Below are 116,848 nucleotides of genomic sequence, written 5' to 3' on the forward strand. Positions count from 1 at the left end.
TGGATGGATTTACCTTACAAGATAAAGCACCTTGAGACTTTTGTTGTAATTTGGTGCTATAGAAATAAAATGTAATTGCACTGAGGGGTTTATTATGAACAGCATGAAGCTTTTCATGATGTTGTATTTTTTTAATGACTTCAATCAATTCCACAATGTACAAAGATTGATCAGTGGAAATTCCTTAACCATTGTCACAGTATTACATAATCCTTCTATATTACAGGTACAATAAAATAAAATAAAATCATACAAAAACTGAAGGGAGGATAAAACAAATATATATATAGTACCAAAAATAAGAAGTATAACAAAAACCTTCTCAAATTCCCACTTTAAGTATAATAATCTACATTTATTGGGTCTATGTACCATCTTTCACTGACGTTACACACCAAGTCACACATTCAAACTAAGGCTTGTATGGCAGCATCACTCCATCCTCCTTAAATGTCACAGGGAGCATCAGGATCTCCACTAGAATATAAAACAAAGTTCTGCCAGGCTTCTAAATTATTGAATGCACAGTAAATTCAGCAGGTAAGTGGGATTTAAGAGGCTGTGATTGTTTAAATAGTCATACCAATTTTTCAGTAGAGTCACAGAAAAAAACAACCCTTTCCCACTTTATATTGATCAAAAAAAAAAAGTCTAAATAAGCCCCAAATACTCAAAGCATAATTTTACATTCAAGGAAAAACAACTTTATGTTCATTTAAGGTGCTTTCAATATTGTTGCTCTTTTAAAAAAATAATTTCTGGGCCTTTGTGGGCTCCTGGGAAAAAATATAAAGTAAATAGTTTACAAAAATATTACAGAGACCATGTCTCAGGTAATAAATACTCATAGTGCAATTGCACTATTAGCTGCTTTCAAATACAAATCTGTCATGATACGTTGTGTGGCAGGCAGGAGAAGGACCCAATAGCAAAACTCACAGACACGGGGATGAACTCAAAATCACAGCTTTAATGCTGGAATGGCAGAACATAGGAAATACAAAACTAAACTGGGAAAAGTAAACTAACATACGCAGAGAGACACAGGGAGATCCACACAACATGAGGGAGAACACGACGCCGAACAGAGGGAGACTCAGACAGAAATACACAGAGGGTAAACGAGGAAAGTGGGCACACACGGGGAACACAGGTGACACTGATAATCATAATGAGACAGGGCAGGGTGAACTGAACATGACATGTACAGGCACAGAGGTTCAGACAGGAGGAGAGAGAGCACGGGGAAACACAGACGTAACAGGCTGGGGAAACATGAAACAACCACAAAGGGAGACGAGGGCTCATAAATACATAGAGGGCACACAGGGGGGAGAGAGCCATGAAGGGAAAACACTTAGGGAACAACACAACAGGGCAACTCAGAAAACATGGCCTAAATAAGGAACAAAATACAAAAATACATGAAAACTAAGAATACTGGGCCCACATGGCCCAGGACCATGACACCACCCCCCCCTAAAGGGCTGGCTCCCGACAGCCCAAACCCGAGAAACAAAAACAGAAAACAACCCACCCAGGGCGGGAGGCGGGGGACCAGGACGGAGGGACCAGAACGGGAAACAAAATAAACAACAGAAAACACGGGAGCACATGACCATAGTCAAAATAAAGTTCAGGGGGCCGACCCAGAGCCCACAGGCACCAGAGTTCACGGGTCACACGGTCGGGGGGCCGACCAGGCAGGTGGCACAGGTGGCAGAGCTGGTCCGGAGGCCGGCCGCGCGGAAGGCAGCGGCGGCGGCGAAGGAGACGACGGAGCAGTTCAGGGGGCCGGCCGCGCGGAAGGCAGCGGCGGCGGCGAAGGAGACGACGGAGCAGTTCAGGAGGCCGGCCGCGCGGAAGGCAGCGGCGGCGGCGAAGGAGACGACGGAGCAGTTCAGGGGGCCGGCCGCGCGGAAGGCAGCGGCGGCGGCGAAGGAGACGACGGAGCAGTTCAGGGGGCCGGCCGCGCGGAAGGCAGCGGCGGCGGCGAAGGAGACGACGGAGTAGTTCAGGGGGCCGGCCGCGCGGAAAGCAGCGGCGGCGGCTCTCCAGTGTCAGGCGTACTGGCCGAGGCCCGGTGGGCACAGGACCAGTCGAGGCGGGACCAGGCGGGGCACAGGACCAGTCGAGGCGGGACCAGGCGAAGCACAGGCTGAGGCTGCGGCGGACGAAGGCTCAGAGGCCGCGGCGGACGAAGGCTCAGAGGCCGCGGCGGACGAAGGCTCAGAGGCCGCGGCGGACGAAGGCTCAGAGGCCGCGGCGGACGAAGGCTCAGAGGCCGCGGCGGACGAAGGCTCAGAGGCCGCGGCGGACGAAGGCTCTGAGGCCGCGGCGGACGAAGACTCTGAGGCTGGGCCAGACGAGGACGAAGACTCTGAGGCTGGGCCAGACGAGGACGAAGACTCTGAGGCTGGGCCAGACGAGGACGAAGACTCTGAGGCTGGGCCAGACGAGGACGAAGACTCTGAGGCTGGGCCAGACGAGGACGAAGACTCTGAGGCTGGGCCAGACGAGGACGAAGACTCTGAGGCTGGGCCAGACGAGGACGAAGACTCTGAGGCTGGGCCAGACGAGGACGAAGACTCTGAGGCTGGGCCAGACGAGGACGAAGACTCTGAGGCTGGGCCAGACGAGGACGAAGACTCTGAGGCTGGGCCAGACGAGGACGAAGACTCTGAGGCTGGGCCAGACGAGGACGAAGACTCTGAGGCTGGGCCAGACGAGGACGAAGACTCTGAGGCTGGGCCAGACGAGGACGAAGACTCTGAGGCTGGGCCAGACGAGGACGAAGACTCTGAGGCTGGGCCAGACGAGGACGAAGACTGAGGCTGGCCCAGGCGTAGCAGAAGCACAGGCAGAGGCTGGCCCAGGCGTAGCAGAAGCACAGGCAGATGCAGCCGGACCAGGCGACGACGAGGCGGTCGCAGGTGGTGGCTGGACAGGCTCCTCGGGCCCTCCAGCTGATGCGGCGTGAGGCTGAACGGGCCCCTCGGACCCTCCAGCGGAGACAGGAGGCTGAACGGGCCCCTCGGACCCTCCAGCTGACGAGGCATGAGGCTGGACGGGCCCCTCGGACCCTCCAGCTGACGAGGCATGAGGCTGAACGGGCCCCTCGGACCCTCCAGCGGAGACAGGAGGCTGAACGGGCCCCTCGGACCCTCCAGCGGAGACAGGAGGCTGAACGGGCCCCTCGGACCCTCCAGCTGACGAGGCATGAGGCTGAACGGGCCCCTCGGACCCTCCAGCTGACGAGGCATGAGGCTGGACGGGCCCCTCGGACCCTCCAGCGGAGACAGGAGGCTGAACGGGCCCCTCGGACCCTCCAGCTGACGAGGCATGAGGCTGAACGGGCCCCTCGGACCCTCCAGCTGACGCGGCATGAGGCTGGTGCGGTTCTCCTGAACCCCCAGCTGACGAGGTAGATGGCGGCGTGGGAGCCGCGGAGTCCTGGATGAGCTCATCCGAGCTCCCAGCAGGAGCTGATGCAGAGCCAGAGAGATTTGAGACCCCTGGCTGGATGTTAAGCTGACCAGCGGACCGTACTGCTATCGGGGACTGGGCTACTGGAGCTACTGGGGCCTGCGCTACAGGCGGCACTGGAGCTACTGGGGCCTGCGCTACAGGCGGCACTGGAGCTACTGGGGCCTGCGCTACAGGCGGCACTGGAGCTACTGGGGCCTGCGCTACAGGCGGCACTGGAGCTACTGGGGCCTGCGCTACAGGCGGCACTGGAGCTACTGGGGCCTGCGCTACAGGCGGCACTGGAGCTACTGGGGCCTGCGCTACAGGCGGCACTGGAGCTACTGGGGCCTGCGCTACAGGCGGCACTGGAGCTACTGGGGCCTGCGCTACAGGCGGCACTGGAGCTACTGGAGACTGAACTGGGGGTGACACTGGAGACCCAGGTGACACTGGTGTACTGGGGTGAAGGCAGCGAGGATGCAGTCTCTCTCTTAAGGGAGGATCGAATGATTTAGCGATAAATCTTGACGGGAAAAGATGCCGATGCTGAAAATACCAGGCAGCGGGGGCTTCCAGGAGGGTAGCCGACTGAGCTGTGAAGGGCTGCGAGGGGGCTAACTGAACTGAGGGCGGCTGCGAGGGAGCTAACTGAACTGAGGGCGGCTGCGAGGGAGCTAACTGAACTGAGGGCGGCTGCGAGGGAGCTAACTGAACTGAGGGCGGCTGCGAGGGAGCTAACTGAACTGAGGGCGGCTGCGAGGGAGCTAACTGAACTGAGGGCGGCTGCGAGGGAGCTAACTGAACTGAGGGCGGCTGCGAGGGAGCTAACTGAACTGAGGGTGGCTGCGAGGGAGCTAACTGAACTGAGGGTGGCTGCGAGGGAGCTAACTGAACTGACCTGGGAGGAGAAACACGAGCAGGAAAAGGAGCAGGCTCAGAAAAAACTGTCCGAGAAATGGCAGGCTCAGGGTGCCGGTGGCGAGAGTGCCGCTTCTTTTTATCCGTGGAAGCGGGCGGGGTGAGCGGTGGAAGTCCCTGGCAACTCCGGGGACCCCCAAGAGCCAGTCGAGTCCCCCGGAAAGAGCGCTCGTCATGATCAGGAGCGAGCCACGGCTCCCTCCCGAACTCTTCCACTAGCTGTGCGCCTGCGGCGTGCTGCTGCCCCTCGTGATCGACGTCCAGGACCCCCACAGCGTCCGCGGGACGCTTCGTGGAGGGCGAGACAGGACGTAGCAGTGCGCGACGGCGGCGCTGACGCCGGTTCTTTCTGGAAGTGTGTACGATGGATGCTGGAGTCACCGAAGCAGAGGGTGATGTGGCGGCGATCTCCTCGTCGTCCGCCCACATCCTTGCCAGAAAAGAGGCAGGCGAAGTAAAGTCTGAGCAGTGTGGGGAGGGCGAGCGGCTGGTCCGAGGCGGTGCAACAGGTGTGAGTTCCTCCTCTGAAACGAGCCAGGGCTTCCAACGAAGCTCGTCCTCCCGTAAGGCTAGCAATACCTGCTGTCGCTCATCGTCGTCGAAATCTGTGACCTCCACCATCTCGGTGCGCTGGGCTATGTAGTTTGACAGTGGCGGAGACGAACTGTGAGTTGATGGCGGTGCAGCGGTGAGCCTCAGAGTCCCTACTCTGACTGCCTCCGGCTCGCGAGGCAGCGGCAACGACAACCGTTTGCGGGTCGGAGTCGTAGGTGCGGAGGCGGCGTTTAACACCCTCTGGGCCAGCGTGCGGGCGCGAAGCTCCTCCTTCAGGGGGGCCAGAGAGTCGAACGCCTCAAAAAGCTGGGGAAACCGCCGGAGCTGTGGCGCTTGCTGGAGGATTGCGTCAATGGCCGCCAACCCGGTGGACACCACTCTGGGGTCCGTGCACCCACAGATGCGCGTCATGAGCCGGCAGAGCCGTTGCAGCTCCTCCCCAATCTCGTCCGGACTGTCCGCTGGGTCTGACATGGTCAGATCGTACTGGAGGTCCGCGGAGGGGTTGTGAACTGCTGGGTCCATGTTGTGGTCGTGTTCTTCTGTCATGATACGTTGTGTGGCAGGCAGGAGAAGGACCCAATAGCAAAACTCACAGACACGGGGATGAACTCAAAATCACAGCTTTAATGCTGGAATGGCAGAACATAGGAAATACAAAACTAAACTGGGAAAAGTAAACTAACATACGCAGAGAGACACAGGGAGATCCACACAACATGAGGGAGAACACGACGCCGAACAGAGGGAGACTCAGACAGAAATACACAGAGGGTAAACGAGGAAAGTGGGCACACACGGGGAACACAGGTGACACTGATAATCATAATGAGACAGGGCAGGGTGAACTGAACATGACATGTACAGGCACAGAGGTTCAGACAGGAGGAGAGAGAGCACGGGGAAACACAGACGTAACAGGCTGGGGAAACATGAAACAACCACAAAGGGAGACGAGGGCTCATAAATACATAGAGGGCACACAGGGGGGAGAGAGCCATGAAGGGAAAACACTTAGGGAACAACACAACAGGGCAACTCAGAAAACATGGCCTAAATAAGGAACAAAATACAAAAATACATGAAAACTAAGAATACTGGGCCCACATGGCCCAGGACCATGACACAAATCGTGTGGACCTTTCATGTCTGCAGAAGATGAAAATGCCTACTGCCCCTACACACCATTATTTTCTACCTGCAAACAACAGCCCCCCCGACAACAACCATACTGAAAGCTGTGAAGGGAATAATTCCATGTAAGGGAGTTTGCTACTGTATAATTGCAGTGTTATCGTATATGAATAAAATTTGTACTGTTGGTGAATAACATAGTTTGGGATGTGATCTGTGGGTTTTAATGCAATTTAGCATATTGCAAGCTTCAAACTTGCATAGTGCAAAAATAGGTTGGTATTAAAAATAATAAACAAAAAATGTATCATGTATAGAAATTTCACAGCTATGTCATAAATAGATCAGTTACCATATGCATAGCTTTCACCCCCCCAAAAAGTTTTTTGTACGGAGCAAAATTTTTTCCCAAATGTTTACAAATGATATATAAATTAAACGTAAATTAAGATTTACAAATGTGCACAATGATTAAATTTTTCACTACTTGGGTGCTCGATCCACACATAAATAAACAGAACAGCTCATTACACTGGACTAGGAAACATACATAGATGCCATATAGTAACCTAGATTGTTATCCATATCAACTTAATCATATATAATCAAAATATACAAGAAATTGTCAGCACCTGTGGATTCACTTCAGAGGACGAGCCATAGAGATGTCTCTCCACCCTACATAATCCATAGTAACTAAAACAAGCACACATATGAATCCACTGGAACCCCAGATGTACCAGTTGTTTTCTCTAGCACTTGAACACAGCTTACATTTGTGGAACTATGTGAACATCACAATGTGAAGTCTCAAACCCTCACTGTGCATATCAGAGGATTCATGCATGCATATTTAAAGATCTGTATGTGAGAATATAAAGAATGTTACAGGAAACTTTCTAAAAGTACAAATTATCAAATTTATAAAGTCGAACTGTAAAATTTGTGTCCTGACTGTTTATTCAGGTTTGATATATCCATTTGTAAATTAGTTTTCCATGTGTTCCAATTCCTCTGTATTTGTGTGTGGATTAGAGCATGTGAGTCTTCAAAACTTACAAATCATTGTACACATTTATAAATTTTAGTATACACCTGTTGATCACATATTACACATTTGTAAACCTCCTGAGACTAATTTTATTCTATACTTTTGTTTTTCAGTTTCTAGAAAGCTGGAAGAGTTGAACAAACCAGTGGAATACCTAAAAAAAATAACTTAAACACTAAAATGACACAAAGAAACTTTCTAGTCTCCAGTCACGATGATGTAAGTGAAATTTATCCCATGACCTGATAGAAGAAAAGTACAGTGATGATCAGGAAGCCCAGTATCCACCAATAGGAATCTGCGGAGACACACAAAGGTTTTGTGGATAAGGTTAACATCAGACATAAATACAATCACCCTCATAATAGAAAAAAAATGTTTACACTGTTTCTGAAATAAATTGTCATGTTGAATTCATCCACAAAGTCAACCAAAGTGTTGTGCATCAAGGGTGCTAAAAGTGATCTGTAAATTGTTACATTTGTAACACGTCAAGGCCCCAAATGCCAACTGAAAATGTGGAAAACACCTGGTTTAACTACAACTGCCAGTTTCTATATGATTGAACCAAAACTTCCACTGTAGGATTTTGTTAGCTCAGGACCGAACCAGAGTTTTTTTCTATAGAAAAATATAAAAATAGCAATGTCAGACTTGTCATCTATTTATATTCCACTCTCAGCAAGATAATGAAAACCCTTTGATAATGGTAAAAAAAATTTTTTTAAAAAGTGTTAAATAGATATACATACTAGGCTCAGGAGGTTCCACCACCACACTAACAAAGAGCGGTTCTTCTAGAGCTGTGTGGGAGACCTTGCAGATGATTTTGGTTCCTGGGACGGTGGTGGGAGGCACAGCTATGTGAGAGGACAGGGTGAACGTTCCATCACCGTGCTGCCGATGACTGGACAGGGAGCCCTGATCTATAAAGAGCTGTGGCTCTGTGTCCGTAGGAGAGAGGGAAAACCACTCAATCTAAAAAACAGAAAAGAGCAGAGAATTATGACCTGTCATTCAATTAAATGTAGCCTTAGGAGCTAGTGCAATTCAAAAGGACACAAATGAATAAATATGGAAGATAACTTATTATCAAAACAGCAAATAAAGACACTTTTCATTAACAAGATGAAGAGCATTGGTACGTTTAAAAATATCTACACTTTCAGGCGTCCTTAGAGAGACTTTGAGAGAGAGGCTGGTTTAAGGCCTGCAATAACTTCTCTATTAAATTCCTCTATTTCATTGTGATTGAGAAAAAAATCTCCTTTCATAAACATGATAATATATTAAAGTTACTAATAAGATTGGTGTTTAAAAGGATGGTGTTACAAAACAGTAATGGGTAACAGTTACATCTCAAAACACAGTTACTGACGTGAGAATCCAGTGGGTAGTATTTACTGCTGTGACAACTTAATTTCTGGGACGAACTTGACTTTAAAACCAACTTCTCGACTGAGAGGGAAACATCTGGAGGTTCTATGGGGGAAAAGTAAGAGAGAAGAATTAACAGAATATCAAAGAAAACAACGGCTGAGGATTAAGATCAGAGTGAAACTTACGAATAATGCGAAGTTGAACGACCTGCTGGGAGTGGAAAGGACCAAGACTGACTGTACAGATGTAGGTCCCCTCATCTCCAACCTTCAGCGTGGTCAGAGTCAAAGACACGTTACCCTCACCAACAACCTGGGCAGCATTTATGCTTGAGCCGGCCCTCTCACCGTCCACTAAACAGACAGAATAATAATTGTTTGATGTTTCTTCAGTTCGTGCTCTTCACATCATCTCCACATGTGTGCTTTAATGGCATCTGCCTGTCTGTCAGTAATTCAGCAAGACTAAACTACAGAGCAGAATTTCATGAATACACAGAGGTGAATTGTGGGTAAAGGATGAAGATATTTAATTCCTAAATGACCTCCTTTAAAACTATAAGATAAATGTATTTTTAAAGGAGGCATGTAAAAGGCATGTAAAAACTTTATGTAATTAAAATCCAAATCTAGTTATATGTACACTGACACTGGAGCTGGTGCAGGACTGAGATCACCCACTGTCCCTGTGATTTCATATGTTTTAACAGTTCTTCTGAGGTCCTGAATTATTTATAAAATAACAAACTTGTACACCTATTTAAAATCTATTTATTCAAATACAACTACAAGCAGCAATGTGGGGTACAAAAAGGGTGAAGGTGAAATTATCTTCATTTTACAGGTGGCAATAGTAGTAAGACAGATGCATTTTGTTTTTTCAGTGGTTTTTTGTTTTGTTTTGTTTTTTGTTTGTTTGCTTGTAATCTTTAAATACATCCATAAAGTTTGGTTCCAATACCATAAAAATCTTTTCATATGACCTCACTTCCTGTTTGCTAGCTTCTCCACGGATGAATATTTTTTAAAATCTCAAATAACTTTTGAGTTAACTTTCTGATAACTTTTTGTGGCAACTTTACAGAAACATAGTAAAAATGCTAAGATGCTAAAGGTCATCTTTGGTGACAACAGGCCTGAAATAAAAGTCAAAAATTGACATTATAGTCTCCTTTCCACTTGTCTCAATACCATTATCTAAACAATTAATAAAAATCAGACATTTGGTTCAAAACTTACATACATAAAGAAACCCATGGCTAGAAACTCACTGAAAACATTCAGAAGACTGTCACTAAAATGATCCTCCTAAGATCACTAGAAACAATCATTCAAAGCCCCTTTTTTTAAACATATATTTGTAAAGTGGGATGCCACTATTGAACTATCACCATCCTGAGTAGCATCAGTCTTAAAGCCATTAAAATAAACAGTGTAGGTTCTCATTGCCAAACCCTGCATTACACATGCAGATACACCTGCTAACACCTACAATGCTCACCTATCGTGCTGCCTTCTGTATCATCCAGCGCCCTCTTCATTTCAAGCACCTTCCTGCCTTTACCTCTGTGCTGCAGACGCCACTCAATGCCCACTTCCTGTGCTAATGGCGTGTCCTGCTGCTTGAAGCCACAGTTGAGGAGAACATCACTTCTCAGAGGGGCAGACACAGACTTTATGTGGGTGAACACCACAAATATCACTGAGGGGTAGAAAACATTTGAGGATGATGTGTAATCTAAGAAAACCATATAAAGCTCCTTCGTATAAAATGTGATATTAAACTATGGATCTCACAGTCGGTAAGCAGAGTTCCTGACTGGCTGAGAGGAAGAGCCAGCTTGCTTTGCATCAGGGTTGACTCGTCTTTCTCCACCTTCAAGGTCTCCAGAATCAGCGCAGTGCTGAAGTCAACCTCATCCACACTGAGGGACACCATGAAAAAGACCCGATCTGAGTTTTCCTCGAATCCCCGAGGAGAGTAACTACTTAATTCGCACATCACTTCCTGCTCATTGCAGTCTGCATGGAGCAGCACGTTTGCATTGGGGATCTCAGGAGATGATACTGTTACAAAGAATAAGAGAAGTTCATCACAGAGTCCTGCTTACATTAGAGGAAACTTTGCACAAAGAGGTGGCAAGGGAAAAACCTTTGGCCTCAAACAGGAGGAGGTCTGGATCAGGGATGGAGGGAGGAACAAACGGAGTGAGTTCTTCGAGTGATTCGTCCGGGCCCACAGCAACATCTCGTAAAATAAGAGTGGCTGGAGTCCGAGTGAAGTGACCGCCTCCCATTCCACCAAGTCCAGCTCCCTCCTCCACCAGAGTGCAGGTGAGTACCACATCTGCAACTCCATCAGCTGAAGAAACAAGAAGAAGAACAGTTCTTAAAAATCTTAGTGCACCAGCATTTAAGATAGAACCACTGTCTGGACTAATAGAGAGAAAAGATCAGAGAGCTCAGGTGTTTCGGTATATTGAGCCCTTCTATTATTCTGCTGCCATTTTAACCTAAATACTGTTAAGTAGAGGTTCAGAAAATACCCACTTTTCTCAGAGCTCTTCGGTTATCAGCAAATACTTCTGTTAAAAGCTTTAATGTCGAGCTCACAGTCACGTCTCTACAGTCAGTGCTTAATCAATGAGATTTATGCTCTTACCATAAACGCACGTCATGAGGTATCCAGTTAAAATGACTTTAATAACCATCATCATCCCCACCATAGTGCAAGTGTTCCCAGTTTTTTTGTAAATTAAAATTAGAAGGATATCAAATAACTGCTGAGTGCACCACAGCACTTTCACTTTTGATTTCAACAACTACCACCGCATTATTCAGGAGTTTACTGCCTAGAGTTGTTTATATCCGTTCTTCACTCCATCGATGGCGATCATCATACGTGCTGGACTTTAAATTTAACGCAATCTAAAAGTAAACAATAAAGGTAGTTCAAGAGTCTGTGCAGCTGTTTCTTTGTCAGGAGCATGCGCACTGTAGCAGTGGGTGGAATGAAAGTGAAAGCGAACAGGCAGGATCGCCCAATGACAGAACAGAGGTCCGTCATCAGTCAATGCGGAAACAAGCACACACGCTCATTTTAACGTAAATCGACAACATAAATAAAATATATGGATGAATGAATTAATAATTAAATAAATAAATCTTCTTTTGTCTGTTTGGTTTTAGGGTTACCAAAGTGGATCATGGATAGGGACAGGGACTGGACATCCATGCTTTGTCCAGTCCACACAAGCATGTCTCCAAACCGTTCAACCAGAGGTGTCTCCACTGTGTCCCTCTGATGTGTCTGATTTCTTATAGACCCTAATGAAGACTTAGATTCTAAATGTATTGGTCTGTTTTGTTTGCTGAATTTCTCCAAGAATAAATTGTTACAGGATTTTATCCTGGGCTCTGTGTTGGCCCTGCGACAACATGGTGACCTGTCCAGGGTGCACCCTGCTTCTAACCTTATGGTACTGTAGCTCGGATAGGCTCCAGTGTTGCTCAAGTTCAGATAGTTATAGACACAATGTGCCCCCTATGTTTTTCTCCTAAGCAAAATGATTAAATTCCTGCTTCACCACTGAGAAATGCACATACTCCAGTTTGCTTGTTTGAATCTGCCTGTTATCCATGTTTACAATGCAAAAGCAAAACACCAAAGCCTGAAACAAAAGTACAGTGGGATGCAAAAGTTTGGGCAACCTTGTTAATAGTCATTATTTTCTTGTATAAATTGTTGGTTGTTACAATAAAAAAAAATGTCAGTTAAATATATCATATAGGAGACACACACTGTGATATTTGAGAAATGAAAAGAAGTTTATTGGATTTACAGAAAGTGTGCAATAATTGTTTAAGCAAAATCATGCAGGTGCATAAATTTGGGCACTGTTGTCATTTTAGTGATTCCAAAACCTTTAGAACTAATTATTGGAACTCAGATTGGCTTGGTAAGCTCAGTGACCCCTGACCTACATACACAGGTGAATCCAATAATGAGAAAGAGTATTTAAGAGGGTCAATTGTAAGTTTCCCTCCTCTTTTAATTTTCTCTGAAGAGTAGCAACATGGGGGTCTCAAAACAACTCTCAAATGACCTGAAGACAAAGACTGTTCACCATCATGGTTTGGGGGAAGGATACAGAAAGCTGTCTCAGAGATTTAAGCTGTCTGTTTCCACAGTTAGGAACATATTGAGAAAATGAAAGACTACAGGCTCAGTTCAAGTTAAGGCTCGAAGTGGCAGACCAAGAAAAATCTCGGATAGACCGAAGCGACGAATGGTGAGAACAGTCAGAGTCAACCCACAGACCAGCACCAAAGACCTACAACATCATCTTGCAGCAGATGGAGTCACTGTGCATCGTTCAACCATTTGGCGCACTTTACACAAGGAGATGTTGTATGCAAAATTGAAGCCTTTTCTCTGCCCACAGCACAAACAGAGCCGCTTGAGGTTTGCTAAAGCACATTTGGACAAGCCAGCTTCATTCTGGAATAAGGTGCTGTGGACTGATGAAACTAAAATTGAGTTATTTGGACATAAGAAGGGGTGTTATGCATGGAGGAAAAAGAACACAGCATTCCAAGAAAAACACCTGCTGCCTACAGTAAAATATGTGGTCATCAAGACAACGACCCAAAACACTGCTCAAAATCCACTAAGGCATTCATGCGGAGAAAAAAGTACAACGTTCTGGAACGGCCATCTCAGCCCAGACCTGAATATTATTGAAAATCTGTGGTGTGTGTTAAAGAGCGCTGTCCATGCTCGGAAGCCATCAAACCTGAATGAACTAGAGATGTTTTGTAAAGAGGAATGGTCCAAAATACCTTCAACCACAATCCAGACTCTCATTGGAACCTACAGGAAGCGTTTAGAGGCTGTAATTTCTTCAAAAGGCAGATCTACTTCATATTGATTTCATTTCTTTTTTTGTGGTGCTCAAATTTATGCACCTGCCTGATTTTGTTTAAACAATTATTGCACACTTTCTGTAAATCCAATAAACTTCATTTCACTTCTCAAATATCACGGTGTGTGTCTCCTATATGATATATTTAACTGACATTTTTTATTGTAACAACCAACGATTTATACAGGAAAATAACGACTATTAACAAGGTTGCCCAAACTTTTGCATCCCACTGTATAACTGAGACTTATGGAAAATTCAAAACATCTACAAGTATTTCATGTTGAAGCCGAGTGAGATCTATAGGTTGGCACTCGAGTGGAGAAAAGCATAAATTGGCGAATGTGTTCACAAGAATCAGCATCTTCTGCTGGCAAGCATATGGACATAATCATAATGAATGAGGTGAATATGATCAAGTGTAGAGGTTTGATCAAGGTGATGGCATTGTTGTAGTGTGACCAGAAACATAGGGGAGACCTGGTGGGTTCTGATATTATTAGATCACATGAAAATCTGCAAATCAACACCATAAGAGGAAGGGGGGGAAGTATTCAATAAGCAAATATCAAATAACACATGCAATTGAACCTGTTAAATTTGATACAGGTTGCCCGTTACAACATAACTATTTGAAGTCATAATTAACTGGTCTTGCAACTATGCTTGCTCTCCTGGCTCCATTTATACTCATGATATACTCTTACACTTAAGGGATTTTGCTGTCTGACAACAGACTGAAGACTTAAATGTGTGATTAAATGCCTTTATGCTAACAACAGATTGTTACCTGGTATGCACTCAACCCACCAGCTGACAATCCCAGCAGCCCAGTGTCTCTGTCACCCTGGCACGAGTCCTTCCCACCTTCAGGGAGTTCAGCACAAAACATGTTATTTGTTAATTCTGGTATTTCATGTGTCTCCTTGTGGAAATACACATGCTCATTATTGAAAGACCAAAGCCCGAAACCAGCGTGAAAACAAAAATACAGCAGTGACTTCCTGTAAATCTTTTCCACAAAATTAGTGAAATTTATACATGTTGTTACTTAGGGGAGAAGAACAAATTCAAAAATTTATGAGGAAAATGTTTACTCCTTTTAGATAAATATGATACTTTTAAAAAATCTAATGTATTTATTTGCCTCTTATTTCAGTTATGTGTGTAGCACCCTCCTCTGGCAAACATATGGGCATTACACATGAGATTATGAGATCTACTTTTGCACTCTGATCAAGTCAGTACCATTGCTGTAGTCTGTACTGCTGGAGTAGTTGTACTCAGGGTGAAAATAGACTGAGCTGCTTACTGAAGAGAGCGCTGAAATGTTCTGATATCATTAAGTTACATAAAAATCTGAAACCAGTAGATACAGAGGTCCCATTGCTTTTGCAGGATGAGAGGATAAGGTTGAGAATATTGGGGAGACTGGATTTGTCCGTGCATGACAGGCTCAGTGTTGGAGAGCTGCCGGCACTCGCTCACTGAAAACCACAGACACCTGGAAAAGTGAAAAAATCAGAGCGCTGGAGCTGAGTCAGTCATCCAAGGTTGATGCAAACAGAACAAGAGCAAATAAAGTGATGCAATCGCTGATTTTTATTTTAATTTTAACATCAACTTTCTTCTAACACCAAACTGGTTTCTTCTATATTACTAACAATTTGCTCGCCTTGTTCAATTTTAACAGCTTCATGTCTAGAACATTGGTTGTAGACGGAGCATAATGATTAAAAAAAACACCATATAACAAAAAGCTCTAAAATCTTGATAGGCTTTGTGAGCTAAATTGGAAATTCACAAAAGAAAAAGAAAAACAGCCCATGTCTGTAAAGCTCTGGCATTGATTGAACTTCCAGAAGAGATGTCTCAGACTGGAATGAACCATGACTGTCACACAGAAGATGATTAGCTATATTTAGCACTGGAATTTGAACTGGACTTTTTGTGGTAAATGGCCTGTATTTATATAGCGCTTTACTAGTCCCTAAGGACCCCAAAGCGCTTTACATATCCAGTCATCCACCCATTCACACACACATTCACGGCAAGCTACATTGTAGCCACAGCCACCCTGGGGCGCACTGACAGAGGCGAGGCTGCCGGACACTGGCGCCACCGGGCCCTCTGACCACCACCAGTAGGCAACGGGTGAAGTGTCTTGCCCAAGGACACAACGACCAAGACTGTCCAAGCCGGGGCTCGAACCGGCAACCTTCCGATTACAAGGCGAACGCCCAACTCTTGAGCCACGATCGCCCGTCTTCAAGCTTCTTCTTTTTTTCTTTGTTTGCTTTGGCAAAAACAAGTAGAAACATGATTTGTATGGGAGAAAAAATGCCAATAATGCCTCGAACATGGTTGCACATAAAAGCCGAAAGAATTTAAGTTCGTATCAAGTACAAACCTGTAGAGAATGAGCCGAAGGAAAAGCACATGGAAAGAGAGCGGGCCTTCTTTGTTAGAGCGGGATGAAATGACTGATGATGTGTTTATCATTTTCAAAGTGGGAGGATTTGATTAATCTTTGACACAAGAAAAAAACACATGCAGATCTGCATTAACTATCTTTATTCAAACGTAGTAAAAGACAGGCGTTACAGGGATTTAAAGACTATGCACCGACTTTCAGACAGTATTTTGTGGTTGTTTCCAGAAAGCGGAAAATCAAAAACTGAGCTTTTAGTGAAATATAGATTAAAAATTCTCAAATCAAACTCCACAGCAGAGCGAAAATAGTATAATATTTATTGTCCAAATGTTTTGCCTCATCGTGTATTTACACCGTGTTGTACTGAATTACTGTAACTTTAGTTCTCCTGCATGGTCTTCTTGATCCAGTTCAGGTAATTAGCGACTCTGGTATAGACTCCATATGTGCCCTTTCCTCCACACTCAACCCCCCAGCTGACAATCCCAGCAGCCCAGTGTCGCCCATCTTTAGTCAGAGTGAAGGGGCCCCCAGCGTCACCCTGGCAAGAGTCCTTCCCACCTTCAGGGAGTCCAGCACAAAACATGTTATTTGTTAAGTCTGGTATGTTGTTACGTCTTCTCCTTGCCGAAGTGACTGAATCCCTGCATGTCTGCTGGTCCACCACTGGGAGATAAACATACTTCAGTTGATTTGTTAGAATGCGACGATTATTCTCGTTTGTAACACCAAAGCCAGACACCAGCCTGAAAGAATACAAAACACATTCATTGTGGGCTCAGTAAAATTTTTACTAATCCAGAACCTTAAAGATAATAGCTTGTCAAAATAAAGTGGTTAACAAACAATGAGAGCACTTAAAAGTAACATCAAATTTTATACAGTGTAGATGACATTAAAGAGACTTCAAAATCATTATGACACAATAATAGTTTGTTTACCCCATCACACCAGTATCATATGTGGCTCCAGGTTCTGGCAAACACACTGGCATTACAGATGAGTCGAATGTGAGTGTGTCTTCCAGTTTGATCAGGGCAATGTCATTGTTGTAGTCTACATAGTTGGGGTTGTTGTACTCAGGGTGAACATGGATTGAGGCAGCAAACAGAGGAGATTTCTCGAGGGCTTTTACCTCATTAAGTCCCATGAAAATCTGCAAGTCAATATCATAAAAGGAAAGATTTACCAAGGGAATCCCAATCAGACAGAGATCATACAAAGTAATCCTCACAGTCAACTACTTACCCGTAGAGTTTCATTTGATACCACCACTCCCCTATTTACTACATAATGAGCTGCTGTCATAATCCACCGGTCTCCAATCACCATGCCTCCTGCCCTGTTTCCACTTACACTCAGTAGCACTTGCCAGGGGATTGTATTATCTGGAGCATCCTGGCCTCCAAAGATCCTCTGATACACATTGATGTGATTTGTTGGCTGACCACAAACTGGATAAGATGAACAGAACTCAGGTGTAAGCAAAGGCTTCATGCTTTCATTTTGAAGTCCTAAATTTGTTATTAGAGTATTTTATTTTGACAGCACATCAGTACCTGCTATGCAGGTTGGGAGAGGGAGTTGCCACTGCCCGTCGCTTTGACACATGGCTGAGAATGTCTTAATCTCTTGTTGTCCCTGAAAATATATGACTGTTACACACATTTTCTAATTGACAAATTCACCAAAGAAAAAACCTAAAGAAAAATGAAGAAAGATCTGCTTCTGTTGCTCAAACACAGACACATGGAGATAGCAAAAAAAACTCTATAAATATCCTGTGAGGGAAAAGAGGCTGTTAATAAAGTTCACTGATGCACACTGTAGTAAACAATGAAATGTCATATTACCATCATCAACTTGTATTCTTGGTCACAAGTGACATGGATCGAGTCTCCACTAAAGTATTCATTTAAATCAGGAGTGATCCTGCCTTTTGTCACACTCCCTGGGTGTGGACATTTCACCTCTGTAAAGAACGCAGCAACCAAACATGAATGAACAGCATGAGAAAAATAGTTTTAAACTGCTAACGTGGAAATGCCACCTCTCCTCCTCACCATGTGTGCTATATTGCAGGCTCCAGCCGTTGCTCAGACCTTCCTCCTCAGTGTGGTAGTCCAGCCTGACTGTACTTGAGTTTGTAACTATCAGACCAGGACTCTTTGTTCCACAAAATTTCATAGCTAATCTGCCTGGAATGGTCACCTATGAGGGGAGAGATAGTGGAAGGCTACATACAGACCAGAGGAGCATGGTTTGTAACTTTTAATCCCTGTGGGTACCGCGAGTCGTTACCTGTAAAAAGTGACCTTGGCAGCTTGAACCATGCTGATTATCTTTATTATCAATGTGAAAATTGTCTCTGAAGTTGAGCGTCACGATGAATCTGGGCTCCACAGAGATGATGTACTTGCAGGAGAGAAAAGGGGGTGAGGGTTTAGGATACCCTGGACTGGACAGATGTCCTTCATGCTTGTCAAAAACACACCCACCACAGGACACTGGGCAAGAACCAAAGGTCAGTATAATAATAACAGTAAGAGAATCAGTAATCAGCATACCACCTCAACCATATTCTAGCGACTGAGCTTCATATGACAAGTATTAATGTACAAAAAGGCCTAATTTCTTGTATTCGACACTTACACAGACATGTGCGCTGGTCTAAATGAAGCTTGTAACCACTGTGGCAGGAGCAGTGGTAGGACCCAGCAGTGTTGATACAGATTTGAGAGCAAAGCGGACCTGAATCCAGTCCTGGGTCTGTTTTGGAACACTCGTCTATGTCTATTTAAAGAATATTTACTGTGTTAAACTTTTCCTGAAGCTGTTGATGAAATAGTACATTAATGGGAGTTGGAAAATTTCAGGAAAACTGTACCTATTGCCTTATACGTGGCAGAAAAACCAGTATGTTGTTGATGCTCTGGTGTAGAGTCACTTGTTTGGAATACGAGAGTCAGTTTGTTGCCTGGAGAAAGGATCGTCTCGTCACCATGGTGATCAGTAGAGTTTCCCTGGCCACAAAACTTTCCCAAAACCTTTTCATCATAGAAAAACTGGAAAATTAAGTCAAAACTCATGTTAACAAACTGCTTTTGTAAAAAAAAACAAAATTCTAAACCAACGTCTTAATTCAAATTAACTTCCAATCAAACTGAATGAATGAATACACTAAAATTGAAAACTGCAATATAAAAAGTTTTGTATCTTGTTTGAAATATTTTTTAAATTCAGATCTAATCAAAGCTCTGACTGTGAGAGAGTCTTGACTGCAGTCTGCAGAAACTTTAATATCCAGATGTGTTAAAGACAGCTGGATCTGGTAACCCCTGGGAACCCAGAGGTCCCATTGCTTTTGCAGGTGGGGAGGATAAGGTCGCGGATATTGGGGAGACTGGATTTGTCCGTGCATTTCAGGCTCAGTGGTGGACAGCTGCTGGCACTCGCTCACTGAAAACCACAGAAACCTGGAAAAGCAAATAAACAGAGAGCTGGAGCTGAGTCAGTCGTCCAAAGTTGATGCAAACAGAACAAGAGCAAATAAAGTGACACAACCGCTGATTTTCACTTTAATTTTAACATCAACTTTCTTCAATCACCAAGCTGATTTCTTCTACATTACTAACAATTTGTTCAACGTCTTCAACTTTAACAGCTATATGTCTAGAACATTGGTTGTAGATGAAGCATAATGATTAAAAAAAACATCATATAACAAAAAGCTCTGCAATACTGATAGGCTCCATGAGCTTAATGAGAAATTCACCGAAATAAAAGATTCTTTAATACAACGAACAAATTAAAAAAATCTTCATCACACTCACCAAATGATGCAGTGGGTCCAGCCCATGTTTGTAAAGCTCTGGTGTCGATTGTACTTCCAGAAGAGATGTCTCAGACTGGAATGAACCATGACTGTCACACAGAAGATGATTAGCTGTATTTAGCACTGGAATTTGAACTGGACTTTTTGTCTTCAAGCTTTTTTATCTTTGTTTGTTTTGGCAAAAACAAGTAGAAACATGATTTGTACGGGAGAAAAAATGCCAATAATGCCTCGAACATGGTTGTACATAAAAACCAAAAGAATTTAAGTTCGTATCAAGTACAAACCTGTAGAGAATGAGCCGAAGGAAAAGCACGTGGAAAGAGAGCGGGCCTTCTTTGCATATAAAAGTATTGCTTAGTAATGTTAGAGTGGGATGAAATGACTGATGATGTGGTTATTGTTTTTAAAGTGGGAGGATTTGATTAATCTTAGACACAAGAATAAAACACATGCAGATCTGCATTAACTATCTTTATTCAAACGTAGTAAAAGACAGGCTTTGCAGGGATTTAAAGATAATGCATTGACTCACAGACAGTAAATCAATAACTGAATTTATAGAGTTTTTTAATGAAATATAGATTAAAAATTCTCAAATCAAACTCCACAACAGAGAAAATTTAGTTTATTATGCAATTTTTTTTCTCATCGTGTATTTACACCGTGTTGTACTGAATTACTGTAACTTTAGTTCTCCTGCATGGTCTTCTTGATCCAGTTCAGGTAATTAGCGACTCTGGTATAGACTCCATATGTGCCCTTTCCTCCACACTCAACCCCCCAGCTGACAATCCCAGCAGCCCATTGTCGCCCATCTTTAGTCAGAGTGAAGGGGCCCCCAGAGTCACCCTGGCAAGAGTCCTTCCCACCTTCAGGGAGTCCAGCACAAAACATGTTATTTGTTAAGTCTGGTATGTTGTTACGTCTTCTCCTTGCCGAAGTGACTGAATCCCTGCATGTCTGCTGGTCCACCACTGGGAGATAAACATACTTCAGTTGATTTGTTAGAATGCGACGATTATTCTCGTTTGTAACACCAAAGCCAGACACCAGCCTGAAAGAATACAAAACACATTCATTGTGGGCTCAGTAAAATTCTTACTAATCCAGAACCTTAAAGATAATAGCTTGTCAAAATAAAGTGGTTAACAAACAATGAGAGCACTTAAAAGTAACATCAAATTTTATACAGTGTAGATGACATTAAAGAGACTTCAAAATCATTATGACACAATAATAGTTTGTTTACCCCATCACACCAGTATCATATGTGGCTCCTGGTTCTGGCAAACACACTGGCATTACAGATGAGTCGAATGTGAGTGTGACATTCAGTTTGATCAGGGCAATGTCATTGTTGTAGTCTACATAGTTGGGGTTGTTGTACTCAGGGTGAACATGGATTGAGGCAACAAACAGAGGAGATTTCTCGAGGGCTTTTACCTCATTAAGTCCCATGAAAATCTGCAAGTCAATATCATAAAAGGAAAGATTTACCAAGGGAATCCCAATCAGACAGAGATCATACAAAGTAATGCTCACAGTCAACTACTTACCCGTAGAGTTTCATTTGCTACCATCACTCCCTTATTTACTACATTATGAGCTGCTGTCATAATCCACCGGTCTCCAATCACCATGCCTCCTCCCCTGTTTCCACTTACACTCAGTAGCACTTGCCAGGGGATTGTATTATCTGGAGCATCCTGGCCTCCAAAGATCCTCTGATACACATTGATGTGATTTGTTGGCTGACCACAAACTGAATTGGATACAAACTTACATATAAATCTCACACATCAATTTCCCATTAAATTAACCATTTGATCTTCATCAAGTTTTGCAGGATGGAAATGTATACCTGGTAAACAAAGTGGACTGTCAATAACTTCATGGGTTGATCTCCATTTCCTGTCTGCATCACATGTGAAGTTAACTGAGGAGCAGAAGAAGAAACAATGTGACTTTTACATTTTTTTTTGCTGATCCTCAAGAGTTTCAGTTCTCCCCCTTGTGGAAGAAATGTAAAGGGTATATATTTCCAGTTAAATCATGTTAGCATTTAAATCTTATTTAAGTTTTGAATCATGGTAGTATATATCATGTATCATCATATCAGTATGCCATGATGGTTTGACTGAATGAGAATCGCACATTATAGTTAATGGAGCCTGCTAATAGTAAAGTTTCAGAACTGTGCAAAAGGAAAGTAATGAACAGTAGGAATCCAAAACAAATTGCACTATTAACATCTCACCGTTTGCATCCCCAAGGAGAGAGTAAAATGGTTCATTGCAGCGATACTGAATAACAGAAAGATACTGATTCTGAAACCCAGAAAGGAAGGCCACGCCTCCGTTCAGCAAGGGGTCAGGTTCTCCGCAATCAATTACTGCAGAGGAACAAAACAAGAAAATACAACAAAATGCACTTTGTCTGTGAACACTAGTATGGATGGAGAAGACTTTGTGTATATATGCTTAGAGACGACCTACTGTGGCATTCTGGCAGAGGAAGGTGCCACTGCCCATTGCTTTGGCAAATGGAAGAGAAACTCTCCATCTCCCGACCATTCTTTAAAGAAGGGTATAAAAACCATGTTTTACATTATACACAGTAACCAGGAAACAATTATTTTGTTTTTCACTGTTAAAAAACACAATTTCAGCTAACCATCATCAGCTTGTATCCTTGATCGCAGCGTACATAGATGTAATCTCTGAAGAGATATTCACTCAAATTAGGAGTGACCCTGCCTTTAGCTACACTTCCAGGTGATGGACACTTCACCCCTGGAAACAGCAAAAACAATCAAACATATATTTTACAATGAGATTTAAACCCAGAAGGACAAACAGGAGAATTGCAGTTGCTTGATGACATGTTACTGTGTGTGCTGTAGTCGAGGCTCCAGCCATTGCTCTGTCCTTCATCATCAATGTGGTATTCCAGCTTGACCATGTTTGAGTTTGTGACTATCGGTCCTGGGCTCGTTTTGCCACATAGCTTTGTGGGCTGTTCGTCTCTGACAGTCAACTTTTTAGGAGAGAGTAGTGCACAGTTTATTAATTGTATGACATATAGAGACATTTTTATTTCCTGTGATTTTGATGAATCTAGGTGTGCTGAAATCGCTCGCCATTACCTCCAACCAGTGATGGAGACATTGCGGGCCCTCTGGGCTGTCCATGCTCTCAATGTGGAAGTTGTCAGTAAAGTTTAGAGTAATAGTGAAGCCCTCTTGTACAGAAATGACATACTGACAGGACACAGCATGAGGTGGGTGATTAGGATATCCCGGACTGAACAGATGCCCCTCTGGTTCATCAAATATACCACCGCCACAGGATACTGGGCATGAGAGAGAGGAAAGAAACTGAGAAAGTTTACCCTCTTAATGAATTGACTGAAGTGTTTGAGGATAATTTGGGGAGTCCTTACACAATGTTTTAAGTCCAGAATCAAAAAAGTGATAATAATTAGTGCTGTTTGATGACCCAACTGCCTCCAACATTAAACCCAGACTCCCCATCCTCTCCTCTTTTTTATAGTGCTTTTGGTAATCTTGAGATCCTATATGTTTGAATGTGTTTGTGAAGTGGAGCTAAGTTCTCCCAGCAGACTCCAGTTTGATGGTCTGAGCGCACATTCATTGGAAGCATCTTCATGGTACTCACACACACAGGTGCGCTGATCAGAGCGAAGTTCATAGCCATGATGACAGGAGCAGAGATATGAGCCAAGAGTGTTGAGGCAGATCTGAGAGCAGAGTGGCCCTGAGCCATCTCCAGGCTCTGGTGCAGAACATTCATCTATGTCTAATAATGAGAAGTCATTACGTTAGTGTGAGTTGGCGCAGCAGTAAAAGAAGGAAGTGCAAGAAACAGAGGTGGAGGAGCTACCTATTGCATGGTACTGGGCAGAGAAGCCCAGATTCTGGTGGGCCTCCGGGTTATTGCTGTCTGATTGAAAGATGAGGGTGAGACTGTTTCCTGGAGACAAGATGGGCTCGTTGCCTGGGTGATGCCCATCAGCAGAATTCTCACTGCCACAAAATTTCCAGAGGGCCTTCTCTTTGTAGAAAACCTAAAGGATCAAAGAATAAAATCCTACATGAAAATAAGGCAAAATCCAGAAGATGAAAATTTATGTTCAGTTCATGGGTTCTTCATTTAAATGTCTAAGATGGTTAAAAGTGCCAGAAAGGCCAAACATAATCCAATGACCCGCCAGAACTAATGCTAAGTTTAGTTAAGTCAACATCAAACTGGATATAGTAATGCAGAGAAAAAAATCTGTTCAGTTATGTGTCCCTCTACCATTTTAAATTCTGTGCAACGTCACAGTAAAGACTGACTCTAAAACTTTTTGTCATAGCAGCAGCGATACAATCTGCTGATAAGCTACAGCTATCTGTTGCTGTTGTCTCCAGTGGTTATACACTGTTGTAAATTTTTAACTTGCAATTATCACAATCAACAAGATGATCACGGTGATTACCAGGGTTATCATAGTTTCAGTTTAGTCTTTTTTAAGTATTATTGTATGGATGTATATTTCAGAGGCAAGATTTAGGAAAATCAAGTACTACAATAAAAACACGCATTTTTGAAAGCAGTTGACTGACAGTCCTCTAGATATCCAAAGTCTCATTAAACATGTTTGGCAACATCTCATCAGACAAGTGTCGATAAAATTTTGTGACTGCAATTATATTTTATTTTAATTTCCCAACTTTAAAAAATAATTTCAGTTAGTTTTAATTTTATTCAAAAGTTTTTCAAAACTTTTACATCTAGTTTTAACTATAATAACCTTGTTAATTACCTTGACAGAAACATGAAAACATATGTAAGTGGTAAACTCAAATCAGGTTGTCAAGCGTTACTCTTGAATCATATTTGGGTTTTCACCTTAAGCTATTTATTAATATTATGATTTTTAGGGTAATTCTGTATATGTATTGAAATATGGGTCTGACTGTAAGTGAGTCGTAGTAGCAGTTCGCAGAAGCTTCAATATCCAAATGTGTGAAGGTGAGTCGAATCTGGTAGCCCTCAGGGACAACGAGGTCCCACTGCTCCTGCAGGTTGGGAGGGTAAGGCTGAGGGTACAGAGGAGATTGGACCTTCCCGTACATTTGAGGCTCTGGTTCTGGCAGAGGTGAGCACTCACACACTGAGACATACAGAAACCTAGAAAGGTACAAAAAAGGAAAGAGTTTGATCTGTTTATCAGTCTGCAGTCATCTGATCTGCCAGTCCAAAGTTGATACAAACAGAGAAGAACAAACACAGTGGCACAATCGACACCACTGTGCAACTAATATAATATTGTCAAGACTGCATATATATGGCATACTGACTGATGAATAAAAATATAAAACACTGTTCATCTAAAGTGAATTCTTGCAGATTATCAGTATAAAAACACAAGTAATTCTCCACTATTTTCAGCTACATGATTTGAAAATTTCTGCACAAAAGTGGAAATTTATGACCAAAAAAGGGATTTTAGGAGATATTTGACAACTTGAAAATGTCTAATCCACTTACCAGATGATACAAGAGACCCAGCGCATTTTCCAATTAACCGTATCCATGAGTGAACTGGTCGGCTGCTGCGAGAGCAAATGTCTCACATTCAAGTAAAACATTAATGTCACAAAGTCTGTCGTTTCCAGTGTTTAGCAACTCTCTACGTTAATGCCAGGAATTGTTTATCTTGGCAAAATCAAGCAACTCCAAATTGCAGATAAACAGGAAAAATTTTGTTCTAAACTAGAGAACGAGACAGACTTTGCAAATTCTACATCTAAAAAATATAACATAAACTCATGCAATTTTTGAGCACAATTATCACATTAGAATAATGAAGCGATCTTGATTAATTTCACTGTCTAATCCACTCTTAATCCTCATCCTACCACCAGAGGGCGGCATTAACAGTTTTTTAGGCATCCTTGATCACCGCAAGTGTTTTCAGAGTTTAACTTGAGGCCAAGCAGACATGCTGAAACGTCTGGATGTTAAAATAGCAGGTGAAGCAACTGATTTCCAGAATGAGGAATCAGATTCATCAAGTATGTGGATGTGTTTGTTGCCTGTCATTATTTATATCAGCATGTGGTTTATTTCTGCCCTCAAAATAGCATCAGTGTTTCAGTTTCTGAAGGCGAACTGAAACAACCTGTTCCTCTCTGCTTTACCTTAGAATGTTTTGCATTAGTTCCCATAAGTCTGACGCTCTTTAGTCTTGTGTTCTTGTGTTTGTTTAACCTTGTTAGTTGCCAAAACGGACTGATCTGAGTGTAGGGGCCGCCACGCTGTTATTTTACAGACCACTAGAGGGGGCCACCAACAAAAATCTACTATTGAAAGGTTTACATTTTTTATCTGGTCGCAACAACCATGTATATTTCTCAATTTTATTTAATTTAGCTCCTCCCAGCAAAAGCATCCTAAAACTTTAACTGATCGAGGCATAGAAAATCTGTTATTTTAAGTTGACAGAGACAGGAGTCAGCTATAATTTGATACAAAATTAGAAAGTCTGTTACAATGATGCTACCTGGCTAACACATTTTAATACAGATACATTTAATACACATTTTAATGAAAACAATGAATATTTCTTAATGTTTTTTATTAAAAAGTAGTACAAAGGATAATTCATTGTTATTATTATTAGTAGTAGTAGTACAAACTACAAAGGGATAAACCCATGGGAAAGAGTTTTTGAAGCTAGGCTGACAGGTGATGGTCACTGAGCAAGAAAGCGAACTACAGATGCTATTTTTGTTTTGATGGAGAAGTCTAGAAAAGGTCAGGAGGAATTGCACTGTGTCGTTGTTTATCTTGAGAAAGCATAAGATAGAGTTCAAAGAAAGGAAGTGTGGTTCTGCATGAGGAAGTGTGGCAGAGTGAGGGTGAAAGTGAGGGTGGTGCAGGACATGTATGAGGACAACAAGGCAGTGGTGAGGGGTGTGATATGGGTGACAGACTGGGGTGGGATGATATCAGGGGTCAGCTCTGATCCACTGGACAGGTTGACAGATGAGGTCAAGCAGAGTCTCCGGGCCTGTGATTGTATGATGCTTGCAGATGACATAGTGAGGAAAATGGAAGATTTCCAAGATAATAATGAGACTTACGTGCTTGAAAAGAGAGCAACTGGGCGTTCCTTTCTTGTCTTTTTTAATTGAAAAAAATGTCTCCTGTCATCCAAGAGGCTTGTCCAGTTCTAAGACCAAAGCGTGTAGAGCTCCCAAATATTTAAACCCTTGACCTATACTTTCAATCATGTGCATCATCTCATGAACCAAGGCAAACTCCTAATCAGAATATTTTATTAAACCCAGAGAAAATTCTGTGGTCCCAGTTGGTCCAAGACAGTAAAAATAGTAAGAAATTAGTTAAAGTACTATATTAAATAATACATGACATTACAAAATATTGCTCAGTAGCTCCAATAATACAAATATCTCTAATATATAAAGGTATATGGCGTGCAACGTCTGCAGTGTGTACCTGTGCTTTTAAATGGAATCCTGTTTGCAAATGACCTTAAAATAAGGGGAATGGGTCAGAGGTGTAGATGACACCATCGTGACACCTTGAACTACCTTATCACATGATCTATTGAGGTCACCTGGTGTAAGATGTGAGTCGGGGTTGAAGTGTCTGGGAAGGCATCTAAAGACTGAGAGCGTGTGAGCCACCCCCTCTGTTCAGTGATGGTCATTTACAGTTTTAAATCATCTGTTTTCTCGGTCCAAAATGGGAACTCATTCCTTGAAAGAGGGACCTTTATACTTTAGGTGTAACTGTATAGCGGAGTCTTGTACTGTCGAGGTGGCTTTTAGTAGTGAGAGCTGTTATGATGTACAGTTTGGAGATGGTAGCAAAAAGACAGGAGGCAGAGCTGAAGGTTTGAAGACTTTCACTGGGAGTGACCGAGAAGAACAATTTGAGGACCAGCTCAGGCTGAGTTGGTTTTGACATCTGCGGAGAAGGGATGGTGGACGTATTGGACAGAGGATGTCAGACAGGAGGAAAAGAGGAAGACCAGAGAGAAACTTCATGGATGAGCTGAAGGAGAACATGCAGAGAGCTGGTGTGGTAGAGGAGGTTAGGTTTAGATGAAAGCAGATGTTGCACTGTGGGGGGGGGGGTTTCAGCCGTTCAGCACTTTGGTCAGCAGCTGGCTTTTTTTTAATGTGGTATACAAATAAATTTGACTTGACTTGAATTAAATGCTCACACTATTTACATTTATCGCGTCATTCTTTGTAACTATATTGTTTTCAGTGCATGCCAACCAACCCCATACAATAATTTCATTTGTGTCATTTCTAAATATTAACTGGTTCCTGTGATTTACATAAGCTTTCATAGACTTCACTATGAGAAAAATGAGCAGGACATTGAAATAAGGCCAAATCTATCATGTATTTATTTATTTTTAGGTCTGTGTTTTTTAAAGTATATGTATTGCCTCCATGAGCTCTGACTCTCACAGTCTGTGGTCTCACATGCAGCTGGCTAGTTTGACTTGTGGGCGTTTAGCTGGATGTTTGATTCTCCTTTATATCATCTTAAGTTTTCTGTCACAGTGTAGTTCGGTTTAGGAAGTAAAACCACTCGGCTGAATCTAGGACGTCTCAGAAACCTGTGTGAGAGATAACCAAAAATTCAAACTTACCCCATGTGCACCGTCTACAGCTGCCAACTCCGGCTGTTGCTGTTGAAGGCCAAAGCAAAGCAACTGAATTCTGTTTGTTTTTTAAACACAAGCATCTCTCTCTCTCACCATTTAACTCAGTTTCTTTGGGTCTTGCAATCATCCGATTGGCGAGACGGCCTCGCAGTTTGATCATGTGTTAAAGTATGCACATTCATGCATTGATCATTTTTGTATTCAGAAAAGAAATACAGGTGAATGTATGGGGAAAAAACATATAACGGGCAGTTAATAAGTTCAGTTTTGTTTTGGATGGATGGATTTACAGTAAGTAATATGTGTCACCACTAAGCGGCAGTAGAGCATCACTACCCCTAATGAGGAAGTGAGACTGGAGCCATGATTTGTTTTCGTAATGAGCTGAGGGTTGTTTTTAATTATAGTTTAGTTTTTTTTAAAGAGCATATTGGCTGCAGTATTAATCAGAACAACTTTTATGAAGATTGCACTGCTGTGACTCTAGAACATGCTTCTCATACTGATGTTAAACACTGCAGTGTCAGGGATTAGGCCGATGGTTTGTGGCTGTCTAAAAATAAGTGCACTTCTCCTGTGTGGCTCTGTCAGGCTGTTGGTTTGAGGGCCTTGTTTTCAGTTGTCATGCACTATTATGCAGACACTGTCATGCAATATCGGAACAATACACCACTTCTTATAGAGTGTGTCTGTATGTTATAACAGTAGATATCATAGCCAGACCTCTGCCACAAAAATAACAAATAACTGAAGAATTATTTTGAAAAAATAAATTGTTTAAAAAAAAAATAGGCGAATTGGTTAATTAATTCAATACTGAGAGCAACATCTGGAGCTACTGGTGTTAGTTTTTTAATGTGAGAAAGCTTGTTTGTCTGTAAAGCACTGTGATGATCCTCTAATTTATGGTTCTAACTACATTAGAAATGAGTACATCGGAAGGACAGCTCAGGTTAAGCGATTTGAAAATAAAGAGGGACAATGGTTTGGACATGTGCAGAGGAGGCGTAGTGGATATGTATTGGACAAAGGATACTGAAGATGGAGCTGCCGGGCAGGAAGAAAAAGAGGAAGGTGGATGTAGTGAAAGAAGGACATGCAGAGGGTTTGTGTGACAGAAGAAGATGCTATAGACTATAGAGACAGGGTGATATGGAGGCAGATGATCTGCTGTGGCAACCCCTAAAAGAAGCACCGGAAAGGAAAAGAAGATCATAGCCTGCTGTCACTTATAGGGAAAATATACTGATTATACAAGAGTTTTTAAAAATGCAGCTTTGTGTGTCTCTTAACTAATAGGGATTAAATAATTGAAAACATGCACACACACACAGATTGTCTGCAGATGATTTGCAAACATTTCTCTTTAATAGGAAACAATGTAGAAATAACAAGCTGTTCTGATTGTGTTATTTATTTTGGTACATTTGATTATAAGGTTGCGGTCTTTATTTTATAAGCAAAGTAATTTTTTAAAATGTGAATCAGCCCTGAAAATGATTTTATTATCGTATATAACAGAGTGTTTTCTTCATCATTTATTTTACTTTCTCTCTGATTCTTCTGCCTCTACTCTCTCTATTGTCTGCTTAATCCACTTCACATAATTCCCTACCTTGGTATAATAACCCTTGTTCACTATTGCAGTTGAGTCTCGTTGGGGAATCAGACAGCGAGCTCCCCATGACACAACCCCAGTCAGATAGTAAGGCCCACTGCTAGAAGACAACATGGGCAAAACAAAAGGACCTCCACTGTCTCCTTTACAACTGTCCTTCCCGCTGTCTCCAGCACAGAACATGTTATTACTGAAAATCATGGAGTTCCCACGTGAAGTGACAGGTGTTTTCTCACACTCTCTGCGTGAGTAGGCTGAAACATGAGCATATTTTAAAACATCTGATAACTGTTTGTTCTCTGTCACCCCCCAGCCTGACACTGTACCTTGTTCATTTTCCAGCACATCACTGTTTTCTTCTGGCAGACAAATGGGAAGCAGGTTTGGGCCTAATGTGATTCTGGAGGTGAATCTTATAAGAGCAATATCATTGTTAAAATCAGTGCGTGCACTTCCAGTGATCCCCTTTCTGTAGCCAGGATGAATTATGATCCTGTTAGTGATCAAGGTAGGTGCGCTTGGGGCATTTGTTGTCCTTCTATCTATCAGTCCACCAAAGACTCTCAAAGGGCTGTTCTCATGCCCATCCACAACATGAGCCGCTGTCACAGCCCACTGATCATTTATCAGGGATGCTCCTCCTCTGCTGGGCTCTTTTATGAATAGCTGCCATGGTATTTCTCCCAGTTTTGCATCCTGACCTCCCAAAATTCTTCCTGTACCTGCTATCAGTGTTTCAGGCTGCCCACACACTGAAACAAATAGAAGTCATCATTAAACCCAGAGCTCCAAACGAATAGTGACATTGAAAAACAGAAGGAATACATCCGTACCTGGAAGACATTTTGGAAACTCTGCATTTCCGTTAGTTGATATCCATTCGCCACTGGCACCGCAAATGAATGTGTCTGAAAAGAGTCAAGGAGAAATTTGCAAAAGGAATAACAGATCAGTGATACTAGAAAAGGTATGAGCAAAAACGTCCTGTAATCACCATCTCCTTCCAGCGTGTAGTACTTTGAGCTGCAGCTAAACTGGATCTGGTCTTTATATTGAGTTTGTGGGTCATCTGAACCCACCAACTGAAGAATACCATCTTCCGGTATATCAGGAAGTCCACAATTGACCACTATATATGAGAAAAAATGATACTGAGTATGAAAAAAACAAGTAGACACAAACAGAAAAATCTGAAATTAATTGTAGTCAGACTCACATCCACAGGTGTAGCTGGGAGTCCATACGCCTGTGCTATGGCACATTGCATTGAACTCTGATTTCACATCATGGATGCCTTTATCCTTAATAAAATGAGAATGTAATTTAATTTAGAATTCAATTTATTTAATAAATTAAATATTTACATCAAATGTCAAGGATACACTTCAGATTTCTTTCTGCACTCACATCATTTACAACATAGCCCTCTTCACAAGTGACCTTCACTTCTTCACCACGATTATATTCTGCTTTCTTGGGAGTCACGGTGGAGTGTGAGGTCACCACTGCTGGACAGACCTTATCTGCAATTAAGATGTGAGAAGAAGAGTCACAGTCGTTTCCAACAAACATCCAAACAGATGCTCTTTACCAGCTGTGTCTGAGATGAGGAGGCTGCAGTACCTCTGGTCCTGAAGTTGAGGTGGAATCCTTTGTTGGTGCCAAAGTCGTCAGTGGTGAAACGGATCGTGAGCTTGTTTGCGTGAGTGAGAAATGGCGATTCGGGAGGCGTGTTGCCACAGAACGGTCCCAGAGTCCCAGAGGGAGTCTCAATCTGCAAACAAAACAACACAGGCACTGTCACCAAGTTCAAGTTTACAGACTTTCTTTAAGATGCAGACGTGCAGCACCTGTCAAGAATTTGAACACAACTGCTCGATGGATGTGCGAGACTATCCGTTTATAGCATTCTGACATGGACGTTTAAAAAAGGAAAACCCTTGTAAAAAAAAAGAAAAAGAAATCATTAGGCCCACAACAGTGTGTTGTCCTCCCAGCTACAGAGGAAGACCAGCCTTAGAAATCACATATTATAACCCACATCAATGCTTTCCAGACATAAGGTTGCACTTAAAAACTGGATTTATGGTTTGCATCTGCTTATGTGGTTACTGATACAAGTCTAAGGTGTGATAGTCTGTTAACCAGCATGACTACCACAGTATCCTGCAGTGGTTTGTGCTCAGTGGGATGATTATTCATTTCTGAAAAAGACCTAATGACCTAAAACACACCTCCAGGCTCTATGAGGGATCTTTGACCACAAACCTCCACAGCCTCCTGTCCTTATTGTAACTGAGACTACACAGCAGCAGCCAACAAGATCGTCAATTTTAGAAGGCGACAGACTTAAAAAAAAGTCACAACATTTAAGTAACATGTTGCCAGAAAATGCATACAGGAGGCTTTCAGATAAAAATGATTGAAGTCAATTACAGAGAAATCCTGGAGGAAATTCTGACAGTGCATACAGCAGGGCGGTGACGTTGTTAGCACCATTTCCTCTGAATGTGCTTACAGCAGGTTGGTGACGTTGTTAGCACCATTTCCTCAAAGAAAGAGGGGCCTGGGCTTCAAGCCCCAGCAGGGCCCTTCTCTCTCTGGAGTTTGCACATTTTTCCCACCGCTTTGGGGGTTTTCTTCTGGAGCTCTGGTTTCTCTTGGTAGCAGCTGTACTCACCCTCCCTCCCCCTTTTGGTTAGCGCTTGTCTCAGGTATCTCACAAAAGAGATTCTGAATCTCGAATAGTTTCACTTCCTGGTTAAGGGCTAAAAAACTGCTGTTACTTGGTGAACGACATGGGCTCTGAATGTAAGAACTGAGGCCTGGTATGACCTTAAAAATATCAGCCTTAAAGTTCCTGTGTAGATGAAAATGACAAAAGACGTGATGTCTAACACTGACAAAGAACTACCCTAACTTATATTTCTAGCACTTATCCATTTATTATTTTATTATTTGGGAGAAAATTTATCTCAAATGTCATTAGAGACTCTTTTTCTGTGGCTCTGAAACAAGAAACAACAACAGTACAACAACAAAATAATAATTAGGTTATATGTCAAATTGAAACTAAACAAGATGAGATCAATGTACACAGGAATGGTACACAAAGAAAAAACCCAAATGTGTAACACAGAGAAACCATAAAACGTCAAAAATAGGATGACTGTCTGTTGTCAAATCCATGGTTACAACACTTTTTTTTCTGAACTTCCTCTTTGTTTATTGATATGCAAAGTTAAAGTTTCTGGGGGGAACACACACACAGCTTCGAGGGGTATTTGCATATTCTGAGTCATCACTTACTCTCAGTGCATCTATGCATTGACCATTGGGGCCTTGTTCCACATCAAAAACGTCCGAGAATTCGAGCTCCACCTGAGACTGGGAGTCGACGAGCAGCGTGTACTGGCAGTTTGCGTTCTCTGCATACGAGTTGGGCCAGGAAGGACTGGATATGATACCGTTGCTCTTTCCTGACAGGTCCTTATTGCAGTTCACTGTGAACATGAGAGATCATTGCCATTACCTTCATTTTAACAAAATCATAAGTTTTACACAATCAGTACCTTCCCAAAAATCTCCCCACAATACTTCTGCTTCCTCTATTTTCCCATTTTCACTTCTCTTTGTGTATTTTTGTCTCCTTCAGACATGTTAAATACTGATTCTGTTGAATGTTTGGAAGCAAATTTGATTATTTGTACCAGTGCAAGTGTGGTTGTCCACATCCAGGTGGTAGCCGTGGCGACAGGAGCAGTGGTACCCTCCGATGAAGTTGTGACAGAACTGGGTGCATTGGTTGATTTCGTTATCCTTGCATTCGTCATAGTCTAACAGAGGGAATGAGCTAACGGTTAAACGCAGAAAAGCATTAAAAAAAAAAAACAATTCCTTGGAATGACTTGATAAATATATCAATCATGCTATCTATCGTAACATTTTAACAGAAGTCATAACTCAACAAGTGATCAAACAGCAAATGTTTGTTCATCTCGACAGAGTGACAACAAAAATCCTTGACATTTTGCATCTCTTGCATTAAAAAAAATCAGAGAAAACCACAGTTTCGCATCAGTTCTCCTGGTTTGTATTCTAGGTAACATGTGTGGCAAAAGTCTTCAGTAGAGGAACAAGAGTCTACTGATACTAGACGAGGTTTAGGTGAAACATCAGTCACGTTAGTGTCGTCAGCACTTTTTTTTTGCAGTGCAAGAAGACAAAATCTTGCACACAAATGTTTTTTAATCTTATGTTTTCTTTATTAAACAAAAAGCTTTTTACACTGTGATTTATTCTCTAAAAATGACTTCCTTGAAATATGATTACAAAAGTATAAGTATATTTCCACAAGCTGAGCTCCTTCTGCAGATTTCTACTCTGATTCTCACCTTGGGTTGTATAAAAGCCTCTAAAGCCGGTGTGCCTCTTTATGTTTGAGTAGTCCGAGTGGAACGAAAGGGCGAGGCAGCCACCCGGGGGCGAGAAAAGCGCAGGATTTACAGTGGACTGAAGCTCCTCAAATTCCTTTGTGCCACACAAAACGGAAATTAAGTTTCCATTTGAAAAGATCTGAGGGGGAAAAAAGATGAGAGGCATAATGAGACAATAGTATGTGGCAGGTATTAACAAAATTTAATATTCTTGATATGGTAAGATATCCTCTTACCTTCACTGCATCATTTTCACAGTCGATACTGTCCTCCAGGTCCAGGTGGATGAACCTTATGGAGAGGCTGTGACCTTTGGGGGCGCACCTGCTCCAATTTAGACTAGCATGAGGTAAGTACCCATTGGGATAACCTGGAGACTCCACCCATCCCAGCAGCATGCAGTATGTGGAGTGGAAGAGCGGGAGAAGCAGGAGACTGAAGAAAATGGTGCAAAGCAAAAATAAATATAAGGGTAAAGAATATTTTTTTTAAAAAGTAGCGTTAAACAGAAATTAAGTAGTTGGATGTCAGAGACAGACACTCTGTAATCACTCTTTGCACATCTATTGTGATAATTAAACAAATCCAAACCCACCTTGATCTTAACATCTTGTCCTGATCAAATCTCTTCTCAAATAAAGCATTTGAACATGTCTCCTTCCTCTTTTCATATTAATTTCTATTTCACCCTCTTCCTGCTGCCCCCTTCCTCTCTTGCTTATGTTTTGCACCCGTAAGCATTTATAAATCTATTTCTAGATAGTTTCTTTATGCATCTACGGCAACAGGAGGGTGACTGTGGAGCAACAGGAAGACAAACCGAGCCAAAAGCTTTTCAGCAGCTTTGCACTTTTCAACTCAACACCGATCCTTTGTCAGCGGGACAAATATTGTATTGAAACAATGGTGACAGGATGAAAGGAAAGGGTGTAGTGGATGAAGGAAATATTCCTTTGTGCACTTCGAGTGCCAAAATCAGCATTTAGTCCTGTAGCTACAGTACGGAAACACATTTACAGTTAACATGAGAAGGCTAGTACAGGAAGGAAATGAGGAACGACAGAGCTACAGAGAGGCGAAGGGGGAGAAACAGCAGATGAGGGTCACTGGGGCTTTCCACTGTGTAGGACTAGAAAAGACATTAGAAGTAGGTAAGACCGAGTGAGGAGGGGGAACAAATCAGAGACAGTACGTCAGAAATAGAGTGGAGGCAGATGAACCTGAGCAGCAACTGCTTGATCATCAGAAAAGCCAAGGCGATCGACAGAGTTCAGTTCTGGATTTTATCTTCTGAGCTACCATACCGATTTAGCCAATTTTCAGGTATAGAAACAGCTTGAAAAGACACAGGCTTTTACAGTTTAGAGAGTTTACACGCAGGTGGAGGGCTGTTGACGAATAGGATATAAAATGTGCAAAGAAGATCAGTTCGAGTCTAGTGGGAGATGCTGTCAACGCTGTAATGCAGGTCAGTGAATACGACAATGCTTCAGTTCCTCACGTTTCTCCTCGGTTAACAAACTTTCTTTACAGGCTGCACAGCAATTTTCAAAAAACGTATTTTCATTAACCAACATCTAATATACAAGTCTGTTTGTTTCACCTTGTCAGGAGAGTACATGAAGACAGCATGCGATGGCACAAAAGAGACCGAGTGTGCCACATGTCAATATGGGTTCTACACAGACTCTCAAAATCATGTGGACAAATGCCATCGCTGCAAGCAATGCCTTCTCAGTAAGTTACACAGGCATACACGCAGCATTAGTCTTAGAAGCTCAGTCAAAGAAACACAGAACCACAATTCAGTCTATTTCTAATAGAAATACGACGATATAGAACTAGAAAGACCGTATTTGAACTCTACTATGCAAAATACAAAAAAGCTAGCAGTGCTGCTTTCACAGCAAAAGAAAGAAAGAAATATACTGTTGGACAGCAGGAAACTGCGCAATAATGATGTTGCAGATTGTGAAAGCTGATGGCTTTTGATATCTATACTTATGGAGTAATAATACCTGCTTTGCTGTTGTTTGTCCAAGTCAGCACCACATGCTCACAGATCCACTTCTTTAACATCTTCTTTATTTCTCACAAGGGGTCGTTTGACTGTTGAGGTTTCTTTGTATTTTTGTGTTTTTGCAGCGTCCAAAAGTGTTTTGTGGCAACTGTTGTTGTCATTTGGCGCTATTAAAGTTCAAGGGAAAATTGAATTAAACTAAATTTCCATTTTGAACTAATTGTAAATCCCACAGAGCTTAGCTCAGATTTATGTTAAGATAATTGTGTTAAGAGACGATTTTGAGACAATAAAGGAACTTACATTTTCAAGTTCAACACTTTCAAAATGTTTCATAGCGCAGAAACTGTGAGGTGGGTTTTTACTGTTCTTTATGTTCAAGCCACTTTGACACTTTGAACTGGCGATCAACGACCCCCATCTATACACACACACACACACACACACACACACACACACACACACACACACACACACACACACACACACACACACACACACACACACACACACACACACACACACACACTTAAACGCAAAGAAAAAAACGTCTCTCCCTTGCTCTTTCAGGTATCAAACAGCAGACACTCAATGAATGCAAAGCTGAAGCAAACACAGTGTGCAAGTGTGTGTCAGGTTTCTACTGCAACGATGCTGAATGTGAACACTGCTTGCCTGTAACCCGCTGCCAAGTGGGTGAAGGGGTCAAGACTCCAGGTAACCTTGAACTATAAAAATCATAATGGATGATAATTTTCTCCAGTGATGTTTCACATTCTTAGCTAAAGTGCCACAAAGTCAGGTGAATAAATTTCACTCCTCATTATAGGCGACGGCACGAGTAACGTAATCTGTGCTCCATGTGGAAAGGGGACCTTCAGCAACGTAACAGATTATGTGTCACCCTGTAAACCTCACACCAGGCAAGACTGCATTACAACTATTATCATTGTTATTATTATTATGTTATTATTAAATCTGAAGAACTGTGTGTTTTATGTAGACTGTGAGTGAATTAGTCATCCATTGACACAGAGCCGAAATTAGTCTCTTGGTTTCGGTTGGTGCCCTCAGTCTACAAACTCGAAACGTACAACATCCCACATCCTACCTACTGTAAATATTTCATCCAGACTGTAAAAATTGTGCTGAAACAGTTTCCCATGCTTGTAGGAGGCCTTTTTCTTTAAATCCCTTTAACACCGATTTTGTAGCAAAAGCTTGTCCAGTTTTTTTTTTTAAAAACAACAACTATAAATTGCGACTTTTATTATTTTATTATTATTCATATTTATTGTGTTCACCTGTTGTTGGTGGTATTTTTTTTTTAGATGTGAGGACTACGGAGGAGTGCTGAAAATTCCAGGAGATAATGAAAGAGATGCAGTTTGTGGAAACTTCAAATCTGGTAAGTTTCTGGCTTTATCAGTGTTTGAGATCTTGTTAAAAAAAAGAGAGAGATGGAGTTGTCAGCGGATGCTCTTATGCCGAGTGATTCACTGAGTTCCTGTTGACATTATCTTCCTGTAACAGGACCTATAATTAAGAAAGGAAGTTGAAGATGTATTGATGCAAAATTACTAATATATACATTTTTCATGTAAAATTAAAGTAGTAGCTATAGTTTAGCCCACTGGACCTCAATATTGCTCTAGTTCACGCTCACTACATCTATAGCTTGCCTTAAAAACCAAACATCATATCTAGTCAGAGGCTGTGAGCGGCAAATAACACTAAATTAATGTGCCACTCAAACAGCCTCACAGTCAGCCAGCGTAAAATTCCAACAACTAAATGCGAGACAAAGAGTATTTGTGTGGTCCATTTAACTAATCTGAAATTTATATCCTCAAGCTTAAAAAAGAAAAGTCGGAAGGTGAGTGGTACACTCACAAACTTCTCCAGTCAGTTTGTTGAAGCAAGATGTTGTTCTTGAGCAAGATATTGAAGCGTCAGTTCGGTCTTTGTACCATGAGTTGGTGTAGTTCTCTGAAGAAACATGGGTTTAGGGCAGATACTTTCAAGGCACTGACAAGAAGAGAGTAGTATTTGTTAGGTAGCAGAGTGCTGTGGTGTATGGCCACATCAGTAACCCTGTAAGGCTGTATTTAGGTATTAATTTTTGACCTGTTAACACCCTGATGTTAAGAACGTATATTGCTTAACTAGCTCACCACCTTAGATTTTAATTTTAGAAGGTTAAGAGGTGCTTAACTTTCTTTCAGAAACATCTAAACCACAAACTGAGCCTAGCATTACTTCAGGAAGGCTACTAAGCTGAGCTCAGCCCACAGTCCCAGTAGATCAGCTGATAACGGCTGATCTTAATATCAGCACATGTCAGCTGACACTCTTCTGTGCTTCAAACTGACAAATCTTATGTAGGGTGTCCTATTTAGACTGCTTTAGCCTGTTTATAGCTGCAGTGTGAGCTATTTTGCAACCCCAGCTCCCTCTTTTCACACTACGTCTGACTCAATTCATGTGATGTTTGTCGTAATCGACGTTAGTTTTGTTCTGTGAGGGGGTCCTGCTGCTGCTCTTTTCACCGTAGGCTTTCCCCATCTGAGCATGGAAATGCAGAGAAGTCCCAAAGCAGAGCCACACCACCAAATATAAGTAATGGCATATGGAAATAGTCATTTTTCTTTTGGCTAAAGTTTTTTGGATTAAAAATCAGTTTGATGGTGGTGTCAGCAGAAAACTTTAAAAACCATCAAAGTTTTTAAAATACCTCGTGTGAACATCTACATTACCGCGAAAAATGATTTTGCATACGACCCCGCCGAGCCTTATTTTTCAGTGGTATTTCTTTTTAATGAAACCAAAGGAAGACATTCTTTTGCTTCAGTACTAAAAACAAATTCACCTATCAAAGTCACTTCTGGGAAAGCATGAAGCCACATGCATTGTTTAACAGGAAGTGTTTTTGTGAGGCGCATTGAATTTTGAGCAGCTAAAAAAAAAAGAGGGGGCAGAAGAAGCACACAGACAAAGAATACAGACATACTGAAATGTCTAAATATACTCCAGACAATGAATCAAGTCCAAATATCGCATGAGATGACTTCTTTTAACTACTGTGATATTTGCTGGGGTGATACTGAGAGGGGGGTGGGGATGTTGAAGATGGTGAAGATTTCCAGTGTTTATCACATTTTAAATATAGTCATGTTATGCAAGCTTTAAAGCCTACTTTCAGGTTTCATAAAATGCATATTTTGCCCCTTAAATACTTATTTCCATTAAATTGAGTCAAATCAGTAGTGAAACTCACACATAAGTCTAATGTTGAAGTCTAAATTTAACCTAAAACGGTTTAAATTAGAGTCCGATTTACCTTTTTCATCTTCTTAGGTAGAAAAAACAGCATAAATTATTATTTAATCCAATATATTTTAAAGTATAATAGTGTATAACTCTATAATGCATTGCTGCATTACCATAAAGCTCCTACAGGCTGAGGAGGGCTTCCCAAGTGTTTCTTCTTCACTCCCCTCTTTTTACTCTCAGTGTTTATACACCACTTTGTGTTTAATGATTAGTTTTCATTCATCTCTGGCTCTCTTCCAAGTGTGTCTTTTGTCCTGTTTCTGCCTGCCGTGGCAGATGGCTGCCCTGAGCCAGGTTTCCTCCTGTTAAAAGGGAGTTTTTCCTTCCCGCTGTCACTAATTGCTTGCTCATGGATGGGGAAGTCATCTGATTGTTCTATTACCTTATTTGGCACTATGCATATAAAATTGAACTGAATTGAATGATGAAGCGGCTTAACCTGCTGTACAGTCAGTAAGTGAATGCTTGAAAATATATTGAACTGACGTCTTTTGCCTTGGCTCCCTCCCTTAAATAAAACTGATTTAAATTGAATACATATAATTTATATCTTTCAAAATATTATTTTAAACATGTATTCAACATATAATCAGCAATGTGATTAACAAATATGCGAGTCATATTTATACAGCACATTTAGACCTTATGATATTTTGTTGTAGATATCATTGCTTTATGAACACAGTACGTAAAGCTGTATGTTACAAATGATTGGACTGTTCTGGAGTGGATTGCGGCCATTTATTAAGAATTAATGCTGCTTAGACATGTTGGCACTTCACCAGAAAGAGTTTTCTTTAAGTGAGCTTCCACGGATCATGAGTCACCACCTGCAAATTCAAAAAGAAATGCATATAATCTTTCACTAACAATAATCAGTCTTTTTATTTCTTTGATAAAGTCAGAAAAAAATCAAGTTTCTCCTCGTCACAGTCATTTCACTCACTACCTTATTAATGAAGAAACATGAGTTGTAATCAGTAATCACTCCCTCCCACTTTAAGTTTCCCAGAAGTTATATTACGCTTGTGAAAATTTATTGTGCAATCAGGTGAATAACCCACTGTAGATGTACTCGGCATGGCCCTAAGAACATTTTCTTCTCGTTGTTTTCCAGATTGTTATTGGATGTTGCCAGCAGGTTTGTGGTCAGGGCTCGTGTTGACCGCAATCGTCATCGTGTTGATTTTCATCCTCTGGAGAAAGAAATGCAAAACGTACAATGCAGGTGTGTACGACACGTCACTCGGATGGGCGTGTTTGCCACTTTTTCTCACACTTGTTCTCATAATTGTCTTCCTGAAGAGGCGGCAAAATGATGTGCGTGTAAGCCCACCCACTGGCAGTAACTACTCATGCTTTAAGCCACAACAGTGAGAGGGTACTGGCTTTGAAGTCTTACAGTTGAAGGTCACTGCTTATCTCTCTCAAACATGGCCTCCCACTGTTTCCTTGCAGTGTATTAATAACAAAACCTCAGGGAAACCTAATATTACATTTGCAGACTGGATTTTTTGAATATTAAAATGTGATCTTTCATGTAAAGTAAGTTGAATTTCTCCTTTTCTTTTCGCTTGAAAAGGATATGATGTAGTTGAACTCTCTGACAGATTAAGAAAGCAGCAGCCGAGTCTGATGCTCGAGGAGCTTTAGCGAACATGACTGTCTCAATGAGGAAACCACATCCTGTACATATTCAGGCTGACACAGTTATTTGGTGTAATGTGACGCACTCTTCACGGGCAGACAGCTCATACTGAGAAACAATTCCTACGTATGTGACACAGTCACACAGCTTATTATTTTGGCTACCCTTCTATTTCACTGACATTTCTTTTATTTCCACAGAAACAATGTGCTAGTACTGGAAATCACTGATGAACTCACAGAATATAATTATTGTCTTAGAGAGCGTGTGTGCCGTTTTGCTAATATTACAGGAAGGGGTGTGTGTTACTTTTAAAAGCACCAGTTGTTACTCTTTGTACAGTCATGTGGGAAAAGTTTAAGAGTGATAAGGTTTAACAGTGATTCTGAGCCAATAAGATCCTTTGATTTCATGACATAATGCCTGTATTTTCCACATATCTGCACGTGGATATATCAAAGGCTTATTACTAGAGAAATTACCAAAATGCAAGTTTCCTTTTTCATAGCCTCATAATATCCTGCCATGCAAACAGTTTCAGTTTTATCTTCTGAGGCTTGGAGATACTTATCTTTAGGATTTTTACTGCCAGCTCAGTACAGTAGATGGTATAAATATACTGTATATGTTGGTTTGTGCAGCTCAAAGTTTTGTTTTCTAGTAATAATTTATTGCTATGTTTTTTTCAGTATGTGATATAAATTGGAAGTTTCTCTTTGCTCAGAAAGTTTTTTTCTTAATGCCACTTGTTTGAGTCTCGTTTTAGAAACACTTCAGAGTAATTATAGTTTTGAATTTATTTTAATTCTGTGGGTTTTTATTTAATCAGTCGTTTCCTGAGTCTCGTTACACACTGGTTATTTTTATTGGCGTGTATGTTGTTTAAAACTGTTTAGTTTTAGTATTAGTTTTCCTTTCTTTCGTTGTGAAATGGTCAGTATTAGTCAGGGGCTAGTTTACAGCAGTTATTGCAACATGCGCAATTATCTCACAGTCATGTAGAAACCCCGGTCTCAGTAAACAAGCGTAATTAACACGCCTTCTCGAGCTAGTTGTGTTGACAAACTGAACAAAGCTGACAAAGACTAAAAGTGGATTAAAAAAAAAATCAGTAATGGTAAATGGCCTTTGTATATTTGTATAGCGCTTTACACACCCAGTCATCCACCCATTCACACACTGGTGGAGGCAGCTACAGTTGTAGCCACAGCTGCCCTGGGGCAGACTGACAGAAGCGAGGGTTAGGGTTATCGCGCCATCGGCCCTTCTGGCCAACACCAGTAGGCGGTAGGTAAAGTGTCTTGCCCAAGGACACAACGACCGAGACTGTCCGAGCCGCCTTGTAACCTTCCGATTACAAGGCGAACTCCCAACTCTTGAGCCACGATCGCCCTAGTAACCTGCTTATGGCTAATGTTCTGTTTAGTCTCGGGAACTCTAACAGCCTTGGTTTGCTTGTCTGTATCTCAGAGCTGTTCTCAGAGCTGTTCGGAGCTGACTCAGAACAAAGTTCACACAGATGGTCAAAAGACAGTGAAGGGACTCAATGTCGCGACTCTAATGACCAGTGGCTGGTGTTTTTTTTTTACATGGAGGTGCTTTGGTCAAACTCAACCCCTTGGATTTTGGGGGTTTTGGGGAGGCTTTAGTGCCATCTAAAGTCCAACTGGTGGAATTATTTGTATGTTTTGTGCATGTTTGTGAGCATAAAACTAAAATGCCTTTTTTTCCCCTTGTGATTTGTGATGTCTGTGTGACAGCTCGATCCAGTATTTGTGTTACTCCAGTAGCAGTGGTTCCCATTCCAGATGTAATGCCTCGAGAGCAGCCTTCTTACTGCCAAGAAACCTGCATCATGCCCGACTGCAAGTTACCAATTTTTAACGAAGGTGAAGAATCACATCGACTCTTTTACATCATTTACACATAATGTTACCGACTTGTTCTCAAACAGCAGGATTTAAGTTTGAAACAAAGTCACTGCGTGCAACAAAAGTGCCCCAAGACTTTTGTGTTGGTGCAGCAGTCCACTTGTTTAGGCTCGAAAATCATTTTCTGTAAAACATTTTCACCCGTATTTAGTGCCATTATAAAACCTTGCTCACATGCTTGGCTTGTTGAAACATTATTGTTATTAATTTCACTATAATGATTGTTTTTCAACACTGTATCTACTCTAAGCACAGCCCCATAATGCCTAGAACAACTCAGTTATCTCTCCACACACACTTAGTGTTTGACATTGGAATTAGTGATTGCAGAAATACAAGAACAATGTATGTAAATAATAAATCTCCAATGATCTCAGCTTAATTCAACACCTAGGTGAGACTGTGGCAGCCTTGGTTGATAATCAAAACAGCATTTCCCCCTAAAATCGTCAAAACACGGCCTTAATTCATGTAGGACGAGCCTGCTTCATCTATGCTGGGGATGTGAAACTCTTTTTATATCGCAGGCCACGACTTTGATCTTATGTGGGCCAGATGGGTGAAACTACAATTTCTGTCAGTGTGAAAAGTTGAACTACACATTTAATCAATGAGATAACTTAAAATAGGACAAAGAACCACAATTTCAACAGTATGACTCATTTTTCCTACATGGTAAAGAAGTGCTGCTCTGGTGTCACCGTGAGTTTTTGAGCTTGGATCGTGAGAACGCGCATAAAATTACACAACTCTAGAAATCAATGATCTTGGTGTATTGTGAACAGTGTTGGTCAAGTTACTTCAAAAAAAGTAATCAGTAACGAATTACTGATTACTTCCCCAAAAAAGTAATCCCGTTACTACTTAGTTACTTAGTTAAAACACAATTTACAACCTGAAGAGGTGATAAAGCGATAGATCTTTCAGCCCAATTCTACTTTTACTGCATAATCCATCATACAAAATGTAATCAAATGGAAAAGTCTCTTTTTTTAACTTGTTTTATCAGTTTTAATCTTTTAACTTTTTGCATCAAGCAAAAATTTAATTATATGCAACATTCTCTGAGTTGAATAAATTAGTTTAACATTTAAACCTATTTTCTACACATTCCAGCACATAAAATAAAATATTTTTTGTGTTTACACTCACTCTTTCAAATAGATGCAAGTAAAACACAGCAGAACATAAATAAAGTCAAAGACTCAGCGGTCCTGTGCTCTATTTTCACCTGTAAAGCAGGACTGCAGTAGGCGGAGGTTTACCCTGGTGCAGGTGTGCCCCGGTCAATTGAAGAATCCGCGAGTTTCTCTGTGAATTTCCCATTACGTCGTAGTGCACTCGGTGCTTGCTTGGAAGTTTAGGGGGTTTTTTTCGCTGTAAAAAGAAGTTTTCTTCCCACGCACGATGGACGCTAATGTTTTTGTCACTTTTTATGGAATCAAACTCAAAGTAAGGTCAGTACTTCCACGCTTTAAACGCTACACGCTCATACTCTCTCCCACAATCGATATGTGATCCATTGTTGATCTGCACACAGCTGTTGTCACTAAGGCTGCACTCGCGTCCGTCATCTTCGTGAGACATTCTCGCAAAAAATCACGGTTTTAGTAACGCAGTAACGCAGCGTTCCTACGGGAAAGTAACGGTAATCTAATTACCGTTTTTGCAATAGTAATCCCTTACTTTACTCGTTACTTGAAAAAAGTAATCAGATTACAGTAACGCGTTACAAGTAACAATCAGAGATGGGCATCTCTGATTGTGAATGGCGATGAGGGAGGGTTTTATGGGTAGAAATGGTCTAAAAGCTTCCAAAGCCATCCAGTGGGCCAGATTGGGGTCTTTCCTAGGTCAATTCTGGACCTGGGGCCTTATGTTTGACACTCTTGATCTATGTGACACAACACTAAAGCTGGATGCTATATGTTGGTCATTTCTGCAGTTTCTCAGGAACTCATTTACATTCATCTTACAAACATTGCAGCTCATAAAGTGCAAAACTGCATTTCCAGTGAGGAATGGTCATACTTAATGATTTTATCGTTCTCCTCAGATGATCCTTTGGTCATTTCCTGCACAGAGGACACCTTGAACACCAGCCACCCCATAACTCCACTGAAAGCTTCCGTTTCCTTTGTCGAATCCAGTAACACGAATGGAAACGCGAGTTACTGCAACAACTTCTTCAGGTCGCAATCCGAGCCACAGGAGGACGAGTACTGTGGGACATAATCCAGTGTAACGGCATACTTACCCAACCTCAGACCCTCACTGGATCGGAGGCAATGCAGTTCTTTTCAAGACCTTTAAACCCTTTTAATACCAAAAGAGAGAGACTGGGCTCTCTTTCAGGTCCCTTGAAGGTTGACTGATGCCACCTGCAGGACACTCATGAGAATTTCCTCTCAAATGAAGTGACATTTCTGTGCTGTCCTGACCACACAGCTGAAAAAACACTGGTGATGCACAGTGGTGTCCTGTTCTCAGGAATAATCTGACATGTTTTGTTTTTGTTTAGTTTTGTTACTACAACAATTCTCACGAAATGACCAAAAAAAATTAAGCGGTGATAGTAACAAACAGAGCCTAATATAGTTTACATTTTAAGTGAGCCAAAGTGACGCAGTGCGTGATATCATCCTTCATCATCCCACATCCTGCTGCTGCTATGAGTATTTTTGAGCAGTGGGAATAAATCCTACAAAAATAGCATTTCCACCCATTTCAAAAACATTTTTAGGTATCCCGATGACCAAAGGCTTTTTCTTTGCTTTTAAAAGATTTGCTTTCTTTATAGGAACAAATCGTTTTATTGCTGATAAGATAGTGAAATCAGAAAATACATGAATCTTTGTAGCTTTTCCTTGGATTTGTTGATAGTGGGAAATCTACTGCTATCCTGACCGTTTAATGGAATCTGTATATATTGAGTTGTTTAACTTATATTGTTCCCACTTAAGTCAGTAATTCAGATTTGAATGTATTGTATATGTAAATCATTATAATGCGCATGAACACACTGATTCAAGTTTTCCTTTCTGCCATGCAGCACACATCAGTAAATAGTCGGCTTCACATAGACTTTGAACCAGGGAACAGGAGGTTAAAGGCTAATGTCTGAGCTGACTCTGTCAGACTGTTTTGTTGTTTTGTTGTCGTTTTTGCATTTTTTTTACTTTGGTACTTTCTGTAAAAGTTCAGGGCTGCAGTTCATGAGTGAAAATGACTTTAGATATGAAGCAGCAACACGCACAGACACACACGCACACACACATTTTGTATAATTTAAAACACGGAATAGAAACACGACAGATGCATGAATTATGACTTCTTTATAACATTGTGCAATATGGGGAAGGACGCAGTCATTCTGCTAAACTGCTCTCTTCTCTTTGTTAAACCCATCAGACATATTCAGTTCATATTCTGTTTTCAATATTCAGTACTGCTGATTATAATAAAAATGCTATAAACGTGACTCTTGTACCGGCTACTTTGTTTTAATAGGATTATTCGCTGTAAAACATTTCCTGTGACTTCAGTTTGCCTTCTTGAAGACTTGCTTGGCTTTGATTCCTTGGACTCTCATCTCCTGCAGAGAGGAAGTGGAAAAGACGAGGAAAAAAAAAAAAAAAAAAAAAAAAAAACACGAAGTGAGAGGGTGTAAATGAATGGTGAGAAACAACGAGAACATTTGGCACATTAAAGACGAGCACAAAACTGGGATTGTGTCCAGGACACCATTTCTACCCCACCTCTCTCCTTCTCATCCTTTGACCTCGTAATCCGTCTTCTACTCTCTCACCATCTATTCATCAGGTCTTTTCAGCCCGCTCTCTACTTTCCTCCTCCGCCTCTATATTAGTCCCTCACTGTTCCCTTCCCCTGCTTTGTGTAACCTCTAAAACCCACCATTATAAGTCTTGATCCTAGCTGGCATTTCTTTCCCAATTCTCTCTTGAGTTTAGCATCAACAACACATTGTTTTCTCCCGATTGCAACAAAGGTATTAAAAAAACCTCGTGAGAGCTTTTTAGCGGAACAATGTAGATCGTTTGAAAACGTAACCAGTAATGAAAGATAAGCTATGAGCTTGAACTGTTTGAGCTCAAAAGTGCCTCTGAGCTTCACTCCATAAAGACGTGCATTCAGGGCTCCTCTGCCTCCTTTGTGTGTACTCCTTTGTCAGGTCGTAGTTTGGCCTTAGGCATGTACAAACTCCACTGACCTGTTAATAAAAACCTCTTCACACAAAGACGGTAACAGAAATGAATAACTTCTAAAACCTGCCTTATTTGAATACCCTCCCTCATTTAGCATATCAATTTCTCCATCACTTCCCTTTAAGCTTTCATTTTCCTTCTTCCCTCTTCCTTGCTTTCTCTCTGCACTGGCCTCTTCTTCCCCTCGTACATCCTTACCAAATGCAGCTTGTCGCCCTCCAGCCAGTGCGTCCAGCCTCGTCCCTCTTTCTCGCCTCGCTGTACACAAACCAGCTTGTCGCCGTCCCAATCTACTGTAGTCTGTGTAACCACAGAGATGCCGTTAGTGTGAGACATTAGCATGTACAGTAGCTCACACAACGCTTAGCCACACAGAGACAAGAAGCTTTGTGCAGCGCAAAGAGGGGAGACTAATACAGTGATCCGTGAAAGGTCATGAACCCTTTAAAATATACTTCATTTGTTCAAACATGTGACAAAAAACATCTGATTTTTATACAAGTGGATTTAAGTTTAAGATTTATATGTATTAGATTATTTAAGTCTGACTCTGGTTTGTTTGCTGAGAAAAATGATCTCTGAGTGGAAAAAATTTATGAACCTTTGCATTTTTTTGTATCATGTAGACAGCAATGACTACAAAAAATACATTTTACATCTTCATTCTTCTTTGCCTCACTTTGATGGGGGAACTTGTGAGTTTGAGGCCATTATCTTGTTGTATAACCCACATTCTCGTGGGATTTAGTCCACGGACAGGCATCCTGTTACCTCCCTGAGAGTTTGCTGGTATCATTCAGAATTCATTGCTTCATTAATGAGAAAAAGACAACTAAGAACAGCAAAACAAGCCACCATCAACATTTCCTTCATTTAAACTGGTTTCTCATTTTATACCAAAAAGCTCTGCTTCAATATCATCTTTACCTGAATTATAGTTCAGTGTCCTGGTTTTTCAATTAGATCTTTTGCAAGCTGCAAATGGAGATCAGCAGCTTTCTTCTGGTAGCCCTACTCCACACCCCATTGCTGTTTAAAGTTCTGCTGATGTTAGACTCAGTAAGCTGAAGATTGTCACTGTTAGAGAGGCCTTTAAGTTTTTGGATGTTGCTCCTGGAGTGATATTTGTTGGTTGACTACACCTGGGGAGGGCAACAACAACCTATGATTTCCATCATTTGTCTGACTGTGTTTTGGTGTAGACCAAACTCTTTAGGGGTGGTTTTAGCCTTCACAGCCTGATGAGCATCAGCAAATCCTTTTCTGAGGAGCCGCATCTATTCGGGCTGTGATGCACGTTCGTGTTTTGAACATCTGACCTTCGATTCCCGTCCCACTCACACCTGAACATCATGCAAAGCAATGAAACCTAACCCAGTTTCACCTTGGCAAGTGAAAATACATTACATATTTTTCCACAGCAGATCTGCTTTAAATGCTTATGTGACAAACATATTTATTTAGAAAAAAGTTCAAACTTTCAAGCATAAGGTCTCCTCCTATCTTGGACCTTTTCAAAATCATTGTGGAGTTAATGTACGTTACTGCAATTCTTAAGCCCTCCTCTAAGCAGCAAGTAGCAGCTATGGAAAAAAAAAACCTCAGCAGGTGTGTTGACTTTGTTTGAACACTAAGCATGCAAATCAAACTTGTATAACAAGTAATGACTTAATAAAATCAATGTAATGTTAAAACTGCGTGCATGTACAAACATGCCGATGTGCACATTTGGAAAAACCAAAACACGTACCTGACACACACGGCCATCCACTGGCCCAAGGTCCTCAGTAAATTCTTTTCCAATAGTGAAATCCATGTTGAAGTTCTTGAAGGTGGTGAGTGTGCGGATTTTCATGGTTCCTGTGGCCGGGTCATGGGTGACCTCTTTAGTGGGCTTCAACAGACAGACGATCTTCCTCAGAGCAAAATTAACATCTAAGAGAAGAAAGAGAGAGAGAGATGTTGTAGCATGAGCCACAGTCTGTTACTTCAGTAAAGCAGGTTTTTTTGTCTCTCACACACACTGCAGGCAGAGGGGACGCACAGTGTGAGGGAGTGAATGGATCCGGGGTCACACAGAGGACAAGGTGGTGATTTCATTACACTAATGTGCTTCAGCAAATAAAGATGGTCCTCACCATTAAATCAGACACTTAAGGTTACCTTTTAAAGTAACCTAATGACAACGAGTCAGTGAACATATGAATACTTAAAAAAATAAAAGACATGAAAGATTATTGTTACATTGGAGGGTTTTAACTGCACATCTGTTACAAAAAGCAACGCACTTGAAGATTACAAAAGTATTTAAAATACTGTATAAAGATTTGTACCCAAAGCTCCGAGGTAGGAATCCATATTCTCCTGTTCCACCATATGATAAGTGCCGCTGTAATTAGGTTTTGCCATTTTTTTCTTCTTCTTTGTTGTTTCCGAAACTCCAGAAATCCCCGTTTTTCCTCGTTCTTGCTTTTCCTCCAGTCCCGTGTGGATCTCACAGACAAGCTGCCGGTTCCTGTGATATCACTTTCAGTTGCGCAACGTTTTGGACAATGGACCCGGATTTGACGGGAATGCGCGTGGAATGAGTGCTGCCTGTTGCAGATTGTTGCTGGAGTTTGGTGCTCGGTTATGCTGCAAGCTGCTCCAAATATGCAACTCTGGTGGTGACTCACGCTCAGTATATGCAATCGTTTCCAGGGAGGGAGCGGGGCCTTTTCTGCAGGACCTCATGCAGGGGGAGGTTCATTCATCTTTACTAATGCTTTTCTCAGAGGGATCAGTTGCAAGAAGAGGCGGCGCTTCGGATCCCAGACATGCAGAGGGTTGGTTGATGCACTAAGTAAACGGGTATGCTCGTGCACTAGCAGCTGAGCAGCACAAAGTCAAAGCGAGGAACAAAGAGACATCAAGGATAACCTGATATGCTCATTTCCAGCGCCATCTTTTATTCTTTGACCATACTAAAGAAGTTTTGCATGTTCCAAATCGTCCTTATTTACTTTGATGTACAGACCTCATTTAATCATTCCTCTCAAAAAGGCTGTTTTCTCCGTTTAAGCCAGCTTTCCTCTGATTGGTTGGTTTTAATGAAAGTCCTCTTCAGTACACATGGCTAACTCTGACCCTATTTATACAAAAGAAAACTCACAGAGGTTTTTCATGTTTTACTGATTGATGCTTTTGTAGGTGTTTCCTTGTTGGTAGCCTCCCAACTGGTACTGATGAAGTTTAGTAAACATAGTATAGCAAGTTTTGTTACGCCAACAGGTGAGAGGCAGGAAAACAAGTTCATAGTTAACCAATGAAACATTTTAAAGGGCCAGATTGTGTCTCTTACCTGTGTGCCGCCTTCTGCTTTCTCCCAAGGGTGTTCCATCCAAAAAAGTGCAGATCAATCCAAATACCTATAGTATCAGTGCCAACAGTGGATTGAACTAGTTCATATACTTGAAACATGCGCTATAAAATGTCTGAATGTTTTTGTGTCTATTTTATTTACAGCCTATAGCAGCGGTCCCCAACCCCCGGGCCTCGGACCGGTACCGGGCCGCGAGGGTAGAGGCTCAGGTGTGAAATGTATGGTTTTCAGGGTTTTTATCGGTTTTCAGCGTTATTTTGTTATCGTTTTTATTGTTAACTCGGTTTTCCTCGGTCTTTTCACGTGTGTTATGAATAAATCTTATTTTTTTCGATACTGGTACTAGTTTTATTTTGTTGTATTTATCCGTGACACCTTAAAGGCCGGTCCGTGAAAATATTGTCGGGCATAAACCGGTCCGTGGCGCAAAAAAGGTTGGGGACCGCTGGCCTATAGCACATTTAAACAACTGAAGTTGACCCAGATCACTTTTAAATTCCAGGTCAAACTCAAAATACTTTAAAAGCTGAAAGGTGTGTTTTGTTTTATTAAGTCATTATTGATTCTGATTCAGTGGTTGCTACAGTTTGTTCAGAATCTACCTCATAACAGTGATTTATCTTATATGTCATGACACACTACTCTCCTCTACAACTGCCTTTATAAGTTAAAAGTATCGGTGCTGGTATCGCCAATGCTGGGCCTGTATTTACTTGGTATCAGATCAATACCAAAGTTAGCTACATAATCAGTATCAATTTGAGATTTAAAGGAGGTCTGAGCAGTCTGTTGGTTTCTGCAAACAGAAACTGGGTAAATGTAAGAAAAAATGAAAATAGAAACTAAAACAATTTTTTGAACTCAAATAAATAATTTTAGAGAAAATATCCTTAGTTTTAGGATGTGCTAATTTAGTAAGATTTTCTATCATGACTGCATGACTGTGAGTCAAATGCTTTCAGTAAGTTATGTGATTTGTTGCAATGGCTGTGGGGATTTTCCTTAAAATAATACTTCAAAAGACTAAAAGTAACACTGAAATGAATAAAAACTCATTTAAAACGAAACATTTTCAAACAATAAGAAGGAAACTGAAACAAGCAAAGCCACTCTGACATTAAACTGAATTCAAAACAAAAATTAAAAACAAAACAAAAATAAAAACTAGAGTAGAAAATACAAATTCAATAACACCTGCTGTGGGCGAAACTTCCAGAGAGGCAGAAAAAGTCTGCTTAATGCTTCTAACTGAAAATGAATTTGATGAGTTTATAAATGGTCCAACCCAGAGAAGCTTTAGAAATTGAATAAATGCAAAATAAAATAAAAAATAAATAAAAACAAAAGAGAATTTTTATGGTTTCGTATAGTTTTGCTAAAACTGTGTGAGATTCATACTACTACTGCTCATGTTTCGCTAAAATTAAAACCTGACACCAGTTTTCTTTATGCAAACAGAAGTAAAGCGAAATTAAAAATGTTTTTCCCTCCTGAATGAAAACCAGTGCTGAATCCCTCCTGCTTGAACTGCAAACAGGGAGAAGCTCCCATCGGTGTTGCATGCCTTATAGCTTCTGATGTTTCATCTTGGAGAACAGACATAAATAAAGATGCAGCACAGAAAGTGTACACACAGCCCGCCTTTATTTTGAACAAACATTAGCCAAGCAATCATGTAGCATAGACGATGTCATCAAGTTATGCTGTTTTTCTGAACCTTCCTTTTATTTTGCGTAAGGCTTCAACAAATAGATTGCATTAACAAGGGTGTCTGCATAAATATAACATGACATACTTTGATAAAACCTCCCAGTCTTCTATCTCTTTTTCACGGAGCCACTCTTCTTGTCCGACTTTGACTTTTTCGCGTCTTTCTTTCCTTTTGACAGATTCTCGTAAACGTCCTCTTTGTTTCTGGAAAGAGCCGAAGAGAAAGCTGATTAGTGATTTCATCCTAGCCGCCAAGACTGATTAAACACAGATCTGTGAGAAACGCATCAGAGAGAGTGGAGAGATTAATGAAGGTCACGCTGCATGAGAAACGTTTAAACAATCCATCACTCAAAGCTGCAGGCCATCTATTCAGCTCTCCAAGTGGGTCAAAGTTTACAGCGTTACAGTGAACCGGCCAATGTGTGTCTGCTTTCTCCTAATAATTAAGTTCATTAAAAGCCTCGTCCAGTATGAGCATCTCATAGTCCAGAGGTCACAACAGACAACAGGTAAACAATATGACTTCATTCATTCACACAGTGCAAAATGTAAAAAAAACATTTTTTACACTTTTTTACACCTACATCCATTAAAAGTCCTCTTTGCATTAAGTCATCATGATGGCTGAAAGCAGCTTTTAGCAGGATACTTGTGCTTCAAGCTCATAAAGCAGGATGTAGCAAATGTAGGATCCAGTGTTTTTGGAGTTTGACCAAGTGGCCAGTGCAGTAGAGCCAAAAAACTGCACTTTCTCAAACAGCCACTTGGGGCTGGTTTCTAAAGTGTTATGAGGGGCAAAAAGCTCAATGTGAGGCTTCAGAAGAGTGTCTGTGTCCATCTTTTATACACAACCTGTGTTTGACTAATAGTCAGATCAGCTGCTTTGATCTTTAATCGTTCCTTCTTAAACTTGTCTTTGGACTTAACGCTAAAGACCAAATCAGCTGAATTCTACTTTTATTTTCTCTTTACAGGTATTGAGGCGCGCTACTACATCTATGAATCATCTACGAAAAAACAAGATTGTGGAAAGTCTTTTATGGCTCCAGAGAGAGCTCTGAAACCGGCCTGAAAAAAACCCCAACAAATAAAAAGGTCAAAGGTCTACTGATGTCGACTGAAAACTAAACAAGTGTTTCTCTCATTAGTATTTTTACATTGCAGAGATTTTATCTCCATGAGGTTAGCACCTGTCCTTTTTTGCACTACCTACACAGGGAACTACACAATATTTAAATAATGAAATATTTGGGTCGAGCCCTGCCTATTTCTCGATTTCCTCTCTGTATCTTTTCTAACATAATAAAAAAAAAAAAAGGCCAAAATTGCCACAAAAAATCTTTCAAAAGTAAAATTCTTTCTAATTTCCTCTTGTACTGATGTCCCTTTATTAAATTAAAATGAATCAATCTGTTTTTCTAAGAATATTTAAACACATAAATCAGATTTTAATTGGTTAATTAATTGGTTTAACTGGTTTAAACTAGAGTACGAACTACTCGCCGATAGCTCCCCACGTTAATGAAACAAGACTGTAAATCAGTTCTTCCTCCAGAAACTGCAGACATGAACCCGAAGACGGATCGTGTTTTTAAACAAAAATAGGGTGGCAGTGTGAGATTTAGAGGAACAACGTGAGTGCATTCGGGACACTCGATTCACAATCACACACACAGAGTCACTCACTTTGACACCGCTCTGCCCGCTGGTTGGTGTTTGATTTGGAGATTTCCATACTCGGTCTCGGTTTCCTGAGGAAGAGAGAGGCAAAGACGTTTCACAAGTGACTGAGAAAGAATTAGTCAAACAGGGAGTGAGGTCACGTTGCTGGATCAGTCTGCGTGGTCGACTGTTTTCGCGTCTTTGGATCAACGTTCATCTTTCATGAGGGACTCTGATAACTTATCATTCTGCTGGCATTGAACTGCTCCGCTGTAGTGTTTAAATCAATGATGAAATGAGCCAACACTCATTCACAGCCTCTTTTCTATGTTTCCCAATTTTAAACTATATTTGAGCCACAGTGACTAGATTCTCTGCTCCTCTCACCATTGAGGCGGAGTCTTTGGCCTTGGCGATCTGTATGTACTCAGCCACAGCCAGGTAGATGAATTTGTACTGGGCCTCAGTCTGCACCATACCGGAGCGCTGCTCTCGCACCATCTGAATGTATTTCGCAATGTCAATATCAATGTCCAGACCTGCAATGAAAGGGAAGTGAAAAAAAGGAAGGGGGTGAACGGAGGCACAGCAACAAAGAGTAAAACACGTCGAATGGTTTCATTTTTACTTGACTGATTTATCAAGAACATATTTCTTTACTGTATTGTTACCTAAAGTATCAATGGTCTCGATGATCATGTCAATTACCACGATTGTGCCCGTTCGACCAATACCAGCACTGCAAAAATCACAAAAGAAGCAAAGTTAATCTCACCCACGGAGACAAACAGGTCAGAAATTTGGACCAGAAAAGAAAGCACAAATGGATTAATGATGCAAAGTCCATTAAGTGTTCTAGTAAGCGGCGATACTGAACCAACATGTGCAACAGTAAGATCTCTTCTAAGTGCAATACAAACATCAATAACAATGTGCTTTGAGAAGTACTTACCAACTTCCCAATTTCTTAGTCTGTCACTTTCATGTTTCAGATCATCAAACAGATTTTATTATTAGACAAAGACAACCCAAGTAAACACAAAATGCTGTTTTATTAACCTCTGGATGGTCTTGGGTCGATTTGTGCCATTTTTCATTGTTCATTTACCTGCCATTTGCACTGTGTTGAATGGAATATAGCGAAAGTCTGCAAAAAAAAGTTCGGTCACATTTACTGTTAAAATTTCAGTATGACTTCCGGAAATTAGCTTCAGTGGCTAAGCTACAGACAAACTTACACTATCGGTCCTAGTGGTCGATTTGTGCCCCATTGAAACCCATTATAAACGCTATTTTTCACGGCAAAAAAATTACGGTCAAATCGATCGTGATCGGTTATGTTTCCGTTTCCGTTTGCAGTACTGGCCTTAGAGTTGTAATTTTTTTATTTGTCCACCGGGTGGCGCCCTTGCTCCACATTTGACCCCGGGCTGGAAAACAGCGGGCTGCTTAAACAGACCTGCGGGAAACGAAGCCTCATTTCCGGCGTGCAGCAGCGGCTTCGCCCGCTGATCGGGCGGGACCATTTTCGGCCCCTAGGACCGTTTGAGGGTGCTTTTTTTTTTTTTTTTTTTTTTTTTTTAATCAACAGGAAATGACGTATTTGTTGTGACGTGGTACCGGACGTGTGTGTTGGAAAAAGGGGTCCGACGCAACATGCCCCGGTCATCGTCGGGAGTTAACCCGGGAGGATGCACTGATTTCGGCCTAGAGGAGGAGCATTTGCCGCCTGGAGACCATTTTCTGGTCCTGAAAAAAAAAAAAAAAAAAGGCGATCGAAATGAAGGTTGGTGCCAATCTTTAGTCCATCTAAAGGCCTAATTATAATAACAATCAAATATTACTTCAAATGTTTTTTTTTTTTTAAATATTTCGTTTTGTTTTGGGGGGCTAAAAAAAACGGTGCGCTCATGTAATTAAACTGCGATTAAAAGGGTTAAAATCCGCGAAATGTAATTAAAACTTGGCATGAATATTTCAAGGAGAAGTAGGTCTAAAAGACTGGCTAATTTAAAGTGGAAAAAAATATTAATATATAAATTTTTTACAGCGCTTTTTAGGGCGTGGTCGATTTGTGGCTCTAAGCCCGATAGTGTATGCATTTTTCTAGGACCCCCCAGAGGTTAAGTGGAAAAAAGAGATCCAAACCACCAAGCCCCTTTGTGAAAAACTAGTTTTGCCACCTTTGGCAGCAAAAACTGCAATCAAGCATTTGCAATAACTGTCAATGATTATTTCAGATCGCTGTGGAGGAATTTTGCCCCACTCTTCTCTAGAGAATTGTTTTAATTCAGCCACAGTGGAAGAGGTTTGAGCATGAAACAGTTGTTTAGGTTATGCCAAAGCGTCTTAATCCGATTTAAGTTCAGATTTTAACAAGGCCACTCCAAAACTATTGTTCCTTTCTTGCTTTCTTTTGTTTTTGAGACACCGAGAGGTGGACTTGTTGGTGTGTTTCCAATATTTGTAGTGCTGCATAACCTGACAGCGACTGAGCTTTAGGACACAAACTGATGGCCGGACACACTCTGCTTCAGGATTTTCTGGTAGAGAGCAGAATTCATGGTTCCATCAACTGCAGCAAGTCATGCAGGTCCATCACACTATCAGTACCATGTTTGACTGCTGATATGATGTTCTTTATATTAGTTGCTGTGTAAGTTTGTAACAGGATTCAGCTTTTGTCTCAGTCTGTCCACAGAATATTTCTCCGATTACATTTTCACACAGGCAGCACTGACCTAGAGGCAGTTACACTCACAGCTCAGTGAGATGCCAACAGGCTCGCATTACTCAATCAATACTGGTGCTTACCATGTGCAACACGTGCAACATTTATCATCTAATATCTGGCTTACATACAGCAAAACCCAATGCAAAGCTAAAATTGGTCATAAATCAAAGTAATGCACACCATAATAGTAGTGAACGCTGGGAAGGGACTGGCATAAGAGGACTAAAATCAATGCAAATCTATTCAGTAGTTATTGAGACGTTTCTCCAAGAACCACAAATGTCAGCCTCATGATGCTGCAAGAGAAAAACTCATCTTGTCACAGCACCATTAATGCCAATTATAAACTTCCCGACAAAAACAGGGCACAGATAGCTCAGTAGGTAGAGTGGTCGCTCCATGATGGGAAGGTCAGGGGCTTGAATCCACTTAACAGCTACCCTGAGGTACCCCTGAGCAAGGCGTCGTCCCTACACATTGCTCCCTGGGTGCTAGATTGGTGGCAGCCTGCTGCTTCACTGAGTGAATGGATTAAATGCAGAGAGAAATTTGTCCCCACAGGGATCAATAAAGTATACATTATTATTATGTTGTTTCTGAATCACTAGTCACAAATCTATATTTATTTCTCTCTAAAGAAAAAATACACATGCAACCATTTGTGAATATTTTTTAAGCCATTTTGTTTTTGCAGAGCCTCATGAGAATCATACAATTTTGATCCTGTTACTGGATTACTATATCCAGTGATCTGAACAAATGGCTCATTTGTGACTCATCCACGGCCCTGTGCAGGGGAAAGTGCACAGGATTTTACAACTAAACTTACACTTTTACTAGTTTGAAATATGTAAAACTACAAAAAAAACAAACAAACAAGTTGTTTCAAAAAAAAAAGAAGAAAGGCCAGGATGAAGCTTTAAAACAAAATTAAAATCAAGTGTTAAAATCATTTGTTATTAATTATTAATCAGAAAAATATTTTCTAAATCAATAGGTTTGTCTAGGAAATGTCAGAAATGTGGACTTGATGCTATATTATTAGCTGATGAGATAGGCACTCCCAAATAACCAATCTGAGAGTAGGAGAGATTTTAAAAAATTAATTTAAAGTCTTTACTTGTTTTCATTTGAAAATATTCTATATTTATACATTATCAGGCAAAAATCTAAGTGAAGGAAACATCATGCTGTTGCATGCAGAGTCCTGTGTTGGGTAAAGTATTAAATTCTTCATACTTCATTTTTTAAACATGTCTGTATCGTTCAAAAATGCTAACACGGGGATCACATAATCACTTGACCGACATCCAAAATCTCTTTAAGGAAGCACAAGCAGCCTCAGCATCTTTTAAATCACACTGGGAAAATTCCAGTAGGATAAACTGTCAGTAAACTTGAAGCCTTTTGTTTAGTTACTACTAATCTTAATCCAGAAAATGTGCTTGTTTTAATCTTAAACCTCTAAGTATTATCACCTAATTAAGGATTATGAAACCCAGCACTTTGCAAAAAAAAAGAAAAGAAACAGTGTTGCTTTGATATGTCTACTGTATTTAAAATGCAGATGTTTTCCACATCACTTGTTTAAAGTAGAAAGGATTTGAGAAGTGAAATATTCAGTGAAGAGTGTGGGTTGCAGCTGTTAGGTACCTGCAGTGGACGATCATGGGACCGGCGTTAGGAAATTCAGCCTGTTTAGAGTTCACTTGAGTGAGGAAGCCGAGGACACCGCTTGATTCCTGAGGGACGCCGTGATCTGGCCAGCTGAGGTACTGGTAGTGCCACACTTTGCGAACATGTTTTGGCTAAGAATGGGGGGGGGAACAAGAAAGGTCAAAACCTGGAGAAATCATTAGGTGTGCAGAGATGAGGAACCACAGTGAGGTGAGAGTTTGTAGGTCACCTGGTCCAGGGGTGCGATCTCCAGGACTCGGATTTTATAATCACCAGCTTCCCTCTCTAGCTCGCAGCTCACCACGTAGCGGCCCACCTCCTTAGTTGAGTGGAGCTCAGGCCAGTATGGAACGCATTTATTCTGCACAAAAATGAAAAATAACTTCACCTTAAGCGTCACTTCAAAATCAACTAACATCTCAGGCTTTTTAAAAATCATGGTTGTCTTTCCAATTATAGTAATTTTTTTTTTCTGTGCTTCCACTTTTAACTTAAAAGCCATGCAGACAACTATTTAAAGTAGTTTCGCGCTGATCATTGTTTACCAGTCTTCTCTCGAAGGACAAACGAGGGTTACTTTAAGAGGGAAGTAGTCAGATGACGCATGCTTTTGAAGTGTTTTCACACATGAGCATAAATGGACCGTGTCGGGAGACGCAGGTCAGGGTGATGTATGAAGGTGGCTTTTCTCACACATAGCACACAACAGGAAATTGTTGGCTTCAGCCACTTTCTCACGCCCAAGATTTTTTTTTTTTTTGGGGGGGGGTGTGGGATAAAACATGGCGACCAATCACACCGTGAATTCACTCAGTAGGTTAAAGGCTTAAGATCAGGGCAGCATGGTAAGTGTGAAAACCACTTACAAATGTTGGATTTAAGTTGTCAGTCAGTTGTCTAGCACCTAACATGCACACAGCAGCTAATATGTGAGAGCTGGATAATCAGTGTATTTTACATCAAAAGCCACATACACATAATGTTAAGTGGCACAGACCAATGAAACTATTACCTCATACTATTAAAAATACCCTCCAAATTTGTCTCTTTTCTTTCAGCTTAATGATACACAATAATTAATTACTTGTAAATAATTGTTTGTTTTAGCTAATTACTTTGGGACATGATAGGCACAGATAAAAGTCCAAAATTTCTCCTTCTTTATAATTTTCACATTACAATCACACTGAACTGTCTGGCCGCTCATTTCCGGCTCTTGGGCCTTATGTTTGACACCTCTACTATAGATCATCAGTTTTACAGGTTCCAGCCAACAACACGCAACAGGTGTGAAACACAAACAAGAATCAGCACACTATAAAAAACTGAAATAAATGTATTAGAGTATAATTAAATGTCTACCAGTCACTTTATTAGGTATATCTGTTCAAACACCTGTAACCCCAAATGCTTTGACCTGATAGGAAGGCAACAGATAAACCTCATAAAAACCTCATTACAACGCAGGCATGAAGAAAGGCATCTCTGAATCTGTAACATGTTGAACTTTGAAACAGATGGGCTACAGCAGCAGAAGACCACACTGAGTGTTGCTTCTGTCAACTAAGATCAGGAAATTGAGGCTATGATTCACACACGCTCACCAAAATTAGACTGGAAGGCTGGAAAAACTTTGTTTGGTCTGATGAGTCTTAATTTTCTGCTGCATCATTTGGATTGTAGGGTCAGAATTTGATGTAAAAAAACAAACAAAAAAAAACACGAATCCATGGATCCATCCTGCGTTTTCATCATCATTTCAGACTGATTGGTGGTATAACTGTGTGGGGGACATTTTCTTGTCACACTTTCGCCCCCTTAGTACCAATTCAGCATTCAGCACAAGCTACCTGAGTATTGCTACTGAACATGTCCATCCCTTGACCAGAGTGCAGTGTTCTCAAACTAGTTTCCTAAGATGACAGTAAGCTCTCGGTACTCCAATGGCCTCCACAGTGCTCCGCGTAGAGCACATTTGGGATACAGTGGGACAGGAGATTCACATAATGCAGACAAATCTGCAGCAACTGTGTGATGCTTTCATGCCAATGTGGATCAAAATGTCTGAGGATCTAGCACCAATCTATGAAATGAAGACTTAAGGCCATTTTGAAGGCAAAACCCGATGCTCAAATTAAGCGTTTAAGGATGTCCTGATCAGCTCACAAATTCATTCAAAAAGCACAAAAAAAAACCCCTCAAAACAAAAATGTAAAAGTCCCTAATCTGCTTTTATTTTATTATATTAATTATTCTGATACTTTTCGATAGATTGGTAACATGTCCAGGGTGTACCCTGCCTCCAGCCCAACTGTGACCCTGTATTGGATAAGTGGAAAAAAAGGATGCATGGATGTTGCTATACTGACCCGTCCTTTCTCGACCTCTCTTGTTGTCATCACGATCACGCTGGTCCTCTCTTGCCATACCATCTGCCAGAAATCATTAACTGTTGTTGCTAGACACCCCTGAGTGGCAATGTAAACTTTCTGATCTTCGGATTCCTGCAGTTTGTTCTGCAAACACAGAGCGAATCAATGCACACTCGGAACCAAGAAAGACTTCAAAGCAACAAATATCACAGTTTTCTTCTGTGTCTTTGTCACGCTGTGTTTCTATGAGCTCAGTGGCTTTGGATTCTTACTTTCACATAGTTGCCGTTGATGTAATCTGAACCCACAACATTGGGATCACTGTCCTCCAAGATGACCCTGGTGTCATTGACTTGTGAGAGGAAAAAAGTGGAAAGAAGTTCATTGAGAAACAGTGGGAAAGTTAGCTCTGTGTTGATTTCTTTAATTCAGAGAATAATAATGATAAAATAAAAATGCGCTCACATGGAAGTATGTTCTTGTATCTGTTTTTGCTCTTGTTTTCAGGTCTTTGGCCCTCATCTCTGCTCTTTTTCACCTTTGCCTCCAACTTTTGAAGAGCCTGGCAGGAGAGAGGATGACAGCGTGATGCCTGCTGTGACCTGTGCAGTATGCTCCATATACAAACCAACGCATGTTACAGTTTTATACTAACACGAAATGATAACAACAGCTGTTTTCACAGAAAAATGAGGTCAGCAGAAGGCCTGAACATGTCCTTTCTCACATGGAGGACATGTTAATCTAGCCTAGGCTACACCCACTTTGTCAATAATAACCCATTAACTCATGTCCTGTACTGCAGTCCTGGACATGAGTTCATAAATGTATCTACAGGAATTAATGTTTGTCCATTTTTACATTTTTTTTGGATGACCCTTCCTCCCCAAAAGACACAAATCCATCTACGTATGGTGATCTTTATGCACCATCAGTCACATGACTGACATGGGCTGCTTACTAGAGTGACAGCATGCTACAAACAAATGTCTTTTTCCTTGCACAGACAGAAAAGGATTACTTGGAATGGGAATAGTTTTCTTTTCTTTAGTTTCCCATGCGTACTTTGTCACTGGCCTCTTGCATGTTTATTACATTCTTAGTCATTTAAAAATGACTAAGGTTTTTCATACTACACCAATGTAATTAAGTCGTGGCTAAACAATTAACTGACAAAGGTTTCTGTTTTTTCACTATCTAACATAAAAAGTTTTGGGTTTCTAGTGAATTCACAATTAAAAACACGAAAATAGAACATTTTCTGTGAATTAACAAAAAAGTTCTGTTTTATAACTACAGGGACAGTCTGGACATGAGCTACTGCTTTTACACATTCATTTTATCATGTTCAAAAAATTAAATATACTGCTGAAACTGCAATGTTAAAATACCTCATGGATCAAAGTGGGCCGTGTGCGGTCCACGATGATTTCACCACTATAGGAGAAACTTGAAGGATAAGTTTAGTTCTCCAGAAAATCCTTTGAACTGATTTTTCGATTAAAATGTTCTTTTGTAAAAGAATTTCTGACTCTGGTTTTGGAAATTAGTTTACAATCTTTCCATTAAGTATTTACATTTTAATGAAATAATGAAATAAAGCCACGAGGGTTTAAATTTACTAATATTCTTTACCTGGTTTGACAAGTAAATCAACAGAAGTTCAAAATGAATCGATGAAAAGAAAAGAAACACTTAAATGTTCTGCTTGTGTGGTGATCAAAGCTGCAAATGAAGCTTTGAATGCCCCATATTTAGTGTATTCTCCAACCACAAGATGGTAGCATACTGCCTGTACAGTTGTTTAGGCCCCACAAGGAAGTAAAATACCAAAGCCTGATGGCAATTTCTGTTGGTTTATAAAATGCTGATGTGTGGTCTATTTTATGCTAATGCTTTGTGTGAAACAGCAATAAGTTTGGATTAAATCTTACGTCGAATTCCTCCCAGAAGCCCGCCTTGCTCTTCTCTCCCTCGCCATCCTGCTGCTTCTGTGTGGTCTGGTCCAGCTGTTTCACTCTGCTGTCAATATCTGCTGCGTTCACTCTAGTGGAGTAATACGGCTGAGGGAGGGAAGGAAAATTTTATATTAGAGATTAAAGGAAATAAGAAGCCAATGAGCGCGTTACACATCGTCATAATTAAGACAAACGCAAACAAGTGAGTAATGTTTCCTATCTGTGGGCTGTGCTGCTCGTCTTTTAAAATAATTTACAAAGAAGACATCCTGCCCTCGTTTTATAAGATTCAAACATGGTTTCATGTGACATTTACCTCAGACATCACTCACACTTTTAGAGTTTCTGGTCTATTGACATAATTTGTCTATAGTTTATCTCACCTGTTTGAGGTAAACCCAGTTTCCAGAGATCTCCTCAATGCCTTTGCGTTTGTAGTGCTCCACCAAGTCTGTCAGCGTGTCAAACATGTCTGAGCCTCCGATGGTATACCTGTCACTCTGCACACACCAATCATGTCAACGACAACAACAACAAAAAAAGTTTCAAAGACGGCCAAGTGAAAACCCACAATTAAAGACAAAGCAAAATTGGAGTTCAGTCAGACAACCCGAGCTTAAAATGTTTAGAGTTTAACATCTAGGCTCCAAACTCTTTCATATTTCAAATATGACACATAAAGTTATGTGTCATAAATATAACACATAAATTGGGAAGTGATGAGTAGATATTGCCCCGAAACCTGCAGGTGGATCCTGGGGCAGTGTTTGACATGTCAAAGGGAGACATGGGAAATTCTGCAGAAATTCTGTGAATAGGTCACCAAATTGAGATGGCCTGTATGGTACAAGACGGTATAAGAGTGTAGAATAGGTGTGTATTAAGGAGCATACACGATTCAATCCAAAGTAAATAAGAAAGGTTTGGGTACAAAAGAGCTGTCAGAGAGCATCCCTCTGTGACATGCACATGCAAACAATATTCAAAGCATGTCTACAAAAATGCGTCAATGCTAGACTGCCCAAAATTCTCAGTTTTACAGTTGCTACAAAGCCGATTTCCTCAGGCAGCGAGCAACCTTCTGCAGCAGCCGACGATTCAGAGCAGTGTGGCCGGCAAACTCGCCTGATCTCTGCCACGTGCTTGTGAAAAGCCCCTTTGTGACCCCACCACTAATCTTATATTAATCTTGTTAACCCCAGCAGTGCACAAAACATGTAACCAATTTAAATGCAGGCCGAGGAGTGTTTTCTGTGAGGTGTGCCGTGGTTAAAAATAACATGCAAAGGCCCTGATAGTGACCAATGGCGGAAAGACACAATCTATGAAAATGAGTCGGCCATGTGAGACGTTTTTGTGAGTATCATTGGCAGTTGTTTGCTGTGGCTGTGTAAACAAAGACTGATATCAGGATAAGGTTGGGTTTCATCTGTTTGTCTATTTCCACTAAAACATGACACTGCTTTTTTTTTTTTTTTTTTATTTCATCAGTAGCTGAAGTATGAGAAAAAAGTCTTTTATTACATAAGAAGGGGAAATGAGACCTAAAACCTTTTTTCAACGTGAGTTGCACATATACGGGAATGTCCCTCAGTATTTTTGTGATGGGACGCAGTTTCAAGGTCTCTTGTTTCTGTACGTTTACACTAAGACAGTGATAAAGAAAAACAATACCCTGGTTTCATGCATTCGTATTTGCCACTGAAACATGCATGGCACCCACCTGGCACATTATCTTTATGTGCGAGACCCTCTTTCCTCCGCTTTTGCTGATCTCGTCCGTCAGAACAGAGAGGACAAAGTCTCCAGGTTTGGACAGCGACTCTCTGACCAGGAAGGTCCCTGGCTCATCTTTCACAGAGAGCAGCTTCTCGGCGTTGGGCCCTGACAGGTGACCGTGGTACCACCTGAGACACATGCACACTTGTTTAATATTAAAATGGCAACTTGTGTCTCCTGCAGATTTTTGGCTTGTGAGCACTGCAAGATAACTTTGACATTTTAGACACAAAAATAAAAAACAAAAAAAACCTCCTTCTTACTGCTTTCTACACGTGAGCTAAGAACCGGTAGCGCCATGGGTGCTGCATTAAAGGCATTCAAGCCTGAGCGGTTGTCAGAGAGACACTGATGTGGTTCACTGGGCTGTTATGCGTACCGTACAGTAAAATAGAAATAGAAAGCCACAACAGAATCGGGAGAATTAGAGGAGTTATAAACAGCGAGAGAAAATACACAGATGTTGCCGTTATAGAGCAGGTCAAGTGTATTTTTATGTCCAACACTTACTTCGTGTGTGTGTGTGTGTGTGTCAGTGCATGCTCAGTCAGGCTGCGCTGTGACTTAATTTTAGGCACAGTTCTCGATTTCTTCGTCTAAACTTCCTGCATTGCGGTCGGAAAATTTCTGATGACAGATTTCGTGGCTGAAGAGGACAAAGTATTTATAGACTCCCTCCGGTTTATCATCCACAGATAAGTACGCTTTGTTGTTTTTTTCTTCTTTTTTTGTGTGTTGCAAGTAGTTTTTGCATGCTTTTAATAATTCCCTTCTTTCTTTTTTTCAAGATTTACTTCTTTGCCAAATCACACAGCATGCTTTTACAAAGAAAAATAAATAGAGACTGCACCTGGTGATTTTTATTTAAGGCAGTGTGCAAGAAAAACAGCAAAGACAGAGAAAAAGAGGTCGTTTTGGCTCCGTTTTACAGACGCTGTGCAGCAGAAAACAGCAGCTGTGCGTGTGAGTGGTCAAAATTTTTTTTAGCACAGTTTAAATATGCATGTGTTGTGTGAGGTTGAACATGATAATTGTCCTCAGAGCACTTTTGTCCTTTTTCTAGGAAGCGTTAAGCTTCTAGGTAAATAGGAACTCTCATATAAAGAGGACTGCATCACAATGCAACCTGGTGAGGTAACTGTGCTCTGCAAAGAGCCGAGAGAGAGTTCGGGTTAGATGAGGAAGATAGCAAGTGAGTGAGCAAGAACATGATGGAGTGTGCAATAGAGGAAGGCAAAGCAGGGTCTGGCCATTGCTTTCAAAAGTGTCAAAACTTAAAGTTTCCAACCGCAGCAACAAAAGGGAAGTTAGACAACCGACAGAGAGAGAAGGACGGGGAGGGAGGGGGGGCACAGGGTAGAGCATCTAGTTTGGGTGAAACACACCATAATACACACATACAGAAAGCAGTGTCCTCCTTGAGTCATAAAAGGAGTCAAAGTGTACAACTTTACCACTACAAGTTGGACATTAACCCACTTTAAGCAGCCTAGAGTCGCACAATGTTTCCAGCTTGGAGGAATATACCGTCAATTAGCCGCCACCTCTAGCAGCAATGTCATAGCGTTCAAAAGCCTGCGCATATAAGCTCTAAGAATATATATATGCAAGCTTTCTGATGTTGTTTTTGTCAAACAATACATAGATTAAGATTTGGATGTGTATAGCAGAAGGGCAGATTGTCCTTTGATGTGAACGCAGACAAAGACGTTAGAAAATCTGTATCATCTGTGGCTATATTTAGCAGACACGTCAGACATCAGCAAGAATGAAATAACGGAAAAAAAGTGTTTTAGGAAGAACATGATAACTGCTACAAACTCTGCTACGCGACTAAAATTCCTGCATTTGAAAACACATTTTTAGGTTAAATTTAAAAGCGGTCGTTTTAGTGAAGAACTACTCCTGTTACAGCAATGACTGCAATGCTGATTTGTAACCAAACCACTCAAAACTCAAGCGTTAAAAGGCAGGCTCTTCCTTATGCAGCTTCTCGTAACAAGATCCTCTCCAAACGGTTCGAAATGATATCCTCTATGAGTTCATTCCATCCTAAATAAAAATAAAAATCTTTATTTACATAAACTGTTTCAAATTATTCGTTAATATTTCTCTCAAAAAAATGGCTTTCGTGGACGATAATTGCTGGTTATTTTTTCCACATTCACTTACTTAAACTGCTCTGTTCTGGGAACAAAGATAAACAATGCTTCCGGCACTGCTGCGTAAAGTACTGACAGAATCTCTCGGATACATGGGTGCAAAGGTTAAAAATAAATCTACGCTATCAGAAGAGTCAAAGTCTGATATCACTGCATATTTAAATTCATGCCAGATATTGATTTCCCTTCTTTTTTTTTCTCTCTTTTTTTTTGGCACCTCTGATTAAAAATAGAAGTAATTTTAGAGGGAATTCTGGTTGACTTTGATCTATTTCTATTAAGAGGAAAAAATAAAACCAGTGTTGCAATAATCTATTTATATGCAACAAACACACCACCTGAATGTTTGATCATCACTGTGCGTGTGATGCATGTCCGGAGCTGGGTTAAAAGTGTTTTTAAATACTTCTGGAGGAAGTAAAATGTTAAGCCGAACTAAAAATCTGAGCTCAAGAGAAGCCCTAGGAGATGATGTTTTTGGAGTCGATCATGGGTGAATACCCCACTTAAAACAGTGTCATGCAGCATTTAAACCAAAACACGCAGAATATTTGATCATATGTCAGGATTATGGATTATGAATAATCAGGAAGGAAGGATGAGGTAAAATTTTTTGAGTCTTCTTAGTTTTTTGGGGCCCAAAGCCATATCCGATTGTTTTGAGGGAGCTACATTTTTTATATGTAACCTGTGGGGGTTTCTCTGAAGAAATACTTGAATTGCAAATAAAGTTTCCACCTGGAAAAGAATACATGCTGCTCGTATGTAATCCACAAGCTGCGGCAGGGGAGACTGGCGTAGGAATAAAGTCTCGACAGCTCGACAGCGTGGGCACTTGTTTTTACTGACTCATACGGTAAAAGAAAAGTTGCTATTACATATACATTTTTTTTAAAATTGGCCACAGATCAAAAGTGTTTCCCACAGAGGAAAAGATTAAAGCCGAAAGAAATATTGAAACAACAAATGATGCCTGTTATCCCAACTACAGAGGAAATATACCTGGTCACAGTTGACTATATTTGACTCAACCGCCTAACTAACCACTGTTTTAACTTAACCCGAAAGTGTAGGTGGAGCCAGCGCAGAGAGGCCGGTGACTGTGGGCCACATTAACCGGCTGGGGCTTGAACAGTGAACACAGAGCTGAGACGTAATGATGCACACACCTCTCTGTGGTGGGGTCGGAGCAGTTGAGGGGATATTTGAGCTCGATAACGGTGCCGTCCTTGTCCTGCAGGATGCCGTTCTCTGCCGTGTAGTAATCCACCAGCTCTGACAGCGTGGCAAACTTCTCACCGCCATATAAGTCATAGTAGTCTCCTGTATTTTGGATGCGGATGTGGGTCACCAGCTCACCCACCCTGAGAAGATAAGGCCACACCAACTAACCGTCAGTGTTTTCCTGGCATAAAACTTCCTGTTGACAGTGTGTAATAAAAATTGACCTGCACAACAAATTTTATGTCGTTTTTATCTGTCAAAAAAAAAAGATCAAGGGCGCTCGGCCCACAAATTACTCAACCACAATCTCACAGAGCATTTCACAGATTCTGCAGCCAACAGTGCTGTATAGTACCTGTGTGTGTGTCAGTGCATGCTCAGTCAGGCTGGGCTGTGACTTCACTTTAACACATGGTGTATATATTTTGTATTCTCTGGTTGCCTGAGTAGTAAAGACTTTTCTAGATATATTGTGTTTCCTGTTATCACTTTGGACCAGGAATCTTGCCAAAGTCTTTTTCTTTTTGCATTTAACAAGACTTTGGCTTCAAGAAATAAATACCCTTTAACATCGACTGAATTTAGGCTTGGGACAAAATTTTAAACTGTTATCTTGGCACTGGAGCAACTGGATGTTACCGTTTCGTGTCTATTCAGTGTAAAGGCTCCAATCTGCAAGACGTGTCTAAGATGGAAAAAGAAACCTGTGTAACTAAAATGTGTTTTTAAAATATCCTCCGATGGTGGTTAATGGGTTTAATGTACTTTGACTTGGTAAATGAGAGGAGCTGTGGTTTTGATCACCAACCTTCAACCCAAAAAAGACAAAAGCGCCAAAAGTGTTTTTTTAACGTGTAAAAACTGGACGATGGTTTCTGAAATATAAAAAAGCTACAATTTATTCCATCTTTTTGTCTCTTAAACAACAGATTTTACCCCTCGGATCATCAGTGAACAGATGTTTTATGTCATTTCAGCTTTCAGGATTATGAAACTGACCTACATGGTAGCTTTACTTTAAGACCTGCTTATAGGAAATGACCACTGACACACTGCAAAAGCATCTACAGAAATATTGTCTTTGGAAAAAGTTCTGACATGTGACCTTCACAAGTGTGAGTGTATCACACTTCTACTGCACAGTCACAACATAAGCCAACACTGTGAAACAAGGTTTTGCTACTCAGGATGATTATTTCAGGTATCAGATATATTTATCTGTACTATTTTAACAGGAATAAAATGGTAATTTACAATTCACAGTTTGACTTTGTCACGATCACAAAGTGTGGCGGGTGCTTTCATTTACACCTGCAGTACATGGAGTCCTCAAATATTCAGCATCTCTTTTTGTATTTAAAAAGAAAAAGACAAAAAATAGAGAAATACTTTATATTGTAGGAATTTAGGGATTTAAAGAAGCTGGGAATGCAGGAATCCAATTTTTGCGCTGGGGGTATCTTGAGATGAATCATGCACATCAAGCACGAGCTTTAAAATTCACAAAATCAAACAAAGATTTTGGGTGCTCTATTACCTTACAGACAGGGAGAAATCGCCAACATTTTTCTTACTGGGCCGAGCCAAAAAGCTGCCATGAATGCCTCGAGTCTTGAGTATCTCCTCGGCCTGCAGGCCTGTGATATCTCTGTGGAACCATCTGCATAGACATAAATATAGTGTGTAAAACATAGAAATGCACTCAATGCGAAGCCGCCACAAAAGACTTTACGAGATTAATGTCGTATGCATATTAACACGCAAGTAACTGTGCACAGGATCGCCGCGGAGTATAAGGTAAACTGATTAAAAAACACACAAAAAAAAACGCAAAATAGCTGCACATCCTCACAGAAACTTTGAGGCTGATCTCACCGGTCTACAAAAAGAAAAAGAAAAACTTAGTTCAGCCTTTCGAACACCAATTTTAGCACATCTCTGATCTAATTGCTGCAAACTTCTGTTACTATTTTTAGATATTTTTAGATTATGCCAATTTTACAGTTAATATGTTATGGTTCACAGTCAAAACGGCAGTTTTTGCTGTGCATGCATATTAATCACGTTTACAGACTTTAATCTTGATCAGAAAATGCAAAATTACTTTTTCCGCTCATTCTCGTTATCATTTACTATTAAACAGGACATAATGACATCTGTTTAAACGTTTCAATAAGGCATTTCAGAATGGAATAAAACAGCAGCAGAAATATTGATACTATGCAGCACATCTGTCCAAATATAACCCACAAATCCACAAACTCTCCGGACCAAAACGGTGTTTGTCATTTGTTTGCTTTAAAGGTGTGATACACGTTGGCTAACACTCTGTGGCTAACCACAAAAAAAATTCAACAGACCTAACGTTGCTTTTTAAAGATTTTATGCACATTAGATTAAAAATGCTTTTTTTTAAAAAAAACAGCAAGAACATTTTGAATGTCGCTGCATCAGGAAAAGTCACCTCACCAGCTCACTGCAAGAGCATGGCACAAAAACGGGCCCCAGAAATGTTGGAGAATCCTAACTTTGGGTTTTTCGCGACAAATACGGTGAACTAGAATTAGTCAAGTTTGAATACATCACTGTCAAAAGGGTAGGGTGTATTCAAGGTTCATAAAACTACACTCACAGATAATTAAAAAAAACCCAACTTGTTTTAAATGATTACATTTTCCATTTTAATCAAGGAAATCTTTAACTTTGGGATGCCAAAAGTGATCTTTATATGGGAATGGGTTGAAAAGGAGAACATCTGTAATACTGTTACCAATACACACTAGTGGCAGCTCATGCAAAGGGAACGTGATACAGAACCACTAAAGAAGGCAAGTGTTGAGGCTAACAGGTGTTTTACTCAAAGCTCTGAACTTAAACATCATCTATGACACATTTTTTTAGAACAAACAGACAAGACAAGGCAACCACATGATAGGGGAAGAGAGCAGGACGAGTCGGCAGCTGGAGAACGACACAGGAGGAAGAATGGAAAGAGAGAAGTTGTCTTTACGGCTTGCACAAAACACAAAGAACACGACCAGAGCTGGCTAACAGAGTACTACAGTGTCCAGCGGGGGACTGACTCACCGAACCATGTTGTCTCGTCAACGTTTCTGGGACCAAAGAGAAGAAGAAGAGCGATTGGTGAGCAGGAGCCGCTTGTACCTGTGTCACATGTGTAAACTCAGAAGTATACGTTTCTTCTTTTTTTCAAATCACTAATCTAAGACAAAAACTAGCCTTCCTCACTTCACGGTCGCTAAAACTGAAATTAAGTCTGGTTCATTCGTGTGCGTTTACTCTTTAACTTACTTACTCGACTTCAGACACCGACATTTCCCATCTAATGTTAACCTCTGCATAAGGCCACATTCACAAAACAACCATCAGCCCATGCCATTCTCCTCCATCTACTCTTGCCTCCACCCTCTTCCTACATCCTACTCCCCTCAGTCTCAGTAGGAAAACAGGTAAACACTTACTCTCCTCGGCTTCCTCGGCAAACAAGTGACACTCAACAAGACGTACAGACTGTATACGTCTGCCTCTCCTCCTCTCTGTCGATCTCTCTCGCGCTCCTCTTCCTTCCTTTTTACGTCTCCTTTCACAAAATAGTGAAAGCAAGACAGGAACCAAAATAGCTGACAGGCCGGAATTCCTCCACCAGATAGAGACTTTTTTAGACGACAACCACAACAGCAACCAAAAAAATAAAACTTGTTACATTTGACAACGGTGTCGTTTTAAGCTATGAACATGTGCCCTCTGGCGCTCCATCGCTTAGTTTTCTGTGCAGACCTCGACAAAAACGGCAGCAGGCGAGATTCAAACGGTTCCATTCGGCAGCGAATCACAAGCCAGAGCGACACACCAGTAATTCCAGCTCAGTTACAGGAATAAAACATCCACCAAATAGGCAGTTTGAGCTTCTCGTGCCAGCGTGAACAAGCCCGCACTTTGTCTCTCACTAAGCATTTGCAAAGCTTTTCCCCTCTGCCTGCCCACCTGTCTGCAACCACTGTTGACTGTTTGTGCTTTACTTCCAGGTGTGTATATAACACACAAAGGTCAGAGTCACAGATCGCTTCCTCATTCACAGTTTAACCTTCCCCCCTCGGTGTGCAGAAATGTTTATACATAACTGTGTGTGTGTGTGTGCGCACATGTGCTGCTTTCAGCTGCAAGCGTGAGCGCCTTTCATTATCAGACTACAGAGGCAGAAGCACCAAACCCGAAGCTGAAAACTGGCATTAGGCAAATAATTTAATGCCACATGTTTATCTTTGCTCCATAATTTTCAAGGAGAGGCCAGGTTTCTTGCAATGCAACACAGACACACATAAGAAATGTCTGGCTACTCTGCAAACACATGAAAAAAAAAAGTTAAAGAACCACAGATAATCTGAATCTAATTTGCATGTCATATTTACCTATAACAGGCTTGAGAAGGCAAATTTGAATTCAAAATATTTAATTCCTTTTCCCAAGAATATATACCCATGGGCCATGCTGAAGTGTGAAATCAATTCTAACGGTCTTAATTTAAGATCGTTACAGATAAATTTGCAAAGCTGACAGTGAAGCTGTGCTTAAACTCTGGGTGAAAAAAAAAAGTTAAGACAAAGTGGAAGAAACTGCAACATATAGTTCACCTCACCCCCCCTATAGACACACACACACACACTCTCTCTGTCTTGCACACACACACACACACACACACACACACACACACACACACACACACACACACACACACACACACACACACACAGAGCCCTGCAGGTGCTGCTGGTCGTGGTTAACACAAGCTATTGCAGTTTGCATTATTCTGCGCTGAGGTTCTCATGTTTAACAGTTGAAGCTGGCTTCCCCATCTAACATCACAAAGCTTCAGTTCTCAGGCTGGGGGACACAGGCAGAAATGTGCACACACACTTTGTCTTTGTACCGCCTCAGAGTGACAACAAGGATGTTTCCCAGATTTGGTCAGTCTGCTGAGTGTTGCAATGCATCGGTATGTTGCAATGCATCAAACTGTTTCTGTTTAGAGGAATTTACAGTACACGCACTTCTGCTCTGTTCATTAAAGGCCTGAAGAGCGAAGATAATATTAGTGATTGGTGACAGAAATTGTTATTTTAGCCTCACAATCACAACTTCTTTGTTTCTAAATGTGAAGAGTTGTTCCTCTCTGTTTTTGTATGTTTCAAACTAAATGCTACCGCTTTGATTGGGGAACAGTCAGGCAGCATTTAGGCTGCATTTCCTACCAATTATTGCTTTGAGCTTTTGCCTTTAGTGCTGCTTTAATTCTTAGTGGCTTAGACTCAACAAGGTTCTGGAAAAATTCCTCAGAGATTTTGGTCCATATTGATCTGACAGCATCACACAGTTGCTGCAGCTTTGTCAGCTGCTCACCCATGATGTGAACCTCTCGTTCCAACACATCCCAAAGGTGCTCTATTGGATTGAGACATGGTGACTGTGGAGGCCATTTGAGTACAGAAAACTCATTGCCACGCTCAAGAAACCAGTTGTGAGCTTTGTGACATGGCACATTATCCTGCTGGAAGCCGACATCAGAAGACGGGCACACTGGTCATAAAGGTCAGCAACAACACTCAGGTAAGCTATGCTGTTCATGCTCACTTGGTATTAAGGGTCCAAAGTGTGCCAAGAATCATCCCTCACATCTTTACACCACAACAGCCACTTTAAATGTTGATACAAAGCACGATGGATCCATGCTATTGTGCTGTTTACACCCAATTCTGACGATATCATCTGAATTTTGCAGCAGACTCATCGCATGAGGCGACATTTTTCTAATATTTCATTGTCATTAACAGTGCATTTAGGTGTAAACTGTGTGAGCAGCACCTGGTTGTAAAGGCCAGAATGCAGTTTTCAAAGTTTCCAAAGCGAACTTTGGTAGATGATGCTTGGGCAATGTGTTGTAGATATGGATGAAAGGTTTCTCATCAGTACCAAGAAAAGCAACACTTTTTAAGCCTCAACAACACAAAGCAGATGGAAAATATCAGCAGGTACTGAAAAGGCTCAGAAAAGAAAAAAGAGAAAAAAAGAGAGAGAAAAAAATTTCATTGTCTGGTTTTTGTGACCCCATGTAAATCATAGCCTCAGTGTCCTGTTCTTAGTTGACAGGAGTGGGAACTGGGTGTGGCCTTCTGCTGCTGTAGCCTATCTGCTTCAAGGTTCAGCATGTTGTGCATTCAGAGATGCTGTTCTGTGGCTGTAATGAGTGGTTATTTGAGCTACTGTTTCTTTTCTGTGAGCTCAAAGCAATCTGTCCATTCTCTTCTGAACTCTGACATTAACAAGGCTCCACAGAGACGGTTGTGTGGGAAAATCGCAGTTTCTCTCAGACCACTCAGACCAGCCCTCCTGATACCAATAACCAAACCATGTTCAAAGTCAATTAAATCATCTTTCTTCCTCGTTCTGACGCTCAGTTTGAACTTTAGCAGGTCATCTTCACCACATCTACATATAAACCTAATAAACTGAGCTGCTGCATTAAGAATTAATTAGACAGGTTAAGAAAGTGTCTGGTGAGTGTATGCGTAGACCTTTTAATTTCCATATGCGTGTTACCTGATTTACTAAAAAAAAGTACTTAAAAAAAAGGAAAAGAAAATAGGCAAATCCCAATTGGACATCTTCAGATATTTTCCAAGATTTATGAACCAATGTTTATTTTCTATAGGCATTTATTACCCTTTATCTAACCAGGAAGTGATACTCTTGAAATAAAGAATCTCTTTTGTGAGAGTGTCATGCATCCATACAGGCAGGTTAAGGCAGGTTTTTCAATGTAAAGTAGAGAAAACCTGCACGACTATGGTAGAAAATGCAAACTCCATACAGAAGTAATGAAAGCACAAGTGACAGGTAATGGACTAAAGTGAGCAAATGCTTGAATACATTCGATCTGCATTCAGAACTACACTGAATTATGACCCACATTCTCTTCAGCCAAGTCCAGAAGCCTGAGTTCAGTTATAAAGCTACCACACAACATTTAAATCTTGCAACTACAATTCAAGACCCGTTAAATACTCAAGATATTTCTCATATACTCTAACCTTTGCAGATCTGCTTTCAGGTACAATGCACCACAAAGACTGAAGGAAATCCAAACTGTCCTAAAACTACAGACTTTCACTCTCCTCGGGGATCTTGGAGCTTTATTACCTGTTTTTTTTTGGTTTGTTTTTTTTGTTCCTCCTGCTCATAATTTCCTGCTGTGTTTACAGTCAAAGAGTCAAACCTTAGATACTGATCTGTATGTGAAGGTTTACGGTACACATCAGCTTTTAGATGTCCCCCACTGATGGAAATCTCAGTAATAAGAAGGCTAACCTGCCACTTTTCATATCCTCCCTGGTGAATTTGATGTCGGTCCACCGAGTTAATGTGATCCGTGAATTAAGGTTTGACTCTCATCATCCAATGGAGCATAAACTGAGTGCCATCAGGACGCTACAACACAGAGCGAACACCATCCCCACAGACGCAGCGGCCAGGGAAGTAGAAGAACATCACATCAAGGAGGCCCTGAGTAAATGTGGTTATCCCAGCTGGACATTTGTCAAAGCTGGGAAGGCGCCTAAAGAAAGCTTCAGCCGATTCAGGAGAGAAGGACAACCGCCGCCTAAGCAAAAACCTGCAGTTATCCCGTATGTGTCAGGAGTATCGGATCAGTTGAGACTCTGTCTCTGTGGCTTTTAAACCTCAAAACACGCTGCGCCAAAAACTGGTCCACCCCAAGGATCAAACAGAGTAACATAGTGTACGCTGTTAAGTGCCGGGAGGATTGCAGGATTTATACATCGGGGAAACCAAACAACCTCAGTGGTCTAATCAGCGGGTGTTGATCAATGGTCACGAGAATTTGCATAATTACGATGAAGGAACTGACCACCCGGCCCATTGTTCCTTCACTGGGCTGGTTTCAGTCATTATGCAAATGAACTGTTTATAAAATGCAGTCAGCTGAGACTGAAGAAGTCACTTGGATGAGTGACAAAACGTTTCTTCCACTGAAAAACGCTACGTGAGATGAACAGAATCAACTTATGGAGTGCCACTGTGATATTTTTAATCATAAATATGCCACCTGCCATTAATTTGTCGACTTCTCCGACAGCTTTTTGTAGTTTTCATAGGACCATGCCCCTTTGCACTGCTTCCAAGCACTTTGCTTTCTATTGTGTGCCTTTCTCTTGTTTTGTGTGTGTGTGTGTATATATATATATATATATATCTTCTGTTTGCCATTTATTCCTAATTTATTTATTTTTTTACTATTTGTTTTTGCACCCGCGAGATGGCGTGGAGCACCTATAATTTCGTTGTACATGTACAGTAATAGTAAAGAGCTAATCTATCTATCGACCAATGTGGCAATTTTTTAAACATTGTAATCTCTGACTTTACTGTAACTTTTCACTTATAATTATCACATTTTACTATTCTATTGTGAACTAGCAAGTCTGTTTACGCAAATACTGTTTACGCAATTTATGTACTGTTTCCGCAAATACTCATAAAAATGATGAAAAACTATAATTAATTACATTAGGACAGCTCAGAATATCTGTCATGGATTAGGGGACCCGTATAGCTATAATAACCACAAATAAAGCCATTAAAAAAGCATTCTTGTATAATTTTTTTTTTTTTAAAGTCAGTAATTTTATCTGTTAACTCTGCTTGGTCGTTTGAGGGTTAAACATATCCTCCAAAGTCTTCAAAGAGACAAAAGAACAGACAAAGCATAAAAAGTAAAGTAGCAGCAGTAGAAACAGGCAACAACAAAGCTCAATGACAAAAAAAAAAGTATTGCAAAGCAGCAGCAGAAAAAGAAATATTTGTCACATATGCACAAGAAACTTACCCACAAGACATTATGTGGACTCTCCTCTTTGCACTAAGCCTAGATTAGTCTGTACGAGGAAGTGATGGTGGGGTAAATCCCGAAGTCAATATTCCTCCGTCTCGGATCAGAGTAAAACTCACAGAAAGCATCAGGTTACTTTAACATTCTGCTCATGAATTTTGAGCGCAAGTTAAATCCCCTTTTCCTTACACCCAGTCAGGCTCAAGTTTAGCCTTCCTCTCTGGCTCACTCTCTTTCATGATAAGATATCAGGCTTCATTACCGGCCCAGTAACCCTCCCGCCCTGTAATTTACTCCAATTTTCTTAATTAGGATTCTATCTGTGGGAGAAAATGTGCCTGTTCCTGTCCCTTCTTCTTTGCTCTTCCTCTAACAAACTCTTCCATATACAAATTCTCTCGGGTTTTTCCGCCTCGCTGCATTTGCTTCCATGTAAATTCCAATTTGTCTTTCCAGGTTTGCATGCAAATTATGGCATGCTTTGTGTGCGAGAACAGTATCAGGCTGTTCTGAACGTGTACTTTTTTGTGCATGCAAGCGTGAGAAATTAAAGAAAAACCTGCCTTAATGGAAGTTTTTAACGCCCCTTTATAAAAAAAACAAAAAATGGTGTCATGTATTGATATGGCTATGTCTTTTTTTTTTTTTTTTTTTTTTTTTTTTTTGGCCTGTCCCGTTTGGCTCTTTTGCCATCAGAATTGTTGTCTAAAGGCAAAGAAAGATGCCCAACGGATTTACTTTACCAAATTGACCATCCCAGCCTTGCCGTAATGGTCCATTTGATTCACCTTTTATTGTTTATTTTATTTTCACTTACTGAATACGGGACAGACTTGACTGGGGGAAAGAAGGGGAGAAAGAAAGAGGGAAAGAGAAACAGCTGAGAAGAGGGACGGGGGAGAAGGGCAAAAGACAAAAACCAACAGAACGGGCAGAGAAAAAAAAATGCATATATCAATCACCTGGATCACCTGCTGAGAAAGAAAAAAGAAAGCAAGCAGAAGAGAACAAGAGTAATAGAATAAACAACATCACAATGATATATGGGAATATGACAGTAAATACTAAATATTAAACATTATTGTGCAGCACATAAGATCAACAGAACACAGTGTGCTTTGAGGTAGGAGCCAAAAAGGGTGTAGTTTGTGGGTGTGATCACCCGTGTGTACACCTGTGAGCATGGACGCGCTTGTTTTTTGTTTTTTAAAAGGTTCCTTCATGTAATAATCTGCTAGAGGGTGTGGGGGGGCCACAGCCCCGTCCTCCAGGGCGTGAAGCAGGTGTGGAGGAGATCAAAACTCCAGACATCCAGAGGCCCCCAGAACACAAGAGACCAAGGAAGACCAACAGAGGGGCAGCTGCGCCACTGTCCCGGAAAGAGCTGAGGAGAGTCCCAGATGAGGGCTCACTCAGCAGCCGCGGAGCAGAAGCCAGGGGGAGTTGCAGTGACGCGCCCGTGAGCTCCGCCGGCAGCCAGCTGCGCCTGAGTGACCGAGCCCCAGGCCGAGAGGCCGGGGGCACCCCACCTCCGAAGTGGCCCGAGCGAGCCCCAGGCTCCAGGCCCCGATAAGCGGCCGCCAAGGAGTGAGCCGGTGTGTACCTGGACGCCCATCCCCGGACACGAAGAACCACCAACGCACCGATGTCTGAGGGGGTCCGCCACTGGCAGGGGAAGTGGTGGTAGGGGGAGATAGGCCTCCAAACCTTGGAGGGCCTGAGATGACAAGAAGAATGTTCAGTGTTGGAAAAAAAAAAAAAAAAAGACATCAAAGTTATTACAACTAAAGTTTGAGTCTAAGGAAAAGGGGGATGTCATGTATTGATATGGCTATGTCTTAAGGTGATGACCTTTGAACCAGATGTTGTTGTCCGAAGGAAGCCCCGTTAAGTGGCTAGTTGTAAGATGGACAGTGTTCAATAAAGCAACATAAAGACCGTGCTTTATGTCCTGATTCAATTCAGAGTGCTCTGCCTAATTTAGTAATAAGGTGAGCATACAACAATGGCGACGAGGACGACACGGACCTGGATTTGTTTTTGTGAGAAGTAGACCCAGCGGCGGCACGGTGTTAGCGAAAAAAAAAAACTTGTGGGCTAACATGGAAAAGTCGGGTATTCAACCGTTCGCCTGCTACACGGATCCAGCTACGCTCGGACCGAGATGGACGCGCTGGTTAACATCCTTCGAGTTGTTTGCTGATGGGAAAGGTCTTATTTTGACGGATGATGCTACAGACGCGATCAGACAGCGGAGACGCGCTCTTCTACTGCACATGCAGGACGTCTTCTCCACTCTACCACAGACGGGAGAGGCAAAGGATTACAGCGCTGCGGTGACTGCGCTCAACACTTACTTTGTTCCTCAAGTGAATGCAGCATACGCACGCCAAACTTTCCACAAATTGTCCCAAACACCAGGTGAGACTGTGCAACAATTTTGTACACGTTTGAGGCGAGCTGCAAAAGACTGTGACTTTCAAGCTGACAATGATAACCAGATACGGGACGCTATCCTGAGTAAATGCACTTCTGAATATGTACGGAGAAAGCTGCTTGAGGAGGGTCCAGGCTTAACTCTTCTTATTGTATTCTAATTTTTGCCTCATAACTTTTGCACTGTCCACTTCCTGCTGTGACAAAACAAATTTCCCACGTGTGGGACTAATAAAGGTTATCTTATCTTAACTCTAAATCGCACGTTAGAGGTGGCTTCACACTGTGAACGTGTGGAGGAGCAGATGGCGGCGATGAGCGTCACCGGGGAAAAGAAAGGAGAGGACACGGTCAGCCGGATTTTTACAGCAAAGAAAGAGAAGAACAACAGACCAAAAGGAAAAATGAAAGATGATAATAAAACAGAAAGACAGTGTTACAGGTGTGGTTATACTGACCACATGGGCAAAGATCCCAAATGCCCAGCACGAGGACAAACATGTCACAAGTGTAATGGTAAGGACCACTTTTCAAAAATGTGTCGTACAAAAGAAACAAAATGTGAATGCTGTTGAACAAGATGATTATGCATTTACTGTAAATGATGATAATATACCTGAGAAACTTACCTTTTCTGTTGGGGGAATAGAGTTGAAAATGTTAGTTGACTCTGGAGCTACAAGTAATGTGATGGGAGAAAACATATGGGAAAAGCTAAAAGCTGAAAAGATAAAATGTCACTCATATGTACCCAAAGAGCAGAGGAATTTATATGCATATTCCTCAGCACAGGCACTCACGGTTAAAGGCGCATTCAGATGTGAAATCAAGATTGGTGACAGGACTGAAGAGGCTGAATTTATTGTGATTAGAGGTAATGGTGAACCACTCCTGGGGAAAAAGACTGCCATAAAGTTAGGAGTGTTGAAAATAGGTGAAAATGTGGCGGCTGTCACAGATTTAAAGCACACTCTTAAAGAAAAGTATCCAAAAGTGTTCAAAGGAGTAGGAAAACTAAACACCAAACAGATCAGCCTGTACATTGATCCAAATGTGAAACCAGTAGCACAGCCACTGAGGCGCATACCTTATCATTTGAGGGATGCAGTGGAGAAAAAGATCAATGAACTAATTGACATGGACATTATAGAACGTGTAGAAGGACCTACACCTTGGGTAAATCCTGTAGTGGTACTCCCAAAGAAATGTGACAAAGATATCAGAATGTGCTTAGACATGAGGAAAGCAAATGAGGCAATAATCAGGGAAAGATACCCCATACCCACTGTGGATGAAATCTTGCAAGGACTAAACGGCTCTGCAATCTTCACCAAACTCGATCTCAAGTGGGGATACCATCAACTAGAGCTTACCCCGGAGTCAAGAGAGATAACTACATTTGCAGTGCACAACGGAGTATACCGGTACAAAAGGCTAATATTTGGAGTCTCATCAGCTAGTGAGCAATATCAGCATGAGATTGCCAATGCACTAGCTGGCATTGAAGGAGTTGAGAACATTTCAGATGACGTAATCATACACGCGCCAGACCAAGAAACACATGATAAGCGCCTGCATGCTGTGATGAAGAGACTCTCTGACTGTGGCCTGACACTAAACTCAGAGAAGTGTCAGTTCAACATGGACAGACTCGTGTTCATGGGAATACTGCTGACACAGAAAGGCATCGGCCCGACTGAAGAAAGAGTGAGAGCTGTGGTGGAAGCCCGAGAACCGAAGAATGCTACTGAGGTGAGAAGCTTTCTTGGACTGGTAGGCTTCAGTAGCAGGTTCATACCACAGTTTGCTACACTCTCTGAACCACTAAGACGTTTAACTCGAAAAGAAACTATGTTTACATTCGGGCCAGAACAAAAGCAAGCATTTGAAAGACTAAAGACTGAGTTAGCCAGAGCAGGTACCCTAGCCTATTTTGACAAAGAAGCCCCAACCAGAGTCATAGCAGATGCAAGCCCTGTAGGTTTGGGCGCAGTGCTAATACAAATACAGAACGGAGAAGAGGTACCAGTGTGCTACGTAAGTCGGAGTTTAACAGACTGTGAGCGAAGATATTCTCAAACAGAAAGAGAAGCCCTAGCACTGGTATGGGCATGTGAGCGACTACATCCATATGTGTATGGCAGGAAGTTTGACCTCATCACAGACCACAAGCCATTAGAGGTCATATACAGCCAGAAATCTAAACCTTGTGCACGCATAGAAAGATGGGTTCTCAGACTGCAACCATATGACTTTAAAGTAGTGCACATTGCGGGAAAGCAAAACATTGCGGATTCACTGTCAAGACTGCTGGCTGACACCACGTCAAAAGAGATACATAAGCATGAATCTGAAGAATACGTGAGATTTGTTGCAGTTAATGCTACTCCAAAAGCACTCACAACAAGAGAGGTTGAAGAAGCCTCTGCTACAGACTCAGAATTAACAGAAGTGCGAAGAGCTATTGAAAACGGACACTTTGAAAAATGCAAAACATATGCACCCATTGCAAATGAACTGTGTGTCATCGGCTACATAGTTTTGCGGGGAACTCGCATTGTATTGCCAGAAAACCTCAGAGCTCAAGCACTGTCACTAGCTCATGAAGGACATTTAGGAATTGTTGGAACCAAACAGCATCTCAGAACAAAAGTTTGGTGGCCAGGGATGGACAAAGCTGCAGAAAAGTTTTGTAAAGCTTGTCACGGATGTCAAATAGTAGCCAGACCAGATCCACCTGAACCACTGAGAAACACACTTTTACCAGATGGACCATGGCGAGATGTGGCGGTAGACTTACTGGGACCACTACCTTCGAACCACTCAATACTTGTACTGATAGATTACTACAGTCGGTACTATGAGTATGATGTAATGTCATCTACAACTGCTGAAAAAGTCATCGACTCTATTGACTGTATATTTAGCAGACATGGGCTACCAGTTACAATCAAATCTGATAACGGCCCACAGTTCAAATCTGAGCTGTTCAGAGAATATTGTGAAACTAATGGAATCAAACATATAAGAACTACACCAAAATGGGCTCAAGCAAATGGAGAAGTGGAACGGCAAAATGCATCATTGATGAAAAGAATCAGGATCGCACAAGCCGAAGGACTTGACTGGAAGCGAGAGCTAAGAAAATATGTAACAGTGTATCGCAGCATTGAACATCCAACCACGGGCAAAAGTCCAGCAGAACTACTGTTCAACCGCAAAATGAGAGGAAAGTTACCGAACATCAGTGAGGCAAAAACAACGGAGTTGGACGTGCGTGACAGAGACGCTGAACAGAAGGGAAAATCAAAGACTTATGCTGATGAACGAAGGGGAGCTGAGTATTCAAAAGTTGACTCGGGAGACACAGTGCTGGTTCAACAAGACAAAGTGGACAAGTTTACAACACCATTCAACGCAACACCACACAAAGTTGTAAGCAGAACTGGAAACCAAGTCATTATTGAATCACCAACAGGAGCTCGCTATCACCGGAATACCACACGTGAAGAAATACGAGACGAATGAGACCAGAGAAGGACACTATGACACAATACCTGAAAGGGAGGAAGGTGAAACACCCACAAAGACTGACACCTTCACTCCAACACCACAAGAGGGCTCCCAGGGGCCAGAGAGACCAAGTAGATCACGTTACTTTATTTATTTCACCGAGGTTTAAGTAAATCACTCGTTTTATCCCTTGCCGTGAGTTAAAGACCTTTGTTTGTGTCTAGCTGACGGTTTAATTGAAATATCTATGTTTACATTTTCTATGACAGCCTCATTCATTATCCATGCAGATGCGTCTTCTGAGGCACTGCTCAAAAAATTAAGGAAGCACTCGATCATCCCAGTACAACACGGAGTCAGTTAAACTACAGGGAAATCAATCTGTCCTGTTAGGAAGCGTAACCAATGTGAATAGGATACAGAGGTGCAGAGGCAACAATGTGTCAAAAAAAATGAACCTATGAATAATGTCTGGTGTCTAAATAAATTTTAACAGTAAACCACGCAGAGTCTGGCGTTGTCACTCTCTGATAGAACTTGCCATCCCTTTAGTATCACCGCTCATATGGTTAGAAACAGAAGCAGAAGAATGCAGTGCTCAAGAAAAGAAAAAGGAGAACCAAACCTATATAATCAGTTTAAAAATAAAACGTGGCAACAACAAGAAACTGTTGAGTTTTTTTTTTTTATTGTAGTCCATAAAAACAAACAGCAATGATAAAAACAACAGGGTGGTAACCATAATAATAATATTCAATAATGGAAAACAACATAACAATAGACAGTAAGAAATTAAATTAATTTAAGATTGCCATCAACCTCAACACCATCCCATGTACCTAAAAAGCTGGGGAGCTATTGCGAGTTTGTATTACAGGAGACTTCCCATGAAGCAAATCTGTGGTGCAGTTAGGAATGTCAAGGTGCTGTTTGGGTTTGTGAGCACAAAGAGTTGATCCCCGACTGGGTCACCAGTCGGACCAGGCAAGAGTTTGAGAAGGACGGAAGAAGAGGTAACAGATCTGACTGACTGATACAAAAGTGACAGGAACACCCTCTCAGTGTCGAGGCATTCTGCAGTAGAGATGCACGCCACTATGCCCTGTTTAACACACACATGCATACAAGAAAACACACACACCTTCACTCTGCACACACATACAGATGAGGACATTAGAGTTAAATGACTTCTAAAAAAAACATACAAACAAAAATTTCACAATTTCCTAAAGGTGAAAACAAGCACAATAAAATCCCTTGAAGTCTGGAATAATCCAAAAGTTACCACAAAGCACCAGTATACTCCAAACATGCTGCTTTCCCTCCGGTCTAAGCTTCTTCTGCTTCATTATACATATAGTTACACACACATGTTAGATCCTGCTGGAAGGACAGGTCAGTTCAGTGTTCAGGACAGAGGGGTTCAATCTGATTCCCAGTGGAGAAGAAAGACATCTGTATCTAGTCTGCCGCAAAGAAAGAGAACTGATTCTTACATTCGCTTCCGCCCTACATCTACAGTCCCAGTCTTTTCAAAATAAAGTCCAGCAGCACAGCTGATGCTCTTCTGAGTCCGGAGATGGGTTGTGGGTGCAGAGGAAGAAGTACTAACCTGACTGTGCTGTACATGGTGGCTGAGGGGGAAGAATTCTGCTACATGGCGGTGAGGTGTGTGCGACTGGCCTCGTTTGGGGAGTGTGAAATGTGCGATGGGATTGGTCAGCGCGGCACCTGCATCTGCTGTGCGGTCTGTGATTGGTTCTGAGCGGTGACCTCGGGGCCCCGGCTGGCCAATCGGCTGAGGATATTCCTCTCGGACATTTGTAGCCGCACGGCCACGGGGGGTATCCTGGCGATGGTAGCTGGGAGACGGGTGACGTCGGCCTTCATGTCGCTCAGCAGTTCCTCGAGCTGTTTGAGAACTAGAAATGCAGCACAGAAATCGGCATAACAGGGGTGAGCAGCCAAATTTTGGTTTTTGGTTAAAATTAACAGTGTGGCATCCCAAAAAGCAGCAGAGGACAGAAAACGGTAAGGATGGGTTTGTAAAACTTTAACAGGAATCTTCCTGTTAAAAGGGAGTTTTTCCTTCCCACTCTCACCAAAGTGCTTGATCATAGGGGGTCGTATGATTGTTGGGTTTTTCTCCATATGTATTATTGTAGGGTCTACCTTACAATATAAAGCGCCTTGAGGAGACTACTGTTGTGAATTGGCGCTGTATAAATAAAATGGAATTGAACTGAATTAAATATGGAGCACAAGAGTTACACAGTATCTCTCCTTCAGTACCATTTGTAACATTTCACCAACACTCATAAAATAATGACAAATATAAACCTTACACATTTCCCATATTGAGCTCTGTGTGAAATCAAGCTTGGAGGCAAAAGTGTCTCATCTCGTTCCAGGCCCATTACAGATGCATTGAATCCATAGTTGTGAGTTTAAAAGGCTCTTTTTCCTGAATTTGAGACAGTTTACCTCTAGACACCTTTAAACAGTGTTAATGGACAGTGCTAATTTTTGTTTATGGCGGAAATGTCTGTTTATGTAAAGTGAAACAGAATACTGGTGATGAGTTAAAATATGATGGAATATAATGGAGTTTTTGGACAAATATTTACTAAAGATTGAAATGCATTACCTACACAGCCCTTTTCTCATTCAGAAAACGTACTGTGGTAACTGAAGTAACTGAAGCAGAACTTTTAAAGCATTGAAGAATATCCAATATGTCTGCCTTCAAAAATTTCCAATGCTCACTCCTTTGTTTTTAAACAACGTGTGTAGCTGAAGTTGTCTACTGTCAAACAACTCAAAACACCATGACCCTGACATGTAAAGGCAATTATTCTCATCGTTGTGCTGCAGTTTTTCAAAATAACATAGTCAGAGAATTGAAAAATATAGAAAAAGCATTTCAGAAAAGAGCATCAAAAGCAAAACACAAGAAAAAAAACATTACTTTCACCATTTCATCACCACTGGATTGTGAAAAAAAATAAATTCTTCATCATTCATTCACTATTCGAATGATCTTTAAACATTACTGTTTTCACTAAACTCACATGCTTTATCAGCTCCACAAGGTCTTTTTTTTAATAAATATAAAATATGTCACATTATTGTTTCATGCCATTTAATAAAAGTAGTCTTAGTGTTAAACAGCCCCTGGCCCAACGCCGGCACAGAGGGAGAAAACTACTGCTGCTATAACTGAGACACTTTTCATTAGAAGGATAATTACTGTGAGTTCACTGTTGTCTAGGCAGCTGCAATTACGTATGTCATTATGTGCATATACTGTCATTTTGGTGAAGAAGCACCTGCAAGCAGCTGACTCTGCAGTTACTTGGTAAAAGGAAACCATGTGCAGAATAATGTCCCTTGACAATCCCACTGTTTTAATCACGAGACTTCTCAGTGTTGCAGATATAGATTTTAAGTCAGTGAGAACTTTCGCTTTACTTTTCTGATTTGTAACGTGTCTCACCTTTATGCAGCACTGCATTGGCAGGCTTGTTTCCAGACATTGACTCTTTGCTGAGATGCTGGTGGGACTCGGCGAGACACTCCACCTCACTGAAACGTGTGTTTAGGGCCATGGAGGGGTGAGCCGGGTCCTCTGTCATGTTCAGGTAGGCCGCCCTGCGCAGCTGCTCTTCGATCACGAGCGCCTGCTCGAGTAACTGTACAGGAAACGCAGGTGGACCAGACGTGCTCAGTGAGATATGACACGCAGACAAACATTCACACAGAGAACTCAAAGGATAACCGTGTACTCGTTTCACCTTGAACCTGCGGGCCAGAAACTTGTTCTTGATCTCTAGGAAGTTGCCTCTGCTCATCTCCCCTTTGAAGGGCTCATTGAGGATGGCAAACCTCACGTCGTTCTGCACATCCTGCCACCGAGCGTAGCCGTGTCTGAGAGACGCCAAAGTCAAGAATAACAACACAGGTGTGTCTGGATGGTCAATGCCATTTAGAACAGGGTAACAATTTGGGTGGAAAGACTTTAAACATGCATCACTGTCCTTCATTCAATTAATAGCAGAGCTATTTCCAGAAGATGAACGCCTCAAATCACACACTGGTTTCTGGACATCACCATGTAAGCTTTTTTTGGTTTTTTTTGGTTTTTTTTAGACATAAGTGACTATAGTTGGACAATCCAGTGAAAGAAATCTATGCTAACTGTATGATCAAATAGAATAGTAGCACAGGTAAGTCATTTTATTTGTCAGATAATTTAACTAAAATGCTCCAAAAGGCATTAACAGCACAAACATGGAGAAGTCCAGTTCAGTTAAAGTTAGCTATCAGCTACAGAGTCTACACCGGCACACTTGTCATTTTAAGCAACTAAGCTCCTACATTTAAACCAAAAGAAAGCATTATGTGTTTCTGTAGCAGGCTGCAACTATGTAGCTCTAAAGACACTGACCAATTTTTGGCACTTGTGTATTGATTTTTCAGCTCTAGAGGCTGCTACTGGTCGAAACCACTCAAACCACTTCATAGAATTGATATCGAGATAAATCCAGGCACATCTTAATGGATCAATATTAGCTAAATCCTCTCTTTATTCAATTCTGTGGTCAGCCTGAAACGGCCTGCTGCTTAATGACAGCTGTGCTCTAATGTGATCAGTTCACTTAATATGAGTGTGAAATTTACAGTCTGTAAATGTGAAATGATATTTGGTCACCCTGTTTATAAACCTGCAACAACTTTATGCACCTATGAAGACTGAAGAACAGTGTGTTAAAGATATTGTCCGTCTGAAAGGATACTGTATGATGCCAGCAAGCAGCCAGTAGTCATGGCGGCGGTGCCAAATCTCAAAGGTCTTCTTGGTGACGGTAGCTGCTCTCTCCTCATTCTGCCACAGAGAGTGAAGCTCTGGAAAGCAAGACAGGAAGGTCAAAACAGGCAGAAACGAAACAGAAGAAAAGAGAAGAGAAAGAAGTGTGAACGGCTGCATGTGTGTCCACCTGTGAATCCTCCGTCAGCGATGTTGAACATGAACCTCTGCTTGGTGGCTTTCTTCTTCTCTTCACTGACATTAACCACAGGTGCAGCTGTTCCTCCGTCTTTGGCGTTCTCTCCATTCTGCAGTTTGCCAGACTCGTCTGGTTTCACACTGTCCTTCTCCTCTTTTTGTTCTAAAAAAGAAAAAAATTCAAATTAAACATCTTAAAGCTGTGTGAACAAAATCCATGTGTAATAAAGGGCCCAGAATTCATCAGCTGAGGAGTTGAAATCTTGTATAGTATACATTTTAATGCGCAGCTCAAGCTTAAAAGGTCAAAAATAGCAGAGAAGGTTTGTTCCAGTGCTGTCATCTGTGCTTCAAATGTAAGACAGAGTGTAGGTGTTTGACTCAGAGCTAACCTTTTTTCTCCTCTGCAGCTTCCATTTTCTCATCTTTGCCTTCGTCAGCTAAAAGAAGAGAAATAAAGTTAAAGACTGAGAAGGTGAGAAAGAAACCAGAGAATACTGTACGTGGTTTAAGACAAGATAAGATGATATAAGATGGGGAAATTCACGTTATTACAGCTGCAAAACCAAGAGAGCAGGAAAAGTTAGATTCAGCATTACCTTTAACAATATATGTGTGCATATGGTTGTACCCACATATACACACACATATACATACGTAGGTGTATGTGTATATATATATATATATATATATATATATATATATATATATATATATATATATATATATATATATATATATATATATATATATATATATATATATATATATATGTCCTGTACTGTCCCTTTAAATGTGAGTAAGCAGGACTTTCAAGAGAAAACCAGAATAAAAATGGATATTTTGCAGACTAAAAGGCCTTAAAAGCTTTTTGTACTGTTAAAAACAGATGTTACAATCATCGTGTGCCTCACCTCTAGACCTGCCCTCCACTAAATCAGTCTTGCTCTCTGAACCTTCACCCTTGATGTCGGCAGAAGCGTCCTTCTCCACAGACTTCTCCTCTTTCTCTTTGCTCAGGTCTTCAGCTTCTTTCTCTTTCCCTTCAACTCCATCTGTCTCCTTCTCTCTGTCCTCCTTCTCTGCAGCAGAGTCTGCTTCCTCTTTCTTGTCCAGAACGGGGGATTTTTCAGACTCATCTGGGATTTCAATAATCTAGGCAAGAGATGGACAAAATAAAAGGAGATATATCTTCAAACTGTGCAATAGCTGAAGTGAAAGCAGAAGTTGAGAGCAGAATTTACCTCTGGATCATCTGCCTTCTTAGCAGCTTTGCCATCCTCTCCCTCCTTCTTCGTGTCTTCCTTGTCCTCTGACTTAGACAAATCCTCTGAAAACAGAAAGCACATGATATTACAGATATGGGGGGAGTGCTTTAATCTGTTATGTATACAACTAATTAGGATTCCTATTTAACATTTAATCTTAACAAGTGTGTGTTTCTTGGCCTATAACTTATTCATTGTAGTCTTTCCAAATGCATCCACAAGAGGGAGCAAATCTGGAAAATCTCTGGGGGTCAAAACAAACCTGATTGAATAATTACTTCTGAGGGCAAAACACGAAAATATCTCTTACACATCAAACAGTTATTTCAGGGTTAGTTGAGTCTTAAACATAGAATTCACATTACATCTGGTTCAAAACTAAGGTGAAGTATGTGGTGATGAGGTTACAGCTCAGAGGAAATGACAATGTGTTTCATCGTCACGAGTGTCCCCTTCTTACAACATGTAGTCAGAGTGTCAGAAACCGAGTCTAATTATAATGCATGCATCGTGTACTGAGTCTAAAAAAATGTTAACATTTGTTTAAAAAGCTCAGTAGTGAGTGCAAATAGTGTGTGTGTTTACCCGGCACAGGAGTGTTGGGCTGTGTGTCTGCAGGAGTCCCTGTGGAAGGAGTCTTTGGGTCTTCTCCTGCAGCCAAAGCTGCGGCTCTTTTGTTTTCCTCCAACTCGGCCATCCAGGGCATCGACCACTGACCATTCACATGTTCAAACTCCTGCACCTGTTAAACAACATGTGACTCAATGATTAAGAGTTTGGATAATTTAGACCACATTCTCAAGCAGGGCGACACTATTTTTACCATTTCTACTGGAGCTGTTGAACCGTACCTTTTTCCGTATGAGTGACATCACACCGATGCGAGTGAGCACGTGCTGTCTTGACAGACCCTCCCGAGGGACGCCGTCAGCAAACGTCTCGGCTCCGTCGGCCCCCGGCTCACAAAGGTGACGCATGAACAGAGACACATAGGCCCTGCAAAGAAAGCATGACATACTGAATAAATTTGAGCCAGGTGTATTTTATATTGCAGAGAGACAACATGCTAATTAAGCTGAATGTAACTATCCTGCTAGTATTTAGTACTAAGAGACTTCACGTTCTAATGGCTCAGTTACCAGTTTTAACAATAATTACTTTAGACAGTTGGCCAATTTATAAAACTGTCATTAACGGAACAGCTTAAACCTTTAACTGTGTAGACAAGTTTACAAATTTGAGCAGATGATTGATACTAAAAATTAGGTTCATAAAAAAAAAAAAAAAAAAAGCACTTTACCTTGATATTAGACTGCACCCATAACAGTAGGAAAATTATAAAAAACACCCATCAGACTCACTTGAATTCTTTCTCTGACTTTCCTCGTAGGTCTCTGACCAGCCACTGGTTAGTAAAGGCATCTTGGGGAGGCATCCCATAACGCATCACTGCATTTAAGAAAGCCTTCCTCTGCCGTGCGTTGAATCCCAGCACCTGACAGGTAAGAGGTCAAAATGTAAAAGAAAAGCTTAATAGAAAGACAACAGAAAGATGTGACTCCTCCACCACTGTGCAGTTAATTTTTTTCCCTTGCACATTCACTCTTGTCTCGTGGAAGGAACCAAAAACTCACCTCGATGTTCCCACCAACCCTGGCCAACAGTGGGGGTAGAGGCTTGTCCCGGTCGTTCCTCAGCCCTTTGCGGTTTGGCCTGCGGGCATTGGCTATGAGCAAAGAAGCACGGTTAGTTAGTCTGTCTGAAGGCCTGAAAGTCAGCGCCAACTCCACCGAAGCCATGAGGACGAAAAGTTGAACAGTAAATTTTGCATGATGCATGATCGTGTGTGCACTTATCATCCTAAACTTTCCACTTACGGCTCATTGGCTCACTCTGATCCTGCTGAAGCTGGCCCTCTCTCCACACTTTACAATAAACGTTTCTTGAAGCGCAACGCTTTCAGAAAATTTACTACTGAAAGCAATCTGGCAGTACACATCATTTAATAAAACTCCAGTTACAGTAAGAAAAATACAACTGGTATATAAATGCACACCTTATAGCACCTTTTAATTGGAAAATAAATTTTTTACAACATGTTTATTAACGGATACAAATTTAATAAATAAAAGTGAACAGTTATATAAACAATTAATATAAACACAAACAATTTAATCTGCAAAGCAGATTAAAGGACTGGGAAACCATTGATCTTAATTTTCTTTCCCTGTTTCCTTCTCTTATGCTTTTTCCTTTCCTTTTTCTTTCTGCCTTGCTTTGCCTCTCTACGCTCAACGCAGATGATGCAGTCACATTTCCTTTTTCGGCAGTTGTTGTTGAGGTTGTCGAGGAGGATATCATAGCTCTCGTCTGAATCTGAATAAACATCTGCGGGGGTGTTGGAAGGATGTTAGTGAATTATGTATCTCAGATGTGGAAAGACTTCTTATCATCGGTTAATAATCTGAACAGGAACCTCCGCCTCCATGTCAGCTTGTTATGATCAATAACTTCACTCAACTCCATCTTTATGACTAATGCCAAACTCCTCAGAGCACAGACGTCCCAGTGTGAAAGATCTCCAACGGTTGTAACCAACTTACCTTCAGTCCGTTCATCAAAGTCCTCATCGCCCTCCTCTGAGGCCACCGAGTAATCGGACTGGTTATCAGACTGATCCTCCTGCCAGTCTAAAGAGACCACAGAGAAATGATGAGATGAGCGAGGAGAAAATACCAAAAAGGACAAAACTCTTCCCCACCAGGTCTGAATCTAACTGATCAACAACGAGATAAAAGTACACATACGAGTACACAATAAAAGTAACTCCTTTCAGAGGTTTAATCACAGGTTAGTAAGAGTTCAACCAGTAGGGGGAGTTACCGTGTTAAAACTGCATTTGAACTACTAGATTACTGCCACTGATTAGCTTTGACTGCTGCAATAAACAAAAAGAAAAGATCCTTCACTGATGTTGTTAATGTTTACACAGCTATATGCAAGTGAAAAGCCTACTGTGGCTCTAACAGCTTTGGTTTTTGGTTTATTTGGGGGCTGAGACAGGAAAAAAAACAGATCATTAAAACAAAACTAGTTCAACTGCTTCTGTGTTTTGCAGTTTGAGGTTTGTTTCTTCAGAATTGTCACTCTCCCAAAATAAGGTCTTAAAATGTGAAGCAGAAGGGTTCGGGAGAGGACTGTAGCTTTGGTGATTTTATCAACAAATCCTAATACACGTTCATGTTATTGCTTTTCCTGGACCTCCAAAATCTACATGAATAGTATGGACTTTTTTTATATATATAATTAATATTAAAACTTAACATATTTGAACAGAACCTTGTTGAAAGCTGCACTTATTACAATTGCCATGGCTTGTTGTTTCCAGCTAATAATGTCCCTGTCTGTCATATATGATCTCTGACAATGGAGTTCACTGAATGGAATAATGTTTGAGAGCAAATAAGCACTGAATGAATGGAATACAGGCAACTGATAATTGATTTCCTCCTCTTATTAATGTTTGCATGTTTTTCTGCAAGTTTCAAGATGTAAAACTATAACATCAAGATTTTGCAGACCTGAGTCATGTGCATGATCTCCCCTTCCCCCTCTATGTCTACACTGCGTTTACACTCAGAAAAAAAGAAAAGAGGTCAGTTCAAAACCAGTGGAGGCCTGTTTTTCCCCACACAGGAAATTAATGATAAAGGTTGCAGAAAAAAGTTGACCCTATGAGCAGAATCTCCCTTCGATAGACTGCACTCCATCTCTCTTCTTATGAGAGCTGGGACAGGCTCCAGTCCAACTCCCAGGACCCTGCGGTTAAATTGGTCGGATGGATGAGGAGAATAAAAAGCAAACAGTCCGTGACAGATGCATTTTCTCATGTCTGTGCAATCAGACATCATACAGACTACACTCAGGAGCTGGCAGGTTAATCTCCACTTAATGGGCGATCACACACAGCTCAGCTGAGTGACGTCTAAGAAATGTTTATCAGCACATGAGTGAAAATGGCTGTTGTGTTGTTTGCTGTGCCCTATCGCACGCTCTGCCTGTGCATCCAGCCCAATCTGCTGCTGCCCCCTACTGTTTTAATGCTAAACCAACGGCTGTACTGCAATAATATTCCCTTTGTGCCATTTTCTAGTCCGAGCAAATTACATCTAGAAAAGGGGCCTTAACTACCTACAATGTGAGTCCGTCTATCCGCCTATTTTGTGTGAACGTATCTCCTAAAGGAAGGCGACACATTTCTGGCTTAGTGAAAGGCCTTATCCTTCTGAAAAAATCGATTTTAAACTGGTCTAAACATTTAAAAATAACATCAACTACCACATTTCTACACCCGAGCACAAACTAAAACAAAACTTCATGCCATAATCTCACTGTCGCTGCTACTATATTACCACCACATCAACACCACACAAACACAAATCCACCACTGGTACTGCACTCCACACACGCACAAGAAGAGGTTGCATTATATATTGTTCTGTACCCTGTCTTATACCTCGGTCCTCCTGGGAGCCATCATTGTAGTTGACTGGCTTTCGAGTTCTTTTGCCTTTGCCCAAATTGCGGGCGAGATCCTCCTGCTGTTGCTCGTAGTGGTGCCGAAGCAGCTTCTCCCAGTAGTCTGGATCAACACTTTCCTCCTGCTTGATCACCTCCCTTTCCACCTCCTCCTCCTTTAAAACATTTTTTTTTAATACAGTGCACATAAAGACTGTTTGTTCGTGCGTAGACTTGGAGTTTGACTACTAAAGATGCTCTAAAAATGACAAAAAACTAAAGCCCGATAGGTAAAGTGATATGCTCATATACGCACATTGTAGCCATGCTAATACTGTACCTCATCATCTTCATCTTTCACCACATACTGTGCCACTTTGAACGAGCTGAGGTATTCGTTCATGCTCTGGAGCTCAGTGTCGTCTGTGGCATCCTGGTTCCTGTCAAGCAAACGGTCAATTGCCTGATCATCGTAGTGGATCACACTGCTGTCATCCTCCTTGTTGTCCCCTGAAAGTAGAATAAGTGGAAAAAGAAGGAAGGATAGGAGGAAGAGAAATTTGAATTTAATGCTCAAAACATCTCTGGCATCCCAGTGGAGAAGTCATAATTCCACCTCTTTCTCTTTGCTTTTACACACAATGCAACTAGTGATGCGCAGAACCAGTCGACTGGATAATTAACCAATAAAACTTTGCTGCTTTCACTACTCTGCACCAGGGATAGTTGTTTAAACTAGTCATTCATATTTTTTTGTATAAGCCAGTCAACCCCACTCCCCACCCCCATCTCTGACAGGAAGTTTTAAACAAGTACTGTGGAAAATAACAGATAAGAGACCTGCAAACCAGCAAAGTTCTGCACTATCTTGATCTAGAAAATGAAACAGCTGTGAGCTGAAGAGTAAACTGACATATAACCACTCAACTGGAGCAATGCATAAACCACATTCTGCAGTGTGGACGCTATGGCCTAATTTAGATTTCTGTGGTGAATCTCTGTAGATTCTATGACTTAACCTACGCAAGTGGCCAATATTGATGCTGGTATATATGCTTGTGTGTGGAGTATTATGTGACAGTTACCTGTGGTCATGTCTCGGCTTCTTATATGCGGTGCCAGCCGGCAGAACTAAATAAAATGCTGTGACTTTTTCCCCTCCTCAGTCCTTGCTCTGTGTTGTGTCTGGTTTTTTTTCAAGGGCAAACATATTTAACTTTTTCCACTTCTTTGCACATTCCCATTACGTCTAATCGGATAGTTTCAGCAATCCTCCAGGAATTTGCTGACATTTGTTAGTCCTTTTATCGATCCTATGATTATTATTCCTATTGAGGGGCTCATTGTTATTCTCTCACTGATCAATTTCAAAGCTGCAGTGAAAACATAGCTGTAGATGCACAGGAGTACTGAACAGGTACATCACATCAGGTGACTCTGTAGGCTTTCAGATGGCTTTGCAGATACAACATAACTATAGGATAGATTAACCAGACATACAGAGAAAGAGGCTCCCAGTGCTAAAATTAATATCAGCCCCACTCACCAAACTAAGCGGACAGTGTGTGTGTGTGTGTGTGTGTGTGTGCGCGCCATCTGTCAGAGGCTCAACACTGACTCACCATCTCCAATTTCATCTTTAAACAGTTCTTCAGTTCCAAACTTGAGGATGTCATCAAGCTCCTGCTTGGACATGGAGCCCATCTTAGATCCGAGGCCGGGTCGCACCACCAGGTGGGTGAGCATCATCTTCTTCTTTGCCACCTGGTGGAAGCAAGAAGGTGGAGGTCAAGCTACCAGTCAATATGTGATCATTGCAATTCAACACATTTGATAAAGTGGTGTTAATTTTCACAGACCTGTGTTATCCTCTCCTCCACAGACGCTTTGGTAACAAAGCGATAAATCATCACTTTCCTGTTCTGGCCAATACGATGAGCTCTGCTGAAGGCCTGTGAAGCACACATGAAACACAGCATAATCACCCCTCAAAATAAACGCTCACACTGGCGCAGATGTGAGGTTAGTCATGTGGTTTGCATACCTGGATGTCATTATGGGGATTCCAGTCGGAGTCATAGATAATAACAGTATCAGCAGAAGCGAGGTTAATGCCCAAACCACCAGCTCTGGTAGAGAGGAGGAAGGCAAACTGCTGAGCACCAGGAGCTGTTGGAAAGAGGAGCAAAATTAAAATTAGAAAAACAGACATGAACTCTGCTGTCCTGAGAGGCAAAACTGACAAATAGCTAAACACGCCTCACCATTAAAGCGATCAATGGCCTCCTGTCTCAAGTTGCCAGTGACTCCTCCATCAATCCTCTCATATTTGTAACCCTCGTTCTCCAGGAAGTCCTCTAGCAAGTCGAGCATTTTAGTCATCTGGGAGAAAACCAAAACCCTGTGGCCTCCTTCTTTCAGCCGTCTCATCATCTTCTGGAGCAGCATCAGTTTCCCTGAAGACTTGGTCAGGGCAGTGCCTTCATACATGCCATTTGGAAGTTTTGGCGCTTCCTGAAATTAAGGAAGTGATGTCTTAAACAAGTTTAAAAGAAACACGAAAAAACTAAATTAAACTAAATGTATAAAAAAACATACATTGGCAGCTGCTGGAAAGAGGTAGGGGTGGTTACAGCACTTTTTGAGGTCCATCACAACATTGAGCAGAGATACTTGATTTCCTCCTCCACGAGTGTTCAGGGCCTCAAAGTTACGTGTTAAAATGAACTTGTAGTATTTCCTGAAGTACAAAAAGAGAAGTAAAAGAAGCGTGAAAAAATAGACTGCAAAGATAAAACAAAGGAAAACATGAGCAGGATTAAAGCTTCAAGGGTGACATGTTATGCTCATGTTGCTGCAAATGGTTCTATATGAAGTTTGTATTATTCACAGTTGAAAATAATATTCATCTATCTTATACTGGGCATTGCTGCAAGCCCTCATTTTAACCTCTACATGAAACAAACAGTTTAAGCTTCCCTCCGAACCACCTTCTGACTGACTGCTGCTTGCAAACAGAAGACAGTTATGAATGTCGAGTTGAGCTTAGTGCCTAAGAGGAGACCATCTTATGATGTGTTCAAATCAAAAACCAAGCCTGTTGCACAATTCCATACAAGGTTTTATGCAAAGACTATGGATTGTTTCCACATTGCAAAGAATACATGTTACTGTCAATCTAATTGCAGCTATCAGTAGTATTTATTACATTTACTCCTTCTCCTCCAACTCATAGCAAATATTTGTGGGTTTCCAAAACCATCAGACAGAATCTGTGACCAACACAAGGGGAAACTTTGCTTTGTCTTTTCTTTGACCACAACATTAGGAATATCCCCTTTCACTGTCGACAGCAGAAAAACTGTCTGAGCTGTTTGAAGTCTGAGCTTCAGGCTCACAGGTATAACTCTGCCATACTCTGGGCACATTATTTGAAACTATGGCATGTTTAATTCAATTAATTTTAATTTTATTTATATACTGCCAAATTAACAACTGTCACCTCAAGGTGCTTTATATTGTAAGGTAAAGACCCTACAACAATACAGAGAAAACTCCAACAATCAATGAGCCTTTATGAGCAAGCACTTGGCGACAGTGGGAAAGAAAAACTTCCTTTTTTCATTTTTCCAAACATATATTTGCAGCTACTGCAAAGTTTTTTATTGCTTACTTTTGCATGGAGCTCAGCTCCACTCGAACAATGAGCTCGGTCTTTGAAGGCATGTGTTTAAATACATCAGCCTTCAGCCTCCTGAGCATGTGTGGTCCCAGCATGTCATGGAGCTTCTTGATCTGGTCCTCTTTTGCGATGTCCGCAAACTCTTCCAGAAACCCTTCGAGATTACTGCATGAAAAAAAAAAATTAAAAAGCCACATGAATCACAGTGGATGTCATCACTGTATCTGCAGTACAGCTACATCTGCTGTAGCCCTGCGCTGTGTGCAGGTACTGACTTGAATCTCTCTGGGGTTAAAAAGTTCAGCAAATGGAAGAGCTCCTCCAGGTTGTTCTGAAGTGGAGTGCCTGTAAGCAGCAGCTTGTGTTGCAGCGGGTAGTTGTTCAACACTCTGAAGAACTGAGAGAAAGACAGAAAACATACAGTACAAACCTGGGCACTGGAGCCAAGAAAATTACACCACTAAACTGTTATGTCCAGCATTGTGTGTCCAGTGATGAAGGGTCACCAACATACTTTGGTTTTTGTAAAAGAAAAAGAAAAGAAAAAAAGCCTTTGTTGTTACCTTGGACTGGTTGTTCTTCAGTCTGTGTGCCTCATCTACAACCAGACATGCCCATTCAATGGAGCCCAGTACAGCCTGGTCAATGGTGATCAATTCATAGGATGTCAGCAGAACATGGAACTTGACTGGTGAGTCTTTCTGTAATATGCAGAAAAAAGTGCTTTTTAGTTAAGCTGCAAAACTGGGAAATAAGTGGAAACGATTACAAATATTACAGCTGCAAGTGCTGCAACTAAAGCTGGCTCTGACTGGCTGATCCCAGAATGCCTACAATGCCCACAATGCCTTCCGAATCATGTGACAACCCCCTTGGCTTTTGTACTTGCACTTCGCTGTTCCACTTGAACAATGTATTGTTGTTGCAGTTAGCAATTAACCTATCGTTCACTCAAAAGGCGTGATGGGTGCTTCGACTTACGAAAAGTTTCGACTTACGAAAGACCCTCGGGAACGAATTAATTTCATAAGTCGGGGTTCCACTGTACTTCAAAGCCACTACACTCTGAAATAGCAGTTTGTTTTTTTTTACTTACCTTCATCTTGGACGCCTTTTTTCCTCCTCTGATGGCGTTTCCCTCAAAGGAGAACTCATTCTCTCTAATAACAGCCCTGCTGTCTTTATCCCCTATATAGGTGACCACATACATGTCAGGAGCCCACATCTCAAACTCCCTCTCCCAGTTAATGATGGTGGACAGAGGAGCGCTGACAAGGAAGGGGCCTTTGGAGTGACCCTGTACCAATGGAGAACAGAGTTAGAATACATTAACATGCAAAGATGATTCATAATTTAATATCAGATAAATTACACAACTGCATTTGTCTTGCCCTGCCTTTAGGATCGAGCTCCTTACTTGGAATTCATCCCCTTTAATGGGCAGAGTTACTGTGTGTTACATGTCTGCAACCCCAACCACTAACACTGACTGACAGGGGAGGGCAGACTGGACAAAACAGCGTCAGTTAGCATATACAAGTCTTACTAAAGATAAAACAGTACAGCATTAGCCTTATAAATCAAATATTATCAGGTACTGTGTTGTACTTTTAACTGTTAAAACAAGCTTAATGCATTCATATTTATAAAATAAACAGCCCCTTACCTCCTTGTACAATGAGTAGAGGAAGACAGCTGTCTGAACGGTCTTGCCCAAACCCATCTCGTCAGCCAGGATTGTGTCAGTGGCTTGAGCCCAAGAAAACCTGAGCCAGTTCAAACCTTCCAGCTGGTAGGGATGCAGAGTTCCTCCTGTGCTGTCCAGATAGTCAGGCTGACGGTCAAACTTGATGGTGGGCTGGAAAGGAAAAAATAAAATTGCTGACCCGATCTGAGGAGCGAGCTTTTACACGGTCATCAATAATCCATCAGAATAAAGCAATTTAAGAAAAAGGTTGTATTTTGGTGCACGTACATCTACAACTGGATTAGCAGGCGGTCGCTCTGCCTTCTTCACTTTGACTGTCTTTTTCAGCTTCTTGCCAGGTCTGCCTTCCTCACCCATCATCAACTCTCTGATACACAGAGTAGGAAAAAAAAAAGGTAAGACTGACTAATTTATTCACTGTTTTTTAATGTAAACAGGAAAAAAAAGACATCAAACTGCCACAAATATCTCTATATGGCACCTAATTTACGTCCTAGAAAAGGAGTAGAATTAATTTTACAATTATTTGATCTTACCCTACTTTAAGATATCAACAGTCCTTGCACAACCTGAGCAAACAGCTTCTGACACTTAGTACACTACTGCATACCTGTGATTCCAGTAAGTCTGTTTGTAGGGGTCATACTCTGGAATGTCCATGTCTTCACTCTCCCAGGTGGACTGATCATATGGCAGATCTCTCCACTTGATCAGGTAATGCACATTATTCTTTTTATCAACACTATCAGGATAAAACAGACAGAAGATATTCTGTTGTGATAAAATGGTATACCTAAATGCTTCTGTTAAAGTGTTTCTTTTACAAGGTGACATTATAAGACACTGGCTTCAAGATACTTCAATATGTGGAATCGATCCCTCTCATTCACTCTTCCTCTTATATTTCCTCTTACTACTCCAAACTTGGATACTTTGTCACCCTAACCCTTTATTGACAAAATAACCACAAAGAAACAACCAAACACCTAGTGACAAACATTCAGCATTACTCCTGCACAAGCATAAGCAACTGTGCACTGTGAATCGACACTGTGCACTGTGTTGTCATTGTGGTTTGTTATCACAAGTAGACAAAGGCCGTACACAGCATGAGAAAAAACAAATGAGAAAGGCATTGTGTTCTACTCTGAGTCCATGTTATGCATGCACATACAGTGGGGCAAAAAAGTATTTAGTCAGCCACCGATTGTGCAAGTTCCCCCACTTAAAATGATGACAGAGGTCAGTAATTTGCACCAGAGGTACACTTCAACTGTGAGAGACAGAATGTGGAAAAAAAAAATCCATGAATCCACATGGTAGGATTTGTAAAGAATTTATTCGTAAATCAGGGTGGAAAATAAGTATTTGGTCAATAACAAAAATACAACTCAATACTTTGTAACATAACCTTTGTTGGCAATAACAGAGGTCAAACGTTTACTATAGGTCTTTACCAGGTTTGCACACACAGTAGCTGGTATTTTGGCCCATTCCTCCATGCAGATCTTCTCGAGAGCAGTGATGTTTTGGGGCTGTCGCCGAGCAACACGGACTTTCAACTCCCGCCACAGATTTTCTATGGGGTTGAGGTCTGGAGACTGGCTAGGCCACTCCAGGACTTTCAAATGCTTCTTACGGAGCCACTCCTTTGTTGCCCGGGCGGTGTGTTTTGGATCATTGTCATGTTGGAAGACCCAGCCTCGTTTCATCTTCAAAGTTCTCACTGATGGAAGGAGGTTTTGGCTCAAAATCTCACGATACATGGCCCCATTCATTCTGTCCTTAACACGGATCAGTCGTCCTGTCCCCTTGGCAGAAAAACAGCCCCATAGCATGATGTTTCCACCCCCATGCTTAACAGTAGGTATGGTGTTCTTGGGATGCAACTCAGTATTCTTCTTCCTCCAAACACGACGAGTTGAGTTTATACCAAAAAGTTCTACTTTGGTTTCATCTGACCACATGACATTCTCCCAATCCTCTGCTGTATCATCCATGTGCTCTCTGGCAAACTTCAGACGGGCCTGGACATGCACTGGCTTCAGCAGCGGAACACGTCTGGCACTGCGGGATTTGATTCCCTGCCATTGTAGTGTGTTACTGATGGTGACCTTTGTTACTTTGGTCCCAGCTCTCTGCAGGTCATTCACCAGGTCCCCCCGTGTGGTTCTGGGATCTTTGCTCACCGTTCTCATGATCATTTTGACCCCACGGGATGAGATCTTGCGTGGAGCCCCAGATCGAGGGAGATTATCAGTGGTCTTATATGTCTTCCATTTTCTGATGGTTGCTCCCACAGTTGATTTTTTCACACCAAGCTGCTTGCCTATTGTAGATTCACTCTTCCCAGTCTGGTGCAGGTCTACAATACTTTTCCTGGTGTCCTTCGAAAGCTCTTTGGTCTTGGCCATGGCGGAGTTTGGAGTCTGACTGTTTGAGGCTGTGGACAGGTGTCTTTTATATAGATGATGAGTTCAAACAGGTGCCATTCATACAGGTGCCATTCATACAGGTAACGAGTGGGGGACAGAAAAGCTTCTTACAGAAGACGTTACAGGTCTGTGAGAGCCAGAGATTTTCCTTGTTTGAGGTGACCAAATACTTATTTTCCACCCTAATTTACGAATAAATTCTTTACAAATCCTACCATGTGAATTCATGGATTTTTTTTTCACATTCTGTCTCTCACAGTTGAAGTGTACCTCTGGTGCAAATTACTGACCTCTGTCATCATTTTAAGTGGGGGAACTTGCACAATCGGTGGCTGACTAAATACTTTTTTGCCCCACTGTATAGCACGAGAGCGGCTGTCGTCTTCACCTTATGTGCACAGTGATGCTGTATTTATAGAATAATGTTCATTAAACATTAATGTTTTACTTTGAACTGAACTCCTTCCTGACACTCCACACACACAAAGCATACAGAATACAAATGATATGCATGCATTAAAACAGCAATGCTAATTCAGTTTGAGGTCTCCACTCAGCAAACTGTATTTACTTTGTTAACTTACTTTTATTGTTTCTTGCTTCGAAACCTGCTTAGTGTTCTTGTTTCATTTGTATCCTACCTGTGGTTAAGGACGCGGTGGATCATCAGCCACTCCATCTTAACTCCATAGCGGCTAAACTCCTCCTCCATGTGGACAAAGAGTGGATCTTTGTTCTTCCTCTTCGTGCTTTTGTCATCGTCACCCTCGCCTCCAAAGTCAGCAGGCGGCGGTTCATCCATGTCAGTCTTCCTTTGGTAGTTGCGGAACATCACTTGGCAGTTCAGCTCCAACTGGGCGAGAGTAAACAAGGGGGTGTCATGTGCTGAGTATGTTACAAAAAGGAAAAAATAAAACCTCATTCTCATCTACAGGTGGATGCAATGGTAGTACCTGTAGCTCCTGCACCCAGGAGCAGTGCCAGTACGACATGTTGCACCACTTGACAAAGAACTCCCTCTCTCTACGGCCTGCCAGAGGTGGTGGGTCAGGAGCATCAGCAGGCAGATCAGCAGGCCGGGGTACGGGCATAGGGGCTGGTGCTTCTCCCCAGCGCCATGTTAAAACCTTCTGCACTTTTCCCTTCATCGGTGGACACTGTGAGAAAGTGTGGATGGCAGAGGAAATTGTTATCTAAAATGCTGCAGGTAAACTTATGCACATCAAGAGAAAAGGCTCTTTATCTCCAGTGCAACTTGGAATTTGTAATCCACATGCACGCCCACGTGAGCACGCGCAGTCTCGTATGCACCAGTGCTCAGTGCTCACCTTGCAGCGGGGGCAGATCCATTCTCCATTGGGGATCTCGGGGAGAGGAGGGTTGAGGCAGTGGATGTGGTAGGAGGAGGGGCAGGTGTCACAGCAAAGCAGCTCTCCCCCGTCCTTACACACACGGCAGAACTCAATGTGGTGGTCGTCTTCCTCCTCCATCCCTTCATCCCTCCTGTCGTCATCGTCCTCACCTTCGGCCTCGGACAGATCATCCCTGGCTTCCCACTGGATTCCCTCCTTCTCCTGGTGGCAGAATTACAGACAGAAGGAGGAGGTGTGCACGCGGGGGAAGAGGAAGGGGGGTTGGGGGGTGAGGGCAGACAGGCAGGGAAGGTATGCGGAACGAAGTGAAAGAAAAAAAGGGAGGGGTGTGTGTATGCGTGGGGGGGATTGAAGAGCGCCGAGGGGTGGGGAGGGAGGGTGGTGTGCATTGCGTGCGTGTGGAGCAGTCAGAGGAAGGGAGGGAGGCAGGCAGGGGAGGGCCGAGAAGAGGAAATGGAGGATGGGTGAGATGTGTGGTGGGGAGCAGGAGAGGATTGACGGGAACATGAGCAAAATGGTTGTTGGGGTGGGGGGAGAAAGGGACAAAGAGAAATGGAGAACACTACAGTCAACCCTGCTGCCAGTGCAACTTCCACACAAAATATTTTAACATCCATGTTTCATGCAATTTTTGCCCTCCTGATTCAAACTTTGAAAATCAGGCGCATTTGCTCTAACAGTCTGCCGTGCACATCTCTCAGAGGATTCAGGGTTCCAGTACTCACACAGTGCGGGCAGCTCCACTTGCCCTCAGGTGCCTTCTCCATGTCAGGGTCCAGACAGACCATGTGATAAGCCCTCGGACAGGTGTCACACAAAATGATCTCTCCTCCCTGTTGACACACCTCACAGTAATCCTGGTGGTCTGTCTCATAGCCGTCACCATCTTCTGTCTCGACTGAGAAAAGACAGAAAAGTAGCAGGAAAAAATAGGTATCAGCCTTCACTTCAGCCTTGACTTTGCTCTTGTTAAACAAGCCACCTACATTACACACATTTCTTTTCTTCATGGAAATGCTGATATAATATCACACTTTTATTTCAGTATGTTTCCAACCTTTTTTCTTTTTCTTTGCACTTTTGGGCTTCTTCTTAGGACGACTGCTGCGGCTGGAGCCATCTGACACTGAGAAGCTCCCATCATCAAAGTCGCTGTCAACATCAGGTTCGTCCTCATCGCTCTAATGAAGTCAACAAGCGAAGGGAAAAGATTGATATGAGTACCTTGTTTCATTTCATCACATCATCAGTATTTGGATCCCAGTGATTAAATATGCTGAAATAAAGTCACTGTGTGCCAATTTTAATAACTCACAGAGGAGCGCTTCCTCTTGCTGTTGAGGCCTCCAAGTTTAATTTTGAGTGGAGCCACCTTCTTAGGTTTTGGTTTCGGTGGAGGCTTAGATGTGGGCTTCGACCTCCTACGAGCATTGGGACCTCAAGAGAAGAGAAGATATAAATTTATTTAAAACAGCCAAAATCTTAATTCTGTATACACTTCATAAAGTCATAAACTCTGTCCTATTTTACCTTTGCCCTCTTTGGTCTTGGCCTTGCGGAGAGGAGGTGCTGGGGCTGCTGGGGGTGCAGTAGGCGCTGGAGCAGCAGCAGGAGTTGAAACAGGTGGAGTCAATGTAGCAGGAGCGGTATCTGCCCCGCTCTCTGTCCCTGCCACCACCATGTTCTCCACAGCTGTCACCACATTGGCAGCTGCCAGGGCTGCATTAGCAGTGGCACAACCCTGCGGGGACACAAAAGCACACAGTGAGAACCTCTGCTCTCTAGAAGTGTATAGTATAACAGAAGAACAAAAGGCCTCAATATTTAATACCTTCAGAGGGTTGTTTGTACTGAATTCACGCCACTTGGCCATCATTAAAGTCATCATCTTGGACACAGCAATTTTGGGGTTCTTAGCTGCAATTAATGGCCTAAAAACACAAAGTGGGCAAAACTTTTATACTGTTACATAAATATTTATGCACAAATCTGTAGTCACAGAGTAGATGCAGACTTTACTGTCAAAGCCTAATAATGATGAGGGTGTCTTCACCTGACAAACTGACTGAAGGCCTTGTAGTTGGTGAGGGAGCTGTAGTCTTCCTGAGTAAAGACGTGGTCAATGTCTTTCATACCCCAGGCTTCCAGCAGCTGGGTGGAGCTTTTCGGCTGAGGTGGGAGGAGAGAGTCGAAAAGGACAACGAGGAAGGTTAATGTCACACGTCAGCCCTGCAGTAAGTAAACAAAGTCTGCATGAGGGCCTGAATTAAACTCTACCTGGCAATCATCGTCATCGTCCTCATCATCTTCTGGCTCTGGTTCTTTACGTTTGCTCTTTGAGCTGGACGAGCCTCCTTTCTCTGCCGCCGCACCTCCCTTCTTCTTGTCTTTGGCGGAGCTGGACCGTTTCTTCTTTTTCCTCCCTGGTGCATAATCACTTCCTTCACTCTCTGACCGCATACCTCCCTCATCAGCATCCCTCTCTGCTGCCTCCACTCCAAGCAGGTGCTCTGGGGAGCTGACTGGCAACTCCTGTAAGATAAAGAACCACACTGCTGGGTTTTATGTATAACACAGAAATTAGACGCTAAAATGACATCTTTCTTTGTCTTGTTTCTTGTAAAGGTCCTGGCACTCTATTAGGCTTGGGGAATGAAAAGACACTGGGCTGTCATTCACAGCGCTGCTATGGTCAACATATGACTCATCACTAATTTCAGAAGAAGCAAAAACAGTCAGTTGCTTCATCTATTGTTCAGTTGACACAGAACGGGTCTTTTTATTTATTTTTCAGCAAAAATGCTAAATATTTCCTGATTTTAATATTTGTTTTCCCCGTTTTATGTGAGTGGTAATTAAATATATATTGTAGACAATGTGTTTTAAATGCACTGACCTGGCCTATGGAAAATTATACATTTGCTAGTAATTGGTTCATTATACATTAATTGATTTGACCTCTTCTTCGTTCAGCTGCTCTCTTTAAGGGCCACTACAGTGGATCACCTGCCTCCATCTCACCCTATCCCTCCCTATTACCCTCCTCTGTCACAACAAACCCTCCTTTACTGCATCCATGAATCTTCTCTGAGGTCTTACTCTTTTTCTCCTGCCTGCCATCTCCATCTTTAACATCCTTTTCCCAATACATTCACTATCCCTCCTCTGCACTTATCCTAACCATTTCAGCCTTGCCTCTCTTACTCTGTCTCCACAACTGCTTAAATTTATAATAAAAGTGCTACACCCTTATTTCAGGGTATTTGGGTCTTGGTTTCCCATCTCATGAAATCACTGTTTGCAACACATCCACCTATAGTTAAGTTGATTTTGTTTAGATTTTTACTTGTTCAGCTCCTGTATGTTAATTAATTTTCCTATTAAAACTTAAATCCTTTCTTTGAGTGCCTTATTTAGCTATTTTGTTTTCCATATTGCATTTTACCAAGCGATTATACTTTACTACTTTATTTAAACCTAGGCTGCACTTTCCTATTGAATCTTGTCAACTTTTTCCAAATAAAATCGACACTATTTTGTATTAAATACACCCTACATCCATGCAGGTTTTTTCACAACTTCGCAGAAAGAATTACTTTTGGTTGTTTTATGCATGTGCAGTAAAATCAAGAGCAGAACAGCATCTGTTGTGCTGACAGAAATGTTTACAGAGACAAATCTGTCACAATCTTTAAAAAAATGAAAAGAAAAGAGGATTCCCTCAGTCACAGGCTTAAACTTTGTGCAACTCACCTCTCGGATCGGTCTCTGCCGCTTGCTGCTCCTATTCTCTCGGCTGCTCTTCTTGGCTTTCTTCTTCTTCTTGGACTTTGGTACCTCTTCTACGTCAGACACAGCATCCTCCGGCTCGTCCTCATCTGCCGGCGACACGCTTTCATTAGAGACACAGTGCATGCACACGCACACACACACACACACACACACGGACAAGAGCACCACCGCTGCAGGCCGAAGGGAGAAAACAGGAGACCGCGCACTGGCACGACTGGCACACGTCCGTGCACGCACGCAGACACACACAAGGCGAAAGCCACAAAAGCGCAGGTTGAAACTTGTCCGTTTTCTGTGTTTGAAACTTTGACAGCTCACGCCCACGCTCGCGGAGGGACCCGCGAAAGAAGAAGGGGGCCGAAGAGGAAAAGGAGAAACTCTAAACACTTGCTTGCCAAGTTAGCTAACTAATCTATCATGGCGAGTGACGGACGGCCCGGGCAGACTACTCACGGCTAGCTGAAGCTAACATTAGCATCGCGTTGAAGGCGAGCTCAAGTTACGGAGATGGACCTTCTTCTTCGGAGGCTAAAAAAATAAATAAATAACAGGCGAGCTTACCGTGAATTAGTGAGTGCTCGTCCGCGGTCCCAAAGTCTTCCCTCTCATCCTCGCTGCACGACATTTTCCCCTGCGTTTTAATTTTATTTCTTGCTGGTCGAATTAATCCCTCCTAAACCTTGCTCCTCGGTCGGCGAGGGAGGAGGGAAAATGACGTGGGACTGGTGGAGAATGAACCGGGGGTGTCCAGGAAGGGAGGGGGTAGTGGTGGTGGTGGTGGGTGCTGGAGAGAAAAATATATATAATAATAATAGCAATAAATGGCATCGGAGGGTAGCTAAGCCTTGCCCGTTTCCTATTATTTACACAGCATCTAATTGTCCACCTGCCTGCTCAAACAAGTTGGATAACTTCATTATCTGTGACATTTATCGGCTGTTGATTTCCAGGTATATTTTTACAATGAACTTCAGCGTGGCATCCGTGGTCACTTCAAATCCACACCGTGAAATCGGACTGTTGAGTTAAAGCGTTGTATGAGAGCAAAGTTGAAGCATTACGAAGCCAATCTCCTAACATTAGAAACTTACAGTAGTGTGCTTGTAGTCCCGGCTCGAGGTGTGCTCTCCCCCCCTCCCCTCTTCCTCTCTCTCTGTCGGTGCGAGAATTGCCACAAATCAGCCTGTTTGTGTGGCAAGGTTCATTCATTAAGCCCGACTAAACGGGTGATGAGGGAAATTCAAAAAACGAGCCGTCAACGACCCCAAAACACGCTGCTCCGTCCCCCTCTTCGCTCTCTCCCCAGCCCTTACAGGCAGCGCTTAGCTAACATCCTCACAAACACACAAAGGGGGCAGACATCCCATAATAATCTCCCCCCCCCTCCCACACTCACACAGGACTCTGCATAGTTACCTCGCAACGGACAGACCATAATACTCAAGCCTGTCCCCACCCCCCACCCCTCCACCACCACGCGCGCGCCCGCACGCACACTTCCACACGCACCATGCTCACTGCATGCACTCACACTCCTTCCCCTCTCCACTGGCAGTCCCAGCCCCCTTAGCAACCCCGTTGTCATGGTGACACCCCCCCCCCCCACTCCCTGACAGACCATAATACTCAAGCAGTAGCAGTATACATCCCATAATATACAACTCCTAAAAAGACAAGAAAGAGAACAAAAAAACACTATTGAGCTGGGTCTCCAGGGGAGCACAAGTCCAATGGTGACAGACCATAATACTCACAGAGCATCCACCTGGTAGTGAGCAGGACTACAAGAAGAAGTCATTTAGCCTTCACTCTTTCCTTTGGATCCATACAGGTAGGCAGCATGCCGACTGTGTCCGGGTCAAACAGGCCTGCTGAGCAGGAAGTGCTGCAGATCTCTGGGCCCCCTGTTCCTGTGGTATCAACACAGGTGGAGAGTACCCAGGGCCACCCCAGTGACAGAGAAGACTGCCATCAGTTCCTCCAGGATTATCTCCTCCATCCACATCACAAACCAGTAGTTATGTACCAGCACAGCAAGGGTTAGAAAGTAATTCCTTCATTAAAAAAAATAAACAAATATTCCCTCCTTAAGTTGAATTTGTGACTTTTACAAAACTTTTTGAGAAGTTTTGTTAAAGTGTATCAACACCCACCCACTAGATCCTCACCTCCACCCTCTGAATATTTGCAGAAATAATGAAAGCCATGATATCCAAGTTTTATAATCTGTTTGTGTTTAGAGAGTGGATTATAGTGTTAATAGTGCTAGTTACATATGTTGCTAAATGCAACTTATGTAACTACCCCTAAAGTAAATGACTGTACTATAAATATAACAGACATATGTTTTAAATGTGCAGAGTCCAAAGTAACATTACTTCACTGTGTGAGACTTTACAGGAGGATTAATATATTTTGTGACGAGCTCAGAAAGACACATGCAGAGATCATTTAAAAGTTGTTTCTACTAAAAGTTGTTTCTACTTGGTTTGTATCCAGAAGAATGTTTAAAAACACCCATAGACCTCCATTATTTAAACATCAGCATTGCTTTAGGGAAAAAAAGGAAACCTTTAAATATCAAATGTTACACATTATTCATCCATCCAACCATGGAGACCTCCCTCTCCTCCCAGAACACATCTACTAGCTGTGGGAGCAGTCACCATGGCATTCCCAAGTCAGCTGACAAACATAATCTCTTCAGTGAGGCCTGGGTTTTCTCAAAGATTATAAATTGGAAAGACTCAAAACACCTCACCCATGACACGTCAAGGCAAATGTTATGCATGATGAGACGAATGACCTGTCACTGGAAAAATTATACAAAATACACAATATTGAAAGACTAGTTGTAAAACAGCTAACTGATAATTTGCAGAGGAATGGTTTGTTTGAATAGTTTCGGTCAAGTTTCAGAGCTCATTACAGCACAGAAACAGCTTTAGTGAACGTTACAAATAGGGATGGGTATCGTTTAGGTTTGATCCGATACCAGTGCCAAACCGGTACTTTTGAAACGGTGCCGGTGCTCAAACGGTGCTCAAACCGGTGCTTAAAGAATGGAGAACACAAAATTGGTCCAAAAACCTCTCATGTTCAGCTGGTTTTTTGTAAAAAGATAACAATGTTAGCCTTTTCTGCAGCTATGGGGCATATATGGTATCACTCTTGGCTGGAAGCAGTGCTTAAACAATGGAAAAAACACTAACTTTGTCCAAAACCTCTCATGTTTAACTGTTTTCCACTTTTTCTTTGGTCATTTTAGCCTTTTTGGCCACGGTGAAGGGAGTATCTGAAGGGAGTATCTGCCATCAAACAAGAAGACAGCCGCATGTAGCTATGATGAGGTTTGCTAGTTCACCTTACATGCATTAATGTAATAACGTGGTTAGCCTACTCAACGTAAATTACACACGAACAACATGAAGCTACTCACGCAGAGAAGAACGGCTGCTGCTGCCATCATCATCCGTCATCATTTCTGCTACACTGGCAGGGCTAGGGGCCAGGACTCTCCTCTTCGGGGGTTTTGGGGGATATTGCTAACTCCGGTCAGATAACAGGCAACCCACGCACAGTAGATGCGCTTGGTGTGAGGTCTCGCAGCAAGCTATCATATGGCGCATTTCTGGGCTTTTAAAAAAACGCTATGCGTCGCCAGGTGTTTCATCGGATTCGAGGTGTTACCTCCTTTGACAGTATCACAGTATCAGCTTAAAGCACTTGTTGCAGTGCCATGACCGGTACCCATCCCTAGTTACAAATGATCTTCTCATAGCCTCTGACACTTATCTCTGTGCTTGTCCTGCTTGACCTCAGTGCAATGTTCAATTACAGTGACCATTACAGCAAGTACAGCATGCTGTAGGTATTAGAGGTACTGCGCTGCAGTGGTTTGAGTTATCTATCTATCTAATAGACTTAAATTTGTTCATGTAAATAGAGAGTCCTCTTCACACATTTAGGTTAATTATGGCGTTCCACAGGGTTCTGTGCTAGAACCAGTTCCATTTGCATTACACATGCTTCCCTTAGGCAGTATCATTAGAAGGCATAGCACACGTTTTCACTGCTATGTAGATGACACCCAACTTATCCATCTATGAAGCCAGATAACACACACCAATTAGTTAAACTGCAGGAATGTCTTAAAGACATAAAGACCTGGATGACCTCAATTTTTCAGCTTCTAAATTCTGATGAAACTGATGTTATTGTAGTCGGGCCTAAAAATCCTAGATATGTGGTATTTTACCAGATGCTTACTCTGGATGGTATTACCTTGGCTTCCAATAACACTGTAAGAAATCTTCGTGTCATTTGTGACCAGGATATGTCCTTCAAAGCACGTATTAATAAATAAAACATCCTGTCTCAGAGTGACACTAAAAAACTAGTTCATGCATTTATGACTTTTAGGCTGGACTTTTTCTGATAATTCTTTATTATCAGGATGGCCTAAAAACTCCCTAGAAAGCCTTCGGTTGATTCAAAATGCTGCAGTGAGAGTACTGACAGGGACTAGAAAGAGAGAGCATATTTGTTTACTGGCTTCCCTTCATTGGCTCCCTGTTAAATCCAGAATTCAATTTAAAATCTTGCTCCTCACATACAAGGTATTAAATAATCAGTCCCCATCTTATATTAATGACCTGACAGTACCATATCACCCCATTAGAGCACTTTGCTCTCAGCCCGCAGGCTTACCTGTGGTTCCTGGAGTACAATGGGAGGCAGAGCTTTCAGCATTCAGGCCCCTGTTCTGTGGAGCCAGCTTCCAGCTCGGATTCACCCTCTCTGCTTTTAAGATTAGGTTTAAAACTTTCATTTTTGATAAAGTGTATAGTTAGGGTTGGATCAGGTGACCCTGATTCCCATGATGCACTGAATGTTTCTTCTTCAGTCACTTTTTACACTCACATTTTTGGTTCTTTATATCTGTGTTTATACATCTCACTGCATTTAATTTTTAGTTATTACTCATCTCTGGCTCTCTTCCGGTCGTGGCAGGTCCCTGAACCTGGTCCTGCTAGAGGTTTCTTCCTGTTAAAAGGGAGTTTTTCCTCATTGGGGTCATATGATTGTTGGGTTTTTCTCCAATTTCTCTGTATTATTGTAGCATCTTTACCTTGTAATATAAAGCACCTTGCCACAACCGTTTTAGTGATTTGGCAGTATATAAATAAAACTGGATTGACTTGAATTATTAGAAAAGGGCCTGGGTGTTGAAACAAATAAAAAATTAACAGCACATTTCCACCACAAAAAAACAATAACTTAAAAGAGAAGTAAAATCAGGGGTGCACAGTGATGCAATGGATATTACTGTCCTGGGTCCTGAGCTTGAATCCATTGATTGGCTGGGGCCTTCTGTGCGGCGCATGCATGTTCTTCCTGTCTGGCCTGTGCGGGTTTCCTCTGTCCCACAGTCCACAAAATATGCATGTTGACTAAATTGTTTCCAGTGCTTCTCTTTCTTTCTGTCTTTGTGTTGGCCTTGTGATAGACTGACCCATCTGGTGTACCCCAACCCTCATCCCACAGCCCTGAATTGGGTAAGAAGAAGAAAACAGATGGATCGAAAAATGAAATCAGGCCTGACTAAAACCTTCTCCCAGCTGGGTTTGCTTGGTTCAGTAATTCTGAAGTAAAATTACCTGAATGTGCAAATAAGAGCTCAGGATGAGCCACATGTGAGTTTGATCGAGTACAGATTTATTGATACACTACAAGAGAGCCACACTCAGCATTTCAATCACAGTGATTCAGTTTTGATTATGTACACAAATGATGGCCATTATCATACGTAGAGTTCCTAAATTAGACTGTTATTAGTGGGTTCATTACAACTCGACTGCAACACATCTGTCTCCCATCTGGTCATCTACTTTCAAGAGCCAACAGATTTGCAAGTACACACATATCTTGTATCTTGTGTAGTAAAGTGTCAGTCGAAAGGAAGTGCTAAAATGACGCAAAAATTTCCTCGTTGTGGGATTAATAAAGACCTATCTTATCTTATCTTAAAATTGATTCATAAAAAACATGCACACTGCTGCTGCCTTCAGGTTCTGTCTGGAGTAAATACAACCAGAGCTTCAGCACATCCAAAACCATCGCAGCAATAATCATGATAGATTTTATATATATGTAAGCTGCAGGTACCAAAGATAATATGTAATACAAAAGCAAAAGTACCAAATAAGTTAACTAAAATGTGTCTGCTTCAGCAGCACACTCCTCTGCTAAATTCAGCTCCCTGTTGTGGCTTCACTGATTGATTTCTAAAACTTATTATTTTAAAAAAGAAATAAATGAAAATGGATGCTTTTAGCTGCTCAGTGGGGTCTCTTCATTTCTGAGTGGCTTCCCAAAGTAAAATCCCTTTAATGTTAAGTCCAATTTCAAAAGTTTGAACTCATAAACGAGTTTAGAAGGAGCAATCGAAGGCCACATGGCGTCTAATCAGGCTCCAAAGATTTACTCATTCACCATGAGAAATGCTCATTTCTACTACTCTGAAGAGCACTTTGTAATCACACTGAATCAGATTTGCATACAGTTTAAGCATCATATTCCTCTGTCACACACAGACATATGCTTGCACACACACACATACTTTGCCTACTAGCTGCAGCAGTTTAGCATTCAGTCAGGTGTTTTGTGCAACGTTCACCTCAGTGTGTTTGATATCTGACAGACATTTTATGTCAATTTTGGCAGCATTTGGCTTGTTATGACTAGCTCACTTTGCAGGCTGCTGCTCTGCTCATTATGGCGTAATACATGTTACTATTTAGACTGTCAGCCATGGATAACTAAACTGTAATTATGCGTTGCATTTTAATTGGATTTCCTGCCCATTAACTTACTGTATTTCTTTACTTTTCACAGAGATCTATGTGTTTCATTTCATTGGGGGAAAAAAATTACATAGTTTACATTAACACTATTATTTTTTTCACTGCTAAATAGGCATGTGATTAATATTTTATTCTGCTTTTTATTTGTGGGTCTTGATTATTGATACCTATGTTGCTTTGATTCATAAAAGAAAGATTCCTATGGTATCAGATTCAGATCTCAATGGGCAGGAGCTGCAAAGATGTGAGGCCTTTCTCTACACTCCAGAGGCCACTTTGCAGTATTCCCCACTGTACAGGACATGCAGATCGCATAGCAACAAAGGCCTACGTCTGGTCATTGTCCGTTACTTTTGCTTGAATGCCCCTTACACATGCATGTGCGGGTGCACATGCACTCAAGTGCAACTCCGTCATCTTCAACGCTTCATCTTGCTCCCTCTATCCTATATGCACAGCTGTCCTTCCACCTAAAGCAGGCTGCTACACCCCCCCCCCCCCACCACCACCACAAACACACGCGCACACACACACACGTACACTCACCGCCATATTTCCATAACATCCATGGGTCGTCCATTCCCTCTGCCCCCTCCCCCCATGTGCACACAGCTCGCCGCCCACTCTGCCACCCCCTCTTCCCTGCCTGACAACACCACCGCCCGCCATCCCATAATATTCATGCACACGCTCCACACACATTCATACACAGCAGTGCGTGCAGTGCTCTTTGTTGGCAGAGATGCCTGAGCAATGTGAGCCTGCTCATGCACAACAGTCATGTTCCTGCCTGATATCTGCATTCAGACTGCTGAGGCAGGTAGCCCTCAACTGCAGGGAAGTAACAAAGCAGATCAAGGAGTGAGAAAAAGGTGATGGGTTACATTTCTGTCTCTTAATGACCTTGGGAGGGGTATGAGGGGAGGGGTATGGGGGGGGGGGGGGGGGGGGGGGCATGTTCGTGAAGTCTAGACTCACCCTGAGGCAGCCCTGTCCGAATGAGGCCAATCATCCATCCCAATGGTAAGAATCAGTGGACAAAGTGAGATCAGTTAAGAGTTGTCTCTCAAAGTCTGCTGCTGTCTCCCACTTTAACAGAGGGAAAGCAACTCATCTCCACATATATGTCATGCTGAAGCTTTAACAAGCATCTCTTTAGGCTTTGCAACCTGGCTACAGTCAATCAGTGTGGGACCATTTCGGAATGATAAAATGTCCACAAAATGGGGGAAAGATAAAGATAAAAAAAAGAGGGCAGGTTATTTACGAGAGAGGGGTGAAGGGACGAGCATAACAGAGGCGCCGGACATGACAGTGGCCAGCTCATCTCCATGGTGTTGCTGTGGGAGACAGCAGAAGACGTCACTTGGAGAAACAGGGGACACAAAGGAGTAATACGACATGTGGAAGACTAAAAAAGGAGGGAAGGGAGCCTCGAAGAGACCTGTCTTTGCTGATACACACAGAGGAAAGTGTGCAAGAGAGATGGGTGACCATTTACTCTGGGTGTCAGGTAGATGGGCCACCAAATCTTAGACGAGGACTCCCAACATTTGAGTCTGCAAATGTTTGGCTTCAGTGACGCACTGACTGATTCAACACATGAGCCTCTAAGATGAGCAAATGGGGTTTCATTAAGTGTCACAAGACTGCGGCACATATGTTAATTTATAGTCTTTGAAGTTAAATTTCAACTTTAAAATCAAGAAAAATTACCATCAGACATCAGTGATGTCAGAATATGTGGAAATCAGGACCTAAATTAAACATTTAAACTCTGAATTTTAAAAAACTGCATTTACCACCATCTGGTTATAGTTAGCTGGTGACGTAGCTGCAAGTTTCACCGTGTAGCTAATTTACCTTTAAAAGTCACGTTGATGCTTCTCACTTACTTTGTTGGACATCAGCTGAATCTCATCATAACAGAGGAAACTGTAATACAAAACTACTTTCTATGCTAACTAGCCTAGATTAGCAGAACAACAGAACCAGATTTCTGGTTTAGGATTCTGGTTGAAGTGGAATTTGTGTGATTATGTGCAATTAAGCTGCATTTAAAGGTCATGTTTTATTCATATCATAATCATATACTGATCGTTTAATACATTTATGAGCTATATTAATTTACGAGTTCTGATGCTCAAGAAAGCTGAAACAGCACATTTACTGACATTTTACTGATCTTGTGACAACCTGATTTTTCTTTTCCCGAGGGAAGCGGGCAACTGAGGAAAAAATATAGGTCAATAAAACTTTATTTTCTTATATCTTTTATAGTTTGACTTAGTAGGCCTTAAAGACCTTACATTATTCAGTAAAAACCATAAATATGGGGAATGAAATAGTCATAATTTACATGCTTCTTCTGGTTGTTTCAGTGTGTTATAAGACTGGAATAGGTCCCAAAAGTAGCTTAAATCTAAAGGAAACACAAATTTTTAAAACACTGAAGGTACATCTGGATTTCTTCCAGTATTGCTATGACTGGTTTGAAGGAGAGAAAGGGAGGGAATACTACAAAATAAAAAATGAAAATATATGCAGCGATAAATATTCTTTAAAAAAAATGCTGTACAGTTTATTTCATGCGCTTGTTTTTCTGTGCTAAACAGCCAACATGCAGTAATCAATAAATTTTTTTTAGGGTATTTCAAATTCTCCAGAAAATCTATGTTCACGTGGATAATTTGATTGAGAATTTGGTCTTCAGTTCATATACCACCAACCTGGTTTATTATTCTTTATTGCTTTTCCCAATCCCCCGTGTGACACTGATCCGCTCTGTCCTCGTGCCCTCCCTTCTTGTGATTTATTTGCCTTAGTTCCAATATTTGTCGGCAGTCTGTTTTCTTCCCCTTGTCTAAATGTCACCTCTTCTTCTAAGACAATATAGGGAGTGAGAGAGAAGGAGAACGAGAGGGCAAATGTGGGGGACATAGAGGAAAAGTAGGGGGGGAGAGCTGGACTCGTAAAATGAGCAACAAAGTTTGGGAAAATTACACATTAGGTAAGACACTTTCTCACATGCGTGTACATATATGTGGAACTGGAA

The 116,848-nt window shown here is 41.6% G+C and overlaps 9 protein-coding genes across 13 annotated transcripts; 1 reads left to right on the plus strand and 8 right to left on the minus strand.

Annotated features, from left to right (window-relative positions):
• Window positions 1-2,345: 2,345 nt before the first annotated feature.
• Window positions 2,346-5,830, minus strand: LOC146659281 (uncharacterized). Of its 2 annotated transcripts, XM_085423231.1 has the most exons (3): window positions 3,411-5,830; window positions 2,892-3,326; window positions 2,346-2,800 (listed from the first exon to the last, which is right to left on the minus strand). In XM_085423231.1, coding segments are annotated over exons 1-3 (2,517 nt in total). In that variant the 5' UTR covers window positions 5,491-5,830; the 3' UTR covers window positions 2,346-2,798. The 2 variants fall into 2 exon arrangements, with proteins under 2 accessions (XP_085279357.1, XP_085279356.1); XM_085423230.1 differs by having other exon boundaries at window positions 2,892-5,830.
• A 242-nt stretch (window positions 5,831-6,072) lies between these two features.
• Window positions 6,073-11,477, minus strand: tapbpl (TAP binding protein like). The gene is made up of 8 exons (XM_085423247.1): window positions 11,168-11,477; window positions 10,658-10,867; window positions 10,303-10,572; window positions 10,007-10,207; window positions 8,692-8,859; window positions 8,505-8,608; window positions 7,879-8,104; window positions 6,073-7,424 (listed from the first exon to the last, which is right to left on the minus strand). Exons 1-8 carry the CDS (start codon window positions 11,229-11,231, stop codon window positions 7,357-7,359), a joined length of 1,311 nt encoding a protein of 436 aa, XP_085279373.1. The 5' UTR covers window positions 11,232-11,477; the 3' UTR covers window positions 6,073-7,356.
• Window positions 11,478-16,034: 4,557 nt separating this feature from the next.
• Window positions 16,035-19,799, minus strand: LOC146659283 (complement C1r subcomponent-like). Its single transcript, XM_085423236.1, has 11 exons — window positions 19,698-19,799; window positions 19,127-19,340; window positions 18,752-18,929; window positions 18,517-18,657; window positions 18,166-18,371; window positions 17,928-18,075; window positions 17,718-17,836; window positions 17,424-17,505; window positions 17,113-17,318; window positions 16,806-17,020; window positions 16,035-16,610 (listed from the first exon to the last, which is right to left on the minus strand). Exons 1-11 carry the CDS (start codon window positions 19,784-19,786, stop codon window positions 16,244-16,246), a joined length of 1,965 nt encoding a protein of 654 aa, XP_085279362.1. The 5' UTR covers window positions 19,787-19,799; the 3' UTR covers window positions 16,035-16,243.
• Window positions 19,800-20,183: 384 nt separating this feature from the next.
• LOC146659284 (complement C1r subcomponent-like) lies at window positions 20,184-25,358 on the minus strand. Its single transcript, XM_085423234.1, has 13 exons — window positions 25,258-25,358; window positions 24,684-24,897; window positions 23,605-23,788; window positions 23,380-23,520; window positions 22,848-23,053; window positions 22,591-22,738; window positions 22,376-22,494; window positions 22,198-22,276; window positions 21,960-22,094; window positions 21,564-21,638; window positions 21,259-21,464; window positions 20,952-21,166; window positions 20,184-20,756 (listed from the first exon to the last, which is right to left on the minus strand). The coding sequence occupies exons 1-13, from the start codon at window positions 25,356-25,358 to the stop codon at window positions 20,390-20,392; spliced, it is 2,190 nt and encodes a 729-aa protein (XP_085279360.1). The 3' UTR covers window positions 20,184-20,389.
• Window positions 25,359-29,816: 4,458 nt separating this feature from the next.
• Window positions 29,817-35,153, minus strand: c1s.2 (complement component 1, s subcomponent .2). The gene is made up of 11 exons (XM_085423235.1): window positions 35,070-35,153; window positions 34,711-34,909; window positions 34,433-34,613; window positions 33,749-33,874; window positions 33,348-33,541; window positions 31,662-31,812; window positions 31,446-31,561; window positions 31,255-31,339; window positions 31,033-31,167; window positions 30,872-30,946; window positions 29,817-30,790 (listed from the first exon to the last, which is right to left on the minus strand). Exons 1-11 carry the CDS (start codon window positions 35,081-35,083, stop codon window positions 29,964-29,966), a joined length of 2,103 nt encoding a protein of 700 aa, XP_085279361.1. The 5' UTR covers window positions 35,084-35,153; the 3' UTR covers window positions 29,817-29,963.
• A 409-nt stretch (window positions 35,154-35,562) lies between these two features.
• Window positions 35,563-47,002, plus strand: LOC146659286 (tumor necrosis factor receptor superfamily member 5). Its single transcript, XM_085423261.1, has 8 exons — window positions 35,563-35,942; window positions 36,086-36,211; window positions 37,065-37,211; window positions 37,324-37,417; window positions 37,826-37,902; window positions 40,945-41,055; window positions 43,236-43,364; window positions 45,463-47,002. The coding sequence occupies exons 1-8, from the start codon at window positions 35,885-35,887 to the stop codon at window positions 45,639-45,641; spliced, it is 921 nt and encodes a 306-aa protein (XP_085279387.1). The 5' UTR covers window positions 35,563-35,884; the 3' UTR covers window positions 45,642-47,002.
• Window positions 46,727-50,393, minus strand: rbp5 (retinol binding protein 1a, cellular). Its single transcript, XM_085423272.1, has 4 exons — window positions 49,966-50,393; window positions 49,383-49,567; window positions 47,831-47,932; window positions 46,727-47,001 (listed from the first exon to the last, which is right to left on the minus strand). The coding sequence occupies exons 1-4, from the start codon at window positions 50,039-50,041 to the stop codon at window positions 46,948-46,950; spliced, it is 417 nt and encodes a 138-aa protein (XP_085279398.1). The 5' UTR covers window positions 50,042-50,393; the 3' UTR covers window positions 46,727-46,947.
• Window positions 50,394-52,625: 2,232 nt separating this feature from the next.
• Window positions 52,626-76,486, minus strand: ptpn6 (protein tyrosine phosphatase non-receptor type 6). Of its 2 annotated transcripts, none has more exons than XM_085423241.1 (16): window positions 71,757-76,486; window positions 71,362-71,387; window positions 69,812-69,934; window positions 68,220-68,414; window positions 64,833-65,016; window positions 63,493-63,609; window positions 63,086-63,214; window positions 61,617-61,713; window positions 61,424-61,503; window positions 61,149-61,295; window positions 59,009-59,140; window positions 58,756-58,910; window positions 55,040-55,107; window positions 54,756-54,907; window positions 54,393-54,457; window positions 52,626-52,907 (listed from the first exon to the last, which is right to left on the minus strand). In XM_085423241.1, the coding sequence occupies exons 2-16, from the start codon at window positions 71,367-71,369 to the stop codon at window positions 52,811-52,813; spliced, it is 1,749 nt and encodes a 582-aa protein (XP_085279367.1). In that variant the 5' UTR covers window positions 71,370-71,387; window positions 71,757-76,486; the 3' UTR covers window positions 52,626-52,810. The 2 variants fall into 2 exon arrangements, with proteins under 2 accessions (XP_085279367.1, XP_085279368.1); XM_085423242.1 differs by having other exon boundaries at window positions 71,362-71,439.
• Window positions 76,487-83,820: 7,334 nt separating this feature from the next.
• Window positions 83,821-108,287, minus strand: chd4b (chromodomain helicase DNA binding protein 4b). 3 transcript variants are annotated; one of them, XM_085423224.1, is made up of 40 exons: window positions 108,019-108,287; window positions 107,489-107,711; window positions 106,889-107,013; window positions 105,413-105,667; window positions 105,189-105,304; window positions 104,967-105,066; window positions 104,666-104,876; window positions 104,451-104,572; window positions 104,193-104,316; window positions 103,861-104,033; window positions 103,091-103,336; window positions 102,716-102,919; window positions 102,404-102,615; window positions 99,938-100,069; window positions 99,595-99,694; window positions 99,286-99,477; window positions 98,716-98,916; window positions 98,183-98,320; window positions 97,895-98,016; window positions 97,611-97,784; window positions 96,536-96,677; window positions 96,202-96,451; window positions 95,982-96,106; window positions 95,797-95,889; window positions 95,560-95,701; window positions 94,278-94,447; window positions 93,936-94,113; window positions 92,023-92,109; window positions 91,054-91,145; window positions 90,781-90,914; window positions 90,271-90,415; window positions 90,005-90,161; window positions 89,396-89,481; window positions 89,066-89,306; window positions 88,544-88,591; window positions 88,144-88,314; window positions 87,943-88,051; window positions 86,941-87,073; window positions 86,643-86,838; window positions 83,821-85,068 (listed from the first exon to the last, which is right to left on the minus strand). In XM_085423224.1, exons 2-40 carry the CDS (start codon window positions 107,550-107,552, stop codon window positions 84,866-84,868), a joined length of 5,913 nt encoding a protein of 1,970 aa, XP_085279350.1. In that variant the 5' UTR covers window positions 107,553-107,711; window positions 108,019-108,287; the 3' UTR covers window positions 83,821-84,865. The 3 variants fall into 3 exon arrangements, with proteins under 3 accessions (XP_085279350.1, XP_085279348.1, XP_085279349.1); XM_085423222.1 differs by having other exon boundaries at window positions 93,924-94,113; XM_085423223.1 differs by lacking the exon at window positions 108,019-108,287 and adding an exon at window positions 107,818-107,958 and having other exon boundaries at window positions 93,924-94,113.
• Window positions 108,288-116,848: the final 8,561 nt, after the last annotated feature.

This window comes from Rhamphochromis longiceps, linkage group LG11 (assembly GCF_057381845.1).
Source record: "Rhamphochromis longiceps isolate RC_006_pf linkage group LG11, R_longiceps_female_GT1.1, whole genome shotgun sequence".
NCBI lineage: Eukaryota > Metazoa > Chordata > Actinopteri > Cichliformes > Cichlidae > Rhamphochromis > Rhamphochromis longiceps.

Coding starts and splice junctions, on each gene's coding strand:
- LOC146659281 (XM_085423230.1), bottom strand. CDS start 5,490: ATGACAGAAGAACACGACCACAACATGGACCCAGCAGTTCACAACCCC.
- tapbpl (XM_085423247.1), bottom strand. CDS start 11,231: ATGGTGGGGATGATGATGGTTATTAAAGTCATTTTAACTGGATACCTC. Junction 10,573..10,657: donor CCTCCTGTTTGAGGCCAAAG/GTTTTTCCCTTG, acceptor TCTTTGTAACAG/TATCATCTCCTGAGATCCCC. Junction 8,609..8,691: donor CGTTCAACTTCGCATTATTC/GTAAGTTTCACT, acceptor TTTCCCCCATAG/AACCTCCAGATGTTTCCCTC.
- LOC146659283 (XM_085423236.1), bottom strand. CDS start 19,786: ATGGTTCATTCCAGTCTGAGACATCTCTTCTGGAAGTACAATCGACAC. Junction 19,341..19,697: donor TGGACCCACTGCATCATTTG/GTGAGTGTGATG, acceptor TTGCTTTTCCAG/GTTTCTGTGGTTTTCAGTGA. Junction 16,611..16,805: donor TATGATACTGGTGTGATGGG/GTAAACAAACTA, acceptor GTATTCTTTCAG/GCTGGTGTCTGGCTTTGGTG.
- LOC146659284 (XM_085423234.1), bottom strand. CDS start 25,358: ATGTTTTACTTGAATGTGAGACATTTGCTCTCGCAGCAGCCGACCAGT. Junction 23,054..23,379: donor TGATCAGCGCACCTGTGTGT/GTGAGTACCATG, acceptor TCTCATGCCCAG/TATCCTGTGGCGGTGGTATA. Junction 21,639..21,959: donor TCTCCTTGGGGATGCAAACG/GTGAGATGTTAA, acceptor TCTGCTCCTCAG/TTAACTTCACATGTGATGCA.
- c1s.2 (XM_085423235.1), bottom strand. Junction 33,875..34,432: donor AGGCTTTTATACAACCCAAG/GTGAGAATCAGA, acceptor TCCCTCTGTTAG/ACTATGACGAATGCAAGGAT. Junction 31,168..31,254: donor TCCCAGCTACACCTGTGGAT/GTGAGTCTGACT, acceptor TCTCATATATAG/TGGTCAATTGTGGACTTCCT.
- LOC146659286 (XM_085423261.1), top strand. CDS start 35,885: ATGTGCAAAGAAGATCAGTTCGAGTCTAGTGGGAGATGCTGTCAACGC. Junction 36,212..37,064: donor CTGCAAGCAATGCCTTCTCA/GTAAGTTACACA, acceptor TTGCTCTTTCAG/GTATCAAACAGCAGACACTC. Junction 43,365..45,462: donor GTTACCAATTTTTAACGAAG/GTGAAGAATCAC, acceptor CGTTCTCCTCAG/ATGATCCTTTGGTCATTTCC.
- rbp5 (XM_085423272.1), bottom strand. CDS start 50,041: ATGGCAAAACCTAATTACAGCGGCACTTATCATATGGTGGAACAGGAG. Junction 49,568..49,965: donor TTCCTACCTCGGAGCTTTGG/GTACAAATCTTT, acceptor TTCTTCTCTTAG/ATGTTAATTTTGCTCTGAGG. Junction 47,933..49,382: donor TGGATGGCCGTGTGTGTCAG/GTACGTGTTTTG, acceptor GTGGTTACACAG/ACTACAGTAGATTGGGACGG.
- ptpn6 (XM_085423241.1), bottom strand. Junction 65,017..68,219: donor TCCGACCCCACCACAGAGAG/GTGTGTGCATCA, acceptor CATGTGTCTCAG/GTGGTACCACGGTCACCTGT. Junction 54,908..55,039: donor CGAGACCATTGATACTTTAG/GTAACAATACAG, acceptor CTTTCATTGCAG/GTCTGGACATTGATATTGAC.
- chd4b (XM_085423222.1), bottom strand. CDS start 107,552: ATGTCGTGCAGCGAGGATGAGAGGGAAGACTTTGGGACCGCGGACGAG. Junction 104,877..104,966: donor GTACAAACAACCCTCTGAAG/GTATTAAATATT, acceptor GTGTCCCCGCAG/GGTTGTGCCACTGCTAATGC. Junction 86,839..86,940: donor TTCTGGCCCGCAGGTTCAAG/GTGAAACGAGTA, acceptor TTTCCTGTACAG/TTACTCGAGCAGGCGCTCGT.